General features: G+C 38.5%; 4 protein-coding genes and 3 long non-coding RNA genes across 13 annotated transcripts; 4 read left to right on the top strand and 3 right to left on the bottom strand.

Annotated features, from left to right (window-relative positions):
* Positions 1 to 8,732: 8,732 nt before the first annotated feature.
* Positions 8,733 to 11,534, bottom strand: LOC148854835 (uncharacterized). Of its 4 annotated transcripts, none has more exons than XM_088986700.1 (4): positions 11,143 to 11,534; positions 10,142 to 10,334; positions 9,966 to 10,026; positions 8,733 to 9,675 (listed from the first exon to the last, which is right to left on the bottom strand). In XM_088986700.1, exons 2-4 carry the CDS (start codon positions 10,303 to 10,305, stop codon positions 9,370 to 9,372), a joined length of 531 nt encoding a protein of 176 aa, XP_088842826.1. In that variant the 5' UTR covers positions 10,306 to 10,334; positions 11,143 to 11,534; the 3' UTR covers positions 8,733 to 9,369. The 4 variants fall into 4 exon arrangements, with proteins under 4 accessions (XP_088842826.1, XP_088842824.1, XP_088842825.1 ...); XM_088986698.1 differs by having other exon boundaries at positions 9,966 to 10,029; positions 11,143 to 11,344; XM_088986699.1 differs by having other exon boundaries at positions 10,916 to 11,188.
* Positions 11,535 to 41,979: 30,445 nt separating this feature from the next.
* On the bottom strand, positions 41,980 to 56,026 carry LOC148854836 (uncharacterized). 2 transcript variants are annotated; one of them, XR_016094968.1, is made up of 3 exons: positions 55,440 to 56,026; positions 47,200 to 47,368; positions 41,980 to 42,339 (listed from the first exon to the last, which is right to left on the bottom strand). It is a non-coding gene; the product is annotated as an uncharacterized LOC148854836 (long non-coding RNA). The 2 variants fall into 2 exon arrangements; XR_016094969.1 differs by lacking the exon at positions 41,980 to 42,339 and adding an exon at positions 44,234 to 44,705 and having other exon boundaries at positions 55,440 to 55,975.
* LOC148854837 (uncharacterized) lies at positions 43,959 to 45,796 on the top strand. Its single transcript, XR_016094970.1, has 2 exons — positions 43,959 to 44,306; positions 44,988 to 45,796. It is a non-coding gene; the product is annotated as an uncharacterized LOC148854837 (long non-coding RNA).
* A 7,314-nt stretch (positions 56,027 to 63,340) lies between the features above and the next one.
* Positions 63,341 to 66,270, bottom strand: LOC148854838 (uncharacterized). Its single transcript, XM_088982162.1, has 6 exons — positions 66,005 to 66,270; positions 65,467 to 65,937; positions 65,020 to 65,376; positions 64,562 to 64,936; positions 64,213 to 64,418; positions 63,341 to 64,093 (listed from the first exon to the last, which is right to left on the bottom strand). The coding sequence occupies exons 1-6, from the start codon at positions 66,105 to 66,107 to the stop codon at positions 63,848 to 63,850; spliced, it is 1,758 nt and encodes a 585-aa protein (XP_088838288.1). The 5' UTR covers positions 66,108 to 66,270; the 3' UTR covers positions 63,341 to 63,847.
* A 7,144-nt stretch (positions 66,271 to 73,414) lies between these two features.
* On the top strand, positions 73,415 to 75,322 carry NAC058 (NAC domain containing protein 58). Its single transcript, XM_088940865.1, has 3 exons — positions 73,415 to 73,707; positions 74,124 to 74,389; positions 74,511 to 75,322. The coding sequence occupies exons 1-3, from the start codon at positions 73,554 to 73,556 to the stop codon at positions 74,991 to 74,993; spliced, it is 903 nt and encodes a 300-aa protein (XP_088796991.1). The 5' UTR covers positions 73,415 to 73,553; the 3' UTR covers positions 74,994 to 75,322.
* A 4,307-nt stretch (positions 75,323 to 79,629) lies between these two features.
* Positions 79,630 to 90,176, top strand: ESP1 (hydroxyproline-rich glycoprotein family protein). Of its 2 annotated transcripts, none has more exons than XM_088941557.1 (7): positions 79,630 to 79,888; positions 80,038 to 80,115; positions 85,899 to 85,937; positions 86,041 to 86,625; positions 86,722 to 86,814; positions 89,381 to 89,557; positions 89,647 to 90,176. In XM_088941557.1, the coding sequence occupies exons 1-7, from the start codon at positions 79,796 to 79,798 to the stop codon at positions 89,767 to 89,769; spliced, it is 1,188 nt and encodes a 395-aa protein (XP_088797683.1). In that variant the 5' UTR covers positions 79,630 to 79,795; the 3' UTR covers positions 89,770 to 90,176. The 2 variants fall into 2 exon arrangements, with proteins under 2 accessions (XP_088797683.1, XP_088797684.1); XM_088941558.1 differs by having other exon boundaries at positions 79,661 to 79,888; positions 86,767 to 86,814.
* A 6,033-nt stretch (positions 90,177 to 96,209) lies between these two features.
* Positions 96,210 to 99,604, top strand: LOC148854841 (uncharacterized). 2 transcript variants are annotated; one of them, XR_016112342.1, is made up of 3 exons: positions 96,263 to 96,570; positions 96,869 to 97,015; positions 99,415 to 99,604. It is a non-coding gene; the product is annotated as an uncharacterized LOC148854841 (long non-coding RNA). The 2 variants fall into 2 exon arrangements; XR_016112341.1 differs by lacking the exon at positions 96,869 to 97,015 and having other exon boundaries at positions 96,210 to 96,570.
* Positions 99,605 to 114,988: the final 15,384 nt, after the last annotated feature.

The raw sequence follows: 114,988 nt of genomic DNA on the forward strand, positions 1-114,988 counted from the left end.
TCTTTCAGCACACAGCACTGTCCTGGGAGAGACCTAGCACGTACCGATGTTAAATTGGATTTGCTGCTTGCAAGGTTGTGTATATTGGCTTATATATGTATCCAATTATAAGCGGACACGTCAGCCAATATTCCATTTCATACACTTTGGTGTGTATGGAAACTTGTGTTTGCTCATGATTTTCGATAAATAGCCCGGTCCCCGGTTAGCATTCACCAAATCCGGAGTCGTAGATGTCACATGCTGTTGAGCATAGATGGCTAAAACTTTTTCTTTTTGTAAATAGGTGCTATAAAGTATTCGAATTCGAATCCGATTAGAAAATTCGAAATTCGAATTCGATTTGAATTTGATTAATTAATTATTTTGAGTAATTAATAAATATTTTATTTATTTAAAGTATATAAATATATAAATCATTTTATATATAAATTAAATCAAATATTTAAATTAAATAAGCGGTGAAATTCAGATATTTGTTGAATCGAATCAGGCCATTAGAGGTGGCCACGAGCCAAACTTTTCATGAGCTATTCAAGGTCAGCTAGTGAAAAGCTCGGTTCGACTTGGTTTAAACGGAGCTTTGAACCAAATTCTAGCCCGATAATAGGCTCGTTTGTTAATCGTGCCAAGCTTAAGCTTAGTAAAGCTTGTGAGCCTAATATTAAATAAATAATTTTCATTGCATGCATACATACAATCATACATACATTCATACATACATATATACATATGTATATATAATAAATAATTTTATTATATATAATAATAGTTTTATTTTTATATATAATAGTAAATAGTTTTTATAATTCTTAATTTTTTGTCTTAAAAATAAAAAAGTAATTTTATAGATATAATTTTTATTTTTCAAAAAAAACATTGCTTATAGTCAAGCTCGAGCCAAGCCAAGCTCGAAGTTGCAAGCTATGAACCAAGCCGAGATCGAGCTCAATCTTGAGCTTGAGCCTGATATTATTGCTGCAAGCCGAGCTCGAATAGCCAAATATTCAACTTGATTCTTGTCGAATCCACCCCTACTGGCTATATCCAAATCCAATTAGATATTCAATGAGTAGGATATTCGAATTCGACTAATTAAATATTTGAATTATCCAAATTTAATTCACTTACATAAAATCTCAAATTCAAAATCGGATTTTCGAATACCATTGACACCCGTAACGATAAAGGATGGTAGCTTTATAAGTCATTAATTTTGTAATGGTAAAACCCCATGCTGATTAACAATCTTTAAAATTCAATAAGAATAACTAGAAAATTAGAAATAAAACTCATATTCTATTCGGAGTCCAGATCTCCTGCACATCGACCCTGGCATATCTTGTACATCAAATTAGTGGGTGCTATATCAGCACCGCAATATGTTCAAGTGGGATTAACAGATGACATATTAAATTTATTTTAATTTTCAATTAAATAAAAGGTAGTGGAAAACGTTTAAATTAACAGATGTTTCATTCCATCCACGAACTCTTGACTGACTCTTCTCCTTTTCAAACACAAGACAAGACATTTATTTTTCCTTTAATCACTTTCCAAGAAAAATGGCAAGGTGACGATGTTATAGGGAGAGACTAGATAATTTTAATGCCATTGGCGGGGAATGATCGGCTAAATCAACTGTAAGGCTTTTGTTTTCAACTGGGGATTTCTCTACTTTTTTATTCTGCCCCCTTTATTCGGGTTTAGGATGTCCAAAATGATTAAACTGGAAGATTAATTTAGGTTTTCTATTACATCCAAATCAATACAAAAGAATTAGGAGTTTCAAAGTATAAATCAATTATTTGTTGGACATTTTTTCTCTGTCTATTATCATTTATGATTTTCAAATTGTTTATGACGTTGAAAGTTGAATCATGGAAGAAAAATGGTGTTGATCCTTTTACGGGTGACTGTATTAATTGTTGCATGAACTTGAGGTGCTGGTGCTGAGAAAGGCTCTTTATCTCAACAAAGACCCTCCAAAGAATATGATTTCAGGCTCCGATGGTAAATTCAAATATCATGCACAAATTCATATCCCTGAGGTAAAACCAAAACCTAGGTTCCTCAAGGAAGATTTGTCTCACAAGAATAAGACTTGTAATATTTCTGCAACAAGTCTATTGAAGGATTGCCACTAAATTTCAACATCAATCTATGCATTCACCGGAAGACGAGGGAAGTCAAGTTGTAGACACACGCTACTAGGGTTTTAGAAGGGACCGTTGATTTTGAATATACATTGACACACAAGTGTTCTCCCTATGGTAGCCATAACGGGCTTTGCCATCCGGCCAAGTAAGAAGCGAAGCATATTTTTGCTTTATGCTTCTATGGTTGGTGATCCTGAACCAAATCCAAGGAAGCATTTCATCTCAAGTATGTGGTGCTCAGGCATACGGTTTTCCTGTTCATCTCAAGCATGCTTCGTTCGTTGAGGAAAGCTTTGAATGAAAGAGGAAGAAGAAACTCTTTCTTAGAAACCAAGATTAGGGTCACACCCAAACTATCCCTCCCAAGACCAGCATTGGGTAATGGCCTTGTTTTTTGGAAAGATAACTTTACATTTCTAAGGGTGAACTATAACTTATATATATATATATATATATATATATATATATATAATATATCTAGGTCGGTTCGTGTTAGATTGGTTTCAGTTTTCACACATGAAAACCAAAACCGAACCGAATCATCGATTTATGTTTTTTTGTATCCCGAAACCGACCGATGATGAAGAAAAACCGGCCAACTCGGGTTGGATTGGATCGAGTTGGTCGGTTTTGGTCTTGTTATGAACAGCCCTACCTCCCACCAAGTAGGGGATCCGAAACCTTAGACTCTTGGTGTTTATTACTGGGGACCTAGTGCAGGCAAGTGACCTCATCTGAGCCCTCGTCTGCATCAGACCCCCTTCCACTCCCATGCGAGTACTAATTTGACCATCGAAGTTTACGCTTGGGTCATCACCCGAGGCCTTTGACATCTTCTCCCTTGCAGAGCATTCATCTTCTGGACACTTCGTACGCACCTCGAAGCCCTCAGCCAACAGTCCTCGGCCTCTTCAGCTCTAAGAACCTCGAAGCCCTCGGTTTACCCCTGGATCTCAAGACTGAATTGATAGTGTTGCCCTCGGCTAATCCGAGCGACAACAATTAGTGTCGTCTGTGGGAACGTTGCTAAGACATTCTCCCATTCAACTTAGACCTCAAAACTCTCCCGAGCTCCAATCAACATGGTATGAAGAGCCAGGAACACTCAGAACCTAGTCACCTATGAACAGTTCCAAGTGGTCCTCGACCGTTTGGACCACCTTACACAGTGCATGGAGCAAGTCTACACCCAGGTAGGAGGTCCCCATCAAGGCAACCACCCCGCCAGGGCGTCAGAACACCAGGGCCAGCACGAGCATGCCGAGCCATCAACCCTCGGTGTAGCCAACCCCAAACAGGCCGGGTCCTCAAAGTCCAACAGCAGCCGACCCACCAACCCACCGCAGAGAAACATGAGCCCTCCCAGCCAAAGGGAGGAAGAGCCAGCGCGGTCTGAAGACAACCGTCAGCCCTCTGACCAGCACCACCGCCGCAAAAGGAAAAATCCTAGGGAAGAAGGCACACAATTCAGCCGTCATAGCGCCCACTCAAGGGCCAAGGTGTCAATGGACCAATTTTGGATTGGACCCCGTCCAGTCCAAAATTAATTTGGACAGATTGGACGGACCAACAAGACATTTCAGATTGGGCCAATCCAGTCCAAAATATTTATTAGATTGGATTGGACCTGGTCCGTCCGTAACAAATTTATATTGGATTGGGTTGGATTAAGCCAATATCTGGTCCATTTGATATAAGATAAGAATACATGTCAATGGACCGAGTTTGGGTTGAAACCAATCTAAATCAAAATAAATTTGAACAGATTGGATGGTCCAAACATTGAATTGGACCGGTCTAAATTGATCCAAAACATTTATTGAACTGAATTGAACCTATTCCATTTATAATGAATTCACATTAGACTAGATCGAATTGGACCAAATCCAGTCCAATTGACACCCTATAGTCCATCCCCCAGCCTAGATACAGGCCGGATTAAATCCCAAGCCACCGCTACAACCAGATGCCTTACCAGCCCACCCGTTGACAACTTGCCTCTAAATATAAACACATGTCCCCATAAAATACAAACATAAAGCAGGTAAATCTATGATGCCAAAAAAAAAAAAAAAAAGAAAAAAGTATGATATGATGCCAGAAAAAAATTGCGATGAACGCTACTTGTTTGGTTTTCACATTTATGATGCTAGTTGGTTGGTTATAAAATTTTTAGTATCATGTCATGTCTCTTTGGTATCATAGTAAAACTCAAATAAAGTAGGGTTGTTTATGGATTCGAGCTTAGTATGAATAAAGGGCTTAAGTATCCAAAAGGGGATAACCGGATAAGAAAAAGCAAGATCAATATGATAAAAATGGAACATGAACATCTGAGAATTTTTGATAAGGAAGAGCAGTTTTGAAATAGAAGAGAGACACTAGAAATTTTTAGAATTGAAAGTAAGTTAACTAGGAGAAAGGTGGAATGTATTGTTAAATCCTATGATAGAGAATCCATCAGCTCTTTGCAAACTTTCTATGGGGTTCTTCTCTGGTTATGGTGCTTGAAAGCAGTGGGTTAGTTGGTATAAGGTCTGTAAACCAACAACTGAAGGTGGTATTGGTAACCGCTCTATATTTGATATGGTTAAGGCCCTTTTATTAAGTCTTGGTCCAGGCTGCTATTGAAAAGGGGATAATACTTGGGTCCAGTTTATGCTTTCTAAACTCTAAATTAAGTGGTTTGGGAAAACAACTTCCCAAACACCAAGTATTTACTTAAATAATTACTTATTTCTCAAATTACATATTCACCAAACATAGCCTAAATATGTCAAAAACACGCTCTTCCTCTCCTCCAAGAGGTTTTGTACCAGGTTGTGGAAAGAGATGTTAAGCATGAAATAATTAGCTTTTCATCACTGTCAATGGTTGGTCGGTACTCGGTAGGGGCGATATCTCTTTTCGGAATGAGAATTGGTCCACTTATCTGTGAGATTGACACTAACGTAGTTAATGATTTCAAGCTCCATGATCATGAAAATATATGTGTCACTTCAAATTAAGCGCGCGGATCATAAGGTCCCTACTGAAATCATTAGTATCAGCCCGGGATCGGATCTAGTTAGAAATAAACATCCTAAAGTTGATTAGCTAGGCAAAGATTGTGCGGAAGCAAAGAGACTAAACGCGTAGAGGGGGTTTCTTTTTGTGTCTACATGCTACATGTTGTGGCAGTCATGATCATAGAGTTATGGCAGGTAAGGTCTCAAGCTATTTCTCCAATCTCTCTGATATCCCTCTAGTTTCTTCCCAAGGCTGGTGGAATATTTGCTGATGCAATGACTCACAAGATCCATTATTCTTTTAGGTGTTATTGGAAGGAGAGAAGTAAATAAGCACATGTATGAAGGTATCGGACCTTTTCTCAAGTTCTGATTAGCAACATTAAGTAGTGAATTGTTGATCTTAACTCCCTTATGGGTTTTCCTAAAACCACTAAAGCTGATCCTAAATTCTCTTGCTCTTGAGATTTCTCAATATTCTCATCATCACTCTTCTCAACACTATGGACATCTGTTCCTCTCATACTTTGAGGAAAGGTAATCAATGCGCAGATTTTTTGGCAAACAAAAGATATTGGGGAAGGTTCTTTTTGTCTGGTTTTATCTGCTGGGTTTTATCTTCATAAGTCCTATGGGCCTTTCCTCTCTCAACTTTGAGGAATATTTTAACATTCCCCGTGCTTCGCATTGATTCATTTACCAAAAAAAACACAAATTTTACATTGATTAATGTCTTTTTTTTTCCTTCTTATTTGTATATGTTTGGTGTTGGAGGGGGCTTTTGATGGAATGAGGGATAGATCTTTTATATCTGGGTATTAAAGGCGGGTTCTGTCCTCATCACCTGAACTCCTTAATCCTGTGATAAAAAATAGAGAAAAGAAAAATATATGAAGAACAAAAAGAGATTGAATTTTTTTAAATATAAAAAAAATTATAAAAAAAAGGGAAAAATACAAAAACACAGGATGCAGAATTCTGAAATCCAACCCCCCGTACTATTAGCCCTCTGCCCCCTTATTAACCACATCCTGCCCATGAATTTGGCATCAATTCACGGTCAGGATGCATTCCCCCTGTAATATGGGCTGATTGGTACTTCTCCTAAAAAGAACAGCATATAGATATAAAGGATCACCCGTCCAAACAGTGTAAGTAGCCTGGTGATGTTTGGGGTGCAAGTGGTAGAAGAGTACAACTATGAACACTAGTAGTGTAAAAAAGGGGATGGTATGGTGTCCTTGACCATCTTCATCTTGACTTGTCAGTTCAGCATGTGGAAGTGGAACATGGAAATCCCTTCTCCGCCGTCGCATCCATGATGAATCCAATTTACGAAACCAAACAACACACTGTTGCTGTCATCCAAGTCAACAACACTAACGCTTCACACTTTGATCGTAGCACTTTTATTACAATTCCCAGGCCAGTCCCCGATCCTTTTTCTTTCTGTGGACAAATTCAAAAAGAATTCCGAGTTTGGGAGGTTTTAAATTAATGCTGTTGCAGCCTTGGGGAGTGTCCGGCTCGAATCCCTGAATTACATTGTCCGAGTGTGTAGTAAAAATGTAAACCATACACCACTCCCCAGTCCCCATCCATTGCACTGTGTTTGCCTGCTCGCCTGCCAAGTGCCAGCGCAGCAGGCTGTAACAAACTAACAATACCGCCCACCGTAACAATCCTACTTATTAATGTCCACTTGAGCAAGTCTAGGAGCCCATTTGGAAGAGTTGGGATCTGCTCACAATAAATTACTTTTTCCAACATGTGTCCTCACATCTCATCAACCATCATGGTGGGTGCCAGTCTTCCAGTGGGTCTCAGTTTTGTCAATACAGATCAGGTTGAAACGTGTTCAAAATAAGTATTTTGTTATGAGCAGATTTGGGCTCCATTTGGAAGGGATCCAACGGCTTTTGAAGGTCAAAACTGCTTTTGAAAAAGCCATTAAAAGAAGCTTCATGGAAAGAATTTGTATATAGTGTCAAAACTGCCAATAGTCATTGCAGTTGTTCATTTGAATATCTTTCTTGTCATCACGATGAGATGTTCACGGCTGCCATGGATGTTGAGGTCGACTCTGGTGGAAAGCCCTGTATATGGTTGAAACTTGAAAGGCAGCTATTCCAAACCTTCCGTGATCTTTTGCGCTGTTCAAGCCAGATCTCTTTAAATTCCATCACAAATTGTATGTTAAATTCATGGAAAAATGTTTTCAATATACAATCGTATGTCATCCTCCTTTGCTGTTCCTGTTCGCACAGTTTTGTACATCTCCCCTGCTATTTCGATTCCTCACTCAACTGACACCCATCACAAATTCAGTTTCTGTCGGGGCAAACCTCATTCAATCAGCTTTTATTGCATCGTATTGAGAATATCTTCCTATTTAAGTGCTTTATTTGATGAGGAGATATTCCCTATACTTTGAATGGTGTATGCACAGATTTGCCCTGATAGAAACCGATCTCACCGGTCACACCCCCTTAAAAATGTCACGACTATGACTATGAGATGAGATCTCCATTCATGGTAGACTATGTTGTGCAAAACACGCATGGTTTTGAAAATAAGAATAGCCAGTCGGACCGGTTGCCTTGGGAATCGACCATGGCTCCAGGTTTGGTTATAGACCCCAAAATCGTTTGATTAGGTTTCAAACCAGATGGTTGGACCATTTTATCTAAACCATGACCGATAGCATCCATACTCCCACCCTTCTTGTTCACTTATTAACCAGCATAGATTTAGAAATAAAACCATTTTGGCCACAGATTCTTAGGTCAAATGGTCAGGCCATCTGAACCAACGCCATAACCATTCTCAGATCAACCGGTCCGACCGTCCAATCCGGTTTTCAAAAACCATGGTACCAGTACTTATCTGTTTGTCAATACTCAAATCCCTGACGGTGAGTTGCAGCAAAAAATAAATAAATAAATAAATCCCTGACGGTGAGCAATATCATGGAAGAAACCCTTGTTCCCACCACCATATTTTGGCCGCATATATACATGCCAACTGATCATATTTGGCTTCATATACGTGACAACTGGTGAACATTGGGCGAATTATAAGCAAACCACATTTGCTATGTAACCGTGCGCCGAAACAACAAAATCAATGACTGATAACTTGTTATGGTCTCACATTAAATAAGATGAAACCACAGCAATACATCAAAGAACTTTATATTCGGTTTTAACCCTGCGCAGACAAGCCCTCGAAAAAAAAACCTACGGACACCACGTTAACCTGTTAAGCCATAATAAAAGTGGTATAGCATACTGAATCCCAATGGGCCCTCAACCGAATACAATGAGCGCCCATGGGTGCGCAATTTGACCACTGAATCTGTGCTGCCCGCAATCTGTTTTGAACCCACGAAATATAAAAATCCTTGAATGACGGGGAGATATTCCCAATGGGAAGCCAGTGCGTAGGGAGGTGGGAACAGGCGAACAGCAAGTGGGAGCATATCCGAGGCCCCAAGCAAATAAATAAACAAAGTCTGGAAATAAGGTAAGGTACAAAGAGATAGAGAGAGAACGAACTAGTGAAATGACACTAATAACCACCAAAAAAGCAATATATTTACATGGGTTGTAAAAATGACACTTCGGACTCAATAATTAAGATTTTCCTTCACAAAGATTCTCTCAACACCGCAAACAAAGATCAAGAGTATCGACTCCTCATCTTCCTCCTCTCCTTGAAATATTTTACACAAAGCAAGAAAGACGCAGATAAACAGATGATCATCTAGCTCACTCGATCCTCTCACCACTCACCCCCAAGAAAACCCCTAACCTCTCGCAATCTTCATTTCCAATCTAAACCTACTTCAATGAACAGAGTAACAACAAGAAGGAAGAGAAGGGTTTGTTTTTTGCATTCCTCTCTACTCTTCTTTATTAGTTGTTTGATTCACATCTACATACATACATCCTTCCTCTTTACATAAAGAGATTTATCATCATCATCCTAAGAATGAAGATTGATCGAGGAAAACATATTTACAGTAATAACAGAATTTCCCTCCCCGCACATCCCTGTCTCCGTCTCTGTCCGTCTCTCCTTGAAAATTCCGATTAGATCCTCTTCACTGCCTTGAAAAAAAAAAAAAAAAAAGCAAAGTAGTTGATGTGTACTGGTATTTCCTTTCTCTTCTTCTATGTACTGAAACGTCGAGATGGTCTCTAAGCAACGGCTGGGATGCTGCAGTTTCGCCTATCCCTGTCGAGGCAGTCGAAACCCTCTATTCTCACCGCCGGCTTGTTCCCGAACGTTGACCGAACACATCCTCCCTTACGGGTGGAAGAGGACGGAGACGACGAGAGACCCGACGGAACTGGGACCGAGACCGGTGCTACCGAGGTGAACTTGTCATCCCCAAAACGGGCGTCTTGGATTAGTGGGTTAGCTGCCCGGCTTGGTGGAGACCCACAGAAAAACGGGGGTGATGAGGCCACCTGGGTCACCGATTGATCTGCACCATAACTACCCTGTGGAACAAAGCAAGTAGTTGTTTAATGAACCAAAACGAACACCAACATAAATTAATACTCAATTAATTTCTAGAACATATCATCTACGGGCTACGGCAACTGGTCTGTACCTTACTCGATTAAAAGAACACAGGAGACTTACAAAACTGTTTTTTATTTGTTTTTCCTTTTCTGTTTTAGACAAGTCTTTCTCGCCGTAGCCCATGCTAATGTGATGACTGATGATACCATGATTTAATTACAGAGACAACCGCCAAAGAAGAAACAAAAAACAAGAAGAGGCACACCTTTGTAAGTATGATATCTAGGAGCTCAGTCCCAGCCTTCGACTCGCAAAACTCCGGTTGACTGCTGTCGCGGAAAAGAAAACAGAGACTTTATAAAAAAATAAGAATTTGTACGAGGTTTAAGATGTAGGATCCAGAGGGAAAAGAAAGGATGCAGGTCCGAAAGAAAATTTTACCTGAGCTGCCATCTCAAAGGTCTGATTGAGTCATTGATGGCATGATTCAAGAGACCGAGTCTGCGAGGCTTCGGGCAAACGACGGGATCCTTACGATCGGAGAAGGAGAAGGGGCTCCTCTCGTCACAGGATGCGAAGGCGCTCTGAAGACCGCATCGATTCATCTTCACCTTTGGGATACGCAGAGGAACGCCTGTAAAGAGGAAAACAGAAGAATTTTAGACGAGAATCCATGGCGGTGCAGAAGATCCGAAGAAAAGGAGAAAAATATGGCCACAAAGACAAGATATTTGCCATGTTTCGAACAGGATCCAAGCTAAGAAACGGAGTTCTAGACCATATCAACGTAATTCCATAGACAAGAGAGAAAAAATCAAGGAGATTGCGATAAAAACGGCAGGAACAACAGAAGTTCCTACAGATCTAAGACCCAGTAAGTTTTCCCACGTATAAAGAAATTATTGTAAAAAATAATAATAAACATCGCAAACGCTCGAAGAATCAGCTCACCGGAACAACCAAACAGCAAAGAAAAACCAAGAGACGAAAAATCAAAGATAAAAATCCACAAAGAGAAGCCTAAAATCCTCTAAATCATATATCTAGCCATCTAAACCCAGCAAAAAAACACTCGAGAAGTGGAATTAGAGATTTGCACGCTCAAGAAGATAATTATCAGAAAAAAAAAAATCTTCCTAAAGAAAGAAGAGGAATTCATCCATAGTCAAGCAAGAGGAAACATCAGAACCGCAGATAGAGAGAGATTTACTGTACCTGAGCTGAGTTAACTCTGTATGAGAAAGGAGGGAAATGAAAGAAAAAAATGAAAAAAAAAGAAGAAAGAATAAAATACAGCGAGGTCGGCAAGGACAAAGAAGGAAGAAGTAGGAGAAGTTGTGGGATTTATAGAGCGGTGATAAGCATAATAGAAAAAATAAATAAATAATTAGTTAATTAAATGAATAAAGAAAAAGACAGCAACGTTACGGAATTGGACAAACCAGGAAATGGAGGCAAAACCTGCAAGCCTCGAGATCTCTCTCTCTCTCTCTCTCTCTCTCTCTCCACTCGCCCAATCGCTTTTTATTTGTTTTTTATATTTTTGTGAATTATCCATCAGCTCATGCAGGCGGTGCCTCCCGCGAGAAAAGAAACGAGCATCGGTTTTAGCGTAACCCCGCTCTTTCCTTCCTTCCGCATTATAAAATATATTTTCCTTCTTTATAATAAAGTTTCTTAATTAATTAATAAATACAAATATAAACAAAAAAAAAAAGAAACCGAAAATAGACGCCTAGACGGAGATGGTGATAAGATCTATGACGGAGCGATAGAGGAGCGTTAGGTCTTTTCCCTCTTTCGGACTCTTCCCATCCATTCATTTTCTTTTTTTTATTAATTTTATATTATCTCTTGTTATTTTTCTCTCTCACTCTCGCTTTTTCTTTTTTTCCGTGTGCTGTGCCGTCCACTTGTTTTTCTCGTCTGTGTCACGTGGAAGACTTCTTCAACTAATAATCCAAGTGACCATGTTTTCCTCCGCGGCTCCGCTGACTGGGTTTTGGGTTTTAAGCAATTTTCATTTTCTTTTGGTTTTTTAAGGGGGGATGCTAAGCTGATGAACAGGACCAGAATCTAGACCTGGTTTTTCGCTTTTCACAATCCTAAAACCCACCGGATCCCCATTTCCCCATGTCAACATTCGAATATGGAACTGGTCTCACGGCCTCTAAGGACTAAATTATACTCACAATCCTAAAACCCACCTGATTCCCTATATCTGTTTGCGGTGCAACTTACTTTGCACTATTACAAATGCATGGTAGTGCAGATGAAATGATAGTAAATTTTGGGTCATTTTTATTCTTCAGGCTTTATTTTACTTCATCTTACTATAAATAAACAAAAACAAAGCAAGACCTATGACCAAATTAAACCAAAAGTTGGCCATGCTTTTGATTCTTCACATCAAACAAATAAGGCTTTAATATAAAACTAACCACCAATTAAACAGTAGCTTAATGACATAACTTATTTATAATGCTTATTTAAATACGACTTTATGCATTCTTGGGGCTACAAATCCAAACCTGATTAATTTCTTGGATTTGAATTTGAATCCAATTTGATCAAGGCGATCCGATTTGATTCAATCCTTTCTTCATAATATTTAAAATTTTTATTTATTATTACCTTCAGAAAAAAAATATATAATATATTTCTATTTCTCAAATTAGTTTGAAATTTGAATGTATACAATTTATTAATAGAATTCAACATTCAATCCAACCGGGTTCGAATGAAATCCTTTAAATATTTTTTTGTTATATTATAGGTGATTCAATCGGGTTTCTTCGGCCAACGGCTGAACACCCATTAACGATTTTAAAGATTTGAAAACACCACGTGTTGCATTTTTATTGGTGGGTTCAAGCGCACCCGTGGATGCACAGAACGCGGACTCGTTTTTCCTTTAGACAAATACGGAAATTCAGGGGTGCAGAAGCAATCTGGTTTGAAAACACATTGGTTCTTAAAGCAAAAGAATTGAAAATATGTTCTTGTTTTTATATATACATGTAAAATACAAATATCACCTCTGTGTTTTGTTTATCATTCAATTTAATTTGTATTGCTCACCCTGTTAATAAACTCCATGCAACCATTTTTTAGTTTCTTTCAACAATAAAATCGTCTCTTAAATGCTTTCGGCCTTCCACCATCCTACATTTAGGAGTTACACATTCCACATATCATATAGGTTGTATGAGCCCTTTTCTTGAAGTTTCACACATGAAATGTATCCTGTCGAAAGCACGGCCTACCAGGAAATAAATGACTCCCATATTCATGGATGTGCATATGGTTCGGTTCAAAGGATCTCGTCGTCTCCTTGTTGCTACATGGGCATTAAAATTAGGGTTTTCAATGCAAGTGTTTAGAAGAAAGGTTCCCTCCTCATCAACAACATATAATATAAGATTCCAAATGTCACAATAATTATTAATGAGGTAATAACTTAATCACATCTTGATCTCCTACATATACGTGGTAATATAGTGGTATTCGGCCGATTCGTAGATCTTGACATGTGGCATCGGCAAAATGCATCTCGGTCGACCAGTAGATCTCGACATGTGACATCAGAGGCAACTCTCACAATAAAAAGGGGATTCCACATTGAGGTAACACACATTGGAACTTAAACTCTAAGTCTCCTCTCTTACTTAGTCTGACCCCTCACAACTCTCAACTTACTTGACCATCGGACTCTCCGCCTCTCTGATAACTCCCAGTGCCTTTGACGTCTTCTTTCTCTCAGTAGGTTGGACCCGTCGACCTCAGACACTAGAAATTACGTTGTTTCCCTTGACTCCATATTTGACAGCAACAATTGGCATCGTTTGTGGGAAATGCCTTAAAAACTTTCCCTCAAGAAAAAACTAATCTAACTTAATCGACTAGCGCCCCTGAAAATGGCTAACTAGCAATACCTCGTCCCTAACATTCGAAACTTAGTCCCAATCGACCAGTTTGAGCTGGTCCTAAGTAGGCTAGACAACTTAGACTAGCAATTACACAACATAGGGCAACCGATAGGAAGCCACCCATAGGTTTGTCAACCCAATGGAAGCCACGAGCAACGTGGAGGGCGATCTACCCATACACCGCTAAGCCAACACATAGGGGGCCCAGAAGGGGCCGACCCCTCAGACTCCGATAGCAACAACCAACGGGTTAGCAAGCATCGTTCCAAGACACCTTGGCTCCCCAGCCAACTGGGCGACCCTATAGGATCCCATGTCGATCACAAGAATCGCAACTATTAGCATCATCGCGTTGCGACCAATCTCGACGAAGAGCACTCAGACCACCACAGCTCCCCCCCCCCCTCCCCTTCAAGGGTGGGAGGTTGATGCCACATCTCTCCCTCGCCAGTTTCCAACCTCCACGACCTCCTCAATGATCGCTGCACTCGAAAGGCTCTGGACATGCCGGCATTCAAGAACTTTGGGAACAAGGCAGGCCCCTCTCAGCATTCGAGAACTCTGGGAACAAGGCTAGCCACTCCTCAATGAGTGCCTCGAAGACATTAAAGCACAAATTGGCGCCTTCCAAGACCAGCTTTGATAGGTAAAGGAGGGCCAAGGTGACACCTCCACCCGTTGCCCTACCTCATCCAGCTGAATGAAGGTGTACGTAGATGCCATTCTCTCTGAACCCCTCCTTACAAATTTCAAGGCCCCAACATTGGAGATCTACGACGAGAGCACAGACCCCAAGGAGCACCTCGAAAGCTTCTAGACCCTCATGTTCCTACACGGGTACTTCGGCACCCTCATGTACCAAGGCTTCCAAGCCACATTCAAGGGAGCAGCACACTAAGGATTCTCCACACTGCCTCTCAACACTCCATCGGCTCCTAGAGTCCTGGGAATAGTTTGTGGACCTGTTCCTAGGCCACTTCATGAGCAATTGAATATGCAAAAAAACTGTCATCTACATGATGTTCGTCAAGCAGAAGCACAGGGAGAGCCATTGGGATTATATGAAGAGGTTCAACTATGAAGAAATCAAGTTCAAGAACCTACACCCCTCAATCTCTATGCACATGACCATCAATGGCCTCCGGCCCAGACCCCTCAGTTGATCCATCTCCAAGACTTCGCCCAAGACCAAAGTCAAGTTCTTGAAGAAAGTTCAAAAGTACATTGTTGTTGAAGAAGCCGAAGCCAACAAGCGCCTCCAAGAACTAGAAGCCGAGGGCCCAATGACAAGAAGAGGAAGGAAAGTAATGCCCGCATGACAGTCCCATAAGCAAAGGTGGATAGAAGAAGCCACTGGCCCCTTCCTTAAATAAGTACATGTCACTAAACTCCTCCCGAATGTACAATCTAATGCAAGAAAGGAAGGAGGAATTCATGAAATGGTCGACCAAGTTGAAGAGGAACCCTAGAAGGGGGGGAACCTGAACAAGTACTACAAGTACCATCGCAGCATCGGCCATGACACCGAAGACTACTATGAGCCCAAGAACGAGATTGAGTCCCTCATCCGTCATGGGCACTCAAAGGACTTTGTTGAAGGTGATGCCCCGGCATCATCCTCCCAGCAACCATAAGCCAAGCCCCGAAATTATTGCCCCCGACCAGAGTTATTAAAGTCATATTCGGAGGCTTGGCTTCAGGGGAGCATCTACCTCATCTCGGAAAGCATACGCTCGGCAATACAACTTCTAGGGCCAAGCAATGGAAAAGCCAAAGTTGGAGGATGATAACTCTATATTTTGATGCCTTAAGGGCATCATTTCAGGGGTATTTTCGGCCTTAGAATAGTCAAAGTGTGTTTTTTTCCCAGTTAAAGTCAATGTTGTGACCTCTGAGGGTCTCTGTGCAACTTCTGTGGAAAACTAGGAAAAAGCATGACTAAAATGTAGTTTTTGGGAAACTGGTGTGAAGTCCAATTAACAGAGAGGGGTGTTTTTATGAAAAACTGAGAACAGGAGGGCGCCTCCTATCTGCTAAACCTAGAATAGCACCACTCCTACTATATTAGCATGCTCCCCTCTCCTTAGCAAACCCATGGGTGCCTTTTAACCCATTCTTGTCATCTTTAGCAAACCCTAGACACCCCTAACTATTTAAGCTCCACCCTTCACCTATTCTAATCTCCACCATTCATTCTAGGGCACTCTCTTTGTAACTTTTAAACCCTAGGGCGCTACCTAACTTCTAATCCTCACCATTCAGCCCCTAACCACTATGATCTCAGCCCTCCATTCCATCCTCTATCTTAACCATCCAATCTAGGGCGCCACTCACTCCTTTTTATCTCCACCTTTCAACCCTAAGTGCCTTAATTTCCACCCTCCAGTTCTAGGCGCCCAAATCTCAGCCCTACATAATATTGGGCGCCCTCTCCTTCTCTTCTCAGCCCTAGGATCAAAATAGAACCATCCTAACGCTTCATTAGAAACCCTAGGGATTTGAGTATGTATTAACTTTTCCCTCTTTTCCCTGTGGATATGACTCGTTCTCACCCATTAACTACATTAGTAGTTGTTTGAGAATCGGAAAAATTTTATAAATAATTAAACTAGTCTTCCGAAATCGTTAACAACACGTTCCAGATCACACCAAGTTTTTGGCGTCATTGCCGGGGAAGCAATGAAGAAAATTTTTTATTTGTTTTGTCCAGGTCTGTTTCATTATTTTTTTATTTTTGTTTGATTACTTGATCTATAATCTTATTTTAATTCTTTTTTCTCTTTGATTTTGCACAATGTAATAGCGAAAGGTGGGGTATCAGAGCATTGCGGGACTACGGGAGAAAAGTGAATAGATGATTAATTGGATTGCGTTTGAAGTGTAGTCGTCCCATTTTTTTATTTTTGATTTTTATTTTTGAACTCTTATTTTTTTTTTGGTAGAATAGTGATTTTCAAATTTTTAATTAATTTTTTATAGATCTGATTTAATATTTTTAGTAATATTTTTCTTTTGTTTTGTTTCTAGATCTATTTTCTTCTTTATTTTAATTTCTTGTTCGAATTTCTGTTTTAGTAGTTTTATTTTTTTTATTTTCAGATAAAAAATTTGTTTATTTTATTTTATTTTTTATTGCTACATAATCATTTTTTTTTTATTTTATTTTCAGTTTCACCTTTTGAGTACCTTTTTTTTTCTCTCTTGTTAGAATTTATATTTGGTAGTTGTTAATTCTTTTTAGCACAATTAATTTTTTTATTTATTGTTTGCAATAATTACAAATTTGAATTTAAATTTTAAATCTCGAATTTAAAAAATTAAAATTAAAATTAAAAATTAAAAAATTAATTAATACTTTAAAAGTTTTGCATTTGCATTCGAACATTTAGGGTGTGGTATTCTAGAGCATTCATCATATAGGTTTATTTACTTGCTGAAATTATCATTGTTAGTTGTTATTGTGTTAGGTTTTCTTTTTATTATTTTAATTGTTCCTTTTGCTTAATTAGTTTGTTCTATTATTTTATGTTATATTGCTGAATTGCATATTACAAATAATTGTTTAGGCATTGTAATTAGTTGCATTTGCTTTGTTTATTTTGTTTTCTTTCCATTAATCCATTTAAGGGCAATCCAACATAAATAAGATAAGGTGGGGATTTCATCACCCTTCCTTGTCCCAAAAATCACTATCCTTCACGTGCGGTTCACCTAAACCCTAATTTAATATCTAGATAGCAATATCCTTTAGACAGCCCCACCTTTGGTTCAAAGGTGTGCTCTGAATTTTAGGGAAGCTTGTGATTACTTTCCATAACTAGCGGTTGGTGTCTAAAGAAAGAGGTTAAACCGCTAAGCCTAAGTGGGTTTTGTGGTTACTTAATTAGGTCCTTGTGAGACCAAGGAGAGCCTCCCACATCCCTACCTCTTACCTGGCTAACCAAAGGAAGTGGTATAATTCCAAGTGAACCTAAAAGGATTCACATTGGTTGAACCACTAGTTTAGGAAACCCTAGGTCAACCTTAGGACGTGTGGTTGATTTGCTTGCATTATTTTTTTATTTTAAAAAATTCAAATTTGAATTTAAAATTCATGAATTTAAATATCAAAATCTAAATTTTAATTTAAAATTCATAAACTAAAATTATAAATTAAAAAATATAAAATTTCAATTTAAGTTTCAAAATCTAAAATTGAATTTAAATTCCAATAATTTAAATTTCAAAATTAAAAAAAAATAAAAACAAAGAAAATCAAAATTTTAAAAGTCAAATTTGAGTTTAATTTGCAAAATTTAAATTTGAAATTTAAAGTCAAAAAGAGAAAATTAAAAAATAAAAAAAATTAAAATTAAAATTTCAGGAATTTAAGTTTCAAAATCTAAATTTGAATTTAAAAAATAAAAAAGAGAAAAATAAAAAATTTAAAAAGTCAAATTTGAGTTTAAATTGCAGAATTTAAATTTCAAATTTAAAGTCTAAAAGAGAAAAATAAAAATTAAAAAAATTAAAATTTCAAATTTCAATTTAAATTTCAGGAATTTAATTTTCAAAATCTAAATTTGAATTTAAATTCCAAAAATTTAAATTTCAGAATTCAAAAAAAAATAAAATAAATAAAAAAGAGAGAAAATAAAAAAATTTAAAAGTCAAATTTGAGTTTAATTTGCAGAATTTAAATTTGAAATTTAAAGTCAAAAAAGAAAATTAAAAAATTAAAAAAAATAAATTTTCGAATTTCAATTTAAATTTCAGGGATTTAAGTTTCAAATTCTAAATTTGAATTTAAATTTCAAATTTCAAAAAAAAAAATAAGTAAAAAAAAAAGAGAAAATAAAAATTTTAAAAATTCAAATTTGAGTTTAAATTGTAGAATTTAAATTTCAAAATCTAAATTTGAAATTAAAATTTCAAATTTCAAAAAAAAAAGAAGAAAATGGGTGGTTAAAACAAAATAAGATCAAATAAATTCAATGGCTTGAGTTTATGGAATGGGAAACTACTTCCAACATGTGCCACGGATAGATTGGAACCATGTGTCTCAACAACTTGATAGGATTAATGGGATGGCCCAAAGACTTGATCAAGTCCTTGCATTTCATCAACAAAGTGGCCTATATCCAACATGTTCCATCTGTGCAAGCCCGGCCCATCATGTTAGCTAGTGCCTTGCAGCGGGCCAGTGTCAACTAGTCAATCCAAATCAAGTATATGCGGCTAACAGATTTTTCCAACCCAATGCTAACCCATTCTTTCGCCCATATAAACTTGGGTGGGAAAATCAATCCAACTTCACTTATAGGGCCCAAGTTCAAGAAACCACCTTGCTAGATATGCACTCTCAGTGGTCTCAAGCCCAGACTCACTGTGAGTACAATGATTATCCTAGGACTCAACCGGCTCAACCATGTCAAACCAACTCACAGTCCCAACAGTATCATCATCAATCTAACTCCATGGCCCAACAATTTTAGAGGCCAAAATTACAGAGTTAATTCTAGCAGTTGCATCCTAGGAGCCAACCGGCCCTAACCATATCAAACTAACCCACAACCTCCTTAAACCCATACAGTGGATGCTTAATTCATGCAACTTCAATAGCTGATCCTAAATCAGCAATAGTCCATTGCCATATTAGAAAGCCAAATAAGACAACTAGTTGAAGCCAGGGCGAGGAGATAAGTAGGGCAACTACTGAGTCAACCGGTTGTGAACCCTAGAAATCACCCATCAGGTTTCCTCCATAACAGATTCAACCACCTCCTAAGGACCCTCAGCTTGAAAATACCAATGCTATTACAACCTTAAGGAGTGAGAGGATTTTAGAGGACCCGTGTAAGAAAAAGAGAGTTAGTGAAGAAGAAAAGGAGCAAGGAAGTCCATATTAACTTCCAACTGCAACTGCACTCACACCGGCCCAGTGCAAAAGAAGAAAGAGACTCGTAACGAGGAGAGTAGGGAAGTCCATATTAACTTCCCTCTCCTCGACGTGATCCAGCATATCCCGGCCTATGCCAAGTTCTTGAAAGAGTTGTGTACTCAAATGATGGAGACAAGATCAGCCCCACAAAAAGTGATGCTCTCGACAGATGTTAATGCGTTTTTCCTAAACCAACATTCCTAGAAATTGAAAGACCCTGATGCTCCTCTCATAAGATTTGTCATCTCTGGAATCACCTTTGATCGGGCCCTATTGGATCTTGGGGCCAGTATAAATCTACTTTCGTCCATTTGTGACAGGTTCAGGATCAACGAGTTAAAACCTACCCCGGTAATTCTGCAACTCGTTGATTGGTCAATCAAGACTCCTCGAAGTGTTATTGAGGATGTCATTGTCAGGGCAGAGCGTTATCACTTCCCAATGGACTGTATCATCCTAGACATGACCCCAACCGAGGAACAAAGCCATATCCCGATAATCTTAAGATGTCCGTTTCTAGCAACTACCAATACAAACATCAACTATAAATCGGGAGAAATTGAAATTTCATTAGGGGAGCAAAAAGTTCGATTAAACGTTTTTAGTGCCTCTAAGTATCCAAACCTAGGGGGAGATGAGTGCAAGGTGGATATAGTGGACGATCTTTTAGATGCCCTACCTATCCATTGGTTAGCCCAATTGGAACCCTATCTGTCAGAAGATGAAAGTGAGTCAGAAAATTTAGATGAAGAAATTGCGTGAATGTGTTATGTTGAAAACATTAAACTTAGCTCTAGTTGGGAAGTAACCCAACATAATTTTTAGTGTTTCTGCTGTTAGGATTAGAGTTTTTTTTTTTTTTCTTTTGATTCAAAACCAGGTGGCAGACCTTGAACCCCTAAGGAAAACCCTTTTGATTGTTCCCTTTGACCCAAGTCCTTTTTTCATCATTCTAATCATGCCATTGGGGACAATGGCATTTAAGTTGAAGGTGAAGAAAGAGAGAGAAAATTTGAAAAAAAAAATTATGAAGCTAAGCCTTTAATTATGTAGAATTATAATTTCACTGAAAATTTTAACATTCTTCCATTAAAAGAGATTCCCAAACAGAAAGAGTTGAGGAAACTGATAAAAGAATACTGAATTTTGTAGAAATTGGTAGCAAGTGATAGGAGTAAAAATTTGTCTTATTTGAACATTGTTGAAACTGTTTAGAAATTAGAAAATACTCCCAAGTTTTCCTTTGCCAAGATAAGAAGAGAAAGATTGAGAAATTAAACAAAAATTCTTCAAATTGTTAAGAGACAGTGGACTACCCTGAGTAGTGTTGCAAAAGAGAGAGAGAGAGAGAGAGAGAGAAAGAGAACAAAAGGTCAATGGATACCATAGACTTAGTAACCGTGTCTCTTCACCTAAGTCAAGTGTCGAGATTTGCGTCAAACGGAAAAGGGAATGCTAAAGACAATCACCTAACACTTAATATCTGAGTCTCTTCACCTAAGGCAAATGTCGAGATGTGCATCAAACGGTGTAAGGTAACAATAAAAATAAGTGTGTATATTAAGTTCAGAGGTAGAAATCCAATGCCAAAAATGATAAGAAGAATACCCACCTAATTCTAAAAATTGATCTCAGCTTATCAAGACAGTCAGCAAAATTAGCCAAGTTTCCCGATTCTAGCATTCTCAAACTTTGTATAGATCGATATTGGGCTTAAGGGGTAAAACCGTCTTGTTTTGAATATTACCGAAACCTAGCTTAAAAATCTTATTTGAAGGGGGTCTGGGTTGACATTGTTAAAAATTTGATCATTTCCTACATCCCAAATGGTAGGGTAAATAAGATTTTTAAGCCAAGTTTTGGTAATATTCAAAACAAGACAGTTTTACCCCTTAAGCTCAATACTGATCTATACAAAGTTTGAAAATGTTGGAATCAGGAAACTTGGCTAATTTTGTGAGGGATGATCTTGTAATGGGAATGATCTCTTTACTCATTGTATTTTTAAGGCAGCATTGCTAAGGGACTAGCAATGGTTAAGTTGGGGGTGTGATAACTCTGTATTTTGATGCCTTAAGGGCATCATTTCAGGGGTATTTTCGGCCTTAGAATAATCAAAGTGTACCATTTTCGTAGTTAAATTCAATGTTGTGACATCTGAGGGTCTCTATGCAACTTCTATGGAAAACTGGGAAAGAACATGGCTAAAATGTAGTTTTTGGGAAGCTGGTGTGAAGTCCGACTGAGAGAGGAGATGTTTTTATGAAAAATTGAGAATAGGAGGGTGCCTCATATCTGCTAAATCTAGAATGGCGCCCCTCCTACTGTATTAACATGCTTCCCTCTCCTTAGCAAATTCTAGGGCGCCTTTCAACCCATTAGTTTCATCCTTAACAAACCCTAGCCACCCCTATATGTTTAATCTCCACCCTCCACCACTTCTAATCTCCACCATTCATTATAGGGCACTCTCTTTGTAACTTTTAAACCCTAGGGCGCCACCTAACTTCTAGTCCTCACCATTCAGCCCCAAACCACTAGATTTTAGCCCTCTAGTTCATCCTTTATCTCAACCATCCACTCTAGGGCGCCACCCATTCCTTTTAATCTCCACCTTTCAACCCTAGGTGCCTTAATCTCCACCCTCCATTTCCAAGCGCCCAAATCACAGCCCTACATAATATTAGACACCCTCTCCCTCTCTTCTCAGCCTTAGGATCAACCCAGAACCATCATAACCCTTCATTAGAAACCCTAGGGCACCCACATTTTTGCTAAAACCTAGTTGCCGCCCCCTCTTTCTCTCTAATCCCAGTTGTATCTACCCTTCTCTATAAAAAAGACCCAAGGGCTCCTGATAAAGGCATGAATTTTGCCCCCAAGTAAGATGGAAGGTTGATCTTGAGAAGTTCAAGGGTAGAGGAAGAGGAGGACGCCAAGGCAAGAGGAGGGGTTACTACTTGCAGTTCGCCAATACTACTATTGCCACCTCTAGAATCGGATCCCAACCACTTTTTCTTTATTTTAGTTTTAATTTTTCTTCTTTCAATTCCAATTTTGTTATTTCTTTTCTGCAATTTATTTTCATTCTGTTTGATCTTCGTTTTCTTTTCTACAGATCTGCAATTTGGCCAGGTAAGATGGAAGGCCTAGCTCGAGAAGTTTGAGGCTCAAAGGAAAGATCCGGAGACTGCTACCTCAGATCGGATTACATATTTTTATTCGTTTCTTTCATTTATTTATTTTTGTATTTATTTGTGTTTTCAAACATTTAACTTTCAGTATTGTTCAAATTCTATATTTTCCTCAGTTTAGTTAATTAATTTTCATAACTATGCACTTCCCTCTTGTGTTCTCTTATTCGGATTTGAGTATGCATTAATTTTTCCATCGCTTCCCCATGGATACGACCCATTCTTACCCATTTACTACGTTAGTAGTTGTTTGAGAATCAGAAAAATTTTATAAATAATTAAACTGGTGTTCCGAAATGGTTAACGACACGCTCTGGATCACACCAGAGGACTTAATTTCCTTCTCAAACGTTGACCTATGAGATGTGTCCGTGCCCCACGACGATAATAACCATCGCCAACTTCATGGTGAAGAGGATCCTCATAGACAATTGCCCCTCAGCCATCATCCTATTCTATGAGATGTTTGAGAAAATTCAGCTAACACTAGACTGACTACAGCCCATTGGCGTGCCACTCGTTGGCTTCTCTAGGGCAGCTATTAAGCTTGAAGGAAAGATAACCCTACAGGTCACCGTAGGGACTGAACCTTGGCACATCACTTGGATGACTGAATTTTGAGTCGTGAAGATAGGCTCATCCTACAATGCCATCATAGGGAGGCCAACCCTTCACGCGCTCAAGACGGTTGTCTTATCTTACCACCTCGCCATCAAATTCCCCACAGAGCATGGTGTAGAAGAGGTTAAGGAGAACTAGCATGCTGCCACAAAATGCTACATGGCAGTACTAAAAAGAACGAATAAGGAAGCCCTACCCCTAGAGGGGCTCAACCTCAGAGATGAATCATCAGGCCGAGACCAACCAATAAAACCCTCATCTTAGTTCCGCTAGATGAGGTCGAGCCCCAGAAAACTGTACGAGTCAGGTCTTGCCACCCTCAGGACACATTTTTCAAACTAGTAAGCTTCATCAAAACTAATACTGACGTGTTTGCTTGGTCCATCGCTGATATGCCAGAAATTGACCCATCGATCATTACTCAAAGGCTGAGTTTGGAATTGAGTTGTAGGCCGATTCGATAAAAGAAAAGAAACTTTGTACCAGAGCATTGGAAAGCCATCAGAAAGGATGCGAACAACCTACTTGGCTACAACCAAGGATTAATCACCTCGTCGATGGCACCACAGGTTATTAGCTACTAAGCTTCATGGATTCATTCTCCGGCTACAACCTAATAAAGATGAGGACCTCATTCATCAATGAGCATGGCACCTACTGCTACAAGGTAATGCCTTTTGGACTGAAGAGAGCCAAGGCCACCTACCAGAGGCTAGTGAACAAGATCTTCAAGGAGCAGATGGGAAGAAACGTCGAAGCATATATCGACAAAATGGTTATGAAGAGCCTAAGGGCTAGCTAGCACATCTCAGACCTCAACGAGACTTTTGGGGTATTAAGAAAATACAACATGAAGCTAAACCCCACCAAGTGTGCCTTTGGGGTCACCTCGGGAAAATTCTTGGGTTATGTAGAAACCCAATGAGGCATAGAGGCCAATCTTGAGAAGGTACAAGCCATACTAGACATGGAACCCCGTTGATTGATCAAAGAAACTTAAGGGCTCATTGATCGAGTCACGACCCTCAGCCTATTCATGTCCAAATCAGTCGATCGGTGCATACCCTTCTTACAAGTCATCAAGAAGTTGAAGGATTTCCAATGGACAGAAGAGTTCTAGCAAGCCTTTGAAGAGTTAAAGTCATACCTTGCGTCACCACCCTTGCTCATGAGGCCCTTCCTGAGAGAGACTTTATTCTTGTACCTCTTGGTCGGGGACAAGGCCATTAGCTCAGTATTGGTTTGGGAAGACGAGGGGGTTTAGAGGCATGTATATTGCATCAACAAGGTGCTTCGTGAGGCTGAAACTAGATATCCAAAAGTAGGAAAAGTAGCATTTGCGCTAGAGATCTCGGCCAAGAAGTTGAGGCCTTACTTTAAAGCCCATAATATCTCGGTGTTAACCGACCAGCCCCTCAAATCGATGCTCTCTAAACATGAGACCTTGGGCCGGCTAACTAAATGGGATACCTAGCTGTCAGAGTTCGACTTACACAACCAGTCGAGACCAACTATAAAGGCGCAAGCAATGGTAGACTTCTTGGTTGAATGCACCTTCAACCACAACCACAACCAGGCCCCCGACCACGAGAAAGAGCAATCGTTGTCTTGGACTTTGTTCGTAGAAGGATCCTCCAATGCCAAGGGAAGCGGATCCGGCCTCATACTTCCCACTTTGAATAGCAACGTGTTAGAGCATGCATTGTAGTTTGGTTTCTGTGCTTCCAACAATAAAGCTAAGTACAAGGCCCTACTAGCCTGCCTCCAACTCGCAAAAGGCCTCGAAAAAAAGTGCATCAGAGGCTTTAGCGACTCATAATTGGTTGTGAACCAGGTGAATAGAGAGTAAGAAGCCAGAAAGCCAAATATGGCCAGTTACTTAAACAAAGTTCGAGAGTTAACCAGCCACTTTCAACACTTCGCCCTACACCAGGTCCCATGGGCCAAGAACACACGTCCCGATGCCCTGTCAAAACTTGCTAGCTACTCAGGGTTGGCCTTCGGCCGCGCTATGCACATCGAAAACTTGACACATCCTAGCAGCGAAGAGAGGGAAGTGTGCCCAGTCCAATTTGAGCCTTGCTGGATGGACCCCATTCTCGTCTTCTTGCAACATGAGTAGTTACCATCAGACAAGAATGAGGCAAAAAGAGTTTGACGGCAGCCGGCACGACACGCCATATTCGAGGGCAAGTTGTATAAAAGATCCTTCACCCTGCCCTATCTAAGATGCCTCTACCGAGACGAAGGTGAATATGTGCTAAGAGAAATCCATGAAGTCATCTGTGACAATCATCTAGAGGGGGGGGGGGGGGGAAGAGCCCTAGCACAGAAAGCACTCATGCAAGGATAGCCAACCATCCAAAAGGATGCTACTGAGTTAGTGCAGAAGTGCGACTGATGCCAAAGGCATTCCAACATTCTTCATCGGCCACCAACGACCCTCTTGGCCCTCAATAGCCCATGGCCCTGTGCAAAGTGGGGTATGGACCTCCTTGCACCTTTCCCCCTAACTACGGGAAACAAGAGACACATTGTCGTGGTAGTAGACTACTTCACCAGGTGGGTAGAAGCCGAGGCCTTGGCGACCTTTATGGCTAAAACGATCCAAAGTTTCTTTTGGAAGAGTATTATCTACTAGTTTAACATCCCATACATGCTTGTCATCGACAACGGATAAAAATTTGATGATGATAAGTTTAGAGAATGGTGTGGAAGCTCAGGATAAGTCAACCGTAACCTTGGTTGGCTATCCTCAAACTAACGGGCTAGCTGAGGTCACCAACAGAACAATCCAAGACTGACTGAAGGCAAGATTAGATAGAGCTAAAGGGCTTTGGGCGGATGAACTGTACAATATCCTCTGGGCATACCAAATGACACCTCAAATTGCCACAGGTGAAACCCCCTCCAACCTGACTTATAGGGCAGAGGTTTTCATCCTAATAGAGATCGAGTAACTGACGCTCCGAATTGAGGTATACCAGGAAGCTGAGAACAGTGATGAGTTAAAGAGCAACCTTGACCTACTGGAAGGTGTCTGAGAACAAGCCCAAATTAGGGTCATGGCATACAAACAAAGAGTCACAAGATACTAGAACTCCTAAGTCAAAGAATGTCACATCAAGGAAGGTGACCTCATCCTCAAAAAAGTCATTGTCCCTGAGCCCGGCATTGAAAAGCTTTGCCCAAATTGGGAAGGGCCCTATAGAATCAAGCAAGCAATAGGACCCAACACCTTTTGGCTGAAACACATGAGTGGAAGACTGGTGCCTCACACTTGAACTATGAGAATCTCCGTATGTACTATTAATAGAATTGTAAATACCTTAGTGAAAAGTTCGAAATGAAAAGTGCAAAGTTCCTCTCACTCCGAATCTATTTTTGTGTAAACATTCTTATTCCCTCCAGCAGCCAAGACCCCTCAACGGTCGACTGCAGCACACGACCTTCCTTAAGGTTATACACTCATAAAAGGCCTCAGCCCCAAGGCATACAATACCTTGCGAGTCATACACCTAGCTGCGTTTTCACTTTCTATGACTAAGGCAAGGACTTCTAAGACCTCAACTACTATTAATAAGTTAATACCTTGCGAGTTATACGCTCGTAAAAGGCCTCGGCCTCAAATACCCATAAAGAAGAGTCTTTGGAGGCCAAGGAGGCAACACCGACCAATGACTTAATAAAAAACACATGATGAACAATAAACTAAGTAAATATTGATTCTCCACTAAGGCAACACTTTGTGACCTCGGCCACAAAGCCCCTACGCGATGACATGCTAGGCTTGATGTTGGCCTTGGCCACAATCGACTTCCTTCTTTTTTACTAAGGCAAAAAGCTCCAAGACAAAGTAAAAAATGACTCATGGTGTTAGCATCGGCCTATAGGATTCTTATATGTAACGTTCTTGTAAAAAGACTAAGTAAAAGACACTTTAGAAGTAAAGGATTACTATGGCAAGTTTCTTTACAAAGATGTCTCTTCGGGGGGAGGCATCAGCCCCTAGCACAAAGCTAAAAGAAGAAAAGAAAAGAAGTTAAGAGGAACATCTTTGGCAAGAAGCTCGAGTTGTATTCACTTAAGGGGAGGCGTCGACCCCTTACAAAAAGAAGAAGAAAAAGAAAAAAAATTACAAGTATCAAGGGCACGTAGGCCCAAACAAAAGAAAACAAGAAAAAAAAATTATTGGCCTCCTCTAGTCTGAGTGGTGGCCTGGGCAGTGTCATCAGTAGTAGCACCGATAGTCGGGTTGTCGTCCGTCCCCAATATATCTACTACCTGATGAGCTTTAGTAGCGAACGGATTTAACTAGCCAGCGTCAATGCTCGGAAGGACCTTCGCCACCTGGGCCTTGTGTCCTCAAAGCCCTCTAAGTTAGTCTGGGAGTCAAAGGACATCAAGTCTATCTCATGCTCCTCTAAGGCCTTATATTTTTCGATCGCCTTTACGGCCGATTTCTCCAATTGCTGCTCCATTGAGGCCAAGGAAGACTTCAATTCCTTCATGAGCTCCTTTTTATTGGCTGCCTTGGCCTCGACCTTCTTGCGACGATCATGCTTGTTGCATACCCAACTCTCAGCTACCTCTCGATTGGATTGCGCCTTGGCCCCGTGCTACTTCAGATGCTCGATCTCCTCGGCGACATGACGAACTCAAAGTTGTATACACATACCTCAACAGCCTTGTCCAACAACGTGTCCCGGACCGAGTTCACCGATTGTTGAGTCAAGGTTTGGAGGTCCTTGGGGAAGACCATGCCGATTTCTAGTCATCGACAGATGCCTGGGACTAACAAGGAGTTCCCTTCTCAGACACTCCACGTCAGCCATAAGATTCGATGAGCAGTGAGTGGCTCGTTGTCCCAAGGATTAGACAATTGAGGCTTCGCCTAATGTGACGCACTCGAGATCCCCTTAGACCGATGGTGCTCGCATAACTAAAGCCTTTTGGCCTGAAGGTCTCGGGCCCTCTTGGCAGGGCACTTCTACGCTAATGTCTTTCTACAGGCCGCCTCAGCCTCGGCCCATTGACTTGCGGCCACATGAGAAACTTTGCCTTTCTGTTGCTGCTCTCCGTTTATGTGAACAAGAGAAGCAAACAAGTTAGTAGAATGCCAACAAAATTCAAGAAACTTCACAACTAACAGACAGTAGGAGCGTCTATACCGAGGAGGGAAAGACTAAGGCCAGCCATTACCAAGGCCTCCTCCACCTTCACCAAGGGTCCAGCGTGAATTATCCCTCCCAGCTGAAGCCAAGTCATCACGGCCTTCTCCTCATCACTACTGCGTGGATTTATCCTCTCGGTTAAAGTATTTGGTCACCCCCAACCAGATCAAAAGGACTAGCCCCCGGGGCAACTCATGAAGATGAATTTCTTCTTCTAGTTGTGGATAGACGAGGGGTTGTCCACCCCCCTTCCTAATCGGCCTTGGAAGTAAAACAAGTCCTCCCCATCAAGGTGCTCCCTCAATTCAAACAGACATCAAAATATATCCAACGCCACTATCACCTCTCAAAGATGGGCCATCACCAATACAACTACTATCGTCCTAACAACATTGGGGGTGAGCTGGCTAATGTTGAGGTTGTAATGGTTTGGGATCTTGGGGATATGGAACTGCAAGGGAAACCGTAGCCCAAAGTGAAGGTAATACTCGTGGACGCGCACCTCCCCTTTAGGAGCAAGTCATGACCTATCACCCACATTGGAACTCTGACCCTATAGTCCCCCAAAATGTGGTACCTCTCAACCAACGTGCTAGCTTGCACCTTGCCGAGAGTTCTATCCAAGTCAAATCGAGGGTAACACCCCAATGCCACACCTCAGTGCCCAGCGTCGGCTAGATCCTTAGCCTCTTCCACATCCACAACATCAAGGTTCCCAAGAATGTTCCCTAGGGCATCGACCCTGTGCTCTCATTGATAGAGCCCACACTTTGTTGATCACGCTCGGCCTTGCGAGATGTGGCTCTCTCCCTTAGCACTTGGGCGTCAGATGTTCAAGAGGAGCTCTTGGAGTCCCTATTGTCACTCCCATCACTACTAGGAGAGTTGCTAGGAGTACTCTTGTCTAAAAGGTTATACTCTTCATAACCCGAATCCGAGGTTGACATGTTGAGGATAGGAATCTTTACCTAATTATGTTTGTTAAAGAAAGTTTAAGGGAATTGGTTGTTGATAGCCAAGGTTTCCTCAATAGCTCCTAGGCAGAAGGTTTCGAGCAAATGGTGGGGAGTCGCTCAACTAGCCTCCCTATTTAAAGATAAATGTACGGCTTAGATCCAATTGATCTTATGGCCTCGGACTTGCTGACCTGACAGCCCAAATCGATAGGTTCTACGAGGCCAGTTCACCCATCCACTCCGGCTAAAGGATACGCCGAACCGAACCCCCCACCATCTCATGCACAACCTCATTCAATCAACCCCGTCGCCCGTCCTGCATATGGATATATAACGAAAGACATCAATGTCTGTGCAAGGTACGAACAACGAATGTAGACAGCCTATGCCCATACAAGCCTCGGTCATGAACCCTCGGCCTGATATGGTCCTTTACTGACACAAAGGGATAGTAGAGGAGCAGTTGCAATACAACCCCTGAGAAGAACTCTACCACCAAGGCCAATGCTTCCATGCAAGTACACTATACTCTCTTCGGTCGAAGTCGAGGCCTCAATGCAGCACGCCAAACAACTTCAATTGCTACGACCTTCAGAGTGGGGGCAAGTGATATAGTGGTATTCAGCCGACTCGTAGATCTTAACATGTGGCATCGGTCGGACATAGCCTAGCCACCCATCACTAACCACTACCAACCACCTCCACCTACTCTCCTCCTCTCAGGCAACTCTGACTATAAAAAGGGTCTCCCACATTGAGGTAAACATACACTGGAACTTAAGCTCTAAGTCTCCTATCTTGCTTGGTCCAATCCCTCATAACTCTCAACTAACTTGATCATCGGAATCTCTGACCTTGGGTAACTCTCGAGGCTTCTAACATCTTTCTCTCACCAAGTTGGACTCATCGGTGTCAAATGCTAAAATTACATTGTTGCACTCCATATTTAAGAGCAATACTTGGGCTTTTAAACTAAGTCGTATAGTAATCAATGAGAGTGAAAAAAAAATGGAGAAGTACCAACATGCCCAATGCAGATTTCCACTATAGAGCTATAAACATTCAAATTGTCAAAAACCCCCATTCTACACACCAATGCCCACCTGTGAACTGTTATCAATTCCGAGCTAGCGCCCACCCTAATTGTACTTTGGGCCTAAAAATTCTAACCCTCGGCTTAACTGTCATTCTCCCAAAGAAAAATAAACTTACGGGGTAATTGTGATTGATTTGATTCTCAAATATGAGAGGAAACGTCCACTCTTAGAATATATAACCAATCAAACCGACTCAATGGATCTTTAATGAATTCTGGTTGGTTAGTCCTCACAGCATAAAAGTCTAAATGGAATTTAAGGCTTGTTCCTTTTTCAAGGAGGAGGAAATTTGATCAGCAGGAAAGTGGTTCATGTTGTGTGTTCATTTTTCTGATAAACTGTGAGTGATATTCATCTCTAACTGGATAAATAATTTCCACACCTATGGAGAAATTGATAAAATGTAGGGAATCAAATTTGTCTATAATGAATATTTTTATTATTTAGATAAAAAGATCATTATATAACTTATCCAAATAAATGACTTTCTAAAAGACAAACATTGCCTAAAAGTTGCATTATAACAATATATGTACATTTTATGCAAAGGGTGAAAGCAAAGGAGTTCAGCTTAAGTCAGGGAAAAGCCCGTTCAAGCTAAGGGTGTCAATGGAATGGTTTTGGATTGGACCCCGTGTAGTCCAAAATCAATCTGGACGGAATGGATGGATGAATAAGACATATTGGATTGGACCAATCCAGTCCAAAATACTTATTAGATTGGAGTGGACCTGGTCCGTCCGTAACAAATTTATATTGGATTGTGTTGGGTTAAGCCAATATCTGGTCCATTGATATAAGTTAAGAATATATGCATTAATGGACTAGATTTGAGTTGAAACCAATCTAAATCAAAATGAATTTGAACCAATTGAATGATTCAGACATTGAATTGGACCGGTGCAAATTGGTCCAAAACATTTCTTAGATTGAATTAGACCTGGTCCATTTATAATGGACTCACATTGGATTGGATCGAATTGGACCAAATTCAATCCAATTGACACTCCTAGTTCAATCAGCCTTTACTGCCTTGTAAGACATTAACAAATAAATGCAATTTTTTTTTTTTTGCACAGGCATAAATATTCATGCAACAAGAAGAGAAACTCAGCAATTGTAGCTAGTAACCCAACTAGACTTATGATCCAGCTAGTGGAGCATAATCATGAAAGAAAACAAAGCATAACAACTATTGCAAAAATGGAGGAACGAAATCGCCAGACTTATGGCCCCTGGAGTTGGAGTTAGGAGTGTCAAAGATGGGGGAGGGGGTTTATAACTTATCAAAATGAATCAACTCAAATTTGACTCTACGATTAGTTGGGTAGAAGGATCGTTTCATTAATGGGATGATCTTCATTTCTATATGAATTGAAGGATCCAAAACATGGAGTTGGTCTTTTTTTTTCTTTTGCAAACATGTAAATTTCGCATTCTCGGGGTCATAAAAACAGACCGAGAGAAAGAGAAAAATGCAAGGAGGAGGCTAGGAAGTGAAAGCAGAAGACGAATGTACGAAATTAGAGAATATTTGAGGAGATCTTGCTCTCCTCTCCGAGAATCAGAATTCAGATACGGACAGAAACATGCCGGTCAAAGCTCTCAGTCCTTTCCGATTCAGAATTTGAAATTGAGGTTTTTTTTAATAGTTCAGTCCACCTCAGATATCAGACACGGCTCCGTACTCCTTTCAGGAAGGAGGAGGGAGACTGTTTCATGTATAATCACATGGTTTGGCTCCCATAAAAATATGAAGCCTAAAGGGTCGAATCCCCCGGCTAAAGCCTAAAGATGGTTCTCTCGTCTCTGTACGTAGGGCCGAGATTTCTTGGGTAAAGAAGTGTACGGCTGTGGGGCAAGGTCTACTGACACAACCTGTGGGCTTTGGTCTATACCGACATAAATAACATAGGCCTGGCGTCCGTGGTCTGACTCTGACACATCACTGACAACTCACCTGTCAGCCCTCTCACGTCTCACCTACAAACCCAACTGTAGGCTGTAGGCTATCCAATAGATTAGTTTGGATCCCTTATATTTATCAACGGCAATTATCCCAGGTGTAGATCAATGTACTCTATAAAACCACTACCAAATCAGCCAAATGCCCAAATGTTATTGTATCATTAGAAGAACCACAACACAACGTCCGCTACGACTCTTCATATATTATTTTATTGGGTTAACCTTCCTCTTTTTTATTTTAATTATTATTAATTTTTCGTGATGCGTAATGATAATAAAAGTAGTGTGAATGTGAAAGAGATTCCACCACCCTGACTACGTGATAGATAGAGACTCGTCGTGCGGATATATCTCGAAAAACCGGATAACGGAGGAGTAGGATCCGAATCCAACCAAGGAGCGTTTCCGATACCATCTACCATCTCCCACTCATTGTCATTTATTTATTCTTGGCTTGCCCAACAGCTGGCCCGTACCTTTTTCCGTGTATTTGGAATTTGCCAATTTGGTGTTGTAAGTAGAGAAAGAGACGTCACGACTCACGCGGTACCACCCCACACTACTTTAGCTGTCAAAATTCATAACTCGTAAGGCAGTTGTTTTGTTCTGGTACGCGACTTCGCGTAAAATTTTATAACCCGACCGGTTCTCGGTTTATAACTCTTCCAACCGATATCCACTTTGTCCAATCTATTCTTATGGCTTTTCTCTCTCTCTCTCTCCCCCAAGTGTATAACTATAAATAATTAAATATAATGTATTAAGCCCCAAGATAAGCCTAATTAGCCTATCATATTTAAAGCCTGTCAATGTCCATAGTCGGACCCATTCTCCGGAGGGTTGAAAAGGTTTGAATATTGGATAGGGCCGATAGGCTACAGGTAATGGGGGCCCTTTTAGATCGTTCATTCTACTGGTATGATCCAACACCCGCTCTTTTTTTTATTTTGTTTTCTCTAAAATTGTTATAGTTGGCGTAAGGAATTAGGTTTGGATTGAACAGGATCAGATTTAAAACTGGATTAGTCTAGGTTGAGGCAATTTGGACTTTACGTTGAAAAAGAGTGCTAGATTTAAGTTTGAGTTGGGCTTAGACTAGGACAACGTGGACCAAATTTTTTGCTTTTTTTTTTTTTAAATACGACGACGGTGGACCAGAGACTGTGCACTATGATTTGACTAAACCAGCCTACAAGCAACTTTTTTATTTTTTTAACTTCATTATTACATGTGATTGTATGGAATTAACAAAAGAAATCTTAACAAAACAAAGTTTCATTTCTTTTCTCTTACACATTAGAAAAAAATAATATTTGCAGCCAAGCAAAAATCATATCCAATTGCATAATGATAAATCTCTTCAATCCAGAAAGCAGAAAAGTATAAAAGCAATGTAATTTATGTGACGAATAAAAGAAATTGCTCAAATTTGGGTCGATAGTCCTCAAGCAACATACAATGAAGCGTCACTTTCTTTGGATAAGGAATCCACGCTTTTAGGATTAGAGGTCTGGACGAGTCATCTTTGAAATATCAAAGATTCCAAAGCAGATGTCTTTAAAATTCCTCCAAAGATTCCAAAGCAGATGTCTTTAAAATATCAAACATAAGTGCTTTTATCTCTTTCTCTTTCATGCCCACCAATCTCCATTGATTATAGTTTGGTTAGTTGAGATTATATTGGAGTAATTAAAGTACTTTTGCTATGCTTAAAATTCCTTGTGCTTTTCGAGTTTTGATCGAAAAGCTTCCGGGGAGATATTTGAAGATATTTTCTGTTTCTGGAGGTGACATCTTTCATATAGACTTTACCAATTCCATGCCTTGTATTAACTCTGCTCACATGCATGCTGATGCTGCTCATTGTATGCCAGCACTATGTTTTCTTTTCAATTTAATGAAGACTACTACATCGAAATGTAAACAATACAATAACGTTGAGTTAAAGTTTTAAAGAATTTATATAAATGAAAAATTTCTTTGAAACTAGATTTTTGGTCTGTAGTTAATCTTTGTGCAGTTTATATGTATTCATAAAGTATTTATTCATTCAGATAAATTAAATTTTGTGATTTTCACAACAACTATTAGTGTAAAGAACAACCTCTGAAATTTTCCATTTTTCAGTAAGAATTTCAATTGAACCCATTTCTTTGACTTTTGGCTACATGATTTTTAATTAAGATTTTTTTAAGTGATTGCCTGAAAGTAAGGAAAATTTTGAGATTTCCCATCCCCAATGGAGAATGAGTAGAGATGCCCCATCTTATGCATCGCACGGGCCAATCACATCAGCATGCTCCTCCTTGCTCCATTTTTGATGAGGAGTGGGAAAAATTCGAGAAATCCCCATCCTTAATGACGAATGGGTGCCTTGCCCTACACTAAGGATGAAGTAGGGAAATTTGAAGATTTCCCGTCCCCAACGGGGAGTGGGTGTCTTGCCTTAAACCTGCCTGACATAGGGGACGGGGTGGGGCAGGAATGTGGTGCCCCACCCCAAACCTGCCCCGTTGCCATTTCTATATAATTGTTAATTATTAGTAAAATTAATAAAAATATTAAAATCGATCAAAATTTCGTTTAAAAATAATGAAAATGATCACAATTATTAAAATTACTACAAATGATTAATAAAATTAAATTTATTCAAAAATATATTTGTTCATATTAAATTAATAATAATTATTTTCTATAAATCAACATTAAATGAAAAATTGCAATTATTAAAATTTCAAATATTAACAATAAATTTAAATACTTTTAGTTAATTAACAGTAAATTTTGATTATTAAATTATCAATCAATTAACAGTAAATAAAATTATTCAATCTTTCAGATTTTTCCGTGCACCACACGGGTTCCCGCTAGCGTGTGTGTGTATATATAAGTCAAAATTTTCGTCAAGGTGGTTGGCTTCATGTTGGGAGGGTCATTCAATTTTTCATCAATTTAGAAATGGCCAAAGTGAAATTGATCTAACATGGTCATGTTGGGAAATTGTTCAAGCCAAGTTGGTTAATTTCATTGGTATGTTGAACAACACTAGTTGAAATTAATTATTGTTATATTTGTGTTGTAAAAAAAGTTATCAATAGTAGTATATAAGGGAAAATCTATGATGCGGGAAAGATATGGTATTAAAAGAGTTTTGACCAATGGAAATCCACCCATTAATTTTGATAAATAACACCTATTGGCTACCATGTTTATGATATCGGTTGATTGGTCCAAAATTTTTTAGATACCATATCTTTGTTGAACTCAAAATATAATAATTATTAATTATTTAACAATTAAAAAATATAAAACAATTGTATATAATTCAATGTTTTTTATTTAACTTTTGCTTAACAAATCCATGCATGGGTCCCTGCTAGTTTGATTCTACATCAACACTGGACCTAACCAATTAACACACCAATGAGCCAGCCCTCATTGTTGGTTGATTGAAATGGGATTCTAATTTGGGCAGAATGTTATTTTGCTACTTGAGGTCATTTCGACCTCTCCCTTGGAATGAGATCCTCGTTATTTATGTATGAACCAAATAGGTGAATTCAATGAGTCCGGATCTCTTATACACACATTCTGCCTATGTCTACCCACATAACATTACAACCACATATAGAGAACATCTTATCCTCCTGCATAGTATTATGGAAAGGGAGATGTTTCCAATTCATGGGAATAATGTATTATGGGTAAACACGTGTGCAGAATAGTCATGGGCAAGAGGATCCGGAGTCGGTTTAAATTCCGATGGTAATTCTGATTCCGACCATGAAATAAACGGAAAGTTAATTTCCTTGCAAAAACTTTGATATCTCAGAACATATGATTATCGCTACGGTTATAGCTCAAAGTGACAAACATATTTCTCCATATCACTAAAGAGTTCTGGGGCGCCCCACAACGTTCCACAGCACATGTCCGCTGTGTATTGAAAATATTTCTTATATGATAATATCATCATTTTAATATTATCATCTCGAGATGTAATGTGAGACATTGTGAGGCGCACATGTGAACTTTATATTCCTCCTTTTTCCTTATATGAAATTGAAAAGTTTTTGCTACGTTATTGACGCAACCCTCAATTATGGGTTGGATTTTATCATTATTTCTAGGGAATTCAACCATCAAAAATTGAAAGAAAAAAGGGGAATTCAAATCCTCTACAGTTCAACTCTTAATACTTGGTCAATCATGATGCTCCACGTCATCTCGTAAGGTGGAGCCCATGTATCAGACTGATTTGACATCTTATGGTTGACGACCAAGTATCGCACGAGATTTGTTGTGGTTCGGAAGTGGGGAAAAGTCCAATACGTTGTGGGTAATGGCTGATGTGGAGAAGGACGCTCTACATGTGGACTAATGCAGAGTGTGCCATCAGGAAGGTTAGGATTCTCCATCAGCCAGCTGTGCTGCCATGTGAATCCTTGTAGCCTAAACTTCAATTCCGCAAATGACGCTAAACATTACCTTTATTTTTTCAAAAATTATCTTCGAGATGTATTTTTTTAATTAATTTTATTTTATGGGCCTCCGGGATCTTGTATCTGGTGTAAGGTAGGTGGGGCCTAGACGCCTAGTTTGATATTTCAACTCTTGCAAATAACGAACAACGGGTCAGAGTGGAACAAAGTGGGCCATATCTGAACGATACGAATATCATGATATCATATCCAATTTATAAAAAATGAAGTAGATTTGGTCTCAAATCTCTCGGCCTAGCTATTTGGGGCAACCCAGTAAACTAGCAGAGGAAAGATGAAGGGATTATAAATATTTGAATATTTGCTCGACAAATATTCTGGCAAAGGAATTTACGGTTCGATTGGTTCGCGGTTAGAATTAGAATTAAAATCCGAATGGGAATTCTTTAAAATTGGAGTATTTTGATTGGTCGAATAAGAATCAGAATCAAATAGAATTTCATTAGCAAGAGAGAGGTGGGGGGAACGCTATAGTATCACTTTCCCAATGAACTAATATGAAAAAATGAACACATGTTTTTTTTTTCTGTAAAACCAACTTAGCGCGCCCACTTTCCTGTAAAACCAACTCTCTGATAATTGCTGTTAGCCACTTGGTTAATTAGCTTGATGAAGTACCCTAAAAAATCTGCCCACAAGCCTCGGAACATACCCAGTATGCTTTACGCACCAATTAGCTCTGAAAATTTCCCAAATTAACGAGCTTAGAGAGGCGTTTTCATGACATGACAGAGCTAAAGTAGCCAACTAGCCATTGGATTGGATTGGATTGGAGAGAAAAGTGGATTCTATCAATGGAACCATTTTGATTCCCTATCTACATACATAGGGTTCCAACCAATTTGCTAGCCTGGATTCTAAGAAACGAATAAATGCAAACACATAAAAGTAATTAAGATATGATTCAGCTAAAGAGGATTAGACGTTTAAGGGCCCCAAACACCACCCATCTTTATTTATGATTAATAACATGGCGTGGTCTTTAGGTTTTTAGGTTTGGCCAGCCTACTTCAGCTGCCCTAAGCGTTAAATGCTTTTAGGCTTTTAGGCTTTTAGGCTTTTAGGCTTTTCTTTTCTTTTTTTTCGGGTTAAAACAAATGATTTTAGGATTATGCTACGGATTAGCTTTTATGTTCCCGTTTCCCAACACAAAAGCCATGACATTAAGCATCTTAGCTCACCAAGGTCGGGAAAAGCTTCATCCTTTACTCTACATGATGGCTTATGATTAAGTTGGCCCTCTTAATTAGACTTCAAAATCAAACGTTGACAACAAATGAAATTATGAATAGCACTGGCCCATTCGCAGCTGGGAAGCTTTTATTGGCAATGGCAGCTAGCAAAGAACCAGTCCATCATTGTCTTTCATTCTGATCTGGTCTAGTGGTCTGTGGTCCATCTAAGTATTTGAGTAAACAAATGCATTCTTAACGTAACTTTACTAGTTGATATCGCCACGTCCACCATGCACGTGTTGATGCCACTGTGTCTGCCTTTCTAGAGGATTTTCCTTCAAGGATTGATGGGAAAACAACAAGCGTGATTAGGCCCTCCATCATTTTCTTTCTTGTCCAACTAACACCTTTTCTTCACCTAATTCCAAGTGTTAGTTATCCTAATCGAATTAAAATAAAGCTGGGAAGGAATTGTGGAAGTTAGTCTTTGGATCCTAATTTGGCTGCATGGAAGAAACAATTAAAGCTGGTTTATGGGTTAAGCATGAAAATCATGTTTGCACTGCTTTTCATTAAGAAATCTGACAAGGAAACATTATCATCTGTTTGGGTCATTGTCTCCACCTTGCTTTCCCACTACTACTATAGGGTTTTTGAGGGGGGACTTTGGTAGGGTCGCCCAGCTTTAGCTTTTAACATAGCATATTTCCTCATCAATATGTGCATGTGGATGAGGGGCCGACGGGGAGCGGGAGGGGGCCGGGATTGCCAATTCCCACATGGTTGGTATGGCGTCACTTTGGGAATCATTTTCATTCCCCACATCCCACCCATCTGTTGTTATCATTTCCACGCCTACTCATCGTCGTACAGGGCAAGCAGCTTTAATGCTTTATCCGTTCCTATACTAGAGTGGGCTGGGCCTAGATTATCATGACCTTGCTCCACTGAACCTGGCTGTAAGTCTGTTGGCCGGCCAGGTGAAAATGTATGGTACTAGCTAGCTAGCTAGTAGATTATGTCATATTTTGATTCTGTGTAAGATTTGAGACCTCAAACTTCCCATCCTTAAAACTTGATGCAACTGAACCGCATTGAACCACAAAAATATTGAATCTTAATTATAATCCCACAAGTAAATAACCTTGGGCCTTGGCAAACCAAGCCTAAATGGCTAAATTCACCTCCCAAGTAGAAAGAACAACCCCAGAATCCGAGAAAGTCTGGGGTCCATCTGGGCAACTTGGATTATTAATATAAGCTTGTTGACAGTCTTATTGGCAGTGGCAGACTGGCAGGCAATGCTGTATGTTGGTATGTCTATGTGTCTATACTTTCTATAGTATTTGACAACATATCATCAACACTAGTAAACCCCGGCCCCCCGGGAGGCATCTGGTTCTTCTCTCATAGGAACCACTACCACACCTCACACCTGTTGACGTAATTTTTCCTCTAAAGTTTCCAATTGCCAAGCAGCAGCTTCCTCGTTGTTTGTGCTGGTAAGTGGTAACTTCACAAGCTTGCCTTTCTGTTTTCGTCTTGATGTTGGGAAATCGGATTTAGTCCTCATAAAACCATCCTCATCACAGTCTGCTATATCAGAGAATGGTAGCACAATTGAGTGCTATACTTTGGTAGCTAGAGCCCATCAGTCAAAACCCCAAATGACCCTCGAGAATAAGCTTCTATTATAACAAAGGATTCATGACCCAGAGCCTAAACTGTATACAGGGATGGTGACAGTGATGTGGTTTGGCTCGATGGATTCTTCTTGCGTCAGCGTGTGTTGTTACTTGTTTCAAGTAGCTTGGATACATCGATCCAAGTTGTAAATTTGTAACATTTGATTAATGATCGTCATATACCGAACTAACAGCTTGTAGTTCAGCTGAGCTGACTGCTTCAGCTCACATGGTTGGTGGGACATCTTCAGCATGGGTAGTTGGGCATTGCATTTACCCCCATACTTAAGTGGTGTGGTCCCACTTTCTCAATCCCATTCCCATGGAACAAGATGAAAGACTCTTCATCAAGGCTACCGTTCTGGGACTCGGACGGCCTATTCTGACTTAAAAAATAAAAAAATGACCAAAATCGTTATCCATGTTAACAGTTAAACGGTTTACCACCTGAGTCAACAGGTCACTGTCTAAATCAACGGCTTTTGGCCAAAATGCAGTTTTAGGGTGAAACAAAACCGGTTTCCAGGTTTTCCGGTCTGACCGTCCAGTCCAGCCCATTTTAAAATCATGCTCCTCATACCTTAACCGATTCATAGGCCATGGATCATGGTGATGGCAATTAAACAAAACATTTCTTCTCAACACTCCCTCAAGTACACAATTGACAAAATTTCCATTTCCACATCAACTTACTCTCAGAATAGAACGGAGTGTATGTGGCATTAAAATGGAATGGTGAAACAGGATTAAAATCAGTCCCATACAGTTGAAAGATGCTTAGATGACGATGATGACCAATTCCCACAACAAATTTGATTTAAGTATCTCCTTGCGTTACGACTATACCATTTCAGTGAACCAATGACCCTTCAACTGCAAGGGCCAAATATCACAAAAAGCACGACTGAAGAATGAAGAGAGAATATTGTGATTACAGCTGATGTCATTTTCGTATAAGAGAGAATACAATTCGAGCATTTGTATGGAGATACGTTCTAGACTTGAGAATCATGACATTAAAGCTGTCCTACAAAATGCATTGACTAGGAAATAATCGATCATTGGTAGGGTGCTCAACAAAAATCGAAAAATCAAATAGAGGAAACTGAACCGAAAAAATGCTCGAACCAATGGATGGTACCAGTTCGGTTTCAACACTCCTAGTTCTTGGTCTGATATCAGTAGACTACATTGGCAGATTACAAAAACGAGATTTCAATTAATCATATTAATGATCTCAGGGTCTTCAATATGATTAACCAACTGTGAACATGCTTTATGGTGCAGTTCATGCACTATAGATTTTGCAAAATTACGAATTTTAAAAAGGCAAATTCCTCCTTTTGAGCATGGTTTTTAAAACCAACCCGAGACTGAACCGTTCAGGGGTCCGATTACCAGGCCGAATGGTCCGACTGTTCAAACCGAATACTTGGCCCGTTCTAACAAAAAAATTAAAAAAATAAAAAAATGGTAAAAACCGTTGGAACGGTTCAAATGGTTAACCACCTATATCAGCGGTTCACTGACCAAAATCAACGATTTTTGAGAAAATTCAGTTTGGGGGGAAACAGAACCGGTCACCTGACTGGTTCCTGGTTTTTCCAGTCCGACCATCCTGTCCGGTCCAGTTCTGAAAACCATGCTTTTGAGTGAATTTGAAAGGATTAGCTGAGCCCAATAGCTGTTCAGCAGGAAGGCAGTAATAAAAGACATAGGACCCACAACCATTTCACTTCTCAGTTCTCACTGAGGGCCCCTTTTATCACTGGGGTGGGGCGTTATCATTGGTTCCACAGTCCATATCATCCAAATTCATTTTGGAACCCCTGTTGTGGATTTGAAATCCTCCTATTGTGACTTAGTGCTTAGAGATTAGGTGACAGGGTGGGGGGAAAGAGCAGGGGATACCTATTTTGGGGAAAAGCCAGAGTTTTGTAGTTAATACTGATCAAAACTCGACCTCAAAAGTCATTGATGATAATTTACACATCCAAGCAGAGGGCATACATATTTATTTGAGTTTCAGAAATTGCAGCATTGTAGGAATTGGTCAAATAAATAAACGATTGAAATGTGGTGGTTGTGATTTCTTTAATACGGTGCCTGTCAATATGGGGCTTCATCTTAAAAAAGCTTGAGTAAAGATGGTTTAAATAGGAGCTTTGGTTTAGAGGATGAGGAAAAGCCAAGGTTTTATATCCTCTTCTACAAAGTCAAGAACAAATTGACATGAGCCAATAATGCAACTCAAGCAGAAGCTGGGTCAGCGGCACAGTCCCCAGCTCCCAGCAGCTCTTTTCTTTGCAAAATACTCTTCAGCACGTATTGGGTCTTTAGCCACTGATGGCTTAACTTGTTTATTTCCCCCAGGCAATATAGTTAGAGAACAGCCAGCAACCTCAAGCTTCTCCTTTGCTGATTTTTTTTTCCAGAAATGCATTTTAATAAGAGAACATGCAAATGCAAATGGATCACTTTGTGCTCAGAAATGCATTTTAATAAACAGGAAGCAAAATTATCCTAGCTATCTCATCAGGCCTCTTAACTGAGTAACAGGAAGCAAAATCAATACAGGTAATCTTGACCCATTATTTTTGAGATTTCCCCTCAACTTTCCCACTATCCGATGCCCGTTTAAGCTACATTGAGATCATCGTCTTAATTGCAACTTTTGATGCCCATTTGGGAGGACTGAAGCATAGCAACTTCTGGCTTTCCAAGGTGGGCCCCAAACAGACAACCTACAAAATATGTTTGGTGAAAAATCCCGAGAGCCCAAATCAGCTGTCTGTCAGTCATTTGAAGGATTATCTGCTTCAGCCTCTTTGAATAGCTTATTCAGTGGAACAGCTTAGTTGAATCGTCAGCTTGGTTCTCCCAAACAGGCCCTTAATGCTTTTTAATAATGGCAACAGTTTTCCGGTACTTTTGACCCTATAACCAAACATGCACTCTATTCATTGCCTAACAATCTAGACATATTAATAATACCTCTAGGAGTTACCTTCCCAAGGCCCGCATTGTTCCCATCAGTCATGTTGAGAATGGATATCAAACTTAACTTCTATGAGCAAGTTCTTGATGAACCATAATAAAAGCTTATTTGCAACTAACTTGCATAAACATATATAATTCCTATTGATTCAGGATACTTGGTCTGAGTGGAGGAAGAGGGTCAGTTTATCATGAAATCAGGGGTGCGGAAAATTAACCCATGGAGTAACACTATTTTTTTTTGACAATTGTGGAGTAACACCATATTAGAGAAGACTTAGGGGGCATTTGATAACTCCTTTCAGAGGTCTGACGTCTGAAATATCTGCTTTTCAGACGCCAGTCTCATTTAGTATTGCATCTGAAGTATGATCTGAAATGCTTTTTCAGATCTGAAATACGCATTTCAGATGTGGCCTAAAGTCAAAAACACCCCTATTTTAACCCGATAAAAGCCCCATTCTCTCTCTCTCTCTCTCTCTCTCTCTCTCTCCTGTCTTCCCGCCACCATGCTGCAACTCTCAGCAGTAACGGCAGTTCTTCTCAATTTTATTCTTATTTTAATAAATTATCTTTTATTTTTTATGTATTAATTATTAATTATTTTAATAGTTTTAAGATTAATTTGATAATTATTAAATATTTTTTTTCATTGCTTCATGCACTTTATTACTATTTTCATTATTATTTTAACTCTTAATAATTTATTTTTAATTTATAAATTTATATGTATTTTTCAATTTTATTCTTATTTTAATAAATTATTTTTTATTTTTATAATTTACTCATATTTTTCGACATTATTTTGAATTTAATAAAATGCAAATTGAACTCAAATTACCAAATAGTGTGTTTTAGGGGTAAAATAGTAAAATCAGCGAATTTCAGATGCTGAAGGTTTGGTCCAACACAAACAACCTTCTTTATTTAGAGCCTCTAAAAAGTAGAAAAGCAATTGTCATTTTTCAGATTTCAGACTTTTAATATCTTTTTAACTTTTCATGTCAGATTTATCAAACCCCACATTACACTACTTCCTCATGCCCAAATGGACATTACCATTATTTATCTGGGTTCCATTAATAGCTTCCTGATCAAAATTGATTGCCACCAACAGCAGAAGAGTCACCGTCATTAAGAATCTTGAATCACCATCCCAAACACCATTTATCACCATTGCTGCAATGAGCGGGCCTCCTCTCGTCGTTTTAACAATTCCGTGTTCTAGACAAAATTACACAGTTTTTTAACACCTTCATTTGTAAGATCTTGTTTCCCTTCTATTCTATCAATTTTTGTCTAAAGAGTTAGGACTGCAGAACAGATTCAACATCCGCACCGGACATTCAGATCTTGTATAGCAGAGAACCTCCTCTCTAGTAGAAAGGGTAAGTTCTGCAATGAAGTTCTGTACCCATAATAGATGAAGAACAAATTGTTTTTCAAACGATAAAAAAACAAATGAGAGAAGAGCGGGGGATTAAGAAATAGAGAACAGAGCAGGAGCTCTGATGTTCAACAAGCAGAATTTTTTCCTTTTCTCTTTTGAGCTTTTGAAAGAAACTGCAATGGAGCTTTTGTAATCAGTTCGACAGCAAAGGCATTCTTGCTCCATTTTTTAACACAGACCAGTGAAGCCAAGCGGTGATAACTGAGCTCTTTTCCCTCTCCCTCCCTCCCCTTCCCCTTCTTCATTCTCCCCTTCATCTCCCTCTCTGCCACTACAGCAGGGATGCCAATTGCCAAAAGCAGCTTCTTATGGATTGATGAGAGACTGATAAGCTTTTCTGGTTTTAACAATTCCACTATTAGCAAGTTTTGTGAACAGGTAACATAGCATCACAAAGCTTTGTCCAATCTTCTTTGCAAAGTCAAAATCACGTCAGGAGTTTTTGTTGTCTTTCATGAAGTCAAATCTCTAATGCACAGATCTAGAGCTTTCAGTGTTTCAATCATTTATATTTATTATTTTCATAAGTATTGAATGACAAAATTTAACCAATAGATCATATATTTCTTCACTGCAAGTTCACCCAAAAACATTTGGTTCCACTTCTTGAAATTGGCAGGTTACAGCTGGGTTATATCAGAGCACATTCTGGACTTTCTGCATCAGTGGTAAGGAACAGGTTTATGTAAAAGGGGTAAAGTTTATTGGCAATCTGTGGCACATGCAGTATTGTGGGGAGTTTGGGATGAAAAAAACAAATGTCTCTTTGACAACAAATTCAGGCCCCTGGAAGAGTTAATTTCAGACACTACTTACCTTTGCAACCTCTGGACTGTAAATTCAGATCTGTTCAAGGACTCTCAGTCAATGACCTCAATAGAGATGCTCACCCCTTTCTGTTTCTCCCTCACCTGCATCAAACAACCTTGAGACAACCAGATCCTATCAGTGGAGGAGTGATGACCCTAAAATTTGATGGAAGTGCTTTAGGTAACCCTGGCTTAGCTGGAATTGGAGGCATAGTAAGGGATGAAAAGGGCAACATTTGCGGGACTTTCAGTGGTCCAATTGGTTTGGCTGATTCCACAAAGGCTAAAGTGATGACTGCTCTCACAGGAATCAGAATAATAAAAAACCTGGGAATCCTGAACTTAATCATTGCCGGTGATTCAGCAAATACTATAAAATGGTTAAGGAACAAGGAGGGGGAACTTGGAGATTGAGCCACTTCTTGGCAGAGGCTAGGGACTCTCTAGAATGTTTAAATGTAAAATTAGCTTGGATTCCTAGGGAACTAAATCATATAGCAGATGGCTTAGCCAAATGTGGTGTGTTTTTGGATCATTTGTATAGCGACAAGCTTCCTCCTCTGTAATTCTCATGTACCTCTTCTTTCTTTAATGAAATATGGTTAAATTCTTCTCAAAATTTAACCAGTCCTATTGGTTCAGACAAGTTTAGATTGAAGTTTGAGCTTTGTGAAATAGATTTTCACTGTCTAAACTTACTGCTTCTTAAGATGCTTTCTGATGCAGAGGTTGGATTTTTTTTTCTTTTGTCATTTCCAGCAGTCGAGTCGCTGGCAAACTTCATAAGGCAAACCAAAGGGGTTGCAGAAGGATTAGGGGAAAAGGCGAAAGTGGCAACCAAACAAACACACTCTGCTACTGTAATTTTATTTTATTTATTTATTTATTTTTTATCGGTATACTCTTCTACTGTATTCTGAGTAGACGTTGAAGATGTCAAAGGTCAAACGATAAAGGAGGCACCTCTCAAATGAGGAAGAAAATAATCAATGGGTGTTAATGGTGGTGATAGAAGAAAAATGGAGAAAGCTTTGTTTAAATAAAAGACAAAATTGGGTTTTTGAAATATTGAAAGAGTCATGTAATGTTGTCACATTCAAACGGAATATGACAGACAACTAACGGAGGGGTAGTATTTGTCAAATTACGTCATACTATAAGGGTCTTTAAGTAGGTTTCCAAACCTTAGGGGTACTTTAAGTAATTTCCAAATACATCAGGGTGATTTAAGCAATTATACTACCCCTCCAGATCTGGGGGTTCATCTCTTTTTTTCTTCTTTTGATCAGAATTTTGGGTTCCTCTCTTCATTGAAATGGGCTTCGGACCTTTGGTTTGGAGGATAAAAGATGAAAGATTTTTTGTATTTTTACCTTTCTGTTTTAAACAATTATTTAACTGGATCAGGGTTAGTTGTGTCATTAAAAATAAATAATGGCCTAGCTGAACTTCTGTTAATGGTACTAATGTTGACATGACGGAAGGTAAGTTTTAGATAACAAAAATTCTGAGAGTGGGATCCGTGGAGATTTTGGAAAGTCAGGGTAAGTACAGGACAAATGAGAAAAAGTGAATGGGGAGTTCTAGGTAATAACCCTAATAAGAGAAAATACAAGGTATATAAAAAGGGGAGACAAAAAACCCAGAACAGAATAGGATAGACTTATGTACTTCTATTTATATACAATTTAATTTGATGCATATCAATAATTCAATTTGGCTCTATAACTATGGCTTTTCTAATATTTAATATATAGAAACTAATGTTATACAAAATATACCAACCATGTGGAGTATTTGAACATGCCAAAATATCAAGTTTACCAGGATCACTATCTCACCATTTATCCATATTCAATTCCAAGACATCTGAATGTCCCAATTATATAATAAAGCAAAAATATGCTATTTGATGAATCAGAAATATGAAGCAAACGGTTGATGATTCTCTTAAATAGAATGTTTGACCTTACCTCCTATGCATTGTAAAATAAATTAAAAGATATGATTCATCATCCTTACCTTTAATGGAAGTGTTTGCTCTCTTCCAGAAGGGCTAATCAATCCCATCTCCTTCAAGGACTCTAGTGAGAAACCTTATCCGCTTCTTGGAATCCTGCAGCTGCTATATCTCGCAAGTTCACATGGACATACTTCGGCAGCCCAGTATGCATTCCTTTTTGACAATTAGCTGACAAATCAGTGCATGAAATTCAGAAAAAAGAGATTAGAAAAAATATTTCTTAGAATATTTTCCAAGAATATGCACACCTAACATGCAATGAAAAAAAAAAACTCTGAGGTGTCAGTACATGGACATGCTTAAAACTATTATAAAGGTATACAGTCTCTCATCCCCACGCCTCAAATAACAATTTGCTTTTTCACTTGCAATGCCTAAACTATCTGCTATTGTTTAGGGCTATATAATTGGATCAGATTTGGATCAATCTAGCCACATCCAACTTTGATTCAATTAATAAAACCACTATACTAAATTTAGGCCTAGCAGTCATTGGATCAGATCAGCCAGATCAACCATCCTTAAAAGAGGGAAAATTAACAAAATTGCTCTTTGACTTGTGCACTTAGAAACAAAAAGAATTCATGACTCTTTGACTTGTGCACTTAGAAATCTAATTTTTACTCATAGAATTTCAGTTTGATTTCCATTATCGACATGAATTATGGAAACCTATATCAATACAACCTTTACTCTGATTTTTTTTGGAACATAGAATCCTGTCTGAAACCCTATATCAATGATCTTAGGAAGAGAAATATAGTCCTTAAAAGTTCTGATCTCTCTTTCCAATCCCCCATAAAATGCCTTTAAGGAACACTTAACTACACCTGTTGCTAGAAGATCCAAATTCCACTTGGCTATCAAGTGAAGAATATTCTCTTGGGGTAGCCACTATAGCCCCCCAAGCCTAAGAATAGGCACAAATTTGCCTACCAAAACATCAGAATTAGCATATGATTGGCTGATCTGTGCTTCTGAAAATTAGAGAATAAAGAGATTAAATTTTTTTCTCAATCAATAGCAATTTTGTTTCTCCTTGCTTTTTGGTTGTTAAAAGTGTTTGTGTTGTGTAAAGAATATTTCCACAATGGTCTTAATAATGAAGTATTTTGCCCTTCCAAGGGCCCATTTGGGAGAGCTGAAGATTTGGTTGAGTTACTTTCACCGAGCTGCTTTGGAGAAGCCACTAAAAGAAGCTTCATGGGAAAGCCATTTTCAGCTGAAATATAGTTAATTTCAGCTTTCCATGTTTTTCACCAAACAATGCTTATAGGCTGTCCAGGTGGGGCCCACCTCACAGAGCCAAAAGCCACCTTGTGAAAGCCCTCCCAAAAAGGCATCATCCATAACAAGCATCAGCCATAGTGTAAAAGCTGTGTGGCAACCACCTGATAGAGGTATTGTCAAGTTCAATTTTGATGACAATATTATGGGAAATCCAGGACTATCTAAAGTGGGTGGTGTTTTAAGGGAAGAAAAATGGAGGTTTCACCAGAGCAGAACTGCAAGCCTATACTCGGGTTGTACATAGTTCAGTATGTGCCAGGATCAGCCAATATGTTGAGGGCCTGGGAATAGGATCTCGTCACGGGTCGGTCCATGGGGAAAGCCTCCTGTTTTCCCTTGTTCCTTCCTGCTCGTGATGAACTTATCTTGGCGCCTTTGGTGATTTGTCCAAGAGATCACCAACTCTCCTAACTCACTCTTGACTGAATAATTTGATATCTCATTCAATAATGGGGTCTCCTTAAGTAGGAGATTACAAGAGTCCTAATCAAGGGGAGTCTCCTTGCTGAAAAGGGAGACTTCCAGTTCTATCTTGCTAAGAATAAGATAAGCTAATCCTAATCTGATAAGCTACTAACAAGATAAGATAAGCTAAGCTAATCCTAATCTGATCAAGATTAGATAAGAGATAAGAACAAGCAAAATGAGCTAATCTAATCTAGATAAGGCTGCTGTTGCCGAACTGGGTAGGATGAGCATCATTGAATCCTTGCTGCTGCTGGCGGTGGGCCCGGGGCCTGTTGCTGCCGGCGGCGATGGTACGTCTTCCCAAGGAAGGTGTCCATAACATTACTCCCCTCCTGGACTACGAGCTTGTCCTCAAGCTAGAAAGCTGGATATGTGGCTTGGAACTCTACCAATGGGATCCATGTGGCTTCTGTTGGTGGTAGATCACACCATTCCACCAAGACTTCAAGGATTCCACGATTGAAACGAGACCGGGTGACAGTTTTAGGCTGGGGGACCAGTTTGCCATCTTTCAAGGGTGGCAAGGAGGGAACTTGGTCCGGGGGAACACCCGTAAATGGTTTCAGCAAGGAGATGTGGAAGACATCATGAATTCGGCTAGTCTCTGGCAATTCCGGCTGGTAGGCCACACTGCCAATCCATCGCAGAACCTTGTAGGGCCCATAGAACTTAGGGGCCAGCTTCGGGGCAGCCTTGTGGCGCAAGGAGCGCTGCCGGTAGGGCTGGAGCTTCAACCAAACAAATTGTCCTGGATCGAACGACAATTCCCGGTGGTGCTTATCATAGTGGAGCTTCATGCGGAGCAAGGCCTGCTGTAAGCGAATGCGGACGTTGGCGAGGAGGGCGTCGTGGTCCTGTAAGGAGTGATCGACTGCGTCCAAATGAGTAGATCCCTGTCGTAAACGACGCGAAAGGGAGTCATGCCGAGGGAGGAATGGTAGGTTGTGTTGTAGCAGTACTCGGCCCAAGGAAGCCATTCCAACCACCGTCGAGGTTGATCGCCTACGAAACAGCGGAGATACATCTCGATAGTGCGGTTAACCACTTCTGCCTGACCGTCGGTTTGTGGCCGGTAAACTGATGAGTAGGCCAGGGTGGTGCCGTGTAGTCGAAATAACTCTTTCTAGAAGGCACTAGTGAAGACCGGGTCTCTATCGCTGACGATGGATTCCGGCAACCCATGTAAGCGAAAGATGTGTAAAGAAGGCGAGGGCAACCAAAGCGGCACTGTACGGGCGTGATAGAGGAATGAAGTGCACGTATTTAGAGAAGCGGTCAACTACCACAAAGAGAACTGACTTGCCCCCTACCTTGGGAAGTCCCTCAATGAAGTCCATGGAGATGTTGGCCCAGATCTGCGATGGGATGGAAAGGGGCTAAAGGAGGCCTGCCGGGTGTAGGTTTTCCCATTTGTGTTGTTGGCATGTGGAGCAATTCTGGACAAAATTTCGAATAGAAGTCTTCATACCTCGCCAATGGAAATCAGTCTGGACGCGGTGTAGTGTTTTTTGAATGCCCTCATGGGTGGAGTTATGGATGCTGGTGATGATGGTGGGAATCAACGGGCAGCCTGCTGAAATATGGACTCGTCCCTTATACAGTACCAACCCGTCGTGAAGTGACCAATCGGGGTCGGCCGTGCCGGTCTGGATCTTCTGCAGTAAGAGCGACCATTCCGGGGACTGTGGTGCTGCCTTCTTAATGTCATCAAACAGAGAGATCCGAGGTTGGGAAATGCCACATAGAACCATTGCGTCTTCTTCTCGCCTAGACAAGGCATCAGCTGCGCGATTAGAGGATCCGGCCTTATATTCCACCCGGAAGTCAAACCCAAGCAGTTTGCTAACCCAATGTTGCTGAGGGGAAGTGGTGAGACGCTGCTCTAACTATTTGAAGCTGAAATGATCAATTTTGACGATGAACGACCGTCCCCACAAATACGACCTCTAGTGTTGGATGGCTCGGGCAAGGCTGATTAGTTCGCGCTCATAGGCTGGAAGCTTCAGATGCCGGTCGGCCAATCTGCGCCTGAAGAAAGCGATCGGGTGCCCTTGCTGTTGTAGTACGGCCCCGATACCCACTCCGGAAGCATCGCACTCGACTGTAAATTTGAGGGCGAAATTAGGTAATTGCAGGATAGGGGTTGAAGACAATGCATTTCGCAGTGACAGAAAAGCTTCATCAGCTGCGTCGTCCCACCGTAAGGAGTTTCTCTTCAACAGGTTGGTTAACGGGGCTACCAACACTCCATAGTTCTGTACAAATTTGCGGTAGTAACCCGTTAAACCGAGGAACCCGCGTAAGGCCTTGGCGGATTGAGGTTTGGGCCATTCTGTTATAGCCTGAATCTTGGAACTATCAACTGTGACACCCTACCCATGGATGATGTGGCCGAGGTAAAGAACTTGTCGTTCCCCGAAGGAGCACTTGGATCGTTTCAGGAATAAGCTGTGTTGGCGTAGGAGTACGAAAACAGGCATCAGATGGTGGACATGCTCTACCCATGATTTGCTGTAAACGAGGATATCATCAAAGAAAACTAAAACAAATTTGCACAAATGGGGCTGGAATACCTCGTTCATTAGTGCCTGAAATGTAGATGGTGCATTGGAGAGTCCGAATGGCATGATTAAAAATCCAAAGTGGCCATGGTGGGTGCGAAAAGCAATCTTCTTCACGTCACCAGGAGCCATGCAAACTTGGAAATATCCGAACCTGAGGTCCAACTTAGAGAAATACTGGGCACCATGCAACTCGTCCAACAGTTCGTCCACAACGGGAATAGGGAACTTATCTTTGATCATCCAGTCATTGAGTTCTCTATAGTCAACACAGAACCTCCATGTTCCATCCTGCTTCGCCACCAACAGAACCGACGAAGAGAAGGGGGAGTGACTTTTGCGTATGATCCCTTGGTTCAGCATCGCTGTACATTGTTTTTCTATCTCATCCTTTTGCAAGTGAGGGTAGCGATAAGGCCTGACAACGATTGGTGCTGAACCCGCCACCAAAGGAATACGATGGTCGCAAGCTCGGGAAGGGGGAGGGCCCTTCGGTTCCTGGAACAGATCTGAAAACTCGGCGAGAAGTTTTTCCATGGCTGTCGCTTCTGTCTAGAGTGCATGAACCTGCGGTGTCTTTTCTTTAACCCTGCAACCATGCCATGAAACTTGCTTGCCATTTAGGTGGAAGGTCATGGTGAGTGCACTGAAGTCCCACAAAATTGGGCCTAGGGTAATTAACCATTTGACCCCGAGAACAATATCGAACCCATCCAATGAGAGTACAAATAAATCAACAAGAATTAGTTTAGAATTGACCTGTACTAGGACGTCCTTAAAAATCCCTAGACTGTGAACTTTTTCACCATTTGCAACGGCTACCTGTAGTCGCGGCCGGAGTTCCATTGGTAGTTTTAACTGTAGGGCTGCATGTTCACTTATGAAGTTGTGTGTGCTCCCTGAATCGACGAGAATGCGCACCAGCTGACCTGCGATCTATGCATGTAACTGCATGGTCTGAGAGGTTTTAATATCGGTGATCGCATGGAGAGAGATCTCTGGTTCGAATGTGACGGGTTCCCCTTCCTCCTCCTCTTGCTCATCTATGAGAAGGCAAAAAAGCCTCTTGCATCTATGTCCTGCTGAGTAGAGGTCATCACAGTTGAAACATTGACCTCTCGCTCGGCGCTCTACCATTTCTGCCCTGGTCAAGCGCTTGATGGGAGGAGTGACCATGTTATTGCCTATACTTGTCACTGCTCTAGAGGTGGTGGTCATGGGAGGCTTCATTTCCTGGCTGGTAGCAGAAGAGGGGGTCGTTGCTGCTGGTCTTGGGGGCACCCACGAGTTTGGTGGATGACCCACATTAAAAATTCCGCGGCTGAGCTGCAGCTTGCGCTCAAATGCGCGGGCTAAGTTCATGGCTGTGACCAAATTTGGGGGATTCTGCATCTCGACATCCACTCGCAGGGGTTCTGCTAACCCTGCTGTGAACATATCTACTTGCTGGTCTGGTCGCACAGAGGATGCCCTCGTGAGGAGGGTTTGGAACTGTCGCTGGTATTCAGCAACTGTTCCGGTCTGTTTAAGGTTAATTAGCTCGCCCAGTGGGTTGCTGGTCAATGGGGGTCCGAACCAAAGGAGGCAATAGGATTTAAACTGGGGCCAACTGAGCCCGGGTTCTTCTTGCTCTAACCGATAAAACCAAAGCTGTGCTTCTTCTGTTGAATGAAAGGCGGCTAGGCTTACCTTGTCCTAGTCATTTGTCTGTTGATTCCGGAAGAACTGCTCGTAGCGATACAGCCAGCCTAGGGAGTCTCCGTTGCCGTTGTACAATGGGAACTCCAGCTTGCTGTACTTGGGGATGATGGCTACTCCATGGCCGACGGACTGCTGTTCGTCGGAAGACTCCGGCAGATCTGGCTTGCGTTGTTGCTATTGTTGTTGTTGTTTGCCGGAAGACGTCAGAAGACTCTGTTGCTTCTACTGTTGTAGTTGTTGCTGTTGTTGGTTGTCTGGTTGCTGTGGCTGAGGGTGTTGCTGCTGCTGTGGACCAAGAAGAGTCTGCTACTACTGCTATTGTTCGCCAGACGGCTCCGTCAAGTCTGGTCGGAGGCTGTTTGTGGTTACAGCCCCTTCAGGATTCCTCTCCCTGTTAGAAAAATATGATTCCAGCAAGCGTCGCAGCTCCCGGACATCGTCTTTGACCTCACGAACCTCCCTACTGGTTTCTACAAGCCTATGCTCCAGTTCGTGGACCCTGAATGATAGCTGCTGCAGATCTCCCATGACGACCGGCTCTGATACCAAGTTGTTGAGGGCCCGGGAATAGGATCTCGTCATGGGTCGGTCCACGGGGAAAACCTCTTGTTTTCCCTTGTTCCTTCTTGCTCGTGATGAACCTATCTTGGCGCCTTTGGTGATTTGTCCAAGAGATCACCAACTCTCCTAACTCACTCTTGACTGAATAATTTGATATCTCATTCAATAATGGGGTCTCCTTAAATAGGAGATTACAAGAGTCCTAATCAAGGGGAGTCTCCTTACTGAATAGGGAGACTTCCAGTTCTATCTTGCTAAGGATAAGATAAGCTAATCCTAATCTGATAAGCTATTAACAAGATAAGATAAGAGATAAGAACAATAAGATAAGAACAAGCAAAATGAGGTAATCTAATCTAGATAAGGCTGCTGTTGCCGAACTGGGTAGGATGAGCATCACTGAATCCTTGCTGCTGCTGGCAGTGGGCCCGGGGCCTGTTTCTGCCGGCGGCGATTACGTCTTCCCGAGGAAGGCGTCCATGACACAATAGTATGGCTGATAGTTTGGCTACACAAGGGGTAAACAACAATCAACTCTTCTAGCCTATACTCGGGTTGTACATAGTTCTTTACAAGGGGTTGTACATAGCCTATACTCGGGTTGTACATAGTTCTTTACATAGATCTTTTTATTGTACGGTGAAATATCTGTTGACATGTTTATCCACAGAATGATTCATACTCTGTCAGGCTTCCTTTAGTATTCGGATGCTGCCCTGACCACCATGAACAATTATTTGCCATTCTTAACATACCTCAAATGTAATCCCGAATTCTGGTTAAGGACATCATATATCCTAAATGGCAAACACTGAGGTTACTCGTATTAAACATTCTCATCTAGTAAATTACACATCCTCATCTAGTAAATAACTGGATAAGAGGTAGAACCTTGAAACTTGAAAGGATAGAAAGAGAAAAGAAAGAAACATTCTTTTCATAAATCTAATCGGACCTATCAAGAGATGGTAGAAATCTTTACACAAATAGTAAAATAATCATTATGTGATATACCATTTTCTTTCTCTTCTCACTCTTGAGTCTTGAAGAAGGGAAAATTTGAATTTCAACTGAAGCCTAACCGTGCTTAAAACGGGGATGAGACTTTGGTATTTCGAATATCATTTTCTTTCTAAAAGGCTTGAACTCCATATTACATAATCATGATCTGAGCCCTTTATTGCTACGCAGTGACGATATCAGAAAAGAGCAAGCACGACTCTTTTAAAATCCACTGTACCAAAAATTCCATCAATCCCCCCAAAGAAAAAAAAGAAAAACACCTGAATGTCAAAACCAAATCGAAAGTTTTCTAAGCAGGGAGTGTAACACCTGATGTATAATTGCACAATTAGTTTGGACACCGAAAGATGGCCAATTGACTTCAAGGAATTGTATCTCGTTAGCTGAAAAAAATGAAATGGCTTTCAGAAAAGCTAAATCCATTTTAGTATACAGTTTTTCCGGGAACATGTTCTATACCAAGAAGAAAACCTTGAATTGATTGATTCCACATCGATTTCACTTCAGAAGTACTCAAAACTGTGAATAGAATCTTATTTGGAGAAGGAACATGATTAATGGGTAACCCCTTTTCTTCATCTTTAGAAGACATACATGTTAGTAAATAGTAATGAAACAAGGGAGTAAAGCGATACCTCCGGCAATGCCTCCAAGTTTTTGGGGATACAGAGTAAAGAGGCACCTGATCACCCTCGAAACCTTTGCGAACACCGGGGCGAACCTCAACTTCTGAATATCTCATCCCAAACCCACAACTTTTTCCTTGACCAGCTGAAACACCTCCCCCTTTCCTCTTGTTTCTCTTTCTGGAGCCGGTCTGCGGACCCAGATTATCAAGCCAAAATAGAACATCTGAACCTGATACAAAAGCAGTAGATGAAGAAGAAGCTCGACTGAGAACAACAATTGGTCTTCCCTCTTTCTTCTTGAATTGAAATTTGGGTGACAGAATTGGAGTTGAACTTGTTTTGAGACTACTTGCATTCACCTGTGGAAGGGATCATCACCTTGAATGACGTAGTAGTAGGGTAATAAACTATAAAACTACTCTGCTTGGAGCAGACGAAGAAAAGCGAAAGTCGAGAGAAGGGCTTCCATGGTTACAAGGAACAGTGCCCGGAAAAGTTACGCGGCAGTCCATTGACACAAACGCGTTGAAAGTTGAAACAACGCTTTCGTTCCTGGAAAGGATCCTATTTCAAACTTTCGATAGAATTGTTCCCCGTTTCCTACGCCCGGTCACATATGAAAAAAGTGCAAGTCGGGTCGGGTTAGAACGATTGATGTCAAACCTACGTCAACCTGAGGTTTTAAACCGCCAAAACTATTATTCTCATCGTCAATCCGATCTAACCCAACCCGATTTGGATTTGTTTGTGATCCGACCCAAGTCGCAGCTTTAGTCCATAGTCACGTACGGACATCGGAGGAGAACTAATTCCAATTATCAATTTTTTAGACATCACCATGTTGGCTTGAGACTAGATCCGCTGATCACATGGCGCCTAACACCGACCTCACAGGTACATTCTACCATGCATTCGCCGCCTGTAAGATCGTTGTGAGGCGCCTGCGTGAGGAGCAGGTCCCAATTCTGCTGGCATTGCCTACGACTTTATGAGTTTGATTTTGACTTTTTTTCACTTGATTGTAAATTTAGGCTATGCTTGATTTGTAGGAAGACTTGGGTGGGATGGGAAAAGATGGGATCGTGTAAAAATTTATCTTTTTGGTTTATATGAGAAAATAGTAGGAAAATGATGAAGGATTGTGCCACCGTCGCCTTCTTTGTTCGAACAGGGAAGGTAGTGAATAGTATTTGGTTCGTTGCCGTTGTCAAAAGTAATGGGGACTGTTTTCCATCATCGTTGGTTCGTCGCCGCTGTCGAAAGGAAGGGGGATTGTTTGCTTTCGTTGCTGTTCACCGTCACCACTGGTCCGTGGTAAGGAGACTCTTTGGTTCGTCACCTTACTCCAGTTGAAGAAGAAGAAGGCACATCCCCTTCCCCAAGCGAATGATTTTCTCGAGTTTTCCCATTGAGGTCACACTATTTTGGTGCGAACTCAATTACACAATTTTGGGATTCTGCATCCCACTTTTTTTCTCATCCCATCCCCCTCTTTCCGTCAAAACAAATAAAAGAAAAAGGAATATTTTTGAAATATTCCCTTTTTCTTATCCTGATCCCACAAACCAAACAGAGCTTTAGGGGTGAGCACTATTCGGTTAAAACTAAAAAAAATGAATCAAAACTTTTGATTTCCTTTTTTATTCAGTTTTTTTTTTATTAAATCAGTTCGGTTAATTCAGATTTTGGTTTCAGTTTTTAGAATTAGAAATTTGGTTAATCAAGTTAATCGAACTTTTTATTATTATATATAATAAATAATATATAATATGTATTTATATATTAATATATAATAAAATAAAATTTAGTTTCATAATATATATTATATGTTATAATATATAAAAAAAATCAATTTTAACCGAAAACTAAATCAAAAATTTCGGTTTTGGTTATTTCAGTTATTCTATAAATCAGTTTTGGTTTGGTTTTAATTCTTTTAGTTCGATTTTTAAAATTTTGATTTATTCGGTTAAACCGAATGCTCACCCTTAATTGTAATGTTGTCCTCTTTTGTGGAGACTATACAAGTACAAGTGCAATCGGGTAGGTTGGGTTGGGTTTTAGCCCAATCCAAGTCTAACCTGAAGAATTGGGCCCATAGCTCGAAAAGCCTAAACTATCCAATCCAAGCCCAGCCCATACTAAAATATGGTGCACTCAAATTGGACTTGGGCCTATGTTAGGTTTAGATTCAAGGGCAAAGCCAAAATATAATGGTGGGCCAAAACTTAATAAAATGGGTCTTTGGCCCCCCAAAACTTGAACAAAAATGTGAAGGATCATCTCTAGCCCTCCTCCAACTCTCAAAATAAAAAAAAAAATGTATTTTTTCTTTAAAAAATATGTAATAGACCCAAACCTTCTCAGGCCATTTTCCCTAAACTCTATTTCTTCTACTCCCTATTTCATTTTATTGTTTAACTTGGCCCCTCCAATAGAAAATTCCTGGCTCTACCACTGCTTAGGTTAGTTAATTTTCTTACACCAAACATTGATATACATGTATGTACTAGCGGGGACCAATGTGATGCATGGGATTTGTTAAGTGAAACCCAAACAATAGAAACACATAAGAGTATACAATTGTTTTATATTTTTAACTTTTAAATAATTAATAATTATTTATATTTAGGGTTCGACTATGATATGGGAAAGATATGATATCTGAAAAATGTTTTACTAATCAATTGGTATCGTAAACATGGTAGCCAATCATGCGTTATTTATCAAAATTCATGGGTGGATTTTGATTGGTCAAAACTCTTCTAATACCATATCTTTCCCACATCATAGATTTTTTCTTATATTTTATATACTAATTTTAATATTTTTTTTTACAATACAAAATAAAAATAATTAATTTCAGCTAGGGTTGTTCATCAAACTGATGAAATCAACCAACCCGACCAACTAGACCCAAGTTGGTTGGCTTTCTAGTATTTTCAGTCGGCTTTGGTTCAACAATTTCCCAACTTAACCAGGTTGGATCAGTTTTGCTTTGCCCATTTGTAAATCGATCAAAATCAAATGACCCAACCATATATACATATATATATATATATATATATATATATATATATATATATATATATATATATTTAACATAATTTTTTAATACAAGAAAGTGAGAAATTCCCATATTTCTTAATCTAAAATACTTTATATCATAAATTTATTTTTTAATAATGCTAATGTAATTTTTTAAATTTAATTTAGTTTTTTTTTTTAAGTTTGAATCTTTTAAACTAACTGACCTAACCAAAAATCGACCCAAACTGATACAAGTTGAATTGGCTAGTTTTCGCTAATGGTTAGTCGGTTTTAAGTGACCAACTCCCCAACCTGACCAGGTCGATTTGATTAACCAAACAACCTACAACCAACCCATGAATACTCCTAATTTTAGCTAAATTAATAGTATAATCTCTAATAAACAACAATAGCTTAATCTCCAATAACTATTGAAGATTTATAGTGAAAGCACATAATTATTGAAAATATATTGATAATGAAAATACAATAACTAACAATAAAAAATTAGTAATTACAATAATTATAAAATACAATAAATATTAAAAAGTATATTAAATTAGTCAATAAATAGTGTAATATCAAATAATATTCTAATCCCTAATTAATATTAATCAATAAAAGTATAACAAAAATACAATAAGTGCAATAAGTTAAACTAAAAAAGTTAAATAATAGTAGTTTAATCGCCAATAATTATTGAAAATGTTTTGTTAAATAGAAAACAAAAATAGATTTTTAGATAATTATGGGAAATATATTTATCACAAAAAATAATAAATAATTACTTAAATACAATAAATATTAATTTTAGTATATATGAATATATAAAAAATATAAATTTAAGATTTTACAATTATTATTAATAAATATTAATTTTTTAAAGTTACTTTCTAGAATTATTAATTGATATAACTAAAATTAGTTATTTGCAATATTATTTAGTTATTTAAGTAATATCATCATTTAAATTTTTAAATATTAATTACTTATTGAATTTAATAATACATAAAGTTATAATTTATACTATTATTACATAATTTCGATTTTAATTTTGTAAAATATTAAATTATTATTATTTTGAATATTATATTCTATTTTCTAGTTTTATTTTTTTTTTTAATTTATTACATAATTTCATTATTTTGACTATTTAAAATCTAGTTATGTTAAATATTTTGTTAGTTACAATATTTAGTTATTTAAATATTTAAATCATATATAAAATATTTAATATTTTTTGCTATTTTAATTTTATTTGTTTTAAAGTTATTACATACTATTAAATATTTTGTTATTTAAGATATTTAGTTATTGAAATATTTAAATAATACTTTATTCTTTATTGTTAATTTTTTATTGTTTAAATAACATTTAAATTAAATAATCCAGAAAATCATAATTTATATTGTTAGCACATAATTTCATGATGAATTTAGTAAAAATATAAAATTATTAATAATATGAATATTACTAAATCTATTATAATTATTTTTGTATTTTTAATAAATATTTTAAAGTTATTATATAATTTTGTTAGAATATTAAATAATTTTTAAACTTTTTAATTATAGATATAAATAAAAAGTGGGGGAGAGGATAAATAGGAATTATAGATAATTTAGGACATAAGAGAGAGAGAGAGAGAGAGAGAGAGAGAGAGAGAGAGAGATTTTAGGAATGAGAGCATCTCATTGGTTGTTTAAAAAATGACATAGAATAAAAAAATAAAAAAAATGAGAAATTTTCTAGACTATTGTCTTTTAATATATACTAGGAATGACCCCCGTACTAAGTGTGGGACCATTGATCTGAATTATTTCAAAATTTTAAATTCTTTATATTAGACATTTAGGTTAGGCTTTTTATTAGATTTAGGAGACTTAACATGTTGTATCTAGAGAATGACCTCATACTAAGGGGCAACTACATATCATTTAATTTGAAATTTACTATTTAACTATAAAAATTAAATTAGAAAAATTAACATGGGTCTTACATCTTTGTAATTTGCAATCTATTTTGACCTACTTTGTTTGCAAAACACTATTAATTTATGTTTTTTTCTTAATATAATTTAAGAGATTAAATGAGGTCTTATTTGTAAGCAGTAACCTACTTTAATTGGTATTTACTATTTATTTGATAAATTTATTTTTAAAAGCTAAATTAGGTTACGCTTCCGAAAAATGTTAAATCTAATTTACAATTAATAAACAATTTCATCTAAAAGAATGAAACTCACACCATTTGTATTAATTGTTTAGTCATTTTTATGAATTTCATTTATTTTTTTATCCATTTAATATCTTGAATATTTTTAAGTTAAATTATTTGTTTAATCTTTACTTTTGAAATGGTTGTGTTTGAATAAAATTTAATTACTACCATAACATTTGAAGTGGCCACTTTTTAGGGATTAGGGTGATACATGTGTGAATTTCAAGATAGTGGATTTATCACTTTTTTGTGAGTGGATAGACTTTTTTAAGAGTGAGAGTTTAACCCCTTCTAAGATTCTATCTATTGAAATTTTACAATGCCAGTATTTGAAGGGTTGGGACTGTTGCTTGGGACCTTCTTTTAATATATATATATTTATATATATATATAAGAGAGAGAGAGAAGAGAGAGAGAGAGAGAGAGAGAGAGAGATTAGAAATAGAAGTATAGAAGTGGAGAGGATAAAACATATTTTGAGCTAATTAAGGAGAGAAGTTAGGCTGTCAGAAAGTGAGAGACATGAGTTGTGGGGGGAGAGAGAGATCTCAATGGGAAGGGAGAGGAATGAAAAGAGAGGGTGCTGAAATGGCAAATTGGGAGTAGAAGGAAGGGGGTAACGAAGAATGCAGGATTGAGGTAATAGAACAAGGAGAAGAAAGGTGACGTGGACCATCTTTCCATATGCATACAAATATATAAATATATTTATGTGTGTGTGTATGCATATATGTATGGTTTATTAAAAAAGTTATACATATATGCATACAAATATGTGTCTATATATGAATACATACATGTATAAAATCAAATTGAGCTCAAACTAGGATAAAGTCAAAGTTAGATTCGAGCTACCTAAGGGTTATGTGGGACTAAAACCAATTAGTGCTAGCTGATCCTAAATACAACACTTCGTAACTTATGCCCTCCCCTAGTCTTCCCTATTCTGATAATTTATCAATTGGTTTTGTTAGATACAACTTCGAAAAAAAGTCATCCATGAATATTAGGAGGTAGAGCCTCTTATGCAAATATGATCCAAATGCAAAAATTGCACTCAATTTAATTTTGCATCACTCCTATCCGATGCAAAATTTGCACTTTTTGCATCTTAAAATCTCAGGTTTTGCATATTAAAAACTCAAACAAAAATAAATTATATACACCTTCCTATGTCAATCGAATGAGCAAATCTTGCTACCTATTTTGCTCCTTCAAAATAAATGACCTTCCTTTTACTTATATTCTCTTTGATATAAAGTTGGGATCACATCATTTTAGTTTCTAATAATTAAGCTCGCCGGGCTTCTAATGACCATGTTGGGGGGTTTCTAATAAGTGCTTCTAGGGCTTATTGCATTCAAGAAACCAAAAGTGCCAAAAAATAATGTTTGATAAATAAAAAAAGCCACAAATGGACATTTCGGACCTAGAAGCCTGTTCAAAGAAGTCAAGAAAAAGTCATTTGGCTTTTTTGTGTTTATGAGAAGCGGGTTTTCATATTTTTCATAGAGAAAATCAAGCAGAACCAAACACTAAAAAGTGCTCTCTATAAGCAATTCTTCAAAAAGTAGTGCTTATTAAGAAACCCGTTTAGAGAGGAAAAGCGCGCAATAATTTGGTATATGTTTAGCACTGGTGTACCGGTGCCTTTCACAACTGTTCCATTTCTGCTGATGTGTTTATATGCGCCACATCAGCAAATAAATGGAATCAGCAAGAAAATCGCATTTGGCAAATATATTTCTAAAATATGCTTCTGTAATATAGAATTTCCTAAGAGAAATTTCTTGATATGTAAATTTGATGTTTTCTTGAATCACCCTAATGATATGGTACATTGAAATTTGAAAAGGTGACTATTTTTTGAGATGCCATACAATTGTCATTATAAATATATTATAATATTAAGCTAAATTCAAATTTTCAAAAAGAAAAAACCAGATAAAACAAATCACTTATAAATCAGGGCCCATTGGTGAAACAGAAGGCTTGTGAAATGCTCCCGTGCCAAACAACTTCTTGATCCCGGCTTGATACCATTTACACATCCGATCTTTGGCTTTGGCTTGTAGCCTTGGACTAGGGCGGACCTTTAAACTTAAACCACGATATTAGGACTTAGAGAATAAATCTTATCAGTTCAGTTATCAAGGTGACACCTCTTCATATCCACGTGGCAGGGTTTATTTTGTACGTATAAATGTGATGTGGAAAAACACATGGGCATACTTTGAGAATCTCTTGTGCCAAATGCCAAGTTATATAAAAAATTTCAGTCCTGCTTTAAGCTTAAAGGCTAATTAAAGCGTTGAAACTGAAAAGATAGCCAAATGAACAAGAAATAGCAAAGCCAGACCGACTGCTAAACTAAAGAAAAGCCGCAAACCTCAAGCATGTCATGTAAGAGCTAAGATAGATTTTGTAAAACTTTTATATTCCCACTAATAAAGCGAGAAGAAAAAAAGAATTTGCCCATCTTCATGGACAATCTAATGTACTAGAGATGGATGACATCTTCATGCATATCATGGACCCTGTTAACATCTTAGTCAATAGATTTCAAGATAAACCAACCACTAGGACAACTTTTTATTAATTAATCATAATTAAGTATCATATAATTAACATCATTAATTCTATCTAGATACTTCTAATATGTAATATGGTTTATTTAATTACTTCTACTTAAATTAATTTCTTTCCATATACAAGTGGGCCCATACCGACCTGGCTCTTGCCCTCTTTGAGTGTACCATGTGCTTCCTTTTTATTCCACTGCAATCTGCAAATGGCAGCTTTGTCTCTCTTCTTTTAATTCAATTCAACTCTCAACTCTCATGGAGATAAACCCTAATTAAAAAGAGATAAAGAAAACTAAAGCTACCCTTGTCTCTATCCTCATGTTCTTGCCTTTGTCTCTCATCTTTCGTTTTCACTCTTCATGAGATCAAGACACATCGTCTTTACCCTTCTTTATATGGTCACTCCAAATCATCTAAAATCTATGTCACCCCACAGGTAGACGTAGTTACTTTGATTTGTGGGCCCATAATTTGCTAGTTTCATACAGTATTTACAGAAAAGGCCAAAAGGGTAGTCAGAATATTCATGCCACATACATTCATGGTCTAGTCATCAACCAACATGCTGTATGTGGTGGGTCAGTGTGCAGGGAAGAAAAGTGGGGAGGAATCTCTTTGAACTCTCCCTTCCCACATTCTCACTTTGCTCATCTTCTCTTCACACCACTGCAACTGTTCTTCATTGATGTCATACATTTTCAGAACCCTAGACACCAGTTTTAGATCTATCAGGCTCATCAATATCTCCATCTCCTCCTCCTCGCTTAGCTTTCTTTTTCTTAAGCATCTGTGAGACCGGCGGAGGTCTTTAAGCTTCATCTTCTTCTGCAAATTAGATTAACTGTTATGATGATGATCATGTGGAAGATGAAGTGATGATGACTGACAAAAAAGCAGGGGGGTTTCTTCCAAGATTGAGATTGTTGGAGAGTACGTAGACTCACTTTTTTATTCGCCTTCTTCACCATTTGGAGATGAGTTGGATCAACAGAACAACCGCGGTTCCTCTTGAAGAAAGCTGTAAAGATCTCGTAGTGGCTCTCTCTATCTGCCTTGAGAAAATCCATGAATGTCCGAATTCCATCTTTCATTATTCCCAGGAATTTAGTCGATGAGATACTTGACTCCTCCTTTTGATCATCTTCTAAATCTTAAACAAAACAAAATAACAGAATTTCAAAACACAATATATATGAAAATGAAAATGAAAGCAATGACCGATAGTATTTGTGTTCAAATTATTATTCATAATTGGATAATGACAAGGACCTTTTCAGTTTTCATTATTGATACCTCGGAACTCAGGAACTTGTAGTAGTTTTGGTGCAGAAATCCTCATCCGGGCATAAACTTCAGGTCTCCTGCCATGCTCATAAGGCTCGTTCTCGATGTATCGCTGTAACAGAACCTGAAACTGCTGAAACTGCTGTGCAATTCGGCCCGGACATCCGGGATCTTCTTCTTGGCGTGAAGCTCTAAGACGTTGGAGGTTCTTGTAGTTCCAGTTAAGAGCTTCCCATGCCAAGCAAACTTGAGCAACATAAGCATTCTCCAATTCATGATATGGATCTCTACTGTACCCAGGTGGCCTTTTGCGTTTGGTTGTAAACTTGTGTACGATCCTCTGCGAAATAGACCTTGGACATACTTCAATGGTCCTAAGAGATTCTGAAACGGGTTGTTAATCATACATTTAATTGGTTATGTTTATATGCAAACGACAAAAAGAAGGAACAGATGGTAAGTTTTACCTGTTTCACTGAGCTTCTGTGCACCAATTCGGTCAAAGAACGACATCTCCTCATCGTATTTCTGGAAGACAGTGTACGGCTCCCAGTTGGGGCAGCTCCTTCGTGATGAAGAAGAAAAAGGGTCTTCTGTTCCTGAATCCCTGAAATTAGTAGAGCTTCTCCATTCAGAAGAACTCTTAGAAGAAGTCGACCCAACTGTAAATGTGTCCCCTAACATCTCGTCGCCATCCTTCACTTGAGCCTGGACCTTTCGGGCTTCCAACTGAAGAGGGGCGAAAATTAAGAAATTTTCATCCTCCGACAGATGATTCCTTTCTTCATTTTCGCTGTCAGTTGCTCCTCCATTATCACATCCTTCTGATAAACAACGTATGCAATTTCAGTTCTAGTAACGTCGTCAACAAGATCAATATAACAAATCTAAGAGATACCAAGTAGCATTCATACTTCCATAAGCTATGTCATTAGCTGCTGCTGCAGAGTTCCCGCCCGTGCCTAGTTTAGTCTGCGTCGTTGTCGGTATTGTCGCAAGAACATCTTCATCTGGACTGCTGGTTCGCATAGGCGTGGCAAATAATGAATCAGAATGGCTAGATGTACATGTTTCGTCACCCTTATCTTCACTGTCATGTTCAAGTTTTGAAGCAGGTAAGCTACAAATAAACGATTGTTCCTCGAGAAATATTTCACCAAGGCCTTCAAATATGCTCTCATCAGATCCTGGGCGTTCTTCAACAAGAGTTTTGTTCTTCTCGAGTCTTTTAGTGGGCAAAAACAACAGGGCTTCTCCGCCATGAATGATGTCGGCCACCAGATCCTCTTTCTCGCTACACTCAATACTAAAGTAGAGACGACTCTTCTTCTTCTTCTTCTTCTTCTTCTTCTTCGAAATAGCCAACTTGGTCTTCATAGTCGGTACTGCAAGAAGAACAAGCAAACTGAGCGACGTCAGAGAGAGAGAGAGAGAGAGAGATTGCAGCCATACCTCTTGTGTTTTGTTTTCCTGCACAGAAAATTGAAGACCTTGGCAAGCAGAATGGATGAAAAGTAAAAGAAGAGGAAGAGAAGATGGAAAGAACTGGAGACATTGAAGAACAACAAAACTAGAGTTTCTTTTGGACATGGCATTTTTTTTGTTAATTGTTATTGCTTTGGAACGGCCTCCCAAGTCCTAAAATCTCTCTAAGATGAAAGAACGGGATAAAAAAGTATGCAATTGCAATCACAATATGTTCTAACATCCAAAATGCCCATCTCTATTTATGAAATGACTACTGTATCCTATTTGTAGGAAACCCAGTTTTGGTAACATTATGTACAATAAAGAAGAGTACCTTGGTTTTGTCAAAAAAGTGATCCCACCATCACCCTTGTACGACTAAACAAACTTTAGCCAGCAGATCAGTGGGCCGGCCCGGCCACATTCACCCGAGCAGTTGGATGGTTTCTACTGTGGGTGGCATAGATCTGTCAAACTATACAAACACCCAGCAATCAACCAGAACCAAGGCCTGCACAACTCAGAACAGTTTAATGTACCCCAGAAGCTCTATATATGGAATCATTGGTTTGGAATGTGCAGGGGATCGGAGCCAAGCCAAAGCCTGGGTTTTTGATCCTCCAAATCCCAATAATCACACCTTCTGATCGATTGTCTATCAAGGAGAACTTCTTTAGAGCCTCGGTTGTGCTGTCCTCTTTGAGTTTGATATGTTCCATTGTGTGTACTGTGTAGCACAGTACTGTTGTGGAATAATCAAAGGGGTCAAAAGCATATTAAAAAAAAAATCAATATTCTTGGCGTTAAAAGTAGAAATTTCTTGTAGTGTAGTTGTATCAAAAGTAGAAATTTCTTGTAATCTACAAGTGAGCCTCAGCCACCCATACCTAGGCAGCATGCATCTGAGTGTAATAAATGAATGGATTAGTCTGATGATATAAGGACTAATTTAGGATTAAGTAATAATTATTAGGATGTTAAGGTGTTTTTTAGTCAGTTACAATGAAGTTTTTATTTTAAGGTAGTGGAAGAAAAAGGGCTGGTGCAAAGGAAAGGGGGGTGTTTCCGTCATTTTGAGCAATCTGGCTGTTCAGTATTGCAGTTGCCGACTTAAGTCTTAAGTCTTATTAAGTTGGACGTTTTTTTGATAAGTTAACTTGGTCGTTAAGGTTCTGACATGCTAACGGCATTTTGGCATTAGGTCCACCAGAAGCCTAGACCTGGAGGCCCTTTTAGGTCTTGCTTTTGACCCGATTTGACCTTTAGCCCGGCCTCTTGTCCCTATCTTTTAAGTCTTTACTCTTTACCAATTTCGGGATGCTTTAAGCTTAACTCATATATCGGGCCGGACGGTCGGATCATTTCAATAGGGTGATCGCAACGGGCAACTCGAATGCGGGTTGTCATCTTGAGTCTTGACCCACGCAAAGCTGGGGTTCATGTCTAGCGGCCTACCCTATGTCTGTCATTCATTTCGATGTAGCGTGTTTGACCACAACCACAAGAGGACCCTATAGATTCACCCACATCAGTCCCAGCCCCAAGTTAATGATTTGATACACTTTTAATGGATTTAGGACCTGTTTGATGATTAATTAATTGTTTAATGGATTTAGAAGTACTTATTTTAATAAGTCTTTAAGCTATTTGATAACCCATTTTTAAATCACTTATTATGTTTTTAAGTATTTATTGGGATAAGGATGTTTGGTAATTTACTTTTCCCTAAGTGCTTATATTGACATAAATGATAATTTTAGTCTTTATTTTTATATATATGTTATACATTTTAACTGAGAGTCTACGTGGATCCCACTTCATGACAATTAAGAACCCACGTGGACTCACACATGCACAAGTGAGAGTCCACATGGACCCTACATGGACCCCACTTCATGGTCAACACTATTTCTGCCATCAATGACCTGATAACAAGCTCAATACACCGACCGTCGACATCACTGGTACATTGGCCGTTGACGTCATTGGTACACTAGTTGCTGGCTGGTACACGGGTCGCTGATGTCGTGTTGGTGCAGAGATAGAGACAAGGAGAGAGAGGGAGAGAAAAATAAGAGAATGAGAGTGGGGGTATTTTAGGTATTACAAAAAATTATTAGGGACTGATTTATCCCATTTTTTTGGAGAAATACTTCTTTAAATAGTACTTAAAAAATGCCAACTTTAAATCACTTTTTTAAATAAGTATTTCTTTAAAAACAAATACTTATTACCCTCATTTTTACCAAACACTCATAAATACTTAAAAAGCACTTAATGTGTGATCTCATGTCTTAAAAGAAGTACTTCTTTTAAAAGTTCTAAAACAGGGCCTTAATCATTCAACTATTCATAAAATAATTAACAATAAAAACCTCAAACTTTTATTCAAAAGCCCAACTAAAAAATGGCTTTGTTTATTGGACATGCGGAAAGGACTTTCAATGTAGCGTACGTACTCAGGCATTGCTTGATTGAAACCTTTTTAGAATTTAATTTAAAGTTCATCCGAACTAGGTGGAATATATTGCTTTGTATTTAATTTTGTAGAATTGTTTTTATTTGTTTTTAAATTGCTACATTAACCAAAAAAGAATTGAAATATGTTGTTGAGCATCATTTCTTTTTTAAAAAAAAAAAAAAAACTATTCTTTTTTTAAATCATCAACATGTGGTTTTTAAGACAAACAGATGAAGACGATATTACATAACAGATTTTCTTAAAATTTTTCGAGATACGTAAATAAATTTGGTAAAGATGCCCTTCATAATTTCATACGCAATCTTACTTATCTTTACTAAACATAATATTGAGCTCAGCCCAGGACTAATGGTCCAGCCCATTAACTTCTTTTTGTCTTCACTAATCAACCATGGGCTTTGATTTTAGGAATTGTCTTGGTTGGAGTTCGTTAGCCATACCTTAATACCTACGCCAGGACATTTTACGAGGATAATTTCTAGAGATCACTGCTGCGTTTGTTTTAGGTGTAAATGAGAATTAAGATAAATTTTATATTTTGGTTTGATTTTGTTAATATTTATTTTTAGTGTAAAATTTAGATAAAAAATCGATTTAAATTTCACTCACATTAAAATTTTATATCAATGATCAATATAAATACTACATCAATAAAATTAATGTAATTTTTTACACGCATTAGCCATACCTTTTTCACATAACGGTTCACTATATTTAAACCGATCAATTCACTTTTCAATCGATGTATTTTTACACTGTAAAAAACTTTACACTAAAAATATACGCAGCCTTAATTATCCGTTCAGGCTCGATAGGTATGGCCGACGAGGCCCAGCCAAGATAATTCTAAACATCAAAGCCTAAGCTTGATGAGTGAGGACAAAAAGAAATTAATGGGCTGGACCGTTAGGCCTGGGCTGGGCTGAATATTAGGTCTAGTAAAGACAAGTAAGGTTGCATATGAAAGGCATCTTCACCCTTGATACCTACGCTAGGACATTTAACGGAGGATCATTGATCACTTATTATGCATCCCCTTGTGGGGTTCATCCATAATCCATTCAGGCTCCATAGGGGTTGGGCTTAACCTGGATCGGATCCAACTAATTGAATAGTATTACCAAACCTAACCCGAACCCGGCTTAACCTGGATCGGATCCAACTAATCGAATGGTATTACCAAACCTAATCCGACCAAACTAATTGAATAGTATAACAAGCAATTGCCCCTTTGAAAGAATGTTTTTCTTTTGTATCATCCTTAATTATTTTTGTTATTGATGATATGGTGAGAAACTGGAAATAGGCACAAAAAAAAAATGGTGTAACCTCTATCATGTTTGTCACTTGAAGGCCTAAAAAATACAAGTAATTAAAGATTTGCTAGTTTTTTTTTTTTTCAAAATTTTCAACTTTTTACAATCTTAGGTCAAAGAATAATGTGTAGTTATAAATTATCATAAAATGCTTAAATTTTGCACTGCCGACTTGAAAAGGGCTAGACGTTGGTCAAATTATATTATGGCTTAACGTGTATCACTTCACAGCCATTGGATGGGACTTGAATCCAATGGTGTTTGTGTGGTTTTCTACAAGTGCTTCTCACACCTCCATGGTCAGCTGCATCAATGCAAGACAAGTTTACGAGGAATGGATAGAACAGACACTTCCATCACCTAGCTTATGATGCATGTAAATACAACAAACACTATTTATAAGGTTGACCATTTCGACATGAGTTCGCGGAGCTCGGCCCACTCAGTCTTGGACCTGCACCATGCTCACACATCATAATGTGGGCCGGACCCAAGCCTAACAAATCCTAAGTCGCAGCCCGGCCCAGATTATAACATATATGGTATGTATTACTAAATTAATATTGATTTGCATAGCTTATAGAGATCACACTACCAAACATTCCCCAAGAGTATCTGATTTATTGATTGCCAGATGCAAGTACCCCCTAAATTTTCCACAACACATCTTTTGGACATCATCATATACTAGACAGACAGTAGGCACCTGATCATCTCCGGTTAAAATATGAGGGTCAAATAACAACTTCCAAAACCGAGGTAGTTTCTGCCAAGTTAAAAGAGTCATAAACTCATAATGGAGACGTCCTGAAAAACGCAAATGAAAATATGTGCATGCAACAAGCAATTCATAGTGATGGTTAACCATGACCAAATCTAAGTCATTCATCTAAGAGCCCATTTGGTTTGCAGGAATAGGGGTCTGGCCATTCCAATTCCAACTATTTGATTGGACAGAATTAGAATTTTATTCTCATTTCTGGCAGAATGACATTTCCCATTCGAGGGAATGGCCATTTCCTCCCTCCTCTATTGGGAAATGAAATCCCATTTCAATTGACTCAAATTCTAATACTGATTCCTGTCTTGACCAAACAGGTTATAGAATAGATCATTCCAATTCCGATTTTAATTCTAGTTCCGACTGTAAATCAAATGAATTCTAAATTTGATCCAAATAGATTTTCAATCCAAAATATACAACTCAGAAACACAGACTGGGTGGGTTTGGATGGATAACAAGCGGGTACATTATGTGGCTGGGTAAACAATTAAACATTGCCACCCATAAGCCCATCATTGTATATTTTAAGGAACCAAATTGGGTGAAGGTAATGCGTGTAAATTGTTGAAAGATTGGTTTTGGTAGATATTGTCGGATGCAAGAGTCTTTGAGCGTTGAGCTTGGATGCAACAGTCTGAATTGATGACATCAAACTCTATACATAAGCGAAAAGAGCATATGTAGTAACGATAGACACAGGTGATTTCATTAAAAAAAAAAAAAAAAAACACAGACCTTCTGTTTCTTAAAAGGTCTTCCTTGTCATCTACCAAAAGAAAATAAAGCCTTTCCTTGTCCATTACGGAGCACCCAAATTCTAAACGTGTTGAGGTTGTGAACACTACAATAATTTCTCCTGCATTATCTTGAATATATTATAACAGAGAGAGTATAAAAGGGGTTAGGACGATATATAATTTAATATAATTTACAATAACCAAAGACTAGCCGGAGGAACATTAAAAAAAATCTCGAAGATATCACGGTGGAGGAACAACGCTAATTAAGGAAAGATATGGCCTTGCGTTTTAGTGGTCACTTTAGCCACTTTTAACTAATAGTGATTAAAATTTCCGGCCGACAAATATGATTCATCAACTATTTTCTCACAACTTGGATTTCTGTTGAATTTTGTTAACTAGGGAAATTAGATGAATGGACTCCAGATTTAAAAAGTGTAATTTTATACTGGCACGTCACTGTACTCGAAAGAGATCGATAGAGGTGAACAGAGTTGGAGAGAGTAAAATAAATGGATAAGAATTTTCATATGGTGATCTCGAGGTGAAGCCAAGGCAAATGTATATAATAAATAAAAGATGAAAAAAATATATTACATTTTCCTCCTATACTTTTTACTCTAATTAATTACTAATTAATTTTTTTAAGGTACGGTATTTAACAAATTAATTAATTAATTACCAATCAAGGGTATTCTCATAAATTCACACAAGATCTTAATTGGTCATGAAAATATTTTAGTTGCGGCACCTTTTTGCATGGTACGACAGAATTAATGGCCTTTATTCTAAAGAAAATGAAGAAAATTAAACATGACCAAGCTGATATATACAACGAGTCATCTGGGTCAACTGGGCAAGGTTTCAAAGTGACTCGCCAAGTTTTAGCCGAAAGGATCGATGCAAGAGGTACCCACTACCCAGTCGGAAATCCCTTTAGTTTTCGAGATCCATTGATTAACAAGGCTGTGTTGGTTGACAGTCAGACCGTTCGGTTTGTGAATTGTCCAGATAATCGATTCTGTTTAATTCTAAATTTATTTTTTCACAAAAAATCGTTAAAAAAATTAATAATCTATTGATTTGGGTGGTTGAATTATTGATCCCTTCAATGATTTTCATTATTTTTTACTTTTTATTTTTTAAAACAGGCTATTCATTCGGACTGAATGATCGAACCGTCAATCCGAAAATCAGTGGCCAAAATAATTCCCAAATCCCGATTATATTTCAGTTTCCTGTTTACATGATAGCTCTGAAAAATGAAAAATGAAAAATGAAAAATCCGGGCGACTCTAGGCTATTTTATGATGTAACCAATGATGCAATCTTTTACTTGTATTACCCTGATAGTCATGGCCCTGTGCGCGTGCGTATGCGTGTATCTAGAAGAAGAATAAGAAGAGATCGAGTTCAAAGAAGGAACCAACCGGTTAATTAAAGTCCACATAGACGATGTACACAGTCTACCATATCACTCGTGCGGCCGGTGTATAACATATCACCGTCATTCTTCCCCCTTAAATAATTCTTCTCAGTAGACTAGCGTGAGAGATGACGGGCCCGCCGGCCCGGTGGGTAGAAACGGTTGGAGCTGGTCGGACTGGTGCAAATAAACAAGAATATCTGGTATAACAACGTCACCTATGTTGAATCCTTGGATGATGGAACCTTCTTAACCAATCACTTTTGCCACACTAGCTAGTAAGGCCAAATTAGGGTACTGCCCAATATAAAGTTTTGGGGCACACGTGGCATGTCATGATCCACTATCCGATGGGCCCTACTTGGGGTATTATTATATATAAGCCCACTGACCATCACCTTGATTGATTGATTAGATTATGCTAACCAACCCATCTATATTTTGTTTGATGTCTGTGCCTCTTAGCTAGAAGATTCATCTGTTAGCCTTTCAATACTACTGACGAGCTAAAAAGCAAACTACGGGTTCTAAATTCTAATGTTGTTGGTGGTGGGATTTACAGAAATCTTCACTATTAATATATCTTAAACTTGTATGAACCATGTATTTTGTCAACATGTTAGATGGGATAAAGTAATCTAGAGACGACAGCTTCTCATTCAAGGATGTATATAGAAAACGACTGCATGATATTAACATTTGAAACAGTTGCATTTTTAAGCCTCCCTTCCTTTCTTTGGCTTTGGCTAGACTGATCGAACCCCACTAGTTTCCAGTCTTTGACATATGGAAGAGAATCTCCCTCCTGGTTTTAGATTTCATCCAACTGATGAAGAGCTTATCATGTATTATTTAACCCGCAAAGTTGCTGATTTTAGTTTCGTATCAAGAGCTATTACAGATGTGGACTTCAATAAGTGCGAACCTTGGGACCTCCCAGGTAACTTCTTCTTCTTCATTGTTCTGTTCTAACTAAATGTTGGTTTATTTTAATTTCTTTGCTTCTTTTTTTTATTAGATTTTAGATCGACATAGACTACTTCTGTAATCCTGTTGAATGTTAATCCTTATTTGGGTTTTCCTTAATTTCCATGAATAGATAGATATAAGATGAATTAATATGACATGCACACTAAAGGTTGTGTTAGTTTTACATATATACAATAATAGATCCTGCATATATTATGTAAGGGTAGTGAAGTTGTTCTACCAGAGTTGTGTTAGTTTTACATATATACAATAATAGATCCTGCACCAAGAAAAAAGAACTTTAATTGTCACATATATAGTTTCTCAGAGTTGTTATTAGCCTAAATGAAAAGTCGAATTGATTTGGGTTATGACAACCTTGTATAGGCAAGGCTACCATGGGGGAGAAAGAATGGTATTTTTTTAGCTTGAAGGACCGAAAGTACCCAACTGGGCTTAGAACAAACCGAGCCACAGATGCAGGGTATTGGAAAACAACAGGCAAAGACAAGGAGATCTTCCACTGTGGAGTATTGATAGGTTTGAAGAAAACCCTAGTATTTTACAAGGGCAGAGCTCCCAAGGGAGAGAAGAGTAATTGGGTGATGCATGAATATAGGCTGCAAACCAAGTTTACCTACAAACCCATTAAGGTAATAAACACATGGAACACTGAAACCCTTCGTCTCCTTTACTTAATTATTTATTTTCATTAATTCTGGGATATATATGATTGATCCAATGATCTTAATTTGCTTGTTCCTTCACACACAGGAGGAATGGGTGGTCTGTAGGGTGTTTCATAAGAACGCCATCAATAAGAAACCATACTTCACTCCATTCCACCCGTCTCTTGAATCTGATTGTGATGACACCACGCTAGAAGGGTTTGAATTATCGCATCCAAGTAGTGTAGCTAATTCTTCAAGCTGTTTCAGTTCTGTTTCTACTAACAATAGCAACAATGCCAACAATGTCAACTTAAACATGAATTGGACTTCTGCAAAAGAAGCAACCAACAATCCGTCTCTCAGCTGCTCTCCAAGCTTGCTTGGTCCGGATTTATCAATGAATTCCATGATTTTGACGGCATTACAGTTGGGGGGGTATCAACCACGAGAAGCTGCAATGACTGACTTACGCTCTTTTCCGACGCAAGGAAACTCTCGCTTCATAACTGATTTGAGTTCTAATTTCCCTGCTTCTTCCATTGATTCTGTGCAGCAACAACAATTCAATGTGGACTCTATTTGGTGAAGCTGTGTTGAAGCCATCGCTTCATAATACGTACGCCATTTGTAATTTGTTTTAGGTTATCACCATTTCCTTCTTTCGAGTAGTGCATCAGATAGCATCGCAACCATGACTCAGACGTTGGGACCGCTTATCCAAATCCTTCGTCAAGCGCTTACGAGAAGAATCAACTTGTACTAAGATGGTGCAGTTAGTTAACGTAACCTAACTAATGTTTTAATATCTTGTTATAAATTGCTATGGAAGTATGGAACTCTTGGCTTTCATTCAAAGACATATGTATGTGATGATGGATTTTCATAAGAATTATAAAATCTCATATCCTATATACATGTTATGGTTGTCTGAACAAAGTATGGACGTAAAGCCTTCGCGTTTTTGTTTTTTATTTTCTATATTTTTTTTTTCGAAGTGTAAAGCCTCCGTTTAAAAATAATACTTATGATGTTATTATCACTTGCCCATTGCTCTTAGCTATCTGAAAACGTCCATGAGAATTGAGAAAGATGCCTTTACTGCGGTTATTGATTAGGAAAGGATGATTTCCCCATTAAATGCATATGTGGAAAAATTAAAATGAAATATAATTATCTGAAAACATCAAATGAAATTTGTTTGTTTAACCCAACAAGTGATAAATTTTAATTAGGAGAGAGAAGGTAAGTAATACAAGAGGAGTCTTTGCTTTTAGGGGCCATTACTTGATGCTACGGGTGGCCACGAGTCGAGCTTCTCGCGAGTTATTTGAGCTTGGTTCAGCTCGGTTTAAATCGAGTTTTGAGCCAATTTCGAGCCTGATATATAGGCCCATTTGCTATTCGAATTGAAGGAGCCTAGTGAAGCCCGACTCCTGAGGCTTGCAAGCCTAATATAATAAATAAATAATTTTTATTATACATACATACATACATATACATGTATATATTATAAATAAGTTTTATTATATAAAAAATAATATATTTTATATATAATATTTTTATTTTTATGTATAATAATAAATAGTTTTTATAATTCTTAATTTTTTGTATGTAAAATATAAAAATATTTCTATATGTATAATTTTTATTTTTTAGAAAAAGCTTGGCTTGTAGTCAAGCTCGAGTCGAACTGAGTCGAACTTGCAAGCTTTTGAACAGAGCCGAGCTTGAGCTCAAGTCTCTAGATCAAATGAAGCTCGAGGCTAACACTATTTCTATGAGACGAGTTCGAATAGCCAAATATTTGGCTTGGTTCAGCTCGAATACACCCCTACTTGGTGCAATTAGGGATGGCAATTTCATGGGAATTTTTGGGTATCCAACCCGTCCCAGCCCTAATAGGACCCGTTCATCAAAACCCTATAGGGTTTGGGTTTTGACTTTAGGGTATCCGATACCTGATACCCAAGATGCATAAATATGAACCTATTATATATATCATGCACAAATTTAATAATTTTAAGTACTAAGGTAATTATTCTATTATTAATATTTTATTTGTATAAATTTCTTGGGATTAAAATCATTATTTGATGTAAAATTGAATTTGATAGATTGCTTATTTTATTTAATTATAAAATGCTAATTTTAAATATTATTTCTTTTAATTTTTAGTTAGAATTGTTAATCATATACATGCATTGATTGTTTTGATGAACACAAAAGTTAATACAATCTATTTTATTTCATTAAATAACACAAAAGGCGAGATGGCTTAGTGCATGGTTTAAAGTAGTGTTAAGAGATTTGACACTATCATTAATTGATCCGGGCTTAAGTCACACTAAAGCATTAAGAAACTATTATATTTTTTAGTAGAAAACGTTTGGTCAAGGGGTTTAATGGGTGGGACAGGTTTGGGGCGGGACGGGTTTAGGAATTTGAGAGGAAAAGTTAGACGGGTTTGGAATCACGGATATATAGGCGGGTTTGGGAATGGGTAAGGCAATTTGCATGGGTACCCTACCCGTTGCCATTCCTAGGTGCAATGGTAAAATATCAAGCTGCAAGCAAGTGTTAGAATCCAGGTTAAAGTCTAGGGGTGGTTTCTCATAGCCACTTGCAGCTGTGCATTGGGAATCGAAGTGAGTGGATGACATGAGCACAGTTTTGTGAGGACTGAATCTGAGTTCTTCCAAGACCCTAGATGGCTGGACCCAACATTGGGTAATGCCTTTCCAGATTGGTTAAGGTCATGTTTGGGAGTGTTTATGTTAAAAATAAGTGCTTATTCAAATAGCACTTATTTGCATTTGGCACCCAACTTTTTCAAGTACTTCTCAAATAAGCATTTGTGACTATTTTTGTCCTTCATTTTCTTTCAAATTTTATGAAAGAACTTTATAAAAGTTCTTTTATTAAAGCACTTTTACGAAAACATGCTCATAAAGCACTTTTATGAAAGCACTTTTATAAAAAAAACACTTTTATGAAAGCGTTTTTATGAAAGCACTTTTACAAAAGCACTTTAATAAAAGCAATTCTATGAAAGTACTTTTATAAAAGCACTTTTATGGAAGTACTTTAATAAAAGAACTTTCATGAAAATACTTTAATAAAAGTACTTTTATAAAAGAACTTTTACAAAACCACTTTTATGAAAGTACTTTTTTATAGAATTCAGCTAGGGATAGTTTTATAAGTGATTTTAAAAATCAACTAGGGATAATTTTGAAAGAAAAAAAAATGAATAAGTGCTTATTTTATAAGCACTTAAAAAAAGCTAGTAATTTGGGCTTAAAAAATATAGCCCTTATTTTTAAAATAAGCACTTATTTTGAACTTATTTCCCAAACACCAATAAGTGCTTAATAGTGTAGTCCTGACTCAAATAAGCACTTATTTCGAATAAATGCTTATTTTAAGCACTCCCAAACATGGCCTAAATACTTTATTAATTAAATTCCCATTGATTTTTATATTAGAAAACACAGCTGAAGCCATTAACTGTATATTAAGATGCTGGCATAGCATGCAATCCCCTTCCAAGTGAGCCCAATAACAGATAGGTGGAAGATCAGGAACCCATTGATCCAAAATCTTATGCAAATTGAGGAATTGGATCCAATGTCTGGATTTTGCAATTTCAAAGTAAAAGGCTTTACAAGTCGATTAAAGATGATTCCAATGGAGTGCATGAGTAAGTTGATACGAGTCGTATGGACAATACGAGTACGAGTATTTGGGCATGCCACATCAGTTTTTACTATGTTGTCCCTACTAGATCCGGTTTTTACCATGGATACATGTGCTTGCTTTCAAAAAAAACCTTCTCAATCCTATCATAGGGATATGCCTGACTATCTCACATAATAAAATTGTGAATCGAAGCAAGGTTTATCGTTCATTATTAAAGATGAGTAACTAAAATTTAAGGTTTTCTAATACATGAATGACCCTTATTGGGCACACATTTTGTACAAATTGCACCATTCCACGCCTAAACCTACTAGATATCTTGTGGTGTTGGTTGCCTGCCAAATGAGATAGGGTGGAATTAATACTCAACCTCCTGATTGTGAATTGTGATGAAGAGACATACATGCTACACAACTCAAAGGCTGAGCTTGAGGCATTCCCACCTCTTACGAACTGACTTATACATGTTCTTCATTACTAATTTTGAGTCACCTCTTGGCGACTCAGACCCAAGTGTTGGGAGAATGGAGTGGCTTGTGTTCGGGAACAATTAGGGCTGTAATCGAGATAAGTATCAAGTTAGTAGAGCTCGAATTCGTCTCAAAAACACAAAGCTGAAAACTCGATTCGAGTTTCATATATTTGGTTCGAACTGAATTCAAGTCAATTGAACAAGGAAGTTGCAATTAGCCAATTACTGTCTAATCCTCCATAACACGAATACTTTGGATGGTATAACCTAGAAAGGGAACTAAGAAATCATCATTTGTGGGTCCCACCTTAATTGAACCAATTTTATCCATCTGATTTAATTTTTATTTTAAGAAAGCCTGTAGGCTTGATCAATATGCATTAAATCTTTTTCCAGTACAGGCCGGGTAAACTCAGGAGGTGAAGACCAGGTGTAACTGGTCTTTGAGCGTTGAGCTTAGCTCTGTTCTTTGACATCTGGCATAAACAAATCTCCCAAACCCAAATTAGTTTGAGGCTCCATCCACATTGATTGAATTGGAAGTATGCCTTAAAAGGCTGAATATCAGGGGCCTGGGCTCTACTTATCTTCAGTAAGATTGCATCATTTATGTGGGAGTTTGCAGCAGATAGAATTAATACCTTTAAACTAATCTTATTGACTAGATCGACTATGAAACACATAACTACTACTGTCATGCTAGAAGCTGATTTTTGCCTATAATCTCCATTAATTAAGGGATCCATTTAACGGTTAGTTTTGATCATGTTATGGGCCCTAGTTATTTTCTAAAGAACCAACTGCATGTCCTGCAGCATTTTTTCTCTGCACGTAGTTGAAATTTGAACTCATTTAAGTTGTTTCGTCCGATATGAAATTATGAATTGGAGTCTAGCTCGGTACCCTATATGATTCTTTTTGGTTCTCTGGGTCTTTCTCATTGAACATCTTCGCGGACTAGGCCCATAACGTTTTGAGCAGACTTAAGGCCCAATTATTTCTCCCACCAGAGTATACGGCCTAGAAATCCCACGGCCCCGTTTACCCTCAAGCCTCAATCCCTCCTTTAATCGCGAAATCGCGATTCATTTGTGCAAATACACGGAATTAGGGGTGTCGAAGCTATCGCTCGTCCCCCGTGGCGCTGGCTTCGGAGTTCGGACCGTCGAAGAATTTAAAACTCACAGAAGTGAAAACCTGCTCTCTGCGTCGAAAGCATGGCGGGAAAGCAGATCGCAGGTGACTCTTTTACATCTAATCTTGCTGGGATGTCAAAGAACCAGCTTTACGACATCATGTCGCAGATGAAAGTAAGCTTTACTCCTTTCTGAAAGAAATTTTTATACTATTGCCCTTCCATTATATTTCCTTTATCATTATTATTTTCTTCCTGAATAATATCGTTGTTCACTCTTATCAAAAGAAAATACAACACCAATGTTTCGGTTTGCTTGTTCAGACTCTAATCGAACAGAATCAGCAGCAAGCGAGGCAGATACTGGTCGAGAATCCTCTTTTGACAAAAGCCCTTTTCCAGGTGTGTTTTTGGCCTCTTTTCTCCTTCCTTCTGATTTAGGGTTTAAAATGAAATATTTGGTTTCCAGAGGACTGGCTTCTTCTTGTTCTTTTTTCTCAATCCTAATTATCGAACGCCCCTGTCCGCAAAACTTCTATTTCTCCTCTGTTTTTCACATGCCATTTGGTCTAATTGAGGTTCTATATCCATAGCTATATTTTCTGTCACGGCGCAGCTGATGAAAAATCGAATATAAGATAAGTTAGGTTATAGTGACATTATTTCTATGATACTCTCTTCAAAGAACAGTCACTTGGTGGTAATATGATTTAAAATTTAGGTTTGATGGACATATATTGTTGGGTATGGGATACAAGGATTTGTTGAGATACACATGCTTGTAAAACATTAAGAAGGAAATTTAGTAAAGTTCCTAATGCCAATGAAATAATGAAAATTTTGTACTTGTCGATTCATATAAAACTTCTTGCTTGTTCGAAAAGTAAAACAAAATAACCCTGTTAGGAAGGTCAAGTCTCTTATGTTCCGCACGAGTTGCCTATTGCCACAAATGTTTGTGTACATCATGCATGAAGAAGAGCCCCAATGACATTAATCCAAACCGTTCTGCTACCAGTTGAGCTTCTAAACTGCCCGACCATTAGTTCCATTTGCCAACACTAAACTTTGGAGTGGATTTGAACGCATTGTTTCCTTTTCCAAACCATTCTTCTACCTTCCCTTTTGTATACTATAGTCCCTGAGTACAACTTTTGGTTGTATATGGTTCTTTTGTTTTCATTTATAATATAATTCAACACCTTACTTTCTCTCTCTCTCTCTCTCTCTCAAAAAAAAAAAAAAAAAAAGAAACCATAAACAAAAGAAAAAGAAAAAAATCAAAATCTTTTGACCTTGACATCACCTCCTAGTCTCCATTAAGTTCTCATCCCTCGTTGAACATCTTCTGTACCAAAGCTGATGAATCTTCCAACCAGGCGTGAATCTAGCAACTCTAATTGTTCTCTAAGTTCATCAATATCCATTATGACCACCCCTATTCTACAACCACGAAGTTCCTCATCCAATGCACTAGTTAGCATCCTCAACTCTCCTCCATCGTTATCAGATATTTTTTCACTACTTCAAAACCATGTTCTTTTTGGCCTCACCTCGGCTCTCATGGAATTATGGAATAAAAGGATCAAAATCTTTATTTACTGACTACTGTTTAAATTCATGTTCATTGTGATGGAGTACAAAAATAAAAAAAAAACCTAAGACATTTATTGCCTAAAAGAAAAAAAAAAGCTTTTCAGTTCAACCACTTCATCTTAGGGCTGTAATCAGGTTGGATTTGGATTGGATTCAGCAATCAGCAGCATCCGAATTTGATCCAACTAATGAAATATTAAATCCGAATCAGATTCGAAATCCTGTCAGACTTAATCCAACTCTGCTTCATTTTTTTTTATAGAAGGAAATTAAAAGATAAAAGTTACTTTTTAACCATATTTTTCAAGGTGTTGAGGCAAGGCTAGGCGATGGGGTGGGGGCACCTTGTTGTCTATAAACTTCATAAAAGAAATGGATAAATTTCATTTAAAACATAGAAAATCAGCATATTCATGACAAAATGGAAGAAAGAACAGAAATTTCATAAAATAGAGGGTCTGGCCTCTATTTTTGTCCTTGGAGAAGAAGAAAAGAAAAGGAGGATAAAACCAATATGTTTTGATTGGACAAAATTTTGAGTTATTTCATGCTTATTAGTTGAGGTTTAAGTCTTTGAGGGTTCAAGACAATATACATCTTGATTGGACCCTAACAAATAAGAAAAATAAAAAAAAGAAAGTAGTATTTTGAGTTATTCAATGCCTAACATACCTTTGTCCCTTGGATCATTTTGAAATCAACTCTCGGTTCTTGTGCAATTTGTTTCACTTCTCTAAAATGTGTCTATATTGCCATAACCCCTGGTTGTTATCAGTGATTTAAAAGGCACACCTAGGTGCATAGGCGAGGCGCATTTTGGGGTATGTGCCTCGCCCAGGTCCTAGGTACACCCTTTCAAAAGGCGCGTGCCTGATGCACCTTGTGCCTCAGCCTAGGCGTGTGCCTTTTTAAAATTTTGCGCTTTTTGCTTTTTTTTTTTTTTTGAGTCTAATGGCTGGGCCTTTGCCCCCGGACCCCTGACCACGCCTGATGCCTCGAGGGGTGTGGTACAAAAGCGACTCATATAATCAAGAAAGCAATATGTTTTACATCACATTAACTACTTGAAGCAATGCAATTAAGGAAAAAAAGAGATTGTGGGTTTTACATGCTTGAAAATGCTTTATATGTTTGCTTTTATTTTTAAATTTTCATTTGAATACAGTTTACATGTTATATTTATGTATTTTAATTTTAGATAACAGGTTTTTTTAAATCATTTATTTTAAAATTTAAGTTTATATTTTTATTAACATTATGTTTAATTTTTTTTTTTGCAAAATTTTGGCATTTTTTTTGAATTATCTGACTCTTTTTTTGATTTTTAGCTTTTTTTTTTTGTAGTTTTGCGCCTTTCTTAAAAACGCACGTGCCTCGCCTTGCGCCTTACGCCTCAGGCACAAATTGGCCCTTGCGCTTTTAAAACACTGGTTGTTATTCTTTATGCAGCTCACCTCCCTCAAGTGTCATATTTCAACACTTATATCTTGGTTGCATTGGGTACATATCAACTCTAACAGGGGTATGTTAGGCATGTATGACTATTGAATAGGTACTTTGATACCAAACTGATATAGGAAAAATTCAACTCAAGATGGTTGTTTAAAGCTTGTTGAAAGTTTGATTTGGTTACAAAGGGTCTCAGTTCCCAAAATGTAAAAAGTTTCGAATTGAGGAAAATAGGTAGAGGGTTGGAATCAAGGTTCTAAGCTGATATGCTTGATACTCATAGTTCTTTTTTCAGTTTGATAATTTGCAAATGCGTATATTAGGATTATTATCATTTAAATCTATTAAAAATCCCAAACTCCATGTATTTCACATTATCAGCGGCCCTGAAAACTGATATATATCATATGATACAGTGTGATCTGTATCGATACTTTGAACCTTGGTTGGAATTTGTCATTGAAAATTTTAATGTAGGTTTAGAATGGAGAGTTGTAGGGAGGTGACTGAATTTGTTAATAGAAACAATTAAAAAAATATAGGTTTAGAATGGAGAGTAGTTGGGATAAGGCTTGGATGGTGATGATGTTGAGGGTTCTATGGGAGTTTAAATATGAAACTTAGGTAGGATAGAAAGGTGAATAAAGTCTGCAAGAAACAACATAATGTTGATGACATTTAAAGGTGGTTTGGCACAAATGGACAAAACTGCTGTAATGAGAAATTCATGAAGGAATTTATGTAGGATCAATATCAGACCTTTGCTATATGATTTGATGATGGTTTTTCCTGGTCATTGATGGTTAATCAATGCTAGAATCAGAAAACTTGTAGAGAGAGATTTCCCTTTTTATTTTAGGCTGCATTTTTTAAGAGTGCAAAACAGCCCAAAACCAATTATCTCAAAGTTACAAAACAGCTCAGAGCAAATTGTCCCTAAAGGTTCCTTGCTTTGCCAAAGTATCAGCTAGTTTATTTGCCGACCTTCTAGTCCACTTGAAAAATACCCCAATCTCCCTTGCATCCAACCAATTAACAGTTTAGAGTCCCCTTCCACCTCAATTTGGTGGAGGCCCAACTGCTTAGCCAACTTTTTTTTTCCCGCTCTGCTTAGCCAACCTTAAACCTTGAAGTGTATTGTCTTATTACCATTAATCCATCTCTTCATTTATCTTACACTGATAAATTTACAGTGTCTTGTTCAGTTGTAATGGGTGCAAACATGAATCTCAAGGCTGGAACTGACCTATTTTACATTGACCAACTTTGAATGCAAAGTTTGCATCCATTGTTCCCATTTTGAATGCAAAATCAGTTGAAAAAAAATTTACTTTCATTCTCAGTACAAAAACATATTCTTACCAAAGAACTGCAAAACCAAATGGGAGTGCAAGTTCGTTTTGGTTCCGCCTTTGCATTCTTACCAAATGCACAAAATGCAGCCTTAATGAAAACTTTCCTTTTTTTATCTGACTACCTTCGAGTGGCCAACAAAAAGAGGGGAACTGATGTGAAAATGTGTCAGAGCAACTATTATGTGGACCATTTGGGAGGAGAGGAATGCTAGAGTTTTCCAAGGAAAGGAAAGAAGTCTAGCTGGAGTAAAGGAGTGCATATTGACAAGAACAATTCTATGGCCGAAAGCTTCAGACCTTTTTGTGAACTAGCAAGTGTGCAAGCATGTGGAAATTTTTTAGGGAAAATTCCTGATAGGTACGGTACCTTGTTCTTTAGGCTGAGTGCCAATTTAGTGTCCGAACTTTAAAACGCGACAATCTAGTACCCGAACTTTCATTTTGTGACAATCTAGTACCTGGCGTTAACCAGCCGTTAAGTGGCATGCAAAAAGACAAAAATGCCCTTCAAGTGTCATCTAATTTTCTTTATCAACCATTTGGTAAAACCAGACCGGCAGTGCCACCTATTCATCGTCTCGTCTCTCCTCACTCTTTCCTCCTCTCCACCCCTCTAATTTGCTAGTTTAATAATGCCGCTTATTCATCCCCTCCCACTAACTCACATGATGTGATGCACATGATAGGGCGGATGCGCTTCCTTATAGACATGGTGGAAACATTGTAAAATATGCAAAAATATAGAATGGTATTTTATGAAATGATGGAAGAAGCATAGAAACAGCTTTTTTAAATTATTATCTATTTATCTTGTTCCAAATCATTAAGCCATACTAAGAAACTAGGGTTATAGTCAAAAGAATACATTCTGAAGTTGTTCCGTAAACCTTAAGATTCAAAACTTCATGATAGAATGAGTTAAAGCAAAATTTAAACTCATAGAAAATGTAAATGGTTTTAATAGATCAACCAAATAATCTATTACACAAACAAAAACTAATATTTAACTACTTGTTTGAAATGAATATTGAGCTAGCTCAAAGCAGTAATCATGCAAGTTAGGTGGGTAATAAAATCTGTTGCTCTACATAACTACAATATTATTACCTACTTTTGTTATAATACTATTTCTTGTACTCTGCACAGTGCTAATAGTGTTCATTGGGGAATATGTTGATGTAAAATTTCATGTCACTACCCATGGAAGTGAAAATGGAAATATGTTGTAGAAACTCTCTTGTACTCCACAGAGTGTTGGTAATGTTTATTTGGGAATATGTTGATTCCCATAAAATTTCTTGTCGCTACCCATGGAAATGGAAATATGTCATTGAAATATTAGGGAAATTAGGGACATTTTAAACCATGTTCCTAAGGGGAGGTAACATCTCATGCCTCCTCTTTGGGGGACTGTACACTTTCTTCTCTTAATAAAATTACCACTCATTTATCAAAAAAAAAATCCTTTACTACCAAAAGGAAAATTATTGATGCACATTTCTGAAAAACTGAACGATTCATCCCATTTACCAGCCACATTTTGACACTCTGAAACATGTGTATAAGCTCTTAGTGTAGTCAATTTCACTAGGACTAAATTGAACTTACAGAATTGCCATTATTGGAAAATTGGTGCGGCAATGTAGATGTTGTATTGCTTTTTTTTTGGGTCTTATTTTTATGAGGAAGTCATGTAGTTGGCATATTATGACATTTTACTGGTGGCATTTGACTACATAGAGTTAGAGTTGGCAATTTCATTTTTTCCTTCACATGTTTTTTCAGGCACAAATTATGCTTGGGATGGTACAACCTCCACAACTGGTATTATTTTTTTTTTCCCTTGACTGTTTCTTCTCCAGTTTGGCATTTGTGCATTTGTTTTGAATCTAAAGTTGTTTATCTTTTTTTTTTTTTTTTGGTTCAGATGCCAAACATTCAACAATCTCTATCTCAGCATTCTCAACAATCGGTACAAACAGGTCAGCAACTAAATGTTCAGGCTGCACACTCATTGCCAATCCAAGCTGGACAACAGGATCAAGCAAGTGCATCCCAGACCCAAATTCCAGTTAGAAAGCAACATCAGAACCAACCTGCAATGCCTCTCCCACCTGCTTCTGTTCCACCGGTAACCCATCAATCACAGCCAATGCCATCACATTCTCTACAGAAAGTGCAGCAGGCTAAGGGGCACTTGAATTCAGCAATGACCTCAATGTCACTTCCACAATCCTCCCAAATTCATGGTATACCTTCTCTTCCACTACATTCTGCTCCACAGATGCCCCCACTTCTTCCACCCCAGTTACCTGCTATCTCCAGTCAGTCACAACAATCAATGCAGACTACAGGTGTTCCTCATTTGCCACTGCAACCACCATTACCACCACAGCCTAGGCCACCTTCAATGCCACCTTTTCCACATCAGCTTCATTCACAGATGGGGCCGAATTTGGGTTACCAGCCATCTGGTGCACCACAGCCTCACCTTTCGCAACCAACATTTCATGTAAGCTATGCCTGCAGAAATTTTGAAAGTTAAAGTGAGCATTGATTTTATCTCATATAAAAAGGATGGAGCTAATTAAGTGTGCATTTTTTTCAGTCAGTTACCAAACCCCCAGTTACAATTGGTTCTACATTTCCACAGGGACAGCCACCACTGCCAAGTCAGCCACCGCCTCAGTCACTATATCAGGTATACTTGTAATTTTGGTTTTGGATTTAAGTTGCTATAGTTTTTTGATAGACCTTAAAAGTTAATGCTCAATTAGGAAAGGAAATGCTGTTGTATTGATGCAACAAGTTCTCATGGCTGACTGAGGTCGGCTATGTTAGTCGAGGATGACCAGCTCTGGTTCCCTGTCCTGATAGATACCTATGATGCCCATAAGGATACCTACATGGGAAACAGGGATATAAGTCTCCATTTCCTAAAATGCCAGATGTGGATATGGGTACAGATCTGATATGATTTGCTTATAGCATGTCTTCATATCTAGTTTTTGAAACTATCATTTCTCAATACTTGTCTTTTTGTGGATATAATTAAATTTTTTACATATTCAGATTTTCCTATAGCATGAAAAACATCATTTTACATATTTTAAAATCGTTAATGCTATAGAATATATCTTAAAGTATCCATGCAGTATTAGATGCTGGATTGGGTACTTAATGTGCCCTACACCAGTATGCAAGGCATGTTTAGGCATCAAGGTAATTGAGCTGTCCTGACTCCTGAATTCCTTGAGCACCTTGGTGAACCGTAGTTGCTTTGGTGGAGCTTGAAATGAGGACTGCTATCACATCTTCCTCTTGTTTTCTAATCTTGATGTTCTCTTTTCTAAGAGTGAATAAAGCATGTGGCAATATGTATGAAAACGGATCTTGTAGAATTCCAGCTCCCTCATATTAATTGGTGCAGTATCCAGAACTTGAAAGAGTAATTGGTTTCTGTACTTGGGTCAAATGCTTGATCAAACTTTCCTTGGAGAATGAGGAAAGATAGCTGAACTGGAATGTGTTTTAGATGGGAAGTTTCATTAAAATGCTTATTTGCTATCCTTTTGGCCTTGGATCCAACAGAATTGACTTTTAGGCTCTGTTTGATTTGCGAGAAAAGGGTGGGAAGGATGGAATATTCCTAAAATATTCCACTTTCCCATGTTTGTTTTGTGAGATGCACAGAAAAGGGATGGGAAAATAGGGGGATGCACTTCCTCAAAAGTTGGGATTTGGGGTCACACCAAAACAGTGCGACCCCAGTGAGAAAATAAAGGGGAAGAGTATTAGGCTTGCCTATTAAAGAGTCTGTTGTCTGTCTTCTCCACTTCCTCCGCCCAATAGCTACGTTCAAGCTTCCGTGACCTTTTCAGTTGTTTTAAGTTCCTTTTTATATTTTGAGCTCCAAAACCCAAATAGATATCTGGTGCAACCACAGTAGGCCGTGGCTGCGATGGTTTCCAACGACCAACGACCATGGCTGCCTTCTTCGGTGGTCTGCCGTATCAGTTGGCCAGCTCTCTCTCTGGTGTTTAATTTCATTCTACCATTTTACTTAGATTAATAGATAGAACCTGTTTTTTCAAAAAACAAGGCTCCTTTTTTCTCTATCCATCATTTACTCTGTGTTCTCTTCCCCGTCTACTACTTGGATGGTACTGTTATTGTACTTTCATTTGCTAATGTGATGATTCTCATGAAATGTTTCCAAACATCATTATCATTCCTTGTATTAGAATGGTAATTTTCAGAAATTATTTCCAAATGCACTCTCATCCTGATAATTAATTATTTTCAGAATTTTATCCAACTGTAGAACAAAGAGGTGCCCTTCAATCGTAATAGGTACAATGTGGTTTCAAAGATCAGAAACCAACAAACAAATCCCAGCATAGGCAAGCCAGTAGCGTTCAAGCCCACCTTTAAATCTCCTGTTCTCTAAATTTGCAGAACTGCAGCCATCCACTGAACACCTTTACTTGGAACAATCTCATCCAAACCCATCTAACCAGTAGTGATCCCTATCATCTAATTTAGAGCCTGTGAGCAATTGAAATCACTACAGGAAGAAAAAGGATTCATGAATCATGATATTGTAGGTATATGAAAAATGGTGGATTCAATAAGAGTTTGAAGCTTTTTAGACAGATGATTGATATTTGGAGTTAAATAGTTTTCTTTTGAACTCTGATTTATGTGACATATTTCAACATGTTTTCTCTCACTAATCTTCCCACAAACCAAATGATGGAAAGTGAAAATTTCACACTTTCTCATCCCACCTAAATCTTCCCACAAACCAAACAGAGCCTTACTTCCCCTTTCTTTTTCCTCTTTATAGATGTTTTATAGTTGTTTCTGTTGTATTGTGTGTGTGAATGAGTGAATATAGATGGCCCACTAATATGTAGAGAATCATATCTTGTAATTATTCCTGAGTGATGGATATTTGGTTGGAATTTATATTTATATTTGGGGTTTCCGAGTATACAAAAGCGATTCCGTTTGATATTTGGTTTGGTAGGGCTTTATGTTATAGGAAATATCTGTGCTATGTCCATTTGAGCCTGTGGAGAATCAGGTGCTTTTTAGTGTTGATTGGTTTGTTTTCATTCCTTTTAAATATATCCTAGTTTATATTCCTTTTCCCTTTGTGCGTTTTTATTTTACTTTATTTTATTTTATTATTATTAATTTTTTTTTTTTTTGGGGGGGGGGGGAGTTTGGTATTTAGCTTATCTTACTTGCCATTCTTTCAGGTTGGTGGTTCACATTTGGTGGAGTATAGTCAGGCAGGAAGCTCCATGCAAGCGGAACGAGGAGGTGCTTGGGTACACAATCCAGCAGACAATGCAACAGGAATGCAGCTTCCAGGCCCACAACCACTGGTACCTGGTCATATTGGCGCTGGTAGCCAGCCTCCACGTCCACCACAGGTAAATTAATCAGTCCTTAGCAAAATATATTTTCATGGGTTTATAACAACTTGTACATTTATTGGCTTCCATTTTTAATTTTGGCACAGTTAACGCCTGAGATGGAGAAGGCATTGCTTCAACAAGTCATGAGTCTCACGCCAGAACAGATTAATCTTCTGCCTCCAGAACAAAGGCACCAGGTGCTTCAACTACAGCAGATGCTGCGCTAAATGATGAGCTATTGGCACACAATTACATGGCCAAACATGAGTTCACGTTGCAGCGTTGACTGTATAACTATCTGTTAGACTTGGTGCTAGCACGGTTCACCATCATATTAGATTATTTGGCCAGCCTCGGTGAAGGATCATTAAGAAGTCATCAAGATGATCCGGTGCAAGGCGAGCAAAATTGAGCATGCAAAACTGTTTATTTAGCTTCAATGCTGCATCAGCCAATCCAATGCCGTTGATGGTGATCCACATTGCTGAGGATTTTTCTTGTTAATCTTTAATTTGATTCCCATCTATCTTTGCCGCTCATGTCTGTAAAATTTTATCGTTTCCGAAGTTCCCTCTGCTTAGTGCTTACTACTGTGAATTATATAATCAATATGGCGTTTAGATTTAGAAGATCATACTGGTATGGTATGGTTGCTGACAATTTTTAGTGCAGCTTCCATTCCCTTTTGTCTGGAAGCTGCAGGGTAAGTAGTGCTGGTGGGTATTCGGGAGGGGTCCAGACGTCCAGTCATGGGTATGTGGTACGCATTGCATATGTTTGACTAGTGCATGTATATGTGTGGTCCGCTCTCTGTGCAACATTTGTAGCTTTCGGCTTTCCCACATGTGCTTGCTTTTCAGAGAGCATGTTTCAACATTTGTCCGGTCTTTAGGCCTGTGAGAAAAAGACGAAAGCAACTATAGCCTTTAAACCCCACCATGATGGTATTTGGAAGATTACAAAATGGACCAGTTTTTTTAGAAGGGATTTCGGTTCTGGACTAATTCCTTGATTAGTTTGGGAGATTTAAGTCCTCTTTTACAGAGATGTCTATTTGTTAATATAATTAGCTTGTGCAGTCAAAGATGTTGCCCATTGAAATATAGCGGGGTGGCTGAAGTCAGCCTGATGGGGAGAGTTGCATCATGTGTGCAGTCTGACCTGACGGGTTATATACATAGACACCAATGGTTGGTTACAGTGGGATGATTAGAGAAGGACGTAAGGGCAGTGGAAAATCAATTGTTTTATTAGTACATAGACATAAATGATCACAGTAGGAGTGAATTAGTGCGAATTGAATGTTATAAAAGAGCGAGCAAGGAGGAGATAAAAGAAAGCATGATTTAAACTAGTAAAAATTGCTCTTGAAGTCTTCTTGATAGAACATAATAATGGCTGGACGGCATTCTCGTTAACAAGTATCCTAAATCATAGGCCATACAAAAATCGCCTTTGCACCATTTCCAATTTTCAGTATTTTGCTCATTGCTTAAGCAATTACGCAAGCGTCCCAATATCACCTTTTGTTTGTTCAATTTTAATCTCTCGGTGTAAACAGGTTCTCATTTTAATTTACCTGCGCAGTTATCATGAATGTTGCCACCGTATTATATAAATAGGTTTATAGGAACCGTCTTGATCTCCAAGGACAGCGTTGTACAAGTTTATGTTTTATTAACTACAAACACAATGTATCATACGTATCAAACAAGTATTTTGGCTTCACTTTTCGGGATTGCGACCCATGGAAACAAATATCACCCTTGTCAGCGTTTCCAATAACCACTGTCCCGAAAATCATCCTTCAAACTGAATGGGAATTGTGTTGTAGGACTAATACCATAAAGGTTGACAAAATAAATCTAAAAATCAATCTAATGTACCCAACCAGATTGAGGGAAGCCACGTCAAAGCCTATCGCTTTTTATCTTCTTCATAGGACTTTGTACCGGTGGAATAAATAGTTTGTCACCCTTGCTCGTTTTCCGGATTTGATGAGCTAAACAAGTCCTAAACACTAAGAACGGTTGATGAATGAAGTCTAGGGATAATACTTAGAAACGATAAGTTGCTAAAGAGCTACTAAAGTTGATTATGACACTTTTCTTTTCTAAATCTGCTTATGGTTTAAAATAGAGATGCCCATTTAGAAAATAGAGCTGTTGGATTCCAAGGAGCAAATGCCAGGACTAAGAGAAACAATACTTAATGGAGACTTAGACGTATGGAGAGGTTTATTGAAATCAATCACTTTGAGAGAAAGAGAGAGAGAGAGAGAGGTCAGTTATGGTGTTCATCTTTTGTTGATATCACATGCGATCGATTCATATATAGATAAAAAAGATGCATCCAATTTACGCTTTTATTCTGCATTTATGGCATCCTTGCCATGAGATTGGTTGCAAAAGCAAGTTTCAGCCTTGTATAGGAATAAAGATAAACGTGGACTTCGGTCACAGTGAAGCATATGATGTTTATAGGTATGCGGAAGATTTTGAGTTTTAATGATATCCATTGACTTATGGAAACAACAAAAGCTGTCCCCTAAGCTTATATATATATATATATATATATATATATATTGGATTGGACCAGTCTAGATTGGGCAGACCAATAACACATATTGTATTGGACCAGTCTAGATTTAATTGTCTAAAATATTTATTGGATTGGACCTGGTCCATTCGTAATGGGTTTATATAGGATTGGGTTAGATATAATCAATATCCAATCTATTGATAGAAGATAAGAATGCAGGTGTCAATGGATCAGGTTTGAATTGGAACAAATCTAAATTAAAACCAATTTGAACAGATTGGATAATCCAAACATTGAATTGAACTGGTCCAAAGTATTCATCGGATTGGATTAGACCTGGTCCATTTCTAATGGACTCATATTGGACTGGATCAGATTGGACCAAATCCAGTCCAATTGATACCCCTACACACACACTGCATGCTTCTCAAATCATGCTTATATACCAAATTGCTTGGTAGGGGTGCAAATGGATCTGATCCGATCCAAGATCCGATCTTGTTTGGTTGAATTCAGATCACCCTAGTTCAGATCTTTGTATCGGATCGGATTCGGATCACCCCTATCCGATCTGTTATATATGCTATATATTTATTTATATAAATATATAATACATATACGTATATATGCTATTTATTTATTTATAAATATATTATTTATATTGTATTTTTGTAAATTTTTTATAAAAACATGTACATATTATGAAAGTAATTAAAAAATACTTGTATTTTTTGTTTTTCCTTATTTAAATTTGTACATTTTAATTTTCTTTTAATAATTTACTAAATTTTAAAGAAAAAATCAGATCGGATCAAATCCAAATATCCAACTTCCCAATCATATTCGAATTCAAATCTATGTCTATCAGATCCAGTTGAATATTCAAATCAGGCAAGACCTTCAAGTAACATCGAATTTGGATATACCCTTATTCAAATCCAATTCAATCCATTTTGCATCCCTATTGCTTGGTAGAGTATTTACACGCTTATATACCAAATTGCATGCTTTTCAAAACATAACAGGAAATGCAGAAATGATTTGAATCAAACATATAATACATGAATATTCGTATTTTCATCTTGATGGTAGTTAAGCCAATGGAGGGCTTCCTTTTGTGGTTTTCTGAAAAGTTATACAACCACACGCATCATGAAGGCAATGCAGCAGCTGATCGATTAGCAAACAAGGGCCAGGATAGGATTGCAACCAGGAGTCCTCTTTCTTTTCCTTGGGAACTTTCTTTTCAGTTCTTCTGATCATGTGTCAAAAAAAATAAAAAAAGTTATACACTGCTTCATAACGATCAGTATAAAAGAATTGGCAAAAGAGTTGGAGCTTAGAATAGTCTGAAAACAGTATCCCTTTGTCTGAATTAATGTTGTATGTTTACTAAATAGTCATGTGTTTAAATCTCATAGATATTATGTTTAAATCATTTTGTTTATTATATGCAATATAATAGTTATTTTTCCATTTTATTAGTAATATAGAATAATACTCTGAGGTCATTTTTAATTAAATTATTAATGCTGTTAATATCCAAATCTGATCTGTATCCATAATGGATCAGATTCGATTAGAATGCAAAGGCAAAATTTGGAAAGAGTGCAAATACAAATATGTATAATACAAAGAATTACAAAATAATACCAAATATAAGTTTTTGCGCTCTACAAATTTGCATTTGTAATCCTTTCAAACTGTTTGGAAGGAGTACAAATACAAATATGTAGAATGCAAATACATTCAAAATAATACAAAATACAAGGTTTTGCACTCTACATATTTGTATTTGTACTCCTTCCAAACTGAACTTAAGGATCAAATTGGAAAGAGTACAAATACAAATATGTAGAGTGCAAAACCTTGTATTTTGCATTATTTTGAATGTATAAAATATATAGAAAATACAAGGTTTTGCACTCTATATATTTGTATTTGTATTCCTTCCAAACTGAGCGTAAGGATTGAATTTGGATTTATATAATATACAATTTGATCCAAACAACTTATAGCTCAAGTTTAGAATCCAAAGACGAGTGATGGGAAAATGTTAAGCATTAACTTGTAAGTTGAATCAATTATTATAAAGTCTTTTTAGGGGGCGATCTTTTTTTGGATTTTGAGAGGAAGAAAGTTGGTCAATGAGATTTTGATTCCCATATTCTTTTTTTCAGATTTATGTGGGGATTAGGGAAAGTTTATTTTCTTGGGCTCTTAGGTGGGTAAATAACTTTCCCACTTGGAGGGAATGTTGCCAACACTTAAATGGGATAAAAATTGACTCTTTTAATAATTGACTTTTATGGATAAAATGGTCATTACCTTATTTTCATGGGAAATAAAAGAATATGGATAAATACACTTATCCGGATAAATCTTTCATAGGAAACGCTTACCTAGATAAATAACTTACTGAGAAGCCAATATGCCTTAGATTTATCAACACTACAAGAAAATGGGGCTATCGCTACTACACTTTAGCTATGGTCGTAAAAACTGTAGCTAAAACATGGGATATAGCCATGGACAAGTTCATGTCGGTGGCAAAAAGATGAAATGTAGCTACGAACATTTTGCCTGCGGTTCAAAGCTGTTTGTCCACGGCTAAAAGGTACTTATAGCCACGGTTTTAAAGTATATGTAGCTATAAATTACAAAAGTAAAAGTAGACCTATAGCTACGGTCGTGTTCGTAGTTAAAGAGCTCTTTATCTATGGGTAAAAGCTATAAATTGATTAGAAAATATTATAAAACAATAAATATATTAAGATGTAATAAACTAATAAATATTTAATAAATAGATAAAAATTAATAAACAAGTAAATATTTACAAAAGTTATTAAAATTAATAAATATGATTAATAATTAATAATTAACAAATTGTTAGTTCATTACTATTGAATAACAATGATTATTAATGAATGCTATTTAATAATAATTAAACTATCAACTAAATTATTAATAATTTCATAAGTACATTAATAAAAAGACAATAATTTCTAAAATATAAACAAATAAATATTGACTATTGTTTAATTAATTAAAACTAATCATAAAAAAATAATTTAATTATTTAAACAAAATAATAATTTAAATAAATTAATAATAGTTAATTATCAATGAAAAACAATATTGACAATTAAACTGGATTATTTAATTTCATAAACAAATTATTAATAAAGTAATAGTATAGTGATTATTAATTAATTAATAATATAGTAATTATTTAATAAATGAATACTTAATCAATTAATAAATCTATGTGCTCCATGGACCAAAGGCACCTTGGCTCACCCATTTTAGTATTTTACCAAGAAAACCCTTTTTTTGCCCCTCAAAGTGTAATTTGTAGCTTTTTTTATATATAAAAGATAAAAAACTAAAATAGATTAATTAATAATAATTGAAAATAAACAATTAATTAGACATATAATTAAATATGTAAAATGCTGACATGGAATAATTTGACCTATTAGACACGGATGGTCGAGCTGACCCACGACCCGGAGGAAAAAACTATTCAACCTCTTCATTAGTTTTTAAAACTAGGGCTGTTCATAACAAGACCCAAACCGACCAAACTGATCAACCCGGTCTAATTCAACCCAAGTTGGCTGTTTTTTCTTCAGCACCGATTGGTTTCGGGTTACAAAAAAACATAAGCCGATGGTTTGGTTTGGTTTCGGTTTTTATGTGTGGAAACCGAAACCGAACCAACTTAGATATATATAATATATTTCAGATATTATATATATATATAGATATATATCTGATATATTTCAGTTTTAATACATATTTGTGGATTTCAGATTTATTTCAGAAATATACATATTATATATAAAATTTCTGATATATAAAATATCAGTTTTAATCCATCAAATCATTTTTAATTTCCGGACATCCAGCCCTTGCTTTGTTAGACTTGAATCCTTTGCCGTTCACACCGAAAGAATCATTCACAAAACCGACCCAAACCGATTCAAACCGACCAAATCAGTTTCGGTTTCATTTTTAGGTAAACCGACCAGGTCGAGTCGGTTAAAAAAACGCCAGTAAACCGATCCAACCCAACCCGTGAAGAGCAACCCTATTTAAAACATTGGTTTCATGCCTAGAACTTGGCCCGATCTTAAGCCATAGCCCATATGATTGGTGTAAAACCCGGTCAGGCCCGATTGATTATAACCCTCGGCTTACCACGAAGTTTCCCTCTCCATTGAATTTCCTCTTCTCGCGTGGTCTCTCTCCCTCGCCTCTCTATTGCGAAAAACCTGCAATGAACTCCACCTTCACTCTCTTCCCCTCTTTCACTCCATCTCTCCATCAACAAACCTTCACTCTCCTTCTCGCGGTTTCTCTCTGTCCATGGTCTCTTTCTATCTTTCTATCTCAACAAACCCTTGCGTAATAACTCTGTACCTATGGAGAAGAAGATAACTATGAAGAAATGCACGGTTTCTCTTTCGTTGAAACAAGTTGTGGTAAGATTACAGGAACAAATCACTTCTTATTTCCTTTATTCCCTTAAACATGGCCAATTATTTAGGGTATTTTCTGGTTTCACACTATCTAAGCCTTTTTTTTTTCACAAAACCCCATAATTACTTCTGTCATTTTGTCAAAATGATCACATCAGTTTTTCCTCATTGTAAATAACTGTTATAGTTTTATTTGATTGAAGAAGAGCACATTGGTTCTAGAAATTAGTATATTTCGAAATCTATTTTATGATTATTCATCTTCCCTGTGTAATCCAAATAAATATATCTTTATTTTTAGGTCTTGGGGCAGTTTGGAACACAACAAAGGTAAAACCAGGTTCCATTGTTGTTTTTGGCCTGGGGACTATTGGCCTTGTAGTAAGTTATCTGGAAACACCTGACTGGTATCATGATTCTCCACTGACTGCTGAGGAGACTCTAAGAGGTAGTACTTAATTATTGAGGAGACTCTAAGAGGTAGTAAATTATTGAAATATTGGTGCTTTAGAAAAAAATAAAATACAGCATTTTTGTTAAGTTTCTGTTATTTCTCAATATATATTAGTGAAAAAACTAAGAAAATTTTAAGCCATTCTTTCCTTGGATTTAGAAAAGTTTTGCAGCCTTTGTTGAGTCATTAGGACTTCAAATCGTTTTGCTCCCCGAAATGTAAAGGGTAGATACTATATAATAAATCTCATGCTTAAGAAAGGTGTATACTAGGTCAGAAAATTGTATGGATGGTGCTTTAGAAACAAGGATTGGGCAGGGATCAGTGTCTTTTGGGCTCAATTGTAAATTATACATAAGGGGGGAGAGGTAGCAAAGACTGTCCTTCTAAAGGTGTATGTAAACTTTGTATATATTTTATTTTACTGTTTTAGTTAATAAATCTGATGGTTACTTATAAAATAAGAACTATGTATAAAAATACCAATAAATTTGAAGTTCTTAATTAGCAACCAATGCTAAGACTAAGGAAGCAAAAGTTTAGGCAATGTGGGAAATTAATATAAATTTTGAGAACACAAGAGAGGATAGATAGATGGGTCCAGGATAGATTGTAACTTGTAACTTTTAAGGTTTGAAGCTGACATGGATAAACCATTGGTGCTGCCAATCTTAAGGAACCCCAACTAGATAGATGTTTTGGATTTGATTAAATCAACCTTCCACTTGGCACGATTATAGCTTTACATTAATGACTTAAGAAATTTATTGGTTAACAACTACTGAAGGAACATGGCAGCAAGAGAGATCCAAAGCTCTGTATCACTTTCTATTTTTAATTGAGTGACTTGGGCCAACAACCCAATTGGTTGAGTGATTTTTCTTAATCCAGCTTCCTTGGCAGTATTGCATTTGGCAATTTCGTCATCAATTATGCACACTCTTCTCAAATGCATACATTGGTACTTGGTGAAAATGGCATACTACCTTTTTTATTAGAAAATTTCATGTGCATGGAATTAGTCTTCACATCTGTATCATTCCTAGAGATCTATTGTCAGTGGTTTGTCTTAATCCAATTAGCTACTATCCTTTGGAGGATAATCATAAAGTGATGTGCAGCCTCATATAATCTATAAAATATAACTGATTTGATTTGACGGTGGCCCATTTAGAATGACTCAGATGATCCATATTGATTGATAACCATACCTCCAACTCCATATGGCCCTAATATAAGGGGTGCGGGGTTCTACCCCTGATGTAAAGGGTGCTCTGGATTTTTCTTTGATCTTAATTTTAATCAGATTTTCTCATTATTCATAAAAATATATATATTTCTCTCCCCATTGTAAACAGTTTAGAAAGCATAGACGAGAACATGCATATTCTAGAACTCATGGTTTCTATGCTGATTTCTTCATTATACATCTATTACACATTTTTAGAACTAAAATAAATATTGACTCAAAATATTTGAACCAAGAAGCAAATCCCTTGTCACTTACAACAATTATTAATATATTAATTAAAAGCTGTCTCTTTATAACTCAAACATTGTTGGATATTTGATAAGTGGGTATTATGTGGAAATTTTAAGGAGAAAATTAAATATGAAGCAACAAAACATAGATTTAGTTGTTGGTATGGTCACTTAGCACCCCTCCAAGTAGGAGGTGTGGAAGCAAATCCACAAAACGGTTGTCCATGTTATGGCTAGTAGGAATCACATGCACCCTGCTCTGCCCCATCCCTTGATTGGCTCCAAGCTTAGCTGAGTGTAGCATTTATGGACTAAGACCTACTTAGCCAAGCTTGATTGAAGTCAATGACTTGATTACACAAATTGCAAAAGATGGAATACTAGATTAATTAGTAAGCAATTTTTTTTTTTTTGTCAAATGTAGTATCAAAGATTCTTGATATAAACCTAACAAACTTTAGTCGGGAGGATAAGTTAAGGTCAAAATATATATAGCTAAGCTTCAATTGGATGGAGCCCTATTTCTCTTGAGATCTATGCCTTTAATTTTTATCTTCTCTGGAGTCTTGCCTACTAGCACTTCAACAAATTTTTTTCTAGAAGTTTTAAAGCATTAGCTCTTATGGCACTTTGAGGAACCAAATGTGAGCACCTAGTTACGGTAGGTCTTCATGACACTTCTCTTTTAGTTTCTAGTGTTGGTAGGTTCTTCATTTTACTTGAGAAATAATTGGTTGCATTTCAAAGATGGCTTACAAATTGTATTTATTTATTTTTACAAAATAATAACTATAAGTTGACAAGATTTTTTGAGTTAATTTTGCAATTTGTTTGTATTATGAATTGTTTGAGTGGTAAATTCATAAAACCACTTCATGGAATTCTAATACTTTCTTGTTATATTTTTATAGGTTGAACTGAAGGAGCAACTATAGATGCTTGGATGGAGACATGTTAGATCAGATTTTCAAATGTTAATTGTAGATTAATCTCTTCAAGCAGTTTGAAATTTATAATGTATTTTGAACCTATGGATGTATGCAAATTGTACTTGAGATGTAACTTTTTTACTTTTTATAATGGAATTTCTATTATTAGAAATTTGTGTGAAGGTTTTATGTAATGTACGAATGGACCTATGCCCCACAGATGGTGCCCCATAAGCACATTTCAGTGTGCATTGGGAACATCTCACTTGCTTGTCGTTGGGACATGCTCCCAATACATGGTTGGGATGTGCTGTGGAGCATAGATGTGAATTCCATGTTTCTACTATATATAAGAAATGATTCAGGTTTTCTATATTTAAATTTAACAAATATATAATATTTCTTAAAAATATAAGCTATGGTAGCGATCTTAATTGCCATTATAGGTCTCAAAAAAATACCACCATAAGTTTGCAACAATGGTTGGGATATAGTTATAGTAGCAGTTTTATGATCTATACCGCCACTATATCCTGGCTTTTGCTACAAATGCCTTCAAAATCCGTAACTAAAGATTAATATGGGCTATAACATTTAGCTACAGATACTACAGAATCCGTAGCTATAGGTATTTTTTTTCTCTACTTCTATTGTGGTATAGCTACGGCCACCTTCGAAATCCGTAGCTAAAGGTTATAGCTACAGATACTACAGAATCCGTAGCTATAGGCATTTTTTTTTCTCTACTATTGTGGTATAGCTACGGCCACCTTCAAAATCCGTAGCTAAAGGTTATCACATTATAGAACATCTAGCTACGGGCAACATAGAAACCGTATCTATAGGTGGTTTTAGCTACATTTTTTGTCTGTAGCTATAGATATTAATAGTTGTGATCTTGGATTTTAGCTACGAATAATAACCGTAGCTAAAGGCAATTTTTAGCTATGGATCTTACCATCTGTAGTTATAACCTATACCACGCGAACATCACAGACGGTTTTCTATCCGTAGCAAGACCGTATATAGGTCTATAGCTACGGTTTTTTAGACTTGTAGCTACGGTTTTGTCTGTAGCTAAATGTCTACTTTCTTGTAGTGCAATCCTCCTCAGAATTGTTTTATTGATTTCGCAAATATATTTATACCCACTCCTCTATAAACACCCTTTTTCCATTGAATCGGGAATTTTTCCCCTTGGTACTGGCCCGAACTATACTATTGGATATATAGAAATTTTGAGGCGGACTGAATTCAAATTACTCGTTATTATAAAAGGTGGCATTTAATGCATTGTTTTATTAAACGACAAAAGCAATGCCGTAAGACTCCGACCTGACATAAAACTAAGGTGTAAAGTGGTTTGTATCGCCCTCTTTGGTGAAAATTATGGGGGTTGGCCCGGCACGGCTCATGACCCAGGCCCGTGCTGTGTCGTAGGCCTATTGGGCTTGGGCCGAATCATATTAGATTGATTTTTTTGATTTTTTTTAATTTTTGATTTAGAAAAGTAAAAGTGTAAAACTAAAATATTTAACTTTCCTTTGAACTTTGGGAACTATTTGAAAAATTAAGAAATGAGAAATCTAATTTATCTAACACATAAATAAAAAAAAGTACTTAACCAAATAAGAATGATGGAATAACAAATTGGAAGAAAAATAGGAATTTTATTTCATTTAAATTCGAATGATACAAATTACAAATACAATGATTGTTAAAAAAATAGCAAATAAATTAAATAAAATTAAAAAATTTACAATAATTTGAAAAAAAAAATTCTATACAACTAATCAACTTCATGAATCATGATTTCATCATCTGCATCAGGTGAAAAATCCGATGTAGTATCATGCCCTCTGTCTTGTAATCTATCTTCTGCATCTAGAAAATCCTTAAAGTAAATGCACATCTCTATACTTTCATCATTCATGCATATTTTCTTGTCGTCCAACACTCTGGTACTTGCACTAAAACAAGACTCCAATGGAATTATAGACACCGGAGGGGTTAATAGATCACGTGCCATGGGCAAGAACTAGGTAATTTTTTGAATGTTCACTCCACCAGGCTAAAATATCAAAATTATTTATTCCCTCACCTAAATTAGAAAAATTTGCTTGTAGATAAAAATTAAGTTCAGTAAATAAACTTGTTGTAGAAGTAGCAGATTTCTACTTTCTACTTATTAAATAAAATAATTTTTCTCTTGTACTTTTGGGCTTAAGATCAAAAGTAGAAGATGCTGTACAAGTTGTAGGAATATTTCCTACTGCTTCAGATTCATATAAACTGTACATGTCAAATAACAAATTATTAATTTCTTCTTTTTTATTTCCAATTTCAATATTCATATTTTTACAATATGTTTCAAGTAAAATATTTAAACCATATTTTCTAATCTTAGGGTCTAATATTGTAGCTAAACAATAAAAGGGAGAAATGTTCTCCCAATATTTTTTAAATATTGTTTTTCATTATTTTCACAATACATTTAAATTATGAATTATTTCTATATTTTTCAAAACAATCACTAATTACCATTAATTGGTAAGGTAAATTACAACTAATTGGATAATAAATACCTATTAATTCATTAGTTGCATCATAAAAATATTTTAAAAAATCTTTTATACAAACTACCATTTCCCAATCTTCCTCAAATATAATATCATTAGGCATTTCCGCATTATAAAAACCAGTAAGATTTTGTTTATGAGAAATACAACTTTCTAACATAGCATAGGTAGAATTCCACCTATGTTTTACATCCAATATAAAATGTTTATATTTTAAACCATAATTTTGACATAAATATTTAAATTATTGTTTTCTTGCCCTCGAACTTTTAAAATATATAATACAATTTCTAATTTTAGAAATATGAGTACAAATAATATTTAAGGCATCTTGAATACATAAATTTAAGATGTGACATGCACATCTGATATGAAATAATTTACCATTTAAACATGATTTTTATTGAGATTTTAAAATATTTATTGCAAAATCATTATTGCTGGCATTATCAAAACTAATAGAAAATAATTTATTTTCCATTTCATAAGGATGTAAAGTATTTAAAATGCTTGCAGCAATAACTGGGCCAGTATCTGGCCATTCAAGCTTATTAAACTTAAAATTCTTTTATTTAAAGCTAATTTTCATCAATAAAATGGCCAGTAACACAAATACAACTTATGTTAAATTTAGATGTCTAAACATCAGAAGTAATTGCAACTTTAGAAATAAGATTTAATAACAAATAAATTAAATTTTGTTTATATGAATAAAAAATTTTTAAAGGATCCGATCTAATAGTATTCCTAAAAACTTTTTATATTGTGGATTTATAGAATTATACAACCATTTTTCAAGCTTAGTGTCTTTAGCTAACATAAATGGTTGTTCTGCATGTATAATGTATTTTGTTAATTCTTGTCTCATTTTTTCTTGTGGATATTTAAATGTACCAAAACTTCCCCTCCCAATTTGTGTTTGTGTTGTTTCTCTTCCTTTTTTTCCTTATTCCTTTTCATGTGTGAGCAAATGTCTGCTCAAATGACCAGTACCACCAATGCTACAATAGCTAAAGTCTTTTCTACATTTTTGGCAAACTACTCTTTTTCCCTTCCCCTCAATATCCTTTCCCCTAGTATCAGTACCAGGGGTGAAAGTTTCATTTCCATCAATATCAATAGCATCAGTGCTAACACTATCATGATGCAATTGAATATCGTTAATAGTGAACATGTTAGCGAATCGGTTTTAGGAAGAACTGAACATTTTTTTTAATTCTAAAAAGATAAAAATTAATTTAATTGGACTTACCCGAATTGCCAGTTCAATATCCCAACTTGATTTCAACAGTTAAAACCTTTCAATGCCCAAGCCTTTCAAATTGAGATACTTGAGCTGGTTGAGCAAACCTTCTTTTTGTTGAAACTTCAATAAAATTGAGAATTGGAGAATCAAACAATCAGCCAATTAGAGTTACTTAGATTGCATAGAATGTATGAATATGAGAGAGAGAGAGAAGAGATTAAGACAATTGTTGAATTGGTGTGATGAGATTGGTGGAAGATATGGCTATTTATAGGAATTGAGCATAATTCAATTACCTAAAATACCAAAAAAAACTAGCTATTTTTTAGTTGTTGGGAGGGGTATTTTGGTCATTGTAAAGTTATTTATAAATTTATCCAAACCCCCCTAAACTAGTTGTTATATAGCTGTTGAGGGAGCATTTGTGTCATTTTTTCTCTCATTCATAAGCAAAATACATAAATACCCTCCTATATAGCTGTTAGGGGGGTATTTATGTAAAAAGCTCCCCAAAAAGCTGAAACTAGCCATTGGACACCCCCCCACCGGCTAGTTTTTGAACAGGCAGAGCACGGCCTTCTATGGGCCCTTTGGGCCATGTCGTGCTAGCCCGTGAACTATGAACCCTCGACTCAGCACATCACATCACGGACCATCATATCAAACCTGGCATGGCTCACAGGCTGTCGGGCCGTGCCATGCCAGGCCGGTCCAATTTCGCATCGGACTGTTTTATGATAAAACGGGGATATTGCTCACAGTTGGGTCACGCTTTTAATGGTTTCCTGGTCGGTTAGCCCGTTCAAACCATGAAAACCGTTATTTAACTGGCACACCGAGTGGTCATTGGGTTACTAGATGGACCACCACTTCAAAACGTCCAGCCCAATCTGTGTCTTACAACACTGAACAAAACTATATAGGGAAATAAAATAATTATATATACTATAGTGAGTTGCATGAACAAAAAATTGTCCTTGAATTATAAATATGAAATTAATTGCCTTTGCTTTCTTCTTTTTGTACAAAATATATAATTATATATTATTATACATAAAATAAAATGTAGAATATTTCAATTTGAACCTTTTTTAAATAATGTGCGTTAAAGTCGAACCCATCTTTGGTCTTTTATTATAATTTTTGACTTGTTGCCATTTTCTTTAAATTGAGGAATAATATTAACCAGCCAGTTGTGACATTCTAGGATTCCTGTCTTTTCTTGGGTCCAACCATATCTGTAGCCTGTAGGGCAAAGTTGTATGAACTCGTGTTGTTTATAATATATATATATATATATATATATATATATATATCATTGTTCTACTAAATTTTTCTGTTATGTCATGCATATACCTACTTAGTACTTACTAACTATAGCCCATAGTTAATCTCTTCCCACTAGGTTTAGACAGCCTGAAGCTGTTCCGCCCATAGTTTCATTGAAAGAGTGCAGTTCCGTGGTGTAGTAAGACTAAGACGGAGATGGTTGAAATCGAAGCCATGATACCAACAGACAGACAACAGACCCTTTGTGCGTGAATGTGTTGTTTTGTGCTTTATGTATATGTATGTTGTTGACTCTGTCGTCTGATCAACGTACTGGATAAGTGGATACTACTTGTAAAGAAACAAATGAAAATTTTAGTGTCTCTTTGATTTATACATCCCCCAGCTAGATGATAGCTACAGGAAAGAAAGTGTATGGTAGAAAAATTTTCAAACCATGATAATCATTAAGTCCGGCCTATATGCACTAGTACTGGACCAATCCTAACAGTAACTTGTTAATATGGAAGCCATCTTTGTGAATTGAAGGTTGGCTTGTCCGGATCGATGTTATTCTACTTAAGGCTCAGTTTGGAAGGAATACAAATTACTCTCTACTGAGCCTTAAGGTATGGGTATGGTCTCTAGCTAGCATAGCACTGTTATATATATATATATATATATATCCTTCAGTAGTGCAATGGTTATTGATGATTCCAATGTCCTGTAATATCCTGAAATTTCAGGATGTTTATTTTGGTTGTTGGGTTTGAAAATGAAAAATCAGATACCGTTTTATTGACTTGTATTTTTCAGAAGAATTGAAACGTTGTCTAACTCTGAACCCAAGGGCGATTCTATGGAAAACAAAATCAAGGAGGAGGTTATTTCTTATTTACTCGTGCGCGTATATATTTATATATTTATATTAGAGGAACACCAATTACTAAAACGTCAGAACCATTCATCGGGATTGTTGCACCTAGGGACGGACTAAAACAGATGGTCCCCTCGCTAGCTAGAACCGACTTATTTTATGTGTTTTATTTCATTCCCAATCGCAATTGAAACAGTATGGGCACGGATTTACCCTGACACAAGCCTACCTCTATCTAAACAAGCCATCCATCACTATCAAAAGTGCTTTTGGATAACCCTATTTCTAATATGTAGTTGCTTAATTTGGAGGCCTAAAAGGGTTCAAACTGATGTCTTCCACATACATCAGCTCATTATCTGGAAAACCTCAGGGAGAGAAGAAGATATGCCATGCATGATGATAGTCATGTACTGTGTGAAAGAGACGAAAAGGAAATCAAATGGATCGAGAATTAATTTGGATGAATTATCCACAAAGGCTTTTCCAATGAAACCCTCCACCCACTAGGCCAATAGGACCTGTCATTAACTTAACCTCCGCTGAGCTTTTAATAAAATTAATTAGCTAATTTTATCAACTTAACCTTGGAGGGTATCCAAAAATATTAAGTGTGGTTTTTCGCAATCAAAGGCTTTCACCTACACCCACACCCACTAGGACGTGTCATTAAGTTAACCTTCAGGTGTACTGTTTGCCTTGATTAAACTAGCATCCAATTTATCCCACTTTTACCAAACTAGACATCCGGCTTTCTAACTTTGTTTAACTTGAACTTTTTTCTTTTCCCACGAGGACAAGTATATATAGCTCCGCATATATGAGTAGAAGCTTCTTGTTTAAAGGGAAAGGAAGACTTGGGAGAAATAACTCAAAACCAAGCTTTAGTTCAATTTCTTCCCTAATAAATTTATAGATATTAAAAATGTGCATATGGGCATCTGGAATTTTATGTTACATGTAAACTCAAATTAAAAAAAAAAAAAATCTATGAAACAGTTGTAAGATGAACTATGTTACATGGAGGAGAGTGTTGGGCAAAAAATAACATATTCAAAAAACGAGTATAACAAAGATGTGAATGTTTAGATGGATGAATGGAAAAATTAGAAAGTATCAGATTAGGAATGAAATTATTCGTAAAAACCTAGGAATAGCCCTAATAAGTGATGATAAAATAAGAGAGTAGATTAACATGATTTAGTCACATGCATAGAAACAACAATTAGAAAGAGTGATATGTTACAAATTGAAAAGACTAAAAAGGATAAGGATAGACCAAAAGGGTAGTAAGAAATTAATTAAACACTGATAATTTAATAGTAGATATATGTATATATGTCTTTAAATAGATTGGATTAGTAAAGCAATAGAAGAAGAAAAAAATTGGAGCAAAGGAGCAGAAGCTCAACATTTGATCTACATCCTTGGGCAAAGGAGCAGATGCTCACTAATTAAACTGTATTATAAAGGATAGAAAACCCTAAACCCCAGTACACCTAAAGCACTCACTCTCTATGTTCAACTGAGTGCCAATACAGTAATAAATAAGAAGAAAACCAAGTCACAACCCAATAATCTAAATTAGGCCTCTCTAGTACGCCATTCTGGATCAGTAGTGCCTCATGAGAAATGTGCAATAAAAAGATTCAAAAGCTTCCCATGAAGAAAATAATGGAGCTTGTGCTTTTTTCTTGGAAAAGACACATTTCATTCACACAGCAGAAAAACTAATAATGGAACTTATGCTTCTTATCATCATCAAATTAGGCATCCTCAATATAAAGTTCTTAGTTTCTTAATTACCTGCACACTTGGTACGAAGTTGCAGGAATTATTGTCAGATGGTTTAGAGTTGTATGAAAGGAAAGAAATTAAATTAACTATTGCAAGATATTGAAAGTTGAGGATCATGCATGCATGATCGATGTTAGCAATATGCTTTATGAAATGGGTTGGGTTGGTTCCGCAGAGATAAGAAAGCAACTGCCTTTAATTAAGTAGAGATGCATTGAGAGTTGTACACTTTATTGGAGATGATGGCAGCAGCAGTCGTAGTACCTCAACCATCAAACCATGTACCAACAACGTTTAAGGCATTTTACACATATGATGAATTCGGCATGCACCTTCCAGGAACTGGCCCTAAGTTACTACTTTCAATTCTTATTACAAGTTACAACCAATACTAAGTGAAGGAGTGGGCAGAAACTCAATTGGAAGAAAATAAAATAAAATAAAATAAATCTAATTACATAGTAAGTGATGAATAAGTGATTAAGTGCGATCCGGCCGGTCTTAGCTGTTTATGACCTTGCTTCTGAACGGGGTAGCAGGGAACCTGAAATGAAGGAGATGAGGAGGTTCTGGGGGGAATCCGGCATAGCGGCTCCGAAGCTCAAGTTAGAATCCTTCAAAAGCAAGATAATACCAGATAGCGCAAAGTTTGCATACCTTGTTTGTTGGGGGCAGGGGGCTCTTATAATCACTTCGTGCACTCGCTCCGAGGCCCTTGTCAGGTTGGGTATGATTACCCTTGTGCTTGTCAATTCGGCCGTCGTCCTTTCTGCTGGGACAGAACCGTCACTGCCTAACCGTCTTTCTAACTGGAGATGGTGGTGTCAGTGGCGGTGGCAGGTGACCGTTTAGAGTGCGGCCGCCAAACGTCAGATCCTAAGTCAATCAGGTGCGGCGCCCTCGGGCACGGACTTCCTCAATGTCAGGCATGGTACGACTTGTTTGGTTTTGGTGCCCAGAAGGTGATGCGGAGTGCTGAGCGAGGCGAAGTCTTGAGCTCGGAGGTATCTATAGGGCAGGTCAGTTTGGCGAGGTGTATCCCGAACTGTTACAAGGTTGGCCAGTTCGGCGAGGTGTATCCCGAACTGTTACAAGGTTGGCCAGTTCGGCGAGGTGTATCTCGAACTGTTACAAGGTTGGCCAGTTCGGCGAGGTGTATCCCGAGCTGTTACAAGGTTGGTCAGTTCGGCGAGGTGTATCCCGAGCTATTACAAAGTTGGCCAGTTCGGATTACTCTGGTTTTGGGCCAAGGGTGAGTTCGGGCACCCCGTAGGGAGTTCGATCAGCTGGTGTCCCCTTGTTCACGCCTTAGGCTTGGCCCCTTTTGCTGAGCTGTTGTTTCTGCCACGTGTTGCGTAACAGTGAGGTCGTGCCAAATCTTCCTTCATCAATTGCCCCCCACTTCTCGCACCAAGGGTCTTGCCCTGGTGCGGGGAGTTTCACGAGGTAGTAGGTGGATTTGTCCCGTCCTTCGAATCTTGATTGCGCGAGTTACTTTTGCCAGGGTTCTTCGGTTTCCGAGAAGGCTGGAAACGTGCCTACTCATGAATGCTGATGGTTGTGACAGCGTGCGTTTTAAATTTCAAAAATTCGCGCCGCTGGGACGTGACAGCAGGTCATTCAAAAAGGCGTGCCACTGCTGTACGTGCGCGGGCGGCTGTCAGGGAGATGTGCGGTGCATCAGTTTCGGAAAGACGCGTGTCGACGCGACATCGGTTTCAAAAAGGCGTGCGTTGACGTTTCGCTTTTTTCAGAAAGACGTGCGCCAATCACGTCTCGACCTTATGGGACGTGCGGTCAGCGAAACCGTCGGATCATCTTCGATCTGCACGGTCGATTCTTGGTTACTGTAGCTATAAATAGTGGGGGACCCCAGTCGTTTTGTCACTTCTGCGGTTTGTCTACTGAGCTCGCGTCCAACTTTTCAGCTCGCGTCCAAGTTTTTTCCAGCTCGCGTCAAGGCTGGTTACATAGCCTTCAAGGTTCTTTGGCTTGTTCCAGTCTCCGGAGCCTTCAAACTTTCTTCCGGTGAGTACTTTCCTGAATCCACCTTTTCCCCAATGTCTAGCTTTGATAGCTCAGACGATTCTTCAAGTAGGGCCAACGTAGGTTCTACCAACCGAGCCGTGTCCCCCGACTGCCTCAGTGATCATGAGGTGGAACTCGAGGACTATGAACCAATAGGACGAGCCGCTTCGGGCAGTTTGGCGTCTATCTCCCGCCGAGGTCGGATGCTAGACAAGTTTGGTCCCTCGACCATGACGCCTGAGGGGCTTCAATCCATATTTATGTCTTACAACCTTCCTGGGGGGTATACATATTTTATTCCTTCGGGTAGCTTTCCTTGGGAACACGGTCCTGATGAGATCGTGACTGGAAGTTGAGCAGGGCTTCTTTTACTTTGGCCAAATATGCGATCATGGAGAGCTCGCGTGCTTCATACTCACCCATAACTTGGTTGACCACGAGCTGAGAATCGCTGCAGATGACCAAGTGTTTTGCCTTTACCTTTCGCGCTAGGTCCAGCCCAGCTATCAGTGCTCCGTACTCTGCCTCGTTGTTGGATGCCGCGAACTCAAAGCATAGTGCATATTCTAATTTCGTGCCGCCCGGGCCGCATAAGACTATTCCAGCTCTGCTACCTTGCCGGTTCAAGGAACCATCCACGTGAAGGATCCATGGCTCCTCATCCCAGTTCGCGTTTCGCCTGACCAGGAGAGATGCCACACTAGCTGCTACTTCGTGGGGTTCAGACTCTATTGGCTTGGGAGCTCCGGGTTCGCCCGAACTAGGGACCTCGGGCTCGACCTGTGGGGCTTTGTGGCTGAAAGTGCACTCGGCGATAAAATCTGCCAAAGCTTGAGCCTTAATAGCGGTTCTTGGCTTGTACTGGAGGTCGTACTCGCTGAGTTCGATGGCCCATTTCGTCAGTCGACTGGAAACCTCGGGTTTGAGTAAAACTTGTCTCAGAGGTTTGTCAGTCAGGATGATGACGGGGTGAGCCTGGAAGTATGGGCGGAGTTTCCGAGCTGGTGTCACTAGTGCGTATGCTAGCTTTTCTATTTGCAGGTACCTTGTCTCTGCTCCCTGCAAAATTTTACTAACATAATAGATGGGTCGCTGGACCCGGTCTGTTTCTTTTATTAGTACCGAACTGACCACCTCGTCGCTTTTCGAGAGGTACAATTCTAAGACCTCGCCCTCCTCGGGTCGGGCTAAGGTTGGCACACTAGCGAGGTAACCTTTTAGCTCGTCAAACGCGAGTTGGCAGTCCTGGGTCCACTCGAACCCTTTGCCTTTGATTGCTTTGAAGAAAGGTAGGCAGCAGTCTGCCGATTTGGACATGAAGTGGCTTAGAGCGGCTATGCGGCCGTTTAGCCTTTGAACTTCTTTTACTTTCCGAGGAGGTCTCATATCTAGAATGGCTTTTATCTTGTCTGGGTTGGCCTCAATACCGCGCCGATTGACAATGTACCCTAGGAATTTGCCCGAGGTGACGCCGAAGATACATTTGTTGGGGTTCAATTTCATGCTAAACTGACGTAGGATTTGGAAAACATAATCTAAGTCTTGTATTAATTCTTGTGAAAAATGAGTCTTGACGACCATGTCATCTACATAGCACTCTATCTTCGTGCCAATCAGGGGCCGAAACAGCCTATTTACAAGTCTTTGGAAAGTCGCCCTGGCATTTTTTAGTCCGAAGGGCATGACCTTGTAGCAATATAGGCCGAACTCGGTTATGAAGCTGGTTTTTTCCTCATCGGATGGGTTCATCCGGATTTGGTTGTAGCCCAAGTAGGCGTCCAGGAAGCTTAGCAACTCATTTCCTGAGGTCACGTCCACTAGGCGGTCAATTCTGGGGAGAGGGAAGCAATCTTTCGGACAAGCTCGGTTCAGGTCGGTGTAGTCGACACACATGCGCTACTTGCCGTTTACCTTTTTTACCAACACCGGGTTGGCCACCCAGCTCGGGTAATGGACTTCCTTTGTGAAGGTTGCTGCGAGGAGCTTCTCGACCTCCTCGTCAACCGCCTCCAGCGTTCTGGGGCTAAGTTGCGTTTCTTCTATCTAACGGGTCTGACTATAGGGTCAATATTAAGTTTGTGAGTTATCAGGCCGGGGCTAATGTCGGGCATGTCGGCCGTGGACCAGGCAAAAATATCTAAATTTTGAAGTAAAAAACTCACCAGTTCGGTTCGTAGGGGTTTCTCAACGGAAGCTCCGATCTGAAGTGTGCGAGCTGGGTCCGTAGCCGAAGTCGGGATTGCGACTGTTTCCTCCGTGGGCGAAGTTCGTTCCTCACCTTGCTCCGCAGGCCGCTCCAGTTCGAGGTCATCGTCCGCCTTGGTTTTTCCCTTTAGGGCGGCAACACAACACTTGCGGGACTCAAGCTGGTCGCCCCGCGCTACCCCCACACCGAAGTCCGTAGGGAACTTCATGGCCAAATAGTAGGTGGAGACCGCCGCTCGTAGGATATGCGTGATCGGCCGCCCTATTATGGCATTGTATGGGGAGGGGGTCGCGACCACTAGGAAATCATGGTTGAGTCTGACCGCACAAGGCCATGTGCCGACTTCCACAGGTACCGTTATTTTTCTGAGGGGCTTGACTTCCTCTCTGCTGAAACCCACTAGGGGAGTGCTCGCAGGCTTCAGCTCGCTCCTCTGTAGCTGTAGCTAGTTAAATGCTGATTTAAAGAGGATGTCCACTGAGCTGCCCAAATCTACGAGTACGCGTTTGACCTCGAAGTTGCTGATCCTTAGCTTAATGACAAGCGCGTCATCATGGGGGTAGCGGACCCCTCGCGCGTCGTCCTCCATGAAGAAGATTGGTTCTTTGGTCTTTGGTCTCTTTGGGGGGTTTCGTTCTTCGAGGGCCGCTTCGCGAACTGAAGTCCGGGCCGCTGCTGAGGTACACCCCGCTACCACCGAACCTCCCACAATTACATGGATGGTTCCCCGAACTGGCCTCTCTTCCGGAGGCTGTTGCTGCAACGGTTCGATAGGTCTGTTGCTAGACTTGGGGGCATCCTTTTCGTGCTCCCCTTGCCGACCTGCCTTATTTTTATTATTGGTGTGTTGTACAAAGTTTCTCAAGTATCCGCGACGAATGAGACCCTCTATCTCGTCCCGGAGGTTATTACACTGCTCGGTACTATGACCATGGTCTCTATGGAAACTACAATACAAATTCATATTTCTCTCATTCGGATTTCCCTTTAGGCGAGGTGGCCACTTCACGTACGGGGCATCTTTGATCGTCATTAAGATCTCGATACGCCTTGTGTTTAACGGCGTGTAGTCCGTCCGAACTGCTAGCGGGGCTCGGAGCAACTGGTTCAGCTTCGGCTCCCGGGCTGGGTTTTTTCTATTGACCGAGTTGGAGAGCTCACCTTCCCTATTTCTTTTCTCGTTCCCACATTCGGTTCGTTGTTGATTTCTTCCTCTGTCCTCATGAACTTATCCGCGAGCTTGAGGAATTTGACCATGGTTGCGGGCTGGTTAGCCACCATGTGCCATTTGAACTCTTTGTGCGTCACCCCTCTTTTGGCCGTCGCGAGCTGCACTGCGGAGTCCAACCGCGGTATCTGCAAGCATGCTTCGTTGAATCGCTTGATGTAGCCCCGGATGGATTCTCCTTCTCTTTGGACTACTCCGAAGATGCTTTCCTCTGTTTTGGGGCACCGTTGGCTGGTGACAAAGTGTGCGGTGAAGACCTGCACGAACTGGGCCCAGCACTTTATCGACCCGGGGGCCAGGTTCCTGTACCAAGTGCGGGCTACCCCCCTGAGGGTGGTGGTAAAGGCCACGCACATGCACAATTCGCTGGCCCTGGCGAGGTGCATTTGGGACTGAAAGGCGTCAACGTGGTCGTTGGGGTCGAAGGACTTGTTGTACTTGTCCAGAGGTGGGAGCTTGAAATTTCTAGGTAAGGGGACCGCTAGGAGTTCTGATGCGAGGGGGAAGGAACCAAGAGAATCGGGCAGCACCTACCTCGTCCGAGCTCGTATCTTTGCCTCTGAGTTCTGACAAGGCACGATAGGCAGTTCGACGACTTCGCCGGCGCCTTCGTTGTTGAGTGGGCCTTGTACTGGCGCTGCTGGCCTTCGTGTTACCGAGCTCGATGGAACCGGAATGCTGGTAGTCTGTCGCCAGGGCGCCGAATCGGTTTTTCATGAGCGGGAACTCGGGCTTGGAGCGTCGGGGTGCCAACCTCGCGGGCGAGGTTCCCGACCCGCCTGCGGGTTGTGAGGCGGGGATGATATTTTTCTCTCTTCGGCCTAGGGATGAGGCCTGGCTGTTAGGGGGGTTTTGGGGCCGGGAGGCCTTCGCCTGGTGGGGGCGTCCATCCTGCGGGGAGGCCTTGACCGGCCTCGGAGCAGGGTGGCGAGGTGGAAGTAGTGGTTGGTTCAGTGGCAGTTGGGGGAACTGCTGTTGATAGTGATACTGGGAGATGTTGTGCAGTACTTGGTGCTGGTAAAGCTAGTGCTGCTGGAACTGTTGCATTTGGGCTTGCATTGCCCACATGCACTGCACAGGTCATCCAACCGGTTTTGGTTGGCTGCCAGGGGGACGACGGTCGGTTCAGTAAAGGTTGTCTCAATGGGGAGAGGAAAGGGGATGCTTGTGGTAGGAAGGTTTACGAGCGCCACTACTTGTGTCGTGTTCAAGCTGGGGATCCCATCCACCGAAAGGGGGATGGTGAACTGTCCAACGCACACCACAGGGACTTGAAGTTGTTCCCTGGTGGTGTTTGTCTCCGTGCCACGTTCGGCGTTGCTGGAGGAGGCCATGAGTGCTGGGTTTTTTGAAGAAAAGGGGTTATGGAAGTTTGGAGGGAGGCTTTTTGAAGCGTTTCCCACAGACGGTGCCAATTGATGAAGTGCGATCCGGCCGGTCTTAGCTGTCCACGACCTTGCTTCTGAACGGGGTAGCAGGGAACCTGAAACGGAGGAGATGAGGAAGCTCCGGGGGGGAACCCGGCGTAGCGGCTCCGAAGCTCAAGTTAGAATCCTTCAAAAGCAAGATAATACCAGATAGCGCAAAGTTTGCATACCTTGTTTGTTGGGGGCAGGGGGCTCTTATAATCACTTCGCGCACTCGCTCCGAGGCCCTTGTCAGGTTGGGTATGATTACCCTTGTGCTTGTCATTTCGGCCGTCGTCCTTTCTGTTGGGACAGAACCGTCACTGCCTAACCGTCTCTCTAACTGGAGATGGCAGTGTCAGTGGCGGTGGTAGGTGGCCGTTTAGAGTGCGGCCGCCAAACGTCAGATCCCAAGTCAGTCAGGTGCGGCGCCCTCGAGCACGGACTTCCTCAGTGTCAGGCATGGTACGACTTGTTTGGTTTTGGTGCACAGAAGGTGATGCGGAGTGCTGAGCGAGGCGAAGTCTTGAGCTCGGAGGTATCTATAGGGCAGGTCAGTTCGGCGAGGTGTATCCCAAACTGTTACAATGTTGGCCAGTTCGGCGAGGTGTATCCCGAACTGTTACAAGGTTGGCCAGTTCGGCGAGGTGTATCCCGGGCTATTACAAGGTTGGTCAGTTCGACGAGATGTATCCCGAGCTGTTACAAAGTTGGCCAGTTCAGATTACTCTGGTTTTGGGCCAAGGGTGAATTCGGACCCCCCGTAGGGAGTTTGGTCCGCTGGTGTCCCCTTGTTCACGCCTTAGGCTTGGCCCCTTTTGCCGAGCTGTTGTTTCTATCACGTGTCGCATAACAGTGAGTTCGGGCCAAATCTTCCTTCATCATTAAGCATCAAGAGGTTCAAAAATTTTAACAAAACA

This window comes from Nelumbo lutea, chromosome 4, assembly GCF_056320005.1.
Source record: "Nelumbo lutea isolate HS-2025 chromosome 4, American lotus-T2T, whole genome shotgun sequence".
Taxonomy (NCBI): Eukaryota; Viridiplantae; Streptophyta; class Magnoliopsida; order Proteales; family Nelumbonaceae; genus Nelumbo; species Nelumbo lutea.

Excerpts from the sequence above, each read along its gene's own strand:
- LOC148854835 (XM_088986698.1), bottom strand. The coding sequence starts at position 10,305 with ATGAATCGATGCGGTCTTCAGAGCGCCTTCGCATCCTGTGACGAGAGG. Across the intron at positions 10,030-10,141 it reads CCTTTGAGATGGCAGCTCAG|CAGTCAACCGGAGTTTTGCG; the intron begins GTAAAATTTTCT and ends TTTCCGCGACAG. Across the intron at positions 9,676-9,965 it reads TAGATATCATACTTACAAAG|GGTAGTTATGGTGCAGATCA; the intron begins GTGTGCCTCTTC and ends TTTGTTCCACAG.
- LOC148854838 (XM_088982162.1), bottom strand. The coding sequence starts at position 66,107 with ATGTCTCCAGTTCTTTCCATCTTCTCTTCCTCTTCTTTTACTTTTCAT. Across the intron at positions 64,419-64,561 it reads ACAAGTTCCTGAGTTCCGAG|ATTTAGAAGATGATCAAAAG; the intron begins GTATCAATAATG and ends GTTTTGTTTAAG. Across the intron at positions 64,094-64,212 it reads TGAAGAAGGCGAATAAAAAA|AAGAAGATGAAGCTTAAAGA; the intron begins GTGAGTCTACGT and ends TCTAATTTGCAG.
- NAC058 (XM_088940865.1), top strand. The coding sequence starts at position 73,554 with ATGGAAGAGAATCTCCCTCCTGGTTTTAGATTTCATCCAACTGATGAA. Across the intron at positions 73,708-74,123 it reads CGAACCTTGGGACCTCCCAG|GCAAGGCTACCATGGGGGAG; the intron begins GTAACTTCTTCT and ends AACCTTGTATAG. Across the intron at positions 74,390-74,510 it reads TTACCTACAAACCCATTAAG|GAGGAATGGGTGGTCTGTAG; the intron begins GTAATAAACACA and ends CTTCACACACAG.
- ESP1 (XM_088941557.1), top strand. The coding sequence starts at position 79,796 with ATGGCGGGAAAGCAGATCGCAGGTGACTCTTTTACATCTAATCTTGCT. Across the intron at positions 79,889-80,037 it reads ACATCATGTCGCAGATGAAA|ACTCTAATCGAACAGAATCA; the intron begins GTAAGCTTTACT and ends TTGCTTGTTCAG. Across the intron at positions 80,116-85,898 it reads TGACAAAAGCCCTTTTCCAG|GCACAAATTATGCTTGGGAT; the intron begins GTGTGTTTTTGG and ends ATGTTTTTTCAG.